Source organism: Colius striatus, chromosome 5, assembly GCF_028858725.1.
Source record: "Colius striatus isolate bColStr4 chromosome 5, bColStr4.1.hap1, whole genome shotgun sequence".
Taxonomy (NCBI): Eukaryota; Metazoa; Chordata; class Aves; order Coliiformes; family Coliidae; genus Colius; species Colius striatus.
This window is the reverse complement of record NC_084763.1, coordinates 3,869,824-4,013,517: the sequence shown is the minus strand read 5'-3', so window position 1 is coordinate 4,013,517 and position 143,694 is coordinate 3,869,824. Positions and strand designations below refer to the sequence as shown.

The window sequence follows — 143,694 nt, the reverse complement described above, 5'->3', positions numbered from 1 at the left end:
TAAATTAGTCAGGTGTTTACTGAAATAGCATAATGTCCCCCGTGACTACATAAATTCACACCTTTCTGTCAAGGGCTTAGTAATAATGGAGAGCGATTGGTAGAAAAGAGCAGAGCAGACTAAGAAACAAATCTTGATGCAGCATTTTGGCTGCCTGTGGTTATGCTACCGGTAACCATTCAGCCATAGTCGTGGGGCTGTGGTTTCTGCAGACACCCCCGTCCAGTCGCTCTTGCGTCGGGATCGTTTCCGCAATGCGGGAGGAAGATGCGGCAAGCACCTACCTCCTTCAAAGCCCACATATTTCTTTGATGTGTTTGTTATTCCTCAGGGTTCGTTTTTCTTTCTTCCAGGAAGGAGAACAGAGAATGTAATTTGTACTCATGAAGGCTAATTATAATTTTTTCCTCTACAGATCACTTCTTAGTGATCCGTGTGCTCAAAGAATCGCTGCTCGTTTCTACATGACGCTTCAGTGTCCAGGCGATGAAAGTCGAAATGCAGATTGTTTTGGCACCTATTCCTGTTTGTGTTTATTTAATGACATACATTTGTGTCATGTCTTTATTTACATTGTCAGGCACTTCAAAGGCATCTGTAATAAACCTCCATCAGTATAAGACTGTGTAAGAAAACAAGGCAGGAAAATATCGGCACTTCCTAACAAGACATTTTATTGATTAAACAGCACAATTTCAATATGTGGAAAACTTTAAGTGGTTCTGATTACTCCAATATTTTGAGAGCGACTGCAGTAACACCCGAGTCTTTGACTTCCCTAAGAAATGACAGGAGACCGAGCAATTCGATGGTGTATTACGAGCGCGTTCTGTGGCACGGGAATGTGTTTTCTAGGTTTGCATTGATTTGAGATCATAACAGAAGAGGAGTGTGAGTGACCCAAGTACTTCTTTTACATACAGTTCCCCTGGAATGTGTTGTTTGTTACCTGTACCCAGTAGCTCGAATTAGGTTGGCAGATGATCATTTGGCATACTAGTGCTCCTCAGAACGTCAGCAGCATGTATAATCTCAATATCTAGTCACTGCCAGATAGATGACTTCAATTAAAGGAATTCAGAGGCTCTGTTTTTGACCTCTGATGATTTATTCTGACTTCAGGTGCTACTGTTACCAAGCATTGTAAATTGGAAAATTGAGATAATTTCAAGTAGCCTTACAACCTCAGCAGAAGAAACAAAAAGTACAGAGGGGAGCTAATGTTACGTTCTGGCAACAGCAGTGTGTGTTCAGTAAAGCACACCGAGTACTTCATCCTATGGTATAACAGAAACAAGGCATCTTCCTTAAAGCAAGCCCATAGCCGTGGCTTTAACTTCATGCATCTTCACCAATGTTTAATGTTAGAGGAATTCATGGCAATCCCAATATAAACTCTTTTCTTGTTTTGTTTCTTGATGTATGTGTTTGAAGCAGTCTCTAGCATTGATGCCTCTGCCTTTTTCCTGTCTCTTTCCTTGTGTCAGTTGTTCTGCTCCTTACTGTGTCTGAATGTTCTTCTTACTGGGCCTTTGCACTTGTAAGTTGTGCCCCTTGTGTGAACTTGCCTCTGTTAAACTGGCCCTTTGACTTTTCTTGGGCTTTCATCATTTGCTCAAATTTGCCAGCTCTTTTTTCTCGTCTCTGTCTACACTAGTTGGTTGCTCTTGTTCAAAATGGCTGAGAACTTTGATTTGTTCATCATCTAGTATTGCATTCTTAAAATAACTTAATTGTGAAGATATTTGGACAGTTTATAATAAAACATGCCACGTAAAGCATGCTGCCATTATTCCAAATATGCCAGGTCCCAGATCTCTTGGACTTCAGTTAAGAAGGGAGTGCCAAACCAGCTCTGATGGCTTATGTGAAATAAAAGATTTTTGTGGTGGAATCTAGAAGGCTTTGTACTTTTGAACTCCTTCATGTCTGCATCTCATACCAGTGCACACCCTATTCCTTTTGAGGCCTCCTTCAAATCCAGTAGTTCCATAGAATTGTGTGCATGTTTGTTCCTGGAAAAGGTTGTGTCCTGAGCTCTCTGACTATTTATAGAGATCATTTTTCCCTTGTATTAGTAATATTTCCAAGAAATTTCCCATTTGTCAGTTGCTTAGCAAATGAAGTGTAGTGGAAGTGATGCAAAGTTGAATGCCTCAGCCAGCGCGTTGGTTGTCAAAGACTTTCTGCGTGTTGCCTCTTTCAGATGGACTGCTGTGTGTGGTGTGAGCAGATCCTGACAGAATAGCACCTAGTGTCACATTAGATGCAGTTCTATGTATTACAGTGAAAGAAAGAGGAGGAAATGGATGAGGTTCTTACATGGAGAATTATATTTCATGCCTGTACTCTTGTTTGAATAATCTTGGAAACTGTGCCAAAGGCTGAAGGTTGTGTGTTCTTCTCATCACTTTGATGGTAATTTTTGTGTAGCCACAGATCCTGGTGAAAAGAGGAGGAGAGTGATTGGCTGTAAAGATGGTTACTGAGATATCTGTCTGCATTTGAGGGCCTGTGCTGAATATATAATCCATTTGTGTGAAATGCATATGCAGGAGCTCCTCACGAAGACAGGGAAGTGAGGGAACTGTTGGCTGACATTTCTCACTGGAGTGGAGGATTGCTTTTGTTTGAGGGAGCACAGTTTGCTGCCATCACCTGAAAGCTAAAATGTGGGGTTTTTTTTCCTGAAAATATAATCTTTTTTATCTTGTTTCTTTTTGTTTGTTTGTTTTTGTTGGTGAGATACAGCAGGAGAAAAATGCCTGTATTCATTTGCCAATTACAGGTTTAATTCACTTACTTGATTTTCAATAATCTGATTGCCATTAGTGCCTAGTTCACTAATTGCCCGCTGTACTCTGTCAGCTCATTACCAAAGCAACATTCTGAGTATTCTGAAACCTAATAAAGAAATGATGGCAGCAGTCTGAACGGATTATGTATCAGTTAGGAACTGCTGTTGTTTTTCCTTAATGAGTTAATCTCCAGGCTGGTGGCCAGTCAGCTCAGTTATTTGTCCAGCAGGACTGAACTGAAGAAATCTCTCACCAGTTGAAGACAGAGTTCTGTGTTGTGTGGAGTCATTGTGTATTTTAGGTGGATGTCATGCCAAGTCTATGCCAGTATTCTCCTCAGTGCACTCGGTGGTAATTGAATTCTTGAGTTCAGTTGTTTGCCAAGGAGATAATTTGTGATTTTTGTTTTGAAAGCATGTATGTAAATGTCTGGGGTAGCACAGACTTGGAACCAAGTGAGATGGGCTTGTTTTTTCATGTAGCCTAGATTTAAGTTGGCTGAAAGAAAAGCTCTTGCTTTTATTGACTTCACTCTACAGTCTTAATCCTTGCAAATAAAGGCATAAAAATGTTAGTCCTTGTAACTAGTTGCTTCAACTCGGAGAATTACACAACTGGATTCTGGTATTGGCTAGAAGATCCTTCCAAAATGTTCTTCCATATGTGTTGTGGTCTCTTTAAGTTTAGGATAAGATCTATATTTCTGAGTAAAACGGAGTTGGGCTGTTTCCCAGGTCACTGCATTGTTGTCTGCTGGTGAACTGCCTTTCCAGTGCAGTGGACAGAACAACTGGATTGGGTTTGGAAGAGAGACAGGTAGAACACTTGTTTTCTTCTAAACTCAGATATGAGGGCAGATGAACTCCTGTTATGTGGTAAGGGAAGCTGCTATAAAGTACAATTGCTCTGTGTTCTTCAGCCCACCAGAAGGACTGTAGATGCAGTCTTGAGCATCCCCATTCTTGTGCTCACTAATGTCAGCTAAATCAAAAGAAGCTTTATTGTTGAAAACTCTTCTTTGGGCTGGTGTCCCAGGAAAGACAAGATGTGAGGAAAAGCAAACAAACAAGAAAACCCCCAGGCTTCAGATGAGGAGGATAACCTTGGGCTGATGTGAGGAAGAGTACCTCCAGCGCTGCCCAGCTGTGAAGCGTGTGTATGAAGAACGAGTCCAGCAGCGGTAATGGGACGGGGGAGACCTGTTCCTGTGTGCCTTGCACAAGCTATAATGATGGATGTGATAGTCATAAAAACCTTGTTTACTTCAAGAAACAAAAGGAGCCCTTTTCTAAATTGACTTAGCTAGTCTGCCAAGAGAGAGGATGTGTTCGCTGAGTCACTGGCTTCAAAACAGGACTGTTGCCTTTTATTTTGTGGTACAGACAGTGAAGTACCATGGCAGTGCTTTTTCCTCAGGAAGGGGACAGATTTTCAGTCCTTCCACATGCCTGCTGAAGGTTATTTGGTTAATTTGGGGTTATTCTTTTCCAGTGAAGGCTTTGACAAGTATTTGCCTGAAAGAAGGCTTTTCTGACCATGGGAATAGCTGCAAATTTGAATGGTACAGACAGTGTCAGTTGGTGAGCTGGATGCCATAGGAATATCTGCACAAAAAACAGCTTTCCCCAAAAATCCTAAAAGCAGAGAGAGAAATGGACACGTTGGGAGGGAGTAACATGAAGCAATTTCACGAGGAGGAATGGTCTCCTGTGAGACAGTAATTTGGCAGCAAGTATTGGAGTGCTAGAATCCCCTATTCAATTGTTACTTCTTTTCTTATAATTCTCCAGCACTGAGCTTCCCTTCCTCACATGCAACTGTCAGAATTATGGGTGTCCCTGGGGAAGGAGAACAGGCAACCACCCATCTCTCATCAGTGTGAAACTTTGTTACAAAAAAGATTTGTTTGGGGAGAGAACAGAGGAAGAAAATGAAACAAAATGAATTGTTTTTAAACAAAAAAAGCACTTTTGGCATCACTTACACTCCCCAGTGACAAGTAAGCTGTCCAGCCACTGACTGGTGATCCAAAGTATGGCTGTACAATGTGTTGGGAGTTGTACTATGTGACAAGACAGTGAAGATAAACCCCATGGTATAAACGAATATTCCCAGCAAGGCTCTGAAAAGTGCCAGGAGCAAATTGTAGCTCAGGAGGAATGGAAGCAGACTTGAAGTGAAATAGAGCCAATTGTCCTTACTGACTGCCTTGTTCAGTTCACACTGATACTCTATAACATACTTTAATGGGTCTACAGCTGATGTACTCAAGCCTCAAGATACCTCAGAGAAGTACTCCTCCTGTGGAAAGTGAAATGTGAAAAGACTGGGGAGTGTAGGAGCTGCTGATCAGGCTAGTAGAAGAAATAAGAGGAACAGCAGTCCACTTCCAATCCTCTGTTTGTTGTAAACAACTAAAATGCCATCACTTCAGTATTTAGATGCTGATATGACTGCCTGCTTTCCCCCATGTGTACTGTCACTGTTACAATGGCAGGCTGCTTCCTTCTCAGTTCATATCTCTTAGGAAGCCATTACTATAAATGCTTTGTTAGAGCTATTTCAGTGTAATAAGATATATAATAAAATGGATTGTATAGATGCAGTTTTGCAGAAATAAAAGCATTTCTCTTGCTCTTTAACTCACCTACTGTCTTGCAGTAGTAGTTCCTGAAATGGTTTCATTCAGAGGCTGTAGTTAATTGCAATGTGCTTCAGGAGGTCATATAAAAGAAGGGCAGAAAGGATTTCCTGATTCTTAGTAGTACTGTTAAAAAATGCTGAATGTGTAGGTTTCTTGTTACTTGCCCTTTGTGTTCAGCTATAGACAAAAAGTATTTTGAAGTATGCTCACAGTTTTGTCAGTGGCTCCTTTTCATAACACACACGTTCCGCTGTCTGCCACAAAAGTGTCTGGTTTTAAAAGGGCACTGGAGGATGGAAGATGATGGAGAACAATGGCCATGTACCTGGGGAAGGGGATGCTCATTACCCTCCTAGCTCTTGTTTTGGCCAATTTATTACTCATTTAACCTCTGTGTTCCTTAGTGTCTTCAGCTAGAAGGAAATAGTTTCCCTGAATGTGTTGTTTTTCCTCCTTAATTCTTCTCCTTAATTATAAGCTATGGTATTTTAGAGTCTTATTGTAATAAAGAGGCACTCTAGGAGTATACACTTTGCTTCTGTTGTGCTAATGTTGACAGATGCAACCAAGGCATGGTACCTTCACTGGTACCAATCATGAGAGAACATGTTTCTGGTAGTTTCAGCAGGTGATGACGTTGAACAGGTACAAGATTAACATGTGGTGACTTTATTTTTCAAAGCCTGGTTAATTTGAACATAGGTGTGACTTTTGTTTTAAAGACCTTTAGTACCCGAGTCAAAGCTTGACAGAGGGGATGGATTTCTTTTGGCTGGTTTATTTTATATGCTGAGTCTAGAAAGATGTGCATATAGAGAGATATTTTGTTTTGCGGGTCAAAGTTAAAGAGACAAAACATTGCAAGGGGAAAGCTTTAGAAAAAGTTACAAAGTAGACATGAGCTGTTTTGTTAACAGTCGTGTGACTTCCACTCCTGTGCCTTTATCTGTGCTTTGTGTAGTGTTTATACAAGGTCACCTCCTGTTGAGAAAGGTAATTATTTATGGTTCTCTCTGTGTTGCATGTATTGTTTCACAAACATGGGCTTTCCTGCTACAGCTGCTGTTCCTAAATATTTACTGTTTAAAAGGAATCCTTCAAGTGTTTTATTGTTAGAATGTAAATATTGTTCTAAATGGCCTTTTAAGTGTATCATGAAACTGTATGGTATGGCTGTGATAGTAGAGGTATACATAAGAATTGAAATGCCTCTTACATCCTTGTTTGGACTTGGTAACTTTTATCTCAGGACTCTTACTTTCCATTGGGATGTGTTACTTCTCATTTGAAAAGGTTTTTCTGGAGACTGATATATAGAAGTGACTTATCTAGTTTGCTGGGCTTTATGCAGGAGAAGTCCTGGGTTTTACCTCGAAAACTTCTGCTGGCTTCTGTCACAGTTTCACTCTTGGGTGCAGCCTGGACATGGCTCAAGTTTGTGTACCGAGATAACCAGTTCTCTGTGTCACTGGCTTGTATGCATAGGTGCTGCTTAAATCATGTAATTTCACTTTCTTATTAAAGCACTTACCAATTCTCCTGTAACTGCTCTATGCTATTAGGTTTAGGCTTTTCCTCCCGAGCTGCAGTGGGTTTGTTTTGAAGAGCAGTTGGGACTGCGGTGGAGCAGGTCCCCTCCTTTGTGCTCACAGCCTGTGTTTCCCTGCCTATGCAAGGAGGTACCAGCCATGGATGGATAAGTGCCTGGGACAAGTGTGTTGATTGCTTTTCCAGTTTTCTCCTCAACAGAAAAAAAAAAAAGGAGGGTTTTATTTAAACCAGGAGTTATCTGTGTTCTTTTCCAGCTGCCTTGGAGCATTGTAACTGGCCTGGTCTCCAAGTTTTTTCCTACTACTGGAAATTTCAGTTTCCTGCTTTCTGCAGCTAGCTCCAGCCAGTCTTTCTCATTTAGTTCTTGGTAACACCCTGTGTCTCTACCCTTGAATTACTTTGAATGTTCTGATATTTGTGATATCATGAGATTACCTGTTTGCCATGCTCCTGTGAACCAGGGAACACCCCTATGCCTATTCTCTCTTCCCAGTCTGTGCAAGAGCAGCTTCTGTCTAAAACAGACTTCTATATTTGCTTTTCTGTTTAAATAATTCTTACATTGTTGGAAATATGCAATGTGGTTTAAATTCTGCAAAATAGCAGATGGCTAGAGGCATAAAGTCAAAAGGCAGGTTTGGTAGTAAAGTAAGCCTGTGGCAGCAGTAAAACATCCATGTATTTAGCATTAATTTGCTCTTTGAAAGGTAAAAGTGCTGGCTAAAACCTTTGCTATCAGCTAATAGAGCCAAAAGACAGTGTTTTCCTACTATGGTGAAATATAGATTGAGTTACAGACTGTTGTGTTGGTTTGCTGATTATCTGAGGAGAATGTATATCTATTGTCTGAGCAATTAAAGGTACTCTTGAGTTACTTGCATTAGCAGTAAAATAGAGTGCAGAGAGAAGGAAGGAATACAAGTGATTAGGTTAAATTTAACCAGGAAAACTGATGCCATTTCTGGTCCTTAAAAGTCACATGTATGCACCAGTCACATTCATGTGCAATATGGTGCTTGTCCAAACAACCAACAATCACTATTGTAATACCATTTTTCATTTCCAAAAAGAAGAGCCCCACTCAAGTTCTTTTGCTGCTGTATTTCCTAGAGATAGTCAGTCAGAGGCTCCAAAGTACCACATAAATATTTGGTAACTTCACCAATCTGAGGCAGTAAGAACTGTCCATAAACATGTATTCCAGCAGAAAGAGAGCTCTGTAAACTTTATGGTAAATCCTGGACATCAGCCTTCACCAAGAGACAGTCCATAGGTGAAAAGCATATTGACTTCCTTCTATTCCTATAGAATCTCATAAAGGACCAAGAAAATAAAAATGTGGTAGTTATAAAGCTTTTTACCATCCCCAGCTCACATCTGGAACAAATAATCCATAATATAAGAGCAAACCTAGAAACAATAAAACTCCAACCTGAGATATTCTCCTGGGAGGTGATTTTGAGTTTGGAACATACTCAGAGAAGCATTTGGCAGAGGAACTAAAGACCATTGAAAGAAGTTTTATGTCGTGTCTCTTGAAACAGAACTAAATTTAATGTACTTAAATTATCCCTTCAGACTTCAGGCTTGGTATTACTATGCAGTGCTCTTTTTTTACCCCCCTCTTTCCTCTCCTCCCCTCCACATAAATTGCCAGAGGTTCCAGCTAGGTTTATGAAATTCATTCTTATACAGTGCTGTTTCATGTACTTGGATTAGTATAAATATTTAGCATATTAAGCCAACAAGCCTTTTTCATAAGAGATTATAGAAGCTGAACAAGTGGGTGTAAAAGAAAAGGATGTGGCTGTCCTTCAGAGAGTTTGAAAAAGCTGTTTAAGTGCTTTACTGTGTTTTAGTTACTTTTGTCAGGGTGCTCACGCCAACCAAGAATTGTTTGGACTTAAATGAAAAGAGCTTTTGATGTCTGTAGAGGGTGGCAGAGTGTTTTCAGTATAGAAGAAGGTAAGCAGATCTTGAGGCCCTGACTAGGGTGTATAATACATGGGTGGAATTACAGTCAGGAGCCACACAGGACTGTGGTGTGGGAGGGTCGGAACAGTAGCTTTGCCAATCACAACTTCAACTGAAAGAGTAGTAATTGTGGTGTGGCAAGGAGTCAGTGCAGGCTGAGATTTGAATCAAGTGTTACAAGATATGAAATGTTCACATATTGAGAAAATAACTTCCCCTGAAATGGAAACAGGTTACTCCTATTGCATTTGAACCTTTAGCAACCCCAAAAAGATGGCTCTCTGGAGGTTAAACACCTTGAGAGATCTTTTGTATGATATGGAGGATAATAGTAAGGCACCTGATAATAAAGAGAAAAGAAAGAATACCCTTCAGAGGAGATTTTCCAGTAGTGTGTGCACATCCAGCTATATGCAGGCATCTTACAGTGCTCTGTGAATGATGCTTGGACAGGCAAGCGTTTGATCCTCCAGGGAGTAGCTTATTAGTTGTTAGGATGCTAGTGCTGGTACCCACCAAAAATATGGAAACTCCCTCTCTTAATTATCCTGCTTAGTCTGGGACTTCATGCATCAGAAGCTTTTGTGTTGAAAAGCCCTGTGAGAAGGAAAAAAGTCTTACAAATTGTTTTAAAAGACTGAGTCTAGCTTCCCTAATCGAATATCCATGAGATTTCAGTTTTGCACTTGTGCCTAGAGTTTACAGCCAAGATCAAAGGCTTATTCAACTCTTCCCTTTTTAGTCCCACACACTGGAAAAAAAAAGTCCTTTACATAGGTGGGAGTCAGAGGGAGAGAGATCTCTGTTCATGCAAGCAAACAGATCATGAAAGGCCAATGTATTTGTAGCATTACTGTCTTGGTTTTATTTTCATGAAGAAAAGTCATGTTGTTCCTAACAGTGAATAAGGAAGCATTTCCCAATTAGTACATGTTTCCAAATGGATACTTTTATTGTGGTCTTGATGAACCTAAACTTAATGAATTGGTTTGAGGAAAATTGCAGGAGTGAGGATCCCTTTGAAACTCTTGGTTTACGTTGTGTTTTCTTTTTCTGGTTTGGTTTTGAATGCTGCCCAGTATTCTTGTCAATAATTCTGTGTATCAGAAGATACTAAGAGTACTTTTAGGCCATGTAAATAGTTGTCCTGTTTGTGTATGTGCAAGGCACTAAAATGTCAGATATTGAATGTCTTAAGCTGCCCTAAGCATGAAAATGACCATACACCAGGGCTCCAGAACAATGATATTCTTCTTGTGCTCTGATTGTAGCCAGAACATGAAACACATTTTTTTTGGTAGAAAGTAAGATACTCAAGAAGTGGGCTAATCCTGCCAAGTATGAAAACTTCTTGTCATGACTCTCTGGTCTCATCAGCTTCAAGCAGCATGGATCAGAATTGCACAGAGTGGAATCTTTACAAGTGTTGGGCTTCTCCTTCACTTGGTTTTAAAGCTGTCATTGGAAAGATCCATCGCTGCCTTTTTTCTGCTCATGACCATCCTTTCTTTGAGTATTATAAAACTAGGGACAATCCACTTGCAGTGAAAAAAAAGCCCTTGATTCTGTACATGTTTGTGAGCAGAGAAGTAAATGTTTTGGGACATTAGTTCCATTGGTCAAAGCAACTATGTTGAAGAGGGACGTTTGGCTTTGGTAGAGTGGTGTGACTAGAACAGGTTTCCATGCAGTTGGCACTCTGAGTCTTGCATTGTGGTTTCATTCTGAGTTGTCAAACAGGCAGTATGGATGCTGGAGTGTGTTTATCTGTCGGTGTCTTGGTATTTTGCTTTTGTGAGGTCTAAATGTTTCCCAGAACAGAAGTTTCCAGGAAAGGAGAAAGACCCTTTGTTGAACCTGACAGTTGAAATTTGGGAAGTTCTATCAGATAATATCTTTTAGGAGACCATTAATCTTTCAAATTCGAACCTTTGGTTGGAAAACAAAACAATGCAACGTTAGGCATCAAGTAACAGGCCAGCAATTGCACTTGGCAGCCTTTGCAACCTCTCTTTGGCCACAGTTGCGTGCAAACGTAAAGAGCCTCAAAGCTTTTATTCTTCAGTTAGGCCAGAGGCAGGCTAAAACTTGTCTGGATTTAAGCAGGTAATGATGGAGATAAGGATTGGCAAAAGTCAGAGGAAGAAACAAAACTGAAATGTGCAGTGAACTCCCATCTCTATCCCTTGTTCTTCAAAGGCCCTTCTGAAAGACAGTCAGATCTCTCTTAGCCTTTTGTGGCTTTGAAATTTGAAATTCCAGAAGGCAACACACAGTTGGATATTTTTATAGGAGAAACCAGACTGGCTAGAATTTTCCAGTCTTTAATAATTGCTCTGTGTGTAATTGGGTGGGAAGCTGTGGGCTGAGGGGGGAACTGCTGTATAAACACAAAGCGCTTTGAAGAAGAGAGCTTGAGGTGCTTGTTTTTTTGGTGTTCTGGTTGTTAATTTAATACTAGACATTAGTATTCAGAATTGTTGTAGTAGTACTTAAATCAGTGGGACCTGACCAACCCTTGAACTATTGAGCAGCCTCCCAGGCTTTGTCTCTGTTGAGAAGCTAAAAAGGGAATGAGAAAGTAATGAACGTGCAAAGTGAATAAACAATGAATAGAAGCAAGTGTCAGAAGAGCTACAAGAGAATGTCTTTTCAAATGGCTTATGAAGATAGGTTAGGCTGTAGACCTTATATCTCACTCCTGGAGATAAGGAGAGAGGAAACATTGCTTCCTTTTAGATTTATCAATCTTCAGAACTCATTGGCACTTAGTATTATTTTTGGTGTCATCTTATTATAGACTGAAAAATCTCCCTTTGACCAGAGCTGATCTTCCTATGATCTCTCAATGGAAAACACAAGGTCTTTAAGCTGACTGAGAGATGTAGGTCTTCTCTTGAAAGTGGGAACACAACAAAGGGAATCTAACATTGGTTTTAATGCACAGTGGACTTAATATATAGCAAGGTAACATATGCAAGGAACAATGGGGCCTTTTAAAAGGGTATTTGTGTCAAGTACGGATTTCCTAACAGTTGGTGCTCTCAGCTCTTTAAACACCAATTCACCATGGGCTTAAATAATTAGACCATGTAGAAATGGTCACATTCCTCCTCCTTTTTCTTGCCCTATTTGCCTGTAGCTTTTCCTCCCTCGTTTTTGAAACAAACAAGGAGATGAAGCACCAAACTGCCATTCACACAACATTGCAGTTGAGAAGGAAATTGTCAGGATGGCTGCTTATGGTTCCCACAGCAGTCATAACTAGGCTGAATTGCACATATGTATTAAGGCATAAAACATAGAATGGAATGATATGGAATATTCCTTATAACACATTATGCATGCTGTGGGAGCCATCGCTTTGAAAGTCTTGGCTTCTATGTTTTGAAATTCTCTTTTGAAATGCAACATTAATGGATTATTTTCCTTTTCTTGCATGTAAATTCTTTTCTGTGCCCACTGGTGATAAAAATCAGGTCATGAATGCCATCTTGCTATCCCTGTGAACTCTGCATAGCAACCAGGCCTTCTCCTTCGTTTAATGGTTTTTGCAATGAAAACTGATACAAGAAGAAATAAATAACAGCGTGCAGTAAAAGAGAAGGGCGAAACAGTGAGCTCCCATCACAGACATATTACATCTCAGTAAGTTCCAAACCATCTCTGATAGATGTTTTCTCTAAAAACAGATTGAAACATGACTTTCTTGGCTTACAGAAAGGTGTAAAGGGATAACTGAGATAACATTTCTGTAGTGCTGACTGCTACGTGTTGTACCATTTTGCAATCCAGCCGCCCTTTGTTTGTTGTGCTGACATACAATTAACAGTTCTTGTGGCAAGGCCACATCATTTAGATGTCAGGGGATTGCTAAAACCCTGAAGTGGGCAGAAATAAACCCACAGTGACAGCTGAAGCTACCATCACCAAGCTGCTACAGCAGAATAGCAAGATGTGCTCTCTTCACTAGTCTAGTGGTAGGACTCCTGGGCTGGTGTCATCTCCTTTTAGCTCACTTCCAGTCTCATCCTTCATTGTACTGTTCCATCTGATTCTGATGTTTGAATGTTTTAACTGTCAGCCAGATGAAGACTTTCACGTGTGATTTACAGGGCTGGGAAGATTAACCTGAAACTAGTCATGCAAGGGTCTGATGATTTTTTGCTCAGTTAAGAAGCTACCTTCATTTTCAGTGTCAGCACTGCTGTCGTGCCTCGTGCTTCCTACCATCATCTTCTTCTTATGACTCCCATTGAGATCAGGAGGAGTTTGTATGGAGCCAGGAGGATAGTTTGTAACTCAACAGCAGGATAGTACATTTACAATGATTTTGTCTAATTTGCTATAATTGGAGTTGAAGTGCAGGAATCTTGTGCAGTGCATCTTAACAAAAATTGCAGCTTCTCGTCATAGTAAGGGTCTCTGATATTTTGCTGCCCAGTTTTCCTTGGAGGTTAATGATTGTTTAAGAGCCTTTATTGTCCTAGCTTTTGAGCAACCTCAGTTTAACAGAATAGTGATAGGATGTTTACAGTTTTAATAGAGATTTGAGTTTATCCCTAAACATACATGCTACATTCTTGTATCATTTTGGCTGGAGAACTTTTCCTGTGTTATATTTACAAATACCTAAAGGGTGGGTGTCAGGAGGCTGGGACATCCCTTTTTTCAATGGTATCTAGCAACAGGACTAGGGGTAATAGCATGAAGCTGGAACACAAAAAGTTCCATTAGAAAAAACTCTTTTCAGTGTTTCAGTGAGGGAGCCCTGGCCCAGGCTGCCCAGGGAGAGTGTGGAGGCTCCTTCCTTGGAGGGCTTCAAGACCCACCTGGACATGTTCCTGTGTGACCTGATCTAGGTGGGACCTGTTTCTGCAGGCAGGTTGGACTGGATGATCTCTAAAGGTCCCTTCCAACCCCTACCATTCTGTCATTCTATGGTAGCTCGAGTCAGCGCCTGTCAAAACACGGAGGGTGCTGGATAAACACAGGTGAAAAAGTGTCTTCCTCATCACATAGGATGCAAGCCAATTCATTGTCCACTTCTAGTTAAAATGACAAACTTTAAAAGCATGGTGTTGTCTGAAGTATTGGAAAGGCAGCTACAGCTCTTCATGGTTTCACAGGTGTTACCTTTGCAGTCGCATTGGTTTGGGTGTACTGTGAGGCAGTAGCTCCTTCAGCCACACCTTCAAGACTCCTTGCTTATAGCTCAAGGTGAGGTTGACTGTTATTAAAACCAAATCTTTTTATGGTCCTGTACTGGCTAAGAGGTTGGAAGTTGAATGCTTGTTTTCTGTGACCTCATTGTCTAACTCGACAGCTCTCTTCAGGAGAGCTAAGATTCAGAACAGGAATAGAAAGAAGAGATAAACATTACTGTTCTTTGGGGGTTTATCTGTTTTGTTGTTCTCTAATGCAAAAAGTATCCTTAGATATAACACTTACTGGGGTCATAGGCTTGAGGTCAGCTCAGATGTGCATGTCTGCAGGAGATGCTGAGGATCAGAGCTGTTCTGGGGTAATTCTCAACTTGAAGCAAAAGTATCTGTGTTGGGTTTAGATGAGCCTTTAATATTTTGGACTGCATGATGCAGTTGCATGAGTTGCTAGTGGGTCTGTTCTTGGTCCCTCCTAAGTGAGGGAAATTTCCTAAAGGTAAGTTACTTAGCTATTTAGAGGACAACCTATACTGTGCCCACGAGTTTCCTGGTTCATGGCAGCTTGGAACTTGTGTTTAAGCTGTAAGTTACAGCACTGACCTTAATGATAGATACTTTGATTTCTTTTTTTTGGAGTATGCAACAGCTTTATTAACTTTCTATTGCCTTTTTAGGGGAATGAAACTTGTCAGGTTATTCTGTATATATCATACATGCATTAAAAAGCCAATGGTCATCTGTAAGAGCTGTGAAAAATCACCTATCATAGAATCATAGAATGATAGGGTTGGGAGAGACCCTTAGAGATCATCCAGTCCAACCCCCCTGCAGAAGCAGGTCAACCTAGATCAAGTCACACAGGAACGTGCCCAGGTGAGTCTTGAAGACCTCCAAGGAAGGAGCCTCCACACCCTCCCTGGGCAGCCTGTGCCAGGGCTCCCTCACTGAAACACTGAAACAGTTTTTTCTTATGTTTAAGTGGAATTGTTTGTGTTCCAGCTTCATCCCATCACCCCTTGTCCTGTTGCTGGCTACTATAGAAAAGAGGGATGTCCCAACCTCCTGACACCCACCCTTTAGATATTTGTAAATGTTAATAAGATCCCCCCTCAGTCTCCTCTTCTCCAGACTAAACAGCCCCAGTTCCCGCAGCCTTTCCTCATAAGGAAGATGCCCCAGTCCCCTGATCATCTTGCTGGCCCTGCACTGGCCTCTTTCCAGCAGTTCCCTGTCCCTCTTGAGCTGAGGAGCCCAGAACTGGACACAGGACTCCAGATGAGGCCTCACCAGGGCAGAGCAGAGCAGAGGGGGAGCAGAACCTCCCTCGACCTGCTGGCCACACTCTTCTTGATGCATCCCAGGCTGCCATTGGCTTCTTGGCCACGAGCCTGGACAATAGCAAAAGAAAAGGACTTAAGCCCAGCTGTTCAGCAAAAACAAATTTAGATGACATTCTGGAAGTCTGAATTTTGAAGGGAAAGATAAGAGAATATTGAGAACATTGGTCAGAGATACAGCTATTTAACTGATGCATATTGGAAAACAAGCACACTCTCTAAGGGAGCAGAAGCTAATTTCAAATACGTTTTGTTCTGAACTTATTTTTTCAAGCCCTCAGGTTTTTTTACTTATTACCACAACTTTTATACGGTCATATGATTACTCATTTAGAATCATAGAATGATAGGGTTGGAAGGGACCTTTAGAGATCATCCAGTCCAATCCCCCTGCAGAAGCAGGTCCCACCTAGATCAGGTCACACAGGAACGTGTCCAGGCGGGTCTTGAAGAGCTCCAAGGATGGAGCCTCCACACCCTCCCTGGGCAGCCTGTTCCAATTTAGACAGAAAGATAATCTTTTTTATGGTAAGAAAAGTTTTACTATTTTAAACCATGAGTCTTTTTTCATTCCTTGGATGAGGTGAAAGATTTCACTCAGTCACAAGGGTCTGTTTGAAAGTCCCACATTATTGTAAGTCCAGTGCTCCTCCAGCAGAGTTGCCAGTGTGTGATCATTTACACTTGCTCCTTGATATCTCCTAAAACTTGGCATATCTGTAGGTGTGCTTGTAGTTGGCACCTGTATATTATAAGTCCCTAGATGTTTTAACCACATTTTTGAAATGGATCGTGTTTACTGGGGGTTTTTTGGGTGACACTGGTTTTGTAGGGTTTTTTGTTTGGTTGTTTTGTTTCAATTAATGTTTATAAACCAATTTGCATAACTGCTTTGTGATTTTGAGGCATTGTAGCACTTAGTGGAATATTCCCTTTGCGTTGTTTTTCTGTGTGAAACAGCAATTCTCCTCTCTATCCCTCAGTGTTACAAATTGTACAGCAGGTACAGGTTTTTAATCAGTATTTGATCAGAAGATTTGTTTTACTATAGAATGAGTAATAAATTAAGCAGAGCATACAGTAAGCTCGTTCTGCTGTCTGTTACAGAAAGTTCTCGGGCAGATAATTCTTCATGTCAGGAGAAACGACAAGGACACATTCTTGCTGCTGCACTTTGACATGTAGCAATAAAACATGCAAAGGTTATGGTCTTTTTGATTAGGAAGGGTGATTTGCAAGAGGGATTGCAGTGCCTGAGCTTAGAGTGGCAGGAGTGGTTATTGACTTGCCTTTTCTTGTAACTGTGTCATGTTTCATCAGCCTTTGAAAGCCTGGAAGGTATTGAAATAAATCTTGAGGCTCGACTAGCATATGCATTGCATATTAAGAAGTATTGACCAGAGTGTATGTTGATGATGGTTTCAGTTCTTGGGAACTGAAAACAGAATATAGAGCAGGCCAAGTTCTTGGGAACTTGGGAGGGGAAGGTCAGCCTAGACTCAAAATGTGATTAAATAAGTGAAAAGTAATTTATTCATGGATGGACTTTTAAAAATGTGAGGAGGAGGGTGAAAAAAAGTCACACAGATTCACAGAGTCTCAAGGGCTGGAAGGGACCTTGAAAGCTCATCCAGTGCAACCCCCCTGCCAGAGCAGGACCACAGAGTAGGTCACACAGGAACTCATCCAGCTGGGTTGGAATGTCTCCAGAGAAGGAGCCTCCACAACCCATCTGGGCAGCCCCTGCCAGTGCTCCCTCACCTCAACAGGGAAGAAATTCTTCCTTGTATTTCTTTGGAACCTCTTCTGTTCCAGCTTGTACCCGTTGCCCCTTGTCCTATCATTGGCCATCACTGAGCACAGCCTGGCTCCAGCCTCCTGACACCCACCCTTTATGTATTTGTAACCATTAATGAGGTCACCTCTCAGTCCTCTCCAAGCTCAAGAGCTCCATAGTCTTCAAGATCTTTACACAGGTAGTCATATCGTTGGTTTCAGCAGAAAGTTCAGCTGAGTGCTAAGGATTTCCCTCTAAACAAAAGAAATTCAAATTAGGGCCCTCAACAGTTAAGTATCCACATGTCTGCTTGAATGAACAGCACCAGTGACTAACTGAGAATGCTGAACCTCACCAGCCAATGTGACATTTTAGTTAAAGAATTTAGGGCAACTGAAGTTCCAAAGTACTCATGAAATGCTGAAACCTTAGAGGTAGCATTCTAAGTTTTTCCCTTATGAAAGCTTTTTTTTCCCCCCAAAGGCTATTAAATGAAGGTTCCATGTAACAGTCTTGAAGATCCAGGCTGGACCCAAGCCTGGAAATACATCTTTACTTCAAAGAATCTGTAGCATGAAGTGTCTCTGATATATATCAATTTGTTATAGGCAGCCAAGTCCCACTATCTCCATTTTTCTTCTTCAAATTACATATAACACCTTTTGCTCTACCGTTTCAGCATTGTTCTTTATAATCCTTACTTTTGGTTACTCTCTGGTACTGAGCACAGCAATGAAAAAATGTGGTGCCATGGAAATTGAATATAGAGCAGGCCAAAGAACTTCAGTCTCCTGTAATTTAAATCTCAGTATTTTTAGATCATAGATGCAGTTAGTGGCTTCTGGTGCCAAATAAGACAGATTGTTTCACAGCAGGTAAACACAATTTTGGATATTATAGAAGTTTTCTTCAAATCATATTTGAACTTGTGGAAACTTCAATCTGTGTAATAAGATTTAAAGTAATGAAAGAAAACCCTCCCTGTTTTTCTGATTTGGTTTTTAATGTCTTTTTCTGATTAAATATATATATTCTTTCCTAGTTTAAATTGAATAGGGCATATTGCTTGGAGACACTGGCTTGAATATTTGATTTCCTATTGTGTGTTTGTTGCTGTCTTTTATTAGTTTGTGTGTCATGAAGCTTTCTGGCTAGGCATATGTGGAGCGACCAATTAAGTTTTTGATATAACTGCTTTTCTCTTTCACACACAATCATCATATTTTTACCCTGAAAAACAGACAGACTTTGAAACACTTTTTTCTGCCTTTTGTTCACAGTATCCTGTGGAGCCTGGAACTACCTGCTGGGAAAGGCAAACATCATGCAGAAACTACAGGCTTTCTGGCAAGATGTTTTCTGAAGCTAAAGCTTGTGAATCTATTAACTGGCACTGCCAGTTCTGTAAACCTGGGTTTCTGCCTTTTCCCTCTTGACTGTCGGAACTGCTTTGGGGCAGGGTTTCTTCATCTCACTGGCCATTAGGGTGACAGTATTAAATACCTGATTTTTTTGTTTGTTTTTCTCTTCAGGAGTTGATTGCACCGTGTGCTGTATTGTACTGGTGATGTTAACAAGGAAATGTATTTCATTACATAGCTTAAGATGGGTTTTAACATGGGAGAGAATCTCTGCAGCAGAATTCAGCTAGCAACAGGACTAGGGGTAATGGGCTGAAGCTGGAACACGAAAAGTTCCACTTATATGTAAGAAAAAACTCTTTCAGTGTTTCAGTGAGGGAGCCCTGGCACAGGCTGCCCAGAGGGGTTGTGGAGGCTCCTTCCTTGGAGGCCTTCAAGACCCCTCTGGACACGTTCCTGTGTGACCTGATCTAGGTGACCCTGCTTCTGCAGGGGGGTTGGACTGGATGAGCTCTAAAGGTCTCTTCTAACCCCTACCATTCTATGATTTTATGGTTTCTAGAGATGGCAAGGGAATGGTAAAAAAGATAAAAATGTTGATTTCGTTGGGAGCATAAGCTGACGATATTTGGCACTCAAGTGCTTGGAGCATTGCACAGAGATGTGTAATGGTTTTGTTGGCTTTTATAACATGCATTTAATCATTAGGTATTTTAACTTCTGATTTATACTTATAATTGGCATTTTCCTTCATCTTCTTTTGAAAGCATGGCAGTATAAAGCATTGAATACAATCCATAGCATGCTTTGAAGCTTTTTTGTAGTATGTGGTATTTGCTACTTAACTGCATTACCTGAAACCAGCCAAAACAGGACCAACAAAATGGAATGAATGTATTAACATAGAAAACAAATATGCATGTAGTGAAATGTAAAGATACAGAACTGAAAGACAGAAATATCATTCACTATAAATAGATATATATATTTATAGCTATTCATAGAATCATAGAATGTTAGGGGTTGGTAGCTATTGCATGTGTTTATAACTTATAGTATTAAAACTATAGGGTTTCTCTGCTTTTTTTCTTCAGAAGGGCTTCAAACACTGAGGAAATAGGGGGAAGTGGATTTGACAAGAAGTAGTCATTCTTAGGAGCTTTGAAGTGAAAAATAGGGGGCATCTCCAGATTTGACTGACACTTGCCAAAATCTTGCCTACACCTCTTGCAAGATTTGAGACAGAATAGTGGTGTCTAGAAAAACGAGCTCACTTGGTGAGATTTTTGTCTAAATAAACTGTTCTCCCTGGCTGTTGCTCTGCTAACTCTACTAATGCTCAAAACAATCCATCAACATTTGTATTTCGGTATATTTTCTGATCAACACAATCAAGAAGGAGATTTTGGGAGTGTTGCTATGTTGACAAAGATAAATTAATGTATCAATATATTTAGCATATCATTTCAAATGGTAAAACAGTCTTGTACTGGGAACTCTCACAGAGTCTAGCCTTTGTTGCCTTTAGGGCAGGTGTCAGGAGGATGGAGCCAGGCTGTTCTCAGTGATGGCCAATGACAGGACAAGGGGCAATGGGTACAAGCTGAAACAGAAGAGGTTCCAAAGAAATACAAGGATGAATTTCTTCAGTGTGAGGGCAAGGGAGGACTGGGAAGGGGCTGCCCAGATGGGCTGTGGAGTCTCCTTCTCCCGAGACATTCCAACCCAGCTGGATGAGTTCCTGTGTGCCCTACTCCAGGTGGCCCTGCTCTGGCAGGATGATTGCACTTGATGAGCTTCCGAGGTCCCTTCCAATCCTTAAGATTCTGTGAGACTCCAACTATAACAAGTTAGTTGGAATAGGAGCTTGAAAAGCTTACTCTGCATTAAAACAACCTTGATACCACTTGTCTTTGACTATGGAGAGTATGATTGCACATTAAGGGTAAACGAGCAGGAGGGAGTATCTCATCATGTGTGATGGGGATGCATTTTTGAGGGCTTTTTAGTCTTACATGGTTTAAAGCTGCTTAATTTTTTTCTGGGCAGACTTTTTCTTTAGCTCCAGGCTACTTTTGTTTGAGAAAACAGTGTTAAGACAATCAGGAATAGCTACACTGATTAATTCTAGTAATCAAAGGGACTTTTGGAGGGAAATAATGGGGTGGGTGTTTTTTTGTCTTTCACTTCTTATGTGACAGCTCTTTGCAGTTTTGCACTTGGTGTTTGTCTGCTAAGGCAATTGTAGTGAAGCACAGGTCTGTTTCATCAACATAATGCCGCTTTGCTGTTAGCAATTAGTTTCTTTCAGGATTTGCCAGTTAAGCTAGTGCTAGTGAAAATACACCTAATTTGTCAAGAAATGGCAGGATGAAATATAGGGACAATTACATAAGTGGGGAAAGAAAAATAATCAGGAAAAGCATATGTGAGACTTGGTGATACTTGGTCCCTTCCTCTGGCACTTTCATTCCAGTCATGCCTCCAGCCTCTGGTGATGCTGGAAGAAGTATAATTGGCCATAAGTTATGGGCTATCCACATCCTGAATGTTATGTATTTCCAAGTTTTGCTCTGGGGAAAGCTGCCCAGAAAGCTTTGTGCAAAGGCTATGTTAATGTACAAAACTGTTTTCTTGGTATTGTTTAGGGTTGGGGGTTTTTCCCATCCTTGGATTTAACTGGTTTTGTGTTCAACACAATAGATTCTCAGTGAATGAGGCATGATGATTTAGCTGACTGCTCATTTATTACCTGCAGTCTGCTTAGACTGAATTCTTCAAAGCCATGGATGCTGAAAATGCAGATGTGTGGTTCTTGGGTTTTCTTGTAAAGTCCTTAAGCTTTAGGGGGAACTGTGTAAAGAACTAGGTTAAGTTGATCTTATAGTTCCTGTGTGTAAAGCAAAATTGACTTAATCTATAGTTACCCAAGAGAAGTGTCACAGAGAGGGCACTGAGGAAAGAAAGAGTTGAGATAGCTGGACTTAAAAGTTTTTGAAACACTTTTTGTTTCTCTGCATGAAACTGAAATTCATTTGAACAAAACATATGTATATATCTTAAGCTAGATATTATTCTAGATCTTATTGTCTGTAACAGCATATCATGGTATATGGCAAACACTTCTCTTTGTCTTAACTAGGCTGTGCTGGATATCTGTGGCCCCACCTTTTCAGTCTGTGATGCGCTCCCAGACTCTGCAGCAGCTCCAGTCGCCCTCAGCATAGCTGAGACTCCTCTATGGGCAACCCAGACTCATTTATACTGTGGTGTTGATCAGTGCTTCATACAGAAATGATAGTATTCCTTCTGGGATATCCTTGCCATCTTTAAAGTGGTTTTAGTGTTTGTGAAAAGAGAGCATTCACCACCATCTAGTGCATTCAGCACCGTGCGGGAGCATCTGTCTTGCAAGGTTTGGTCCTGGTGGAGGAAGAGTGTGAGAGAGATGTAAGGAACTGTTGAAGCAGACTGTTAGCTGATAAAATTTCGACTAGAAGTAGATAGTAATGGAAGTAGTGTATTCCTGTTTAACTGGCAATTAATAGGAATTGGCTTTTTTAAACCTCACTGCAAATAATGAGGTGATGCACCGTTATTTCCCATGGGAAGAGAGAACTATTGAGCAATCAGGGAAGCTATTTAAATGAAGAACAACTGTTGGCACAAGAAGAAAAATGTACAAAGTATTTGAAGTGTACAGTAGAGTAGTGGAGAAGGTGTCCTGGCAGGGCAGTGAGGTTTCTGAACTATGATGAGATTACTAGAGCATCCTCCCTAGACCTCCTCTCATCTCCGAATAAAGCTATTGGTCTCTGAAGAGGACTGTGCGATACAGTTATGTTTGGTAGCTAAGAAATGGACCTGATTATCTGGGAAGATGAGTTTACAATCCCTCTTTGAATTGTCTGTTTGCCAACGTTGGCTGCCGTTTTCATTATGGGATTTGAGGAAAATTGCTTTTGTGTGTAGCGAGGAGACTTGTGTGCAGAGCAAGGATGGCTGGGAACCACTGCCTCTCTTTGGCATCGTGGGAGCTGTGCTGTTTCCCACCACCTAACAAGGAAACCAGTTACTTTAATGACTTTGATAGTGGGGAGATTTATCAGATTTATGCCTAGGAATGAAATACAATTTGGCATATGTGTTTGAAACGCAGGAGGCGGCGTTGAAGGCTAGGCTAAAGCAAACAACTCATTCCAAGGGTGCTGGCTCATTTGTACATCTGATTAGCTTGTTAAAAGTTTTGGGTGTTACTTGGTTCCTAGTAAACTTATGTGACTGACATTTATTAGCCAGATCACTCAGAGCCTCGTATATTTTCATGCTGATCCTGGAAAACTTCAAATGGTCATTGTGACAGATAAAAGAGCATTTTCTTTTTGGAGCCTTTTCTTAAGTTTTAAGACAAAACAGGCTCTCCCTGTAGGCCATCTATATTTGTTTTCCTGGGTAAAGCTTCTAGCTTTGCAGAACTATAACAAGCTAGAGGGAACATCGTCATTATTCCTTGGCTGAACATGATGACATTGACATGAGGTCTTCTGACAAGGGATTAAAGTGGAAAATACTGGTGGCAATCAATTAGGAACAAGAAGATCCCTTTGAAAAAAGGAGTTGGGTGCAAACCACAAATTGCTTTAGTTCTGGTTTGTGAAGTTTGAGGGTTTGTTTCTTGTTGTTAGACTGTTCTCATCCCTGCTGTAATTTGTAAATACTGGATTTCACATGCAGGTTGGGAGGCAAGACACTGTTGTTCCAAGGTGGAGGCTTTAGCTGGGATGCTGCTTCTCACTCTCATCTAGTTGCCTCTTTTAAAAAAGGTAACAGGTTGTTGTATGGGATCTGAAATGTGATGCAGTATCTTTCAGTCCACCTCGTTTTCATCAGATTTCGCCACTGTTTCCACTGATGGTTGTGTGCTGGCCTGCTTAAGGGTCAGTGCCCTCCATGCTGTTGCTTGTACACAGATCATAGAATGGTAGGATTGGAAGGGACCTTTAGAGATCATGCCTGTGTTTCTGTAACTCCTGGGGAAAAAAAACGGCATCTGCTGACAGTCTCTGTTGAAATGCCAACGGTAAATGAGTCTAAATAACCTCTTACCCACTAAGGTCTGTGGCACGTAGGAGCAGAAAATGTAGGCAATCACTATATCTGTTCTTGTAATGAAAGTGAAGAGAAGAGGAGGTGGGAAATAAAAAGAGGCTTCAAACACTTCCCTAAAAAAAAATTGCCCTTGATTTTTAGGGCTTAGCCTTCAGTCTTTTAACAACCCATAAGCTTGAAGGATTCCTTGCATTTCACAGGCTTAATTTGTGTTTTATTTTTAATACACTGAAGCGTTTTGGTGTGAGAGCTGGTAAGGATTGTTATCCTGCTATGCTAATACACAGCATGGCTTTAAAGTGCATATACATACGTATTTCTGTGGGCAGTGTGGGAAAAGAGTGAGAAGCCGCCCACAGTACTGCCTAATGATGTACATCCTGAAGTCTAGGACTGGCAACTGAGTAGTAGTGGGTTCAAACTACTACCCTAGGGTTTATTTTACGTCTCTTTTGGAGGTTTGGTGGTAGGGTTGGGGTTTGTGTGGCTTTGGGGGTTCGGTCGGTTTTTTGTTTGGGTTTTTTTGACAATGAGGTTTATGTCCTGAAGATTTTCTTTGAAGAAGGTTTTGTTCACAGTGTGAAACCTGAGATTTTCATAGGTCTCAATGATGGTAGGAACTGCCCTGTATAAGTAAATGTCTAACAGTAGGAAGTTTATGCTTTAAAACAGAAGAGTTTGGCAACGTTGAGGTCTGTGTGTACTGATAATCTTCAGACAATGCCATAGTCCATTTAAGGTGATTTCCAGAAGCCTATTGAGTTAATACTAATGAGATGAAGCTATCTTTATACCTATGGGTAAGGTTGCATAGTAGCAATCACAACCAACCTTTCTGCTTCCAGCTCTTGGGCTCATGCCTGTGAGCCATTCATGCGAGTGGATGTGGAGGCTCCTGACGTTTAGGTACTGCCAGCATCAGCCAGTTTTCAGTTACAGGAGTCAATCAGGCTCCAATGATTTTACCTCTATGCTTATCATCTTTACTTGGAGGAAAAAACTCTTGGGTTTCACTCTATCAGGGTTCAGGCCTGCCTGCTGCGGCCTGTTCTTGGTTTAGAATATGCCGTTTGGCCTTAAAGCCTGCTCATCTCTCCTGAGAGAAGGTATACTGGTACTTACTAAGAGCATAAGGATACCAAAGTTCCTGCTTCAGTATGTGATGCTTTTGAGATCATGAAACCATTTCCTTATCCATAATGCAGAGAGGGCTTGCTCTCCTGTGATGGGCTTCTCAGGGTTTTGTCGGGTGTCTCTCTGTGTAATTTCAGTTGACGGTCAGCTATCAGATGTTGATTGAGGAGAGCTTTCTGTTGTCTTTGCTCATTTTTCTGTGTTTTTTTTGACAGCTCTCCTTCTGGGTATAGTGTTTAAACTCTTGCATTAAATGAAGTACATTCCTTCCCACAGACTTTTCTTGAAATGTGCGTGGTATGTGTTGTATGAATGTATGTGACCATACACGCCTTCTTCCATCCCTTTCTCTTCGAGCTCTGGCAGTAGCTGCTCAAACTCAGTAATACCCTCAGCTTCTAAAGTGAAAATCCTGTTCATCAAGAAAACAGCTTAATCAAATTCCAGCATCTCCATCCCACAGTGGATGCTGATCAGCTGGTGCTTATGAGTTCTGTACAAACAGGTTGTTTTTCCATTCAATACATGATTCAACAAATAGCTCGGTGGACACATCTTCTGTTGCATTGTAGCGTGTGATGCTCAAGTTGCTTTAAGGAATTAGAGGCTGATGTTTTGCTGCAAACTCCTATGGACCACTTCTAACACCCCTATGAAACTTTACTCACTTGCAAATGAGAAAGGTGGGTTTTGCCTAGCAACGAGCTTTGCGATTTCTACCTGAGGATCAAAACCTCAAGTGCATTTGTTCAGCCTTATGCGTCACTTCGGTGCTGAAGGTTTTGACAGTCAAATCATCACTGACATTTCTGTTGATGTGCAAGAAAGAGAATAATCCAGTGTGTTTTTTCCATTGCAGTGCTGTCACTGCAGGACTGACAATAGTAAAAAACAAAAAGGCATTCATCATTCAATAACCAGATATCCTGCAAACACGCAAGAAAGACACACGTATTTTCAATCAGGATGTCTCACTTCTAAGGGCTGTTTTCTGACTGATTCCTTTCTGCTATTTCTACTCTCCCTAAAGTATTTTATAGAAACCTGCGTCCCTTGAAAACCCACCCAAACAACCAAAAGTGTGTTTTACGTATGGTAGTATGTAAATGATTAGTCATCACTGTGAATTGCCTAATAGTGGAGGAGGAGGAGGAAATTTATATATAGAGAGAAGGTGAAGAGCTCGATGGTGACTGCTGTAAGTCTCAGTTCTTCCTGCCCTTTTTTTTGCTGCTTTTTTTTCTTCCCCCAGAAGACAATTATGAAGGAATTTTAAGAAAATCATCCTGAGAAACATTATCACTGGGGCACTGAGAAATGGTAGCTGCAAACTGTAAGCCTATTTCACACTTGCTTCTGTTTCCTGGGGAAATTTGTGAAGGGTTTTGTTTTGTTTTAACTTATGATTCAGTGGTCATTTTGTGCATAGCCAATGCAAAACGGTGTTGGCATCAGAGATGGAACTCAGCTTATGAAGAAATATGCCTTTTGCAAAGTGTGATAAAATTGTGTGGAGCATCTGTGGACAAAACCAGAAATGCCGTTTATTGGAGTCTTGGCAGATCACTTGCTGGATCCGATACCCTTTTGTTTGGTTGGTTTGTTGTCTGGGTTTTGTTTTGCTTTATTTTCTTGCCTTATGGGTGGTTAATTCACAACACATGTTAACACTGAAGAATCCTAAAAAAGATTCTGTTTTGTCCTGGTGTTGGTGCAGATAATTATTTCTTGGATTGGGAGCAGTTTAATTGCAGCAGCTGATTGTTTTCCAGGTGGAAGTGGAATGCGCTGTATTTCCTTAAGGGTTCTTTTGGTTGGTTGGTTGTGGTTAGTTTTGGTTGTTGTTTTGGGGTTTTTTTTCCATTTAAGTGTGAGGGAAAGGATTAATGGAAGGTGATTCAGAGGAAAGGTTTTGTTCCGTCTTTTCTGCTTGAGTATTGCCTCCTTGGAATACATTGACATGTGCTCGAGTGCTTAGTCACAGTTTTCCTTATCGTTCCTCCACTCCTATGGGCAATCCAGTGTTTGCCAATGGGATAACATTTCTGAAGCTGTCCTGTGAGAAGTCCCAAGAAGTGAGTGGGGAGACTGACTTTGTTATTACTCCGTGCAGACGTACTTTGTATTACACTCTACCAATTATTAAGTGGTTTGAGGAAAAGAGATACCATGATGTATATAAATTTGCAGAGTGGCAGTGGTAGTTTATAGAACTGCCTGCTGGTCTCCTCTGTGCAATTGAGCTCCCAGAGGGAGCAGGACTTGATTATTCCACTTTTGGCACTTTAAATTGGGCTCTTTTGACATGGTGAGCTGCAGTGTGCTCCCACATACTGTACAGCATTTGCAACGATGCACAGTTTAAAAGAGTGTCTCAGAAACGAGGAGTCTAATTAGAGGGAGATGATTTTCAGTCTTGTTGTTGTTTCCCTCACCCCAAGTAGAATGATACATGTTTCCTCCTTCGTGTTGTTTCTGTGTATTAGCACTAATGGCTTCAACTGTGATTCATATGCAAGCCTTAAAAAGAGGGACCTGTTCTATCAAGACAGTTTGGCACATGAACATGGCTTGTAAATCAGTCTGACTCAGCCTGAAATGCTCCTTTTTTCTTGTCAGGTCAGCTGTTCAGCTGCCAAACTCAATCCTGAATGAATGGTGTAAATCGCATTGTTGAGGCAACTCTTTCTTCAGGGTTGTTTTTTCTGGACTGTAACTTGAAGATCTCCTTTCTTCTCCTCACACAGTGCTTCCAAAGGTGTTTTTTTTCTGGTGGCTGTTGTCTGGGGAATAGCACTTCTTCCTTCTCCTATTCCTGAGCGTTTCAGCTTTTATTTGGCTTGTTAAATGCATGTCTCGATTCACTACCCTAGCAAAACAGGTCACTCCCTAAAAGTACCCACCAAGCTTCTTTTTCCAACAGTGTTTGCCTATTGACACTTTAATTGGAGCAGAAGCCACAGTTAAAAAGCAGGCAATTCCTTTTTCCTCATACCCTCGTTGATTTTTGTTGAAGCAAACAGATGAGCTTATGTATAAATATGTATATGTGCTCTTTTTTTTTTTTAATGAAAAGTGCTGGAATTCACTAAAAAAGGTTAAAATTGAAGTGAGTAATCTTCAGTGCATAATGCAATTGTTAATTTTAGCTCCTTGCGTAGGAGCTGTTATGACTTGAACAGCCGGCTCTAGCCTTCATTAGAGAAGAAGCAGGCAGTTTTGAGACAGGTGGAGCTGGATCAAGCTGTGAAAGTGATTTGCTTGAAGCTGGCCATTAGTGTTAGAAATCTGGTCCTATCTATTGCATCCTTACCTTGTACCATGGTGGTTACCTTTATTACTTACTTTTCGTCTTTTTCCAGGTTGACTATGATCCATCCAACTCTCTGAAGGACCAGCATGGAGATTGGCACTCTGAACTGTTAATGGGGACATGGGACTCACATTGTCATTGATCATTTGTGTGGACTTAACCAGCGAAGAGCAACAGAAGACACTAGAAAGGCAGTGGGGATTATAGCAGCTTTTCAGGTAAATGTGGTCTTGGGTGTGACATCTGAGTGTTGTTTTTCTTTGTGAGCACTGTAAGCATGGAGATGAGATTTGGGGGTGATATGGCCATAAAGAACTTGTGTGTGTGTGTGTGTATGCCTGTGTGCATTTCTTTCTGAAAATCCATAACAAATTAGGGGCTGTTTAACAGACCTGGTTTGGGTCTGGCCATTCATCATGTGTGGAGTGTTTAGCAAAGCAGTTCAAGTTTCAGTTGTAAGTGCAGGATAGCCAATACCATGGGACTTCCTGGGGGAGGTGGTGGGAGGAAGGAGAGCGACTCGAGGCTTGGCTTGGCTTGCTGTGAGCTAATTTGTCAGCTTCATATTCTAGCCAGTTTATTTATGAGCCATGTAACTTCATTTCTTGTGAAGTCCACAGTGCTTCCCAGATTATGTAGGAAAGGCTTTACTCTTTTACTTGCTTACAGTGTCAAAAGCAAACATTAGAAGCAAGCTTTAAAAACTGGATATGTCCTATTTTTTTTTCACTTAAGACACAGATTAAAAGAAAAGGAAGGTAAGTGAAATCAGATCTGTTGAATGTTAATTAGAAGCTGTAAAAAGGAACGTGTCAAAGCTTGGTTTTGCTTAGTAGCCACTGTTTCACTGGGCAGAAGCAGGACTGTACTGCAGAAGACTCTGAAATAACTCCCTTTGTTGACCACATTTGTTTTTCCTGAAGATGCTTCTTAAGCCACATGGATGTGGAAAACTTAAATTATTCATGAGTCTCATTTGACAACTGATCAGTGGGGGAGGCTTCAAGAGGGAGCTGGAAAAGGAGAGAGAGAAAATAATAATAGGCTTTAACTTTTGAAAAGCCTTTAAAGCTTCTGTACAACAACCCTTTGTGAGCTGAGAGCAAATGCAGTTCGGTTAAGTTATCTTCATTAGAAATACCTGCCAAGAGCTTCCTGCAGGATCTTCATAGTGCTGGAGAGGGACATGAGGTTTGGGAAGAGGCTTAGGATTTTAATAATGGAGCTGTCAGTTTGATGTCTGAAAACGTTGACCCTGAGAGCTTTCATATTTATATTGAATTATTGCCTCTTCAAATACACAGATATTTCTTTTTCAACTGGTACCGAGCACTGTGGGCTTGTGCTGTGTACAAAACCCATGGGAGAGTGCTGAAACCACTGTTGTTGCTCACACTTGGTTTTAGCTTTTATTTGAGGTGGTTTTTTGTGTGTGTGTGTGTGACTTTTTTTTTTTTACCATCTGAAAGATAAAGATGAGATGCCAGACACCTGAAGCCTCAATGGGTCCTTCCTGCCTAGTGCCACTGAGCTCTCTAGCAGAATCCCTCACTGTCCCTGCCTGGGACTGGGCTGGGAGAGGCAGGGCTGAGGAGTCTCCCAGCACCTTACCTTAAATCTGCTCTCCACCAAGACTCTTAAGATCAGTGCTCTCCTCGTTAAACCTGGCACAATTCTGTCCTTAACCAGTGTTATTGGTTCAGTCTGTTCTTGAGCTGCACGTTTTGGCTTGTTTATCAAAGGAAATGAATTTACTTCCTTGGGAATCAAAAAGCAAATGAAAATTCAACCCAGTGTTTTCTTGTGTGTTTGTGTCGTGGTATCTTGACCTTTCAGGTCACCAAATCTTGTTGTTTTAATTTCTGTCTGGAAGAATGTCTGAGCAAGGTAAATTGAACCAGGAGACAGCAGAGGAAGCTGCAAAAGAGCAGGAAGCTGCCCTCTCCGAAGCCAACCCAGACAACTGTATCCTTAATAAATCTGAAAGCTCAGAAATAGAGGAGAAGGAGGAGAAGCTGAGCGATGCCAAGACAGAGCTGCAGGTAAGACAGGAATAGCGAGTGGGTGCATTAAATATCAATGTGCTGCTGTTGCTTTTCCGTTCTATGATCCCTTTCATTGCCTTCTCTTCCCCTATTTTCTTCTGTCATCATTTTGAGACTATTTCTCTTCTAAGTGTTTAGTTCTTGTTGGTTTTTTTTTTCCCCTTTAAATTTTGGGTCCTATTATCTCTGTAAAATAAATGGTGTTATTTGTTATGCCTTTCAAGCTCTTTAGGCTGCTGTCCATGTTCTTAATTTTCCCGAGGAGTTAATTTCTGTGTTAGAGCGTGGTGAAATATTTGACTGTTTTCCCTCTTTGGGGATTTAGAAAACTGCCTTGATCTCATGAATTTACAGGTAATGCTAATGAATAATTACTTAATGTGTGGTTTGGTTTGTAGGTGTTACTGCCAACAAAAAGTTGTTATGCAAAGCCTAAGAAGGTAATTTGATAAGAAGACTTATCGGATGAGGGGGTTTTAAACCTTTTTTGCTCAATCGAATGTAAAAATAAAGGGGGAGACATCAATTTAAGAGGAGTTTGGAGAGGGGGAGCATTTGCTTAAGTATGCCTTTTCTTATGCTTTTACTATATGCAAAATGACAGAACACTGTGCAGTGTGTTTTTGTTGCTTATACTTGTTCTTAAAATGAATAACGTGAGCAGGGACAGTTTGTGGTTTTCCCTGCTTTCCAGACTGGGTTTGGGGAAGTTGTTTTTGCAGTCAGTGACTGATTAAATAAATCATTCAGGAGTGATTTAGCCTATTTATTGGTAATGCTCTTGTCACAGCTGTTTTCCACTGAAGTGATAACTGTTTCTCTCCTCTTTTTTTTTTTTGCTGTGCCCAGAAACGAGGTGCAAATCAGAACCAACAAAAGAAGAGATCCAAGGTAAAGGTCTATCTTTGTTTGGAATTGCATGCCATGGTAGGGTAAAGAATTTAAATGCCTGCCTGAAATAGAAATGGTGGCCCTTCCTCACTTGTGTGGTGGTTGGGTTGGTTTTTTTTTGCTCACCTTTACCCCATCATCATGTCTCACTTAAGCAAAAGGCTTCCTCTAGATAAAATGTGTTGGGGGTCCCCTTTATGGCTCATACTTTTATGCTGCTGGACTCACTGTGTGCTTGTGTTAGACATCATGGTGCTTCTGTGTGCCATGGAGAAGGGGAAAAGCTTGTTCATTTTGCTTTAGTAATTAATATTTTTGTTTGAGTTTTATTTTAATGGACTAATCTTGACAGAAAGAAGCAGAGACAGACTAACTCCCTAAGGGAGGAGTGGGGGAAAGGAGCTTTCTAGGATTAAAAAATACCCTAAAACCTTTTTTTTTTCTTTAATTTTCCAAATGCAGGTCCTTCCACATTTTCTTGTCTGTGTTCCTTGTATATAATACTACTAGAAGAAGAGATGGGGCTGAAAAAAGAAACCCCAAACAACCCACCCCCCAAACCAAATAGCAAAAGGAACCTTCGAGTTTAGTGTTGTGTTAGATTACCTTCAGTATTGGATTATCTGCTCTTTGCTGTTAGGAGTGAACTGCAGCAGAAATGCTAAAAGCATAAAGAAACCAACCACATCCCCTGTGTGGCAAATGGCTGGTTGCTTAGAATCGTTTTCTGCCCACGTCCAAGGCAAATACGATTTTGCTGCCTGGGTGGGTAGTAGTTATTTGGGATATTTAGGGACAGCTGATGCGAGCAGCTTATGTGACTTGAGGTCAGTAGCAGTGTTCTCTGTCTTGTTTTCTCTCTGTCTTATTCAGTCAGGAGCTAAAGGAAAACTCGTCCGGAGCCTTGCTGTGTGTGAAGAGTCCTCCCCTCGCCCGGGAGCGGAAAATCTTCATGAGAATCAGGTACACTTGCAATCCTTGTTGTTAGCTGCATGGTTGACCTCCACGTTCAGTTGCATGATTCTGTTCCATAATTGGGCATTTCCCAGTGTCTTTCTTGGGGGAAAGAAATGACATCTGACAATGAACACGTTGTAATGACGTTATCTGGTTTAGCGTGCACTTGATTTTGAAGTGTTAGTTTTATACTGTATCACAGGGTGTTGTTTGCTTTTTTTTCCAGACCCCCTGAAAATTTCAGCAAATGGAAAAGAATTCACATTTTAAAATTAAACAAACAATAATACTAACAACCAAAAAGAATATTAATATGTTCTTTTCTCTAAGGCTCTCTCATTTGAGGCTGCACCAGATACGGTTACGAATATGCTCTGGTTTCTGGTTCCTCTGAGACTCCAGTTCATATCAGTGTCCCCCTTCACCTACAATTCACGGGTCTTTCTTTCTCTAAATACCTTGATAGTGCCAAGGATGCCTCCTGCTGAGTGGCATTGGTTTCCTAAACTCGTGGTGTAGATTTTTCCAGTGTGTATTAGAGTTTGTCTGTGCTGGTAGTGTTGTATTCCCAGCAGCTGGTAGAGTTCTGTCCCCTGCACCTCTCGCCTCGGACGATAACACTGGCGACAGTCTTTGCAGACTAACTTCAAAAAACACCCCAAAAAGCAGAAGCAAAAATCTCAAAACACTTTTCTTTGCTTGCCTGGCAAGAGCAAAACCAAAATGTCGTGAGCACTGCCTATAATCTGTGAGATGATTGTGTGCAAGGGAGCTTGAGCAAGGGACTTCTTGCAAGCTTAGCACTAGAACAACAACAAAAAAAATCCCCTTTAAGTGTACTTTCTCACCATTTCCTCTAGTGACTTGAAGTGAAACGAATCCAGCTCTCCTCTTAGCTCCTAAGAATGGAGGGGCTTTTCTATTTTTTTAAAAATCTCTTCTGAAAGACCAAAAAACAGGTTGTTTAGCAGGGGGACGTCTACATGTTCTACTGCTCTACAATGATGCTTATGCAGTAGATGAGCAGGTTCTTGGCTCAGTTGTTCTGTTGTGAGGTATGACGCTTCCCGCTTCCCTTGCGTTACTCAAGACGTGTGGCTTTTGTTCTGCTTTCATTTGTATTTTCTATTGTTTAATGGGGAATGAAAAGGAGAATGATACGAAGAGATTGTATTAAGCATGGCACAGTAGTTGATAATGTACTGCACGGGACCTGTATTAAGAGAGAATGGCAGGTTTTGAGGCAAAATCCCTGTCCGGATCGCACCATGACGCCAGGCAGAGGAGAGGCTCCTATTGTACAACAGCCTCTGCTTTTACCCACCTCTGACCAGCTCCAACAAAGGTTTCCTTGACCATATTGAAACAGTAATGAGAGGTAAAACGCCCTCCCTGGCCCTCAGCATCCGCTTCCTCAAGGCACAATTGGCTTGGTGTAATTAATGAGGTAGGAATTGTCCTTTTGCTCTCGCTGACCTCAGCTTTGCCACGGAAAGCTGGACCTGCAGGCTCCTCCTTGGACTGGCTGAAGGATACGGGAAGTTTTGTGCCAACCAAATTGCTTTGCTTTCACTTTAGAGGAGAAAAAGCTTATTTTTGGTTTACAGTTACTATTTTTATTATTTTATCTTAATGGTTTACAAAGCACAGGGAATGAATTACCACAGAATGTATGGTACATTGCCAGAACTACTGAGTATGGATTGTACTGCAGACTTGATGTTTGTATTTATATTTGAACACTTGCCTTCATTTTCCTGTAGAGGGAAAAAAAAACCAACTTGTTTACCTGTATTACTTGATCTTAAACGCTTACTTGATGGTTCACTCTGTCCTTACTGAAAAGGAATTGTTGCCTTTAATGTTATACTGTTGACCAAGAAGTGTATTATTGCAATTTGAGCATTTATTTTGTTGTTCACTATACTTTCCTTGTATCAATGTATTTATTAACATTGTATTTTATTATTGAGAAAATTCAATAAAAACTATCTAAGCAAATACACAGTAGCTTGCTTTCACCCCTGCAGCCCTTCTGTGTGTTTCTTGTAGTGCAGATACAACAAGTATTACCTTACATGTAAGACAGTATCTACTCTACCTTCATCTGTGTGCTCATGTGTAAAGTCTGGTTGTTTTTTTCTTTCCATAAGTGCATTTTAACAACCACTGTGAAGGATTAGGATGAATATCCTGGGAACAGCATGGCCAGTTACATTTTTCTCCTGTTTTGAAAAGCTGGTGGCAGGGTTGCCTGCTCAGTACAGTGCAGGGAATCCAACTTAGCCTTCGGAGTCTTGTGGCAGTGGTTGACCCAAAGTTTGTTGTTGGAGTGAGAAATCAACCAGCCATTTGAAGTGAGAGAAAGCGAGGCCTAATATTAGTTCTCAAAGTGCAACTGAGCAGGCTAGCAATCATCATTCTGTGTATCATTACCTCCAGTGACTAAGAGTTCCAGCTCTTTCCTTCTGTACATTGAGTTTCTTACTAATACTGTCAGCCAAAACTAAGAAGGAGGAACCAAGAAGGGTAGGTCAGGTTAAATTTTGGCTCTAGGGCTCTGTTTCTTTTTCTTCCCGGTGCTTTTCATCTCTGGTCTTTTGTGCCACTTTGGAAATTTACAATAAGTCAATAATGACTGAGCTTCAAAATGACCAATTTCAGTCTTCCTGTGGCATGTTTATGCTGGTGCCTTGTTCTGTTAGGATTTTGTCTTGCCTTTGTTGTGGTGGCTGATTTGTAGTTCTTAAAGAAACCCCAGAAACCTAAAATTTACCATAATTACTAAAAGCCTCTCTTGAATTCATAATGGTCTGGCTGCTTAAAAAACCCACCTCTTCCTTGAAAACTTTGTGCTTTTGGTATGATAGTATTCCTTGAAAAAAGAAATGTGAAGGAAGAGAATTTACTGGCATTCAAGAAACTCTGTTTTTTCTCCAGTATTGGTGAACTTGATTTGCATTAACTTGAGGTCAAAAAGATTACCAGGTGTGCAGGACTCTCTTGTATTAAACTGCATTACCCGCATTACTGCCTTGTGCCAGCTTAATGCAAGTGTGTATCTCCACACTGCTTAAGCATGTAGTATTTTTCTGGCCACTTTTGAACACAGAAGTATGTTCCCTTCAGTTTTGTCCAACCAGATCGATATTTCTTGAAATATATAAATCATGCCATAGTAACTTCAAAAGGAAACAACTTGTGTTTTCTTAATGAAAGGCAATTTAAACTGATGTTGTAAGTGGGAAGTAAGTACTTGAAGCAAATCAGAAAACTCAAACCAGCTTGAATTCTCAGTTTTAATGAACTTGTTAAAGCTGAAGAATGCTTTCCAAGGGTCTTGTGGCCTCTGAAATATTGCATTTTTCAGGATAAAGCTTGCGATGCCCTCAGAAAAGTTAACTTCCTACAACTTGCTTGAAAATCACAGTGCACGTTTCACCCCTTTTGCCAAAGGCATGTTTGCATATATAATCTTTCTATTTAGAGTACCTGATGAATTAGTAAGCCTTTTTGTATACAACTGAGTTTATAATTTGCTGGCACTCTTCTGTCAGAGCTTGAAAGCTCAGTCTCGCTGATGCTGCACTTACATGTGTAAAACAGTCCGTATGAACTTGCAGTTCTTTTGGTGAGAGGATGAAAAAGTTGTATTTTTTCATTGATCATCATTTAACAGGTGTAGTACTAAGTAAATTCTGGAATTGCTTAAGCTCATCATTTAACATGTGTAGTATTAAGTAAATTGTGGAATTACTTAAGCCCACATAAAAATTATTTCACTCCTCTTTCAGAATTACTGAAGCATAGCATAATAGTGCCTTTAGTATAGGTAAAGTTGATGATATTCAATTATTAGGAAAGAAATACTGCTAGAATCTGGCTTCTCAGATGTCCTTATTTATCCTGGAAAAAAAAGAAAAGATGATTCTTCAAAGAGGAAAGAAATGTATCTGGCTTCAGCTTTTCTAGCTACACATAGTGTAATGCAAATCTCTTCAGGTTGGAAGCCATGGGAAGCTTATTTAATCTGGCTTTAAATTTGTCTGTCTCTTTTTTTTTCCCCAACAGGAATCAATCCAACTACAGCTCTCAAGTTTTCCTAGCTTGCAAGAAGAAGATAAATCTAGTAAAGATGACTCCGAGAAAGAAAAAGACAAGGATAAAAATAAAGAAAAAGATAAAAACAGTGAAAAATCCAAGATCAGAATGTTATCAAAAGGTGAACTCAAAAACCAATTCCATTGCTCTAATTACTGCTTAGGGAAAGGGTTGTGTCTTTTTATAAGCATGCATGCATTTCTTTGTGTGAAAGAAAGAGTTCAGAACCTGAAAGGTGTGTGCATGGGTTTGTTTCTCATCCAAACATTGGGCTTTGGAATTGAAGAAACATTCTGCTGAATGTTCAGCTGTGGTGGTATAAACAGTTAGGTGTGTAAATATATGTGTATGGTTGCATAAGGAGTATAAGCCTCTACACTCTTTTTTTCTTCCCCATTAACAATAACACACATCTCAGTTGTGCAATGTAAGCAGTAGAGAGTAGTCCTCTCTGCTATTTCTTCTCTCTCCTGGAGAACTTCTCTTAAATGCTGTAGGGAAATCCATCCATGACCTTTAACCTGCATTGCAGCCTACTGTTTGGAGCAGATCCACGAGGAAGGGCTGAGGGATCTGGGGCTGTTGAGCCTGGAAAAAAGAAGGCTCAGGGGAGACCTTCTCGCTCTCTACAACTACCTGAAAGGAAGCTGTAGCGAGGTGGGGGTCAGTTTGTTCTCCCTAGTGACAAGCAATAGAAAAAGAGGAAATGGCCTCAGACAATTCTGTGATTCTACCATCACCTCCTGAGAGTTTTCCAGAAAAGGTCTTACATCTAAATTTGGCATTTAAAACCCCACATCTTTACATTCATCCATGGTATGAAGCGTAATTTCTCAAATACAATCATTGCCTGACTGGGTGTGGATCCGCTGCTGGTGTGAGTTGTCAGTTGGCTTCAATGGAGCTCTCACAGCTCACACCAGCCTGAGGATGTGTGTGTGCTTTTTGAGTCAGGCAGAGTGCTGTCACGCATCCCTGTTACACACCCACTCTCGGCCGTCACTGCGTTTCAGCCTCTTCATGCAAATAGATTTCCCACTGGCACGATGCCTCCTTTGCCATTTGTGCAGCGTTTATGAAGTGATGCAAAGAGACATTGATGAATAAAGCTTCTCTTTTTTTTCTTTTCTCCTTTTAAATAATTGTATTTAATACTTTAAAGGGAGAATCTAGCAGGGTCTTGAGTGGTACTGAAGGTTTCTTGTGAATGTTTTTCAAACGACCAGCAAGTTTCTCACGGTGTCTAGTTTTGGTGCCGTGTCCAGTGCAGAGGACTCGTGAACATCCACCTGATGCTTCCAAGGGTGGATGTTTCTCAGCTGAACTCCAAATAAATGCATTCTTTCAGAGCATATGCTTTGCCAGTGTGACTGGAAAGTGGGGTTTGATTTATAGCTTAATTGTAACTGTTGAAATAAATGTTTGGGGGAATGTTTGTTTTTATGTTTCAGATTGCAGTCAAGAGTATACAGACTCCACAGGCATAGACTTGCATGAGTTTCTCATTAACACATTGAAGAATAACCCCAGGTAGGTATTTTCTGCCATAGAGCTGGCACTCCTGAAATTATAGCTGGTGGTCTGCAAGTTCCCATAACTGTATGCTGTGCTTTGTTCTGGAGATGGTTATGGGAGAGAATGTAAAGGAAGCAGGCTGTTGACTGAGCAAAAAAGCTCTGAAGTGTCATCAACTTTTCTCCCATCTTGTCATCCTTTGTTTAATTTTGCCTTTCATATGGTCTTTGTCCTTACCTTCTTGCACCTAGCTCTGCATGGTGTCAACAGCAATGTGTTGTAGCCATCGGAGGTGGAGATTGGCAAATGAATATAAAGTAGCTTTCTTTTGGCAATGCTGTACACAGTTCAAATCCTGTGCACAGTCCCAAATTCTGCTCTCAGTATTCCCATAGTTTTCATTTGCAAGCAACACACTCATCATTACATTTTCCTCTAAGTGTCTGAGGAAGGTTCTGTCCCACTTTTCTATGTTGTGATTGCCAGTGTTCATTTCAGATGAATCTGTTAAATAGGTACCACATCATTCTGCAATTACAGTAGAACTAGGGATGATTTGGTGTCTAACAACTTGCATGAGCTCTCGTGTAGATGATGGAAGGTCCTTGAATCATCTTCTCTGCACAAAAAGAGAATATTCAAAAGAACTATGGAGTGGTGGATTCTGTTAAGCTTGGGGAAAAAAAATGTGTGTGTGGAAATGTGCTGGGGAAATTGTTGAATGTTTTTGGCAGAAGAGAGGGTTAAAAAGGGAACATCTGAGGCCTTCCAGTTGAAAACAGAGCATTTGGACTGAGAAATGCTGCATCATTGTTCTCTGTGTCCTCCACTGTGTGCTCTAACTAGATTAGATGTGCCCAATCTTCTCACTGCCTTGTGCAAGATACATCTCAAAAACTGCTGGAAATTTCTGTGGCTAGTAGCTCTTGTCATGAAAGACTTGGATTAACTGGAAGACTCATTTTCTATCCCAAAAGAAGTTCCAAAAGGACCAAAGCTATGCGCAGCAGTCAGTTCTTTTTATCCAACACATCGATTAGACCCTGGTGTGGCTGGAAGCACTCTCGTACTGTAGCTGATCTCAAGGAAGAGCTAAATCTGCCACGTGTGTCAGTGAAGGTGCAGCAAAGCAGGCTGCAATCTTCTCCAGATGCACCAGGGCAAAGCACGTTTCGTGTTGAATCAAGATGACTGGCAGCGCTTGCAAAGTTGCCTTGCACGTGCTTAGATATTCCTTTTCTTGTCTCCTAACTATTGGTAGTCAATGCTACAAATCCTTGCTTTTCTTTTTGACAGGGACAGAATGATACTGTTGAAAATGGAACAGGAAATTATTGATTTTATTAGTGACAACAAGTAAGTGGAGTTCCACGCTTGGGGTCTGAACTTACGTGCGCATGTGGCAATGAGAGCCGCGGGAGGGATATGCTTGTAGAGACCACGGTTCTCCTCAGCACTGTGACTGGCATGCTGCAAGATCAGGCTTTTCTGTCTTGGCACACAAAGTCCAGCAGATGTAAATGGAAACTTTTTGCTCATTGCATCATAATTGCGCTGGCTCTGCCTGCTTAGGCACAAAACATATAACGAAGGCTTTCAGTGCAGAGGGTGATCAAATACGCTGCCTCGTGGGTTTCCCTGTGTGCTGTGTTATCGTAATGTGTGGGGAAATTAAACTGAACTGGGGTGGAAGGATTCTTGCTACCCTGGGCTCTTAATAATAAGATGTTTTTGCAGCTTTTAAAGGTGAAGTCAGAATAGCTGCAGAGGAAGAGATGGCACGGGTGAGAAATAAGCATTTTCTCAGGAAGAGAAAAGAAAGTAGTATTGGCCAAATTAGGTTTTTCCAGCCTCACTCTGTGTCTGACTGACCTCCAGCAGAAAGGCAGAGAGCTGTTGCCAGTGTCTTAGCTAGTCTGTAGGATTGTTTGTGCAGTGAGCATGAAGGTTCCTGTGTGACCTGATCTAGATGGACCTGCTTTAGCAGAGGAGTTGGACTGCATGATCTCTAAAGGTCCCTTCCAACCCCTACAATTCTACCATTCTATGTATGCAGGGGACAAGATCTTCCCAGTATACAGAATACTCAGTGGATACCATGAAGCATGAGCTTTATTTATCCAAGTGTAGTGCATGGAAATGTATTTATTAAGCTAAAAAGAAATCCCTTCTCTTTTCTTTTGCCTTCTTGTAGCAAATGTTCATATGGAAACGCACAAAGGAGAAGTTTTTGGTTAGATTTCTGTCCACTGAGTTATCAAATGCATTGCTATTTTCACTTAATTGCAGCTCAGAGGGAAATGTAATTATCAGTGTGATTCATTTTCTTTCTTCTCAGTAATCACTATAAAAAGTTCCCTCAGATGTCATCCTACCAGAGGATGTTAGTGCACAGAGTGGCAGCTTACTTTGGGATGGATCACAACGTGGATCAGACTGGGAAATCTGTAATTATCAACAAGACCAGCAATACAAGAATGTAAGTAGCAACACTGTTGTGTTTTACCTTGCTCCCTTTCAAAAGAGCTGGTTTGTACCATGACTGCGTGGCGAGTGTTGGATTTCTGTTTTCATTTCTGTAGCAAGAGTGAGAGTACTGGTTGTCACTTTCTAGAGTGGGAAGGGAGGTCAGGGCTCACACTGTGAGGTCATTTAGGGCTATGAAGATGCAGAAGGAGAAATTGACCTAATTTGTCTCTTGCAAGAAACTTAACACACTATTTCAGAGTGTTACTTTCCCTGATTTCTTAGTGCCACCACTTTGCCCCTGAAGTGAGCTCCTTGCTTGACCTGATGCCATATGGCTATATCCCTAAATAACCCAAATGTATCTGGAAGATGCCTCTTCCCTTGTTGTGGCTCTTCCTGCTTCAAGGGTTGTTTTCTGCTCAGCCTCATTATTTATGATTTGGTTCCCCTCCACCACCTGCCACCATTCATTCCCTTTCCCTCCTCTTCCCTCCTCCTGGTTACACTCCATTTTCTTTTCAAATGTCATATTTTGCCCACAGAGAGCTTTTTATGGGATGTAAGTTCTTTCAAATGCATTGCAAAATTCCTGGCACGTTAAACTTGTGCTGGCATGCTTTATGCTCTGCTCCATGAACCTGTATAAAACTATCAAAAGCTCAATTTGAAGTTCCCTGGCTAATTCAGCAAAGATGCAGTCACGTGTCATTGCTTCATCAGCATCACTTGTTCTGACGAGTGCCACATGTCTGTTAACCGTCATGGAACTGTAGCCTTCCTCTCCCTCTTTACCTATCAACTGCATAATGGAGAGGAAGCAATTACAGCTAGGTAATGAAGTTTAGGTGTCTGGTACTCAAACAGGAAAGCCCCATCTGAGAATTGTGTACTTCCTGTATTCAGTTCCTAGGAGAGATAAAAAGCATTTATTTCATTTACATATCCAGCAGTTAGGTGATTTCCTTAGATGCAGTTGCAGAGAGAATCTTTTGTTCAATGTTACTAGCTTCTCCTGTACAAGGTTAGAGGCACCACATAAGTTTACAAGGTCAAAAACCTGAGCCAAACACACTGGTATGTGTCATTTCACAGAGCCCTAAAACTCTTACATGTGTGTGAAGTAAAGGCAAGGTCATGGACAATCTGTTTTGGATTCTTTTCATGGGCTGTTCTGGTGATACTCAGACATCTGTAAAACAACATGTAGTTGGTTTTAGACATCAGTGTTTTTAGAGGTGTGAACAAGGTGTGTACTAATGGATTTTCAGAATTCCAGAGAATTAGGGTAGTTGGATAAAACAAACACTCAGGCTTCTAAGGTTTAGCCTTATGGGCCTGGTAATACCTACCCTTGTGTGAGGACTACGTTTGGGTATGAATAAGAAAAGGCCGTGTATGCAGCAAATGGGTGTTCACTCCTATTCCTCTCTCTTGAGAGCTCTCCCTTTTCCCTTTGCATCTGTGTCACCTCTGAAATGCACCAGCTGCCATGGATGTCTCCCCACAGCATTGCCTTCTCCTGGTTGACTTGATAATGTGATAATGCCACATGATTGTCTGATAATGCCTTGCTTGGTTTTGTGGCCGTCCTTCTCAGAGATGGGTAGTGCTGGATGTGCCCCTGGAAATGCTTGCGCAGCGCTTCTGGAGAGGACTCTGAAGTTGTCTTCAACAGTCAGAACTTTATCTGAGTGCTCTGATGAAGCTGTGGCTTCTTGCATGGTGGGAAAGAGCAAGCAAGGCTGTTTACCAGGCGTGAACTGGCATCTTTGTGGGGGAGGTCAGTGGGGGGCAGGACGTTGCAGGGGTATAACGGATCAAATGACCCTTTCAGCTGTGGTCTTGCGAGCTTGAGGTGAGGCACAGAGCCAGACAGATGGGTTCTGACACCATTCCTGTGTAGATCTTCCAGAAATAAACACAGGGCTTTGCCCCTGGGTTGACTGGGAGTACAGCTGTTTTCTAAGCACTGCACAAAGTGCAGATTTTTTCTCTCCTGCAGTGGTTTGGTGGGAGGTAGCTGCATTATATGAAGCTCAGATTGCATCACGGTGCCTCCAGTGTGTCATTTACATTGTGTTGTCACTGCTGTAGAATGAAGCTTTGTACAAGTAGCTCTTTCTTTTCATAACTGGAGGAGGTGGCATGTTGGTGTGTGGCTTCTTTTTCACTGTCCCTGTCTCTGAAAGAAAACAGATTGTTATGATCCAGCATGAATGAGGGCGGGTGAGATTTTATTATCCATGGCAAATATTGTCTGAGTTGCACATCTGAAAGCGTCCACTGTCATTTCATGTGTTCTGCATTTCAATACTCTGAGGAGACAATTTTGTGCAGTTCAGAATTCGACACCAAATACTGGGAATGTGTTGACTTTATTAATTGCTACTTGGACAGTGTCCAGAATGCTGGAGGATCTGGAGAGTAGCTGAAAACGCTGTTCAGCGTGGTTGGTGCTCTGCTGTAAGCCTGAGCCTTGGTAGTTTTATGTGAATTTATGGAGAGGCCCTGTAGACAGAGTCTCTGAAGATTTGCATTTTGATAATAAATCATTTCTTTTTGGCATATGGTTTCCAAAGTACTTCAGCTGCATACTGTGGAGAGGGAAGAATATTTTTGCATACTCAAGAGCTCATAAATTCTGCACTGGCTGTGACTTCTCGTGTGTGTGTGTTTGTGTGTGCCCTTGTTTGGGAAGAGCATATGGCTGTGGAATTGTCATGTGGGCTTGAAAAAGCACCTCGTGGCTTATTTCTCTGGCCAAGTGAGGGTTTATGTCACAGTTCTGCTCACACTTACAGGTGAGGAGCTGCTCCCTGGCACCAGGCAGCGAGGGGCCTTCCTTCTGCTCAGCAGAGACCTCCCATGCTTAATGCCTGCAGGTGCTTGGAGTGTCAGAAGAGTTAATGGCTTTGAGATGAATGGGCTGGTGTGGAAAATCTGGTGACAACACTACCTTAGAGGTGCCACAGTACAGAGTAGGGTCTGTCAAATAGGGGACTAAGGCATGAATGGAGTGAATTCTGTGCACCTGTGCCCGTGAAGTGAGTACTTCGGGGGGAGTTAGGATGTGAGAAAGTGCTTGTGGAAGAAGTTGCAGCTGAAAGGAAGACTGCAGCTTATCTGGTCATCCATGCTGCTTTACAGAGAAGGGGAGGGAAACACATTAAGACTTGAATCTCTCTGGGACTGCAATTCTGCAGCTTTTGTGAGCTCTCAGTGGAGTCTCACAAAAATGCACTCAGACCATAATGACAGTTTGGCAGTCTGAAGTGTATTTATGGTGTGGAGCTTAATCTACTATGCCTTTGAAAAGAGAAGTTACTGGGATGTGAACAAATCCTGCTGCTTTTCAAGCTTTCTTTTTTTGTAAATTAGATTTTAGAACAGAGATGACCTCAACTACACAAATATTCATTAACCTTCATCGAGTTAAGTCTCTGTACTCTGGCTCTCGTTATAGAATAAAGAGGTTTAAAAAGAGGTTCTTTCTTCATATGGTTTTTAAAATTAAGGCTAAGTTAAAAAAAGAAGATGAAGTTTGAAAAACAAATGTCACTTTTCATGGTCTCATATCTTGCAAAGTCCTGCCTGACTAAATTGTCCAAGTTCTGAAACCTCGTTCTCAGCAGCATACATGAGAAAAGTTGATCAGAAAACGAGGGAGGATTTTTTTGCCCGTTGTTTTTGGTGTTTTTTGACTGTGAAGTCTGCTTTGTTCATTATGAAACTGCTCTTGTGTCATCATTGTAATGTGTATTTGTCTGGCATCTCTGTCTGCTTGTCATCTCACCTAAAGTTACCCAGAAATGTACGGGGAACTGAAGAGAGTGAAATACGATACAAACCGAAGTTTGGAATTGAGGTGTTATGTCAGACAGGTCATCCCAAATTGGAGCCAAAATACCCCACATATCACAGGATCTCAAGGGCTGGAAGGGACCTCAAAACATCACCTGTACATCCCTTGTCATTCCTGCCAAACAACTGGAAGTACTCGGGAGCTCTCTGCAGAACGGTTGATATTAGAACTGATAATATCAGAGTCATTCATTTATCTGTAGATAGGTGGAGAAATGAAAGGGGTGGAAGTGTATTTGGGAAATGAGGAGGCTCTTTGTTTGATTGAGAGCATCACCCATATGATGCACGTCTGTACCACAGCCCACACATGCATTCATGTGCATTTTTATATAAGCATGAGTGGCAAGGCTGATCAGAGTTGAGCAGGTGGAGTTCTTATGCTATATAATGGTTGTGTTTAGACGTTTTCATACGTTCTGAGGGCATAACTTACCTATTGGAAAGTTATACACCAATGCTCACACTTTCAGGGATGACTAATTTTTATCCAAGAGCACTGTGATCCTTGTAATCTTTGGCTCTCTTCCTACTCTGTTAATATGGAAATGTTACTATTATATTGGCCCAGTTGAAAGGTTTTCTTGGTGCCTTTGATATGGATCAAAAACTGAGGGCAATATTAAGGTGTTATGTGTGTTACTGGGGTTCCTTATAGTCTGGGTTTGAACTGTCTCAGCAGGAGGAGACATAATGTACAATGTATACTTTGAATAACCACCAGACCTTTGTAGTTCTGAGTTATTCTGTCTCCCCTGTGTAAGGGTGGTTTGAATCACAAGAGAAGCTCTCTTTAGATTTCTTGTGTGTGCACTGAGTGACCTTTCTGTAGCTAATGTCTGTGCTGGTAGAGGTGGGCTTGTGCCAGTTTTTGCAATCTTAAGATAAAGAATCTGAACTCCAGTGCAGGATCTTGTGAGTGAAATGGCAGACATGTCAGTAAAATGGCATTCACTCAACATTGCCAATTGCAATGAGGAATACTTTGTAGGCTTTTTACCCTAGGCTGAAGTGCCAAGGAAACTTCCTCGAGATGCCAAACGTCTCAGCCTTCAGAGCATGCAGAAAAGTGTGCCTTTCCCCCTGACTGAATAAAGTATTCAATGCAAAGACTTCAGTTCCTTTCAGTAGTTGTTTGCTGATGGGACATGTTCTACACACAGTTTCTAACAGCTCTTTTTCAGTTAGGTGTATGATAGTTGTTACAACTGGGTACCTCAGTAATTATATCTTCTTTAATAAAATCTCAGCCAAAGCATTTAAAGCACAGTTTTAGGGTTGTTCCCCACTCTGCCCACACCCTGTATCTGGCAAATGGTTTGCCTCTGTGTTTAAGCACCTTATGCTGTTCTTGATTATCATCTGTGTACACAGAGGAGTGATCTCATGAGAGCTGAATCGCTCTTATGAGTCACAAGATGTAGGAAAACATACGTGCACACCATGATTTCTGGTGTTATCTTTTTTCATTGGCATCTTGCATTACTTTTCTTCAAGGGGCTGTGAAGTCAGCTCCATTCCACTCTTCCACTCTTAGTTACCTCTTTCCCATCTTCACCACCAAACAGTTGCTCCTTGAGTACTAAGAAATAAGCAGAAGCTGGGGATATCCATACTTTCCCTCTGGTTTACAGTTGCTGTTGCCAGGATCTGATGTTACAAACGTTTGGAGAAATATAAGGATGCACAGTAGATGTATGCAACTACAATGGGAAAGCTTGTATACCTGAGGAAAAAACACTGTAGTTGGCTGAGACATTTTGTTCCAGTTTAAGATGAACTAATACATTATGCAACCAAGAACTGAGTAAGAACATAGATAAAACAATAACATACAATAGCTATGAGCTTATGTAGCAGCACAGTAGTGTATGTGGCATTTAAGTAACAAATTATGTTGGTTTGCATCGATTTTTATTTGTTTGGCATACAGAAATAGTCTGTTTATTTCAGCCTGGGTTTAAATTAGGAACATGACTAGAAAAAACACTTTTTAAGTACAGTAGTTATCGTATTTAGGATGGAGCGGTCACTGACTGCTGCGATGATGAGGTTTTAGCCTTTAGCTTCTCTCTCTGACCTTTCCTGCTTCAACTGGAGAGCTTGGCAGCACATCTCTGTGTGCCAAGCAGGGGAAGGCTTTCACATCCAAGAAGGAGCAGGGAACTACCCAAAAAACATTTTGGCAAAGCATTGAGAGGAATGAGACATTTCACATTGAGGTGCAGGTAGTGTCTGCTCCCAGCAGCCCGAGCTGCCTTGTGCACTGCAGTGCCTTTTTATTGCAGGAGAGACCCAGCTGACCTGGAGGACAGGTGATTGGAGAACTAATTCAGGGCCTGCATCTGTTAATAACTGGTAGGGATTTTAGTAATAGTCTACCATTGTGCTAGAGGCATTTGTTTCAGACATCAAGTTGCTACTGTACTGCTAAATGCACTATGTGAGGTTGTGCACATTCATCGTTTCACTTGATGGTGCTCATCTGGAAGAGACTGAGCTTTTTTTACTCCTCCCAAGCATCTTTTTTCTTCTTGAAAGTGTTTATTTTCTTCATTTTAATGGTGCTTGAATGAGGACAGCCTGTTTTCTGAGCAGGCATTCTCTCCTTTTAGTCACATTCCTGTTTTACATGGCAGATGCAAAAAGGAAGAAAAAGAATATTTGGTCCACTTGAGTTGAATCTGACCCTTAAATACAGGCTTCATTCTTACTTGAGTCAGTGTAAGCCATACACTGGAAGTAACTTAGTCTGTAAATGAGATGTTAGGGTTAATGAACCAGTTCTAATAGCTCCAATATTAAATTTTCATCTAATGTAATTTATCAGAACCAAATTGTTTATAATGAAGGTGGACATGTACTTTCCATCTGTCCTGTACTGCAATGAAAGATTAGGTAAGCATCAATCAGGAGACAAGGTATGGTACGTCTCTTTTTCTACTGGATTTTGTTTTTAATCCTTCCAATCATACCACATAATAGTTTCAGCTTTGATAAAACTCAGAGGTTATTGTCACCTGCTCAGTGTGGGGACATGGGAGGTTACCCAGGAAGAGTGTGGTGTGGAACAGCAAGTAGGTAATTTGGTTGAGGGAAGCTCTTCCTTGCATGAGGAATGAGCTCGTGTCTCTGCGTGCTCATCCGAGCTGTAGCAGGAAAATGTCCATTAATCAAGATGCTGTTTGGTCATTTGTTCTGCCAAATCACTGGAGGGAGATCTAGAAATCTGAAATGGCTCTTGTGCTTTCCTCAGAGGTAACTGGATGTCAGCAGTAGGGGAAATAACGCCTCTGTGTCCGGGTGTTTCAGAAATGAGGTGCTGATGTACGAGCAAGTGAATTTTAGAGGTGTGGTCCAAATTGGTTTTAGTAATTGCCTTTTACACTTCTGTCACCTGCCTCCTGTTTAATGCAGCAAATATGATCACTAGAAATGAAAAAGTATCATGAGTTTTGAGAAACCTTTTCCTTTTTAAGCCAAATCAGTTGTTTCTGCTCGTCAGTTTTTCAGGGGATGACTTCTCATCCACGAGTCTTCCCGCTGGAGACAGCAGAAAATGTTCCTGACCTGAGTAGGAATCAGCACAAGAATTTGTTATGATGTTAATTTACATCCATGGAGTGTTCCAAGAGGACTGAGGGTTTCTTCATTTAGCCTGCTGGCTTTTGGGGAACCGTCTTGCCTTCGTTGGCAGCCTTCAAATCTTGACTTTGCTTCATTTTTCTCTTCCTTGTTAATTTTTCAGCTTTGAAGATAGAAAAAAACCATGATTTTAAATAGATCCCAGCAGTTATGCAACACTGTAATTCTCAGCCACTTACAGAGCGTTCCACATCCTTAAAATCAAATATTAATGAATTCCATAATAAACTGTGCTACCACTTACGAGCCTCTACTAGCTGGAAATAAATTTGCACTGTGCGAGATGCTCAGTCTAGTCATCCTGAATATCAAGATCTAAATCTATTCCAAGAGGGCAGGAGCAGGAGAAACGGGTCCCTCAGGTATGAAGATAATCTTTGTTTGATCACAGGAGGTCAGCAGAGCATTTTGAAGCTTCTAAAACGGTCCCTGTCTGACAGAGGGTGTTGGGCTTCAGCCCCATCTCTCAGAAAGGCTGGTGTTTCAGCCTGGCCTCAGCCTGCTGACTTTTCCCATGAGTTCAGAGCTAGATTCCCGTGTTCTGGCCCCAAAATACGAGGCCAAATATTGAAACCTGCCTCTCCTGAGTCAAGCTGTTACTGTGGTTTAGCATCCATAACAGGATGACTTGCTGGAATTCAGCACTTGGAAAGCTTGTGAGGGTCACGTGTGATGATACCTCAACATCAGATGATGTTCTTTAAGTCCTGTTTGCTTTTGAAAGCCTTCAGAATCTGCTCCACACACAGAACACCTTGACGTGGAAGAGACTCGGTGTGCATCGACTCTGTTTATCCTGCAGCCTTTGGCATGGGATAGTTGAGGGGTTTATTTTCCTTCCTGTGTTACAGGGAAGGCAGCACCTTGAGTGAACTGCTTTGTAGAGGCTTGATTTTTTTCTTTTAGTGGCTTTTAACGTGCTTTTATCGTTGTAGCAGTAGTTCTCAGTGACTCATGCTATAAAAGCAGCAATCTGGTAACGAGGCATTTACCTTCAAATGCTTCAAATGCCATCGTGAGTGGTTTTAAGTAGTAAGTAGTGATAATATGACTACACTGTATTTTAACAATTATCTGTATTTAAATCCCTGTTCTGACTTCTGGAAACTGTGTTTTAGCATCCATCAGACCCTAAATACACGAAACCCCTTCAAAGGCTGTAATTCCAGGCCCCCATTCTTGGACAATGTTGTTCTGAGAGAATTTAACCAAGTATTTAAACTGCAGGGCTGGAATTACACCTCCTGTCATTAAACTGGGGCCTTTTGACAGCGATGGTATTTGTTTCCAAGCTCTGCACATTCTCAGCCTCTCAGAATATGTTCCCATTGCTCCAAAACAGTCATTTGGAGTGCAGATAAGAGAGTTTTGACTCACAAGGTAAAGCAGAGAAAGGGTAACACTTAGGTAGTTTTATTGTGGCAGTGATGCAGAGCCCTAGGAGAGCCTCCAGCATAAACCCAAGCAAAGCACAGCAGGCAGATGTAGGAGATAGTCACAAAGTGGCAAAGCAAGAACTGCCACCCGGCTGTGTCACGGCGTGCCTTCGAAATCAAGGCCAACATGATGTTGGTCTGAGCAGTTGGTTTAATTAAAGACAAGTGCAAATAACAAGAAAACAGCATTAAACCATCAGAACACCTACAGAAGTGTGCCCTAAATCTTCAGAACTTCCCTGAATGCTGTCAGCAGCAGTGCTTCTCCCCTGCTCTCATCATCCCATTGCTCCTCGATGGCTTCCTTGTGTAAGAGCATTTTTGTCAGTCTGTTGGCATTTGTTTGCCAGATGATGATCCTGCAGGCACCCAGGGGTGGTGTGTTGCCTGTCCCTAGCCCCATTACCCTGCCTATCCTTCACTTTGTGTTGCCATTTGTTCAGGAGAGGAGTATTAACACGCTGTCCCCATTGCGTGTGGTAGATGAACGTTACATTGCAAATCCATGCACGCTGCATCGATCTCTGTTTGAACTCTTTCCTGTGTCACTTGGCTGTTAACCTGTGAGGCAGGTTTTGCAGCTGACATGAGCTACAACACTTGCTAGATGGTTTTAAACCACGTCAGGTGCTATGGTGGCAAACCCATCTTTTCCACACGTGCTGAGGTTGTTGCTGCCTTCGAGAGGCATCTTGCAGCAGCCTGTGTGCTGTGGTGTTGTCAGAAGCATATGCCTCATGATGATTTATGTGCTGTATACAAGTCAGCCCTGACAATACCAGGCTGCTTGTGTGCTCTGCCAATACAGTGACTAAATCTTGAGAGCTGTAACGTCCACAGCTCACGCTTGTCTCTTTCCATTTGTCCTTTCGGTGTGCTATCTGTGTTTCCTGTTTCTTAGCAGCTTATTTCAGAGTTAATTAACTTATTTTAAATGAGTGCAGCTTCCTTTCTCCCCAGTATTTCATTTCTTATCTCTCATGCAGATTGAGGTCTATGGAAATGCATTAGTTTGCTTCTGAACGTGGCAGATGCAGAGATATGCCCCGTGACTTCTGTAGTCTGTGTATCCTCATGGCTATTACCACCCTGCAATATGTATTTTGCAATCTGTAATCTGATTAAATAGCAAATACTCTGTTAAGGTACTTAGGGCTTGGGATTTTTGGGGTGGGAGAGGCGTTCATTGCTACTTACAGTGGTTGAGTTTAAATCAGAAGCATGTAATGGGGAATACTCCTTAAAACAATATGCCTGAGGGGTGAACTCTCTTTTCTGTCATATGGAGATAAATTGAGAGGAACTCAACTGAAGTGAATGGGAGTAACTCACATTGAAATCACCATTAAGGACAGCATTTAAAAGAGTCTTGTAATGGATGTTGCTATCAAAAAACTCTTTTTTTTCCTCTGTGACACAGAAATGTTTTGCTGCTTTATCATCCCCAAAATATAGGCTTCATTGTAAGGAGTAAAAGTGTCTTTGTTGAGGCCTTGCCCGAGTAAGGAGTGAAGATGGCCTTTAAGTAACTATAAAATGAGAAAAGTGAATGATAACGTCCAACTTGGGAAAGAAAGAAAGAGCAAACACAAAAAAACCCATCTGAAAGAGGTAGTGATGGAGCCTCATTCTGCTGTAGGTTAATTACTACAGATGTGACTCACTGTCTTCACTAAATGTCAGTATGGTTGAGGTTGGAAAGGACCTCTGCAGGTCAACTGGTCCAATCTCCCCTGTGTCTTCACTGAATATCAGTGTGGTTGAGGTTGGAAAGAATCTCTGCAGGTCAGCTGTTCCAATCCCCTCTGCTGAATCAGGGCCACCTGAAGGCAGTTGCCCAGGGCCATCCCAAGGATGGAGACTTCACAATCTCACTGGGAAACCTGTGCCAGTGCTTGGTCACTTGGCAAGAAACTTGAGCCATATCTCGAAGTGACCCTTTATAGTGATCTCCCAATGTAAAACAAGGCTGAAAGAGTTGAAATGGTTATCAGCTGTGTGAGAGAGAGCACAGCCACTAGAAATGGGAAAGGAATATTGCCCTGAGATTGCACCTGATCAAAAGCTTTACAGGGAAGGAGGAAATGCACTGTGTGTTTTGTTCTGAAATACATTGTCAGAGAGATGACTGAGCTACCTGGCAGCTTCTGGAAAATGTTAAAGAAGTTGATCTGCAGCAGTGGTTTGGAAAGTTGCATTTATAGGGCACAGATGTTTTGCTTCCACCCATACCATGAAGCAATAAAAGTCTGCATGATCAAAAGGTTATGTTAAATAAAAACAAACCAACCAAACAGAAAACCAGCCCAAACCTTATTTTTTTTCAGCCTGGATGATTTCACCTCCCTGTGTGTTGGTTTGTGACCCTTCAAGGTATAATTGTGTCAGTTTTCTCAGTAGAGCCCTCACATTGCAAGATCCCATTGACTTAAAAAGGGATTGATGTATTTCTTCCATGAGCTTTTTTTTTTGAGTAGTGGAGTTTGAGGTTCTCAAGTGATCTGCTGATTCCAGACATGGGGGCTAAATGGAGTAAGTGTCATACAGGTGGGCAGCACTCTTTGTAAGCATACAGTTACACATGATTGTTAGCATGTACATGAGTGGCCAGGGTCAACAACACCAATATAGGGTTAGGTGTTGTGGATTGTTTTGTTGTGGATTGTTTTCTTTGGGTAGGTTGGGTTCTTTTTTTTTTTGCAGAAGATCCATAAATAGAGTATTCAAGTTAGTGATAAAGTCTTCAGAAGTACTCAGTGGCTCTTCAAAAAGGCTGTGGTAAATGACAGTTCTACAGCTTAAACTGAGGTGTGGTTAGGATCTGAAGATGTAAATTGGGTAATCAGTGTGGTAATAGTGGATAAGTTCTTGATTTTACATTGAGTCTGTAATAATAATTATAAACCATGCTTTGACTTGAGGAAGCTCTCAGTTCCTGCCAGTACTGAAAAAGAAGCTTGATGAATTGACTCCTTTGCAGGCATGAACACGATTTGGTGTACTGTGCAGACTCAACTACCGACTCCACTACTTTTTTCTGGGCTAAAAAAGCTCAGAAGATAAGTAAATGTGATTGTTGTTAGTTTAGGACTCACATGAGATGAACTCACAGTATTTACTGTACTGACAGCACACTGTATCTTACTCAAAATCACATATTATTTTCTTGCCTTTTTCAGTCAGTTGATTGACCTGCAAATTCAAGAAGTCACGCAGCAGATTTCCCCAAATAACCACAATGTCTCTGCTTCCTTTTAGCAAGTGCATTATGTGGTTACAGGGAACATTAAAGCTGTGTGTGGATTCCATCACAGGACCAGACCTAGGTCTTAGAGCTAACCTCTTCTCTGCCCTGATGATTACAGCATGTGGTTCCACATGTGGTTTTAAGCATTACCATCTTTCTCCTACTAATGATACATGTTTGCGGTAGATGCTTAAAAAAGAAAATGCAGGAAATGATATTGAGGAGAAAACCCCAATTGTGTGTAAATGTCACTGGACTCTGGTATTTTCTGTAACTTAGTTTACATTTCTTTCCATTATATGTCCTTTTCTCATGCTTAATGTTTGAGGGAGGCCTGCAGGTTGGTGTCCCCAAAGCTGTTTCTTGCTGTAATATCCTTTTCCTCACTTGACAGCCTTCCCTCTGGCTTTGCATCTGTATTAACTGAGCTGGTTACGCTGCTGGCAGCCTCACTGGTAACGGTGCCCCAGAGTTGCAGTGACGGTTGGGAAGGACCTTCTCGTGGGAGGGAAGAACCTTTTCATGGTGCTGGCAGTAATGCTCTGCACATTCACAGAGTCTTTCTGCCTGAGAAGGCTTCTGTTCACAACTGGAGATGAATCACCTACTGGGCTTGTAGATCAGAAACATACTGGATCATTAGCTTAGGCTCATGGCTTGATCTCATACTTCTCCTGGTTTCTTCTGACAAGTGGAAACATTTTATAAGTAGTAAACTAAGATAAAATGACATTAAAAATGAAAACGATGCTAATAATGAAGTATGAAAACCATGTTGTTAAAATAAGTTTGTAGTTGTAGGAGATCTTTTCCCAAATTGCTTTTTCAAGCTCTTTTTCCTCTCAAATTTTCAGTTCCTTTTTTTATCTTCTCATTTGAACTTCCCAGTTATTTATTACACTTGGTATATAATTTATTAGATGCTCAGCAGATAGTTTACTGCTATAAAATTTACACTGCTCGTGGTTTAGGATGTAAAACCAGAAAAAATAACATTCCTCAGCTGGTCCTGTCAGAGCAGAATAGAAGAGGGAATGAAGCTTTGTTTTTGCCTGTGCAGGCACAGTGCTCATCAATTGGAGCAGCTTACCTACCAATCCATTAATGGGGCTTTTTAACCTTTCTGTTTATGAGGAAACACCATAAATGACCCATTAGGTTAGAAAACTATGCAGAGTGACATGCTGCTCTGGGCTTTCCCAAGAGGAGGCTGGTAGGGCATCCGGAGGGACTGCTGACTTTCTTGTGTTAGTGCCAGCACTTACAGATGATGGACAAAGGTTTCTCAACTTCTCAGAATCGATGGGAATTGGACTGAAAATGTTTAGTTGCTTTGTCACAAAAATGCAAATCATGAGCAGTTGTGAGTGGGAGTCCTTCAGATTCATAAGAGCTGCTGTCTCTTTATATCTTATTTCTAACAGTTCATTACAAATGCTTCCTGCCCATCTGACAATGACTTGTAATGGACTGTAATTATGGCATGAATATATGCTGCTGTATTTTGATTAGAAATCCATTGCTAATTAGTTAAGTGCAAATCAGAATGCTACAACAACAAAACCATGGCTGGTTTAGGCATCTGGTTCAGTTTTGCATTCTGAAGTAAGATGAAGCCAAGGGGTTTATTGTGAAGGTTGTAGGGGAATTTTGTTTACAGAGTCACCAGCTTCTCTAAATTCTGCCTTTTGATTCCTTCACTGTTGGTTCATTAATGTTAGAGAAAGCTTTGTGTGTTGTTTATGTACTTCTCTAGACATGAGCGTTTCCTGCCAGTGCTGCTGTTAGCAGCTCCTTCAGGAGAGTCTAAGGTTTGCATTCCCTGATGGAAACGACTATGTCGTAGCATAGTATTGCTCTTAAAACCCAGCATGTGCAGCACAAAATCCCTGAGTGGTGGGGGTTGGAAGGGCCCTGCAGAGCTCATCCAGCCCAAGCCCCTGCTAAAGCAGGTTCCCCTTAATCAGGATGCACAGGAACATGTCCAGGTGTGTTTGGAAGCCTCCAGAGGAGACTTCACACCCTCCCTGGGCAGCTTGTGCCAGAGCTGACCACCAGAGAAGTTTCTCCTGGTGTTCCAGTGGAACTTACCGTGTTCCAGCTTGTGCCTGTTACCCCTTGTGCCGTCACTGGCCACCACAGAAGACTGACCCCGTTCTCTCAACACCTGCCTTTTAGGTATTTATAAGCATTTCTAAGATCCCCTCAGTTGGGTGACAGAAGCTCTGTTCTCAAAGCCATTGGTCACCCAGTTGACATCGGTGGGGCTTAAGACATTAAGGATTTGGATCTGGAAGTGGTGGAGGCTGGAGTGTAATTTCCTGGCAGCTTTGAGCTGTTGGCAGTGAGCAGCTCGGTGACGTGCGCTTCTTAGAACGTGCTTTTTGCACAAGGTGGAGTGACGTGAGATGCTGCATTTTGTGCAAGGTGAGGACTTGGAACAGCATCCTCTCAGCTTACAAACGTGAAGATGGTGAGCTTTTAACCAGTGGGCTTTTAAAAGGACGTTAAAAAAACATCTGGGTGGATTTAAATCGGTGAACTAATTGATACTCTGTGATGGTTCTGGAGTATTTTCCCTGCTTAATGGTGATGAGGTGACTTACTAATTTTTTTAATTAGGAGTGAGGAAACTCTTTTAGTTTTCTTTCTAAGGTCTTTGTAAGTTTTTCCTCCCTTTTCAAGGTGGACCCAGCTTCCCTAAGCGGCAGCCAGTTGCCGGAGGTCAGCTGAAGGAAGCAAATTAACATACACTATGCTAATTTGTTTTCCCTATCCTTCAGTCACGGTGAGGAGAGTCTAAATATTTCAGTGACTGGGACTTTGGGTTCCCTCTCCTTGCTACACAGCAAACAACAACAAAAGCTATTTATAGCAATAACGGTTAGTAGCGATACAGCAGCCTCAGACAAGCGATAGGCAGCGTCTCGCCACGGCCACAAATGTTGAACTGCTTTTTGCACTGAATGCCTCTGTGAAAACAAAAGAGCACTGAGAAATAAAGGTCAAAGCGAAACCCAAAGAAAGATTTTTTTATTGCTATGTTTTACTTTGCTGGCAGACCAGAGCAAAGGTTTTCTGAACATTTAAAAGATGAAAAAGGTGAAGAATCCCAGAAGCGATTTATCTTGAAGCGAGATAACTCTAGTATTGATAAAGAAGACAATCAGGTTGGTTCTCGGTTCGAGAGTTGCTGAAATTTGTTCTTGTTTTTTGAAGGTGGGCTGACTGATGTTATTGTTGTTCTTTTGTTGTTGCTCTCCTCCTCCTCCTCCTCCTCCTCGCCCTTTGCCCGCCTCCTCTGGCGTCCGTAGCAGCGTGGGCATCCCCGAGCCCCGTGGCCGCTTCAGCCCTGGCAGTGTGTGGGTTTGCATGGGCGGGTTGCTTGGCGCAGGGCTTGCTGCATGCCCACGGGAGGGGGAATGCCGGCGGCTCAGGGCTGCGGGGAAGGCTGCGGCACTCGCGGGTCTCAATGTCTCGCCTAACTACGGCGGTTGTTGCACTCCCCTGCAGCTCCCTCCTTCCCTTGTACAGAGTTGGATTGCAGGTGATAAGCTTCATGTAGCCCAAAAAAAAAGGAGAGAGGGGGTAAAAAGCCCTCCCCATGCCAAACAGACATGTGATGGTGAGGCCAGGTTGGTTTCTTCAAAACATCCTCGATTAAGTTTTGACCAAAACTAAGTCAGCTTCATCTTCCAGTTCCCTCCTTCCTCCTGTGCCCTCGCCAACCTTCTGCTGTCTGTGTGACTTACTTGCCTGTTGTGCATGTGCTGTGGCAGACGTTTCCCCTCTGTGTTGCCTGTGCCATAACACTACTTTACCTTAGGCGAGCGCGATGAGTAGAGGAGTGCCAGGGACATGCGTGTGTTTGCGCTGCCTGTAAAAGCGAGTGTTGTGCTGTTTCAATCCAGTGCAAGCTGTGTATGTGGAATGTATTAACACCAACAAAAAACCAAACCCCAAAACCCCCAATCAAAAGGGTTCTGAAGTGATTTGCTCTTATGAGAAAATTCTCACAGGTAAGACGACAGCGTATGCTTTCTTTTGCTCAGATTCTGTTTGTGGAGGGACCTGCCAGTGAGCCTCTCATTGCTGCTCTCCTTCATGTTCTCAGTAAAGGTCTAATTTTTCCCCTTTTCTTTTTGTATTTTTCCTCCCCCCACCCCTTTTTTTTTTGCCTTGGTTTTTGTTGTACGTAGCAGCCTCGATAGTCATGCTGCATCTGAGCTGGCTTTGAAAAGAAACCCCAGAGTGTGGTGAACGTGGGGATGAGCCAAAGGAAGGCAGCATGACCTATCTCACCAGGTGCTGAGGTGCAGAGGGAGTAGGAGCAGTTCTTGAAATGCAGTTGCCAATGAAGCATTTCTTGCTGAGGGTCCTCTTCTCCTCTCATTCCTCCCGTGGCACAGCCATTTCAAGCACTAAACGAGAGGCACAACGGACCCTTCTTCTCCCAGCAAAGCTGAAGCCGAAGGTTCCTTATGGTTATGGTTAAAACTGTTGAACGTGTGGGACTTCTTGGACACACAGGCTTTGGTGGGTTTTCTCATAGGATTTGCAGTTTAGCTCTTGCAGCCTAGTTCCCCCTCTTTTCTCCCTCTATTTCGTAGGTAGCACAGCACTGCCTGCCCTCCTCCTCCTCACAGCTGGTAGGAGAGTCGAGAAGCCTTAGCAGTCGAGAGCATTGGCACTTAGACTTGGGGTGAGAACACCCAGATTCAGGACGGCAGGTCCACAAAAGGCCTGCAGAAAGCCTCATTTCGGCCACCTGCTCTCCGAACTCATGTGCAGAGTCTTCTCTGGAAGCCCTCAGGTGCCCAGCCTCGCAGGGCTGTCCCTGCAGGAGCCACAGCTATCGTTTTCATGCTTCATTTGTTTGAGTGAACATTTATTATTCTCAGCTGACAGTTACTTAACGGCAGTTTTTAACAGCTCAACTTATATAACCCTCCTGGTTTTCTTTCTGCTCAGCAAAACAGAATTCTTCCATTTAGAGATGACAGACGAAGTAAATCAATTGAAGAGAGAGAAGAGGAGTATCAGAGAGTGAGGGAGAGAATATTTGCACAAGATGTGAGTAGTTGTTTTAATTGCCTCTTTAGTGCCAATCCCTTCGCCGGTAGTCAGCCAGTCGTGCCCCCCTCTGACACCAACACCGCAGCTGGACTTGCCCTGTGAAGCAGGAGGCGACAGGGAAGGGCGAGTGGCCCAGAGGGTCTGGCAGGAGCTCGAGAGGTGAGGAGGCTGGCTTCTGGAGGAGGAGGTGATGAGAGTTGCAGGGACAAGGGTAGAGGAGAGATTAGACCCAGTGTGTTGGCTGGGGAGCGCTTACCCTGTTTCTTTGAACGTTCATGTAGTCTAGGTTATCTTTCTTCCACCCCCCCCCTTTTAAGAGCAGTGATTTAAATGGACACTCTCAATGTCAAATAGCTGTGTTATTTCATGTTTGTTTTGAGCCAGATCAAATTTAAGTGTCCTTCTGCAGAGCTTCTCCATGGTTTTGTTTCTTTGGACCAGTGCTCTAGCACTAAGAACAAAGAAGAGCCAGAGGTTAAACATGGAGTCACACGAGTTCTTCACAGTGACCGGTTAATGAACTGTATTTCTGCCATTAGAGTTGGTCACCTAGTTGAGGATGATTTTATTCTGAGATGAGTAAAACAAAGTAGGCATTCTCATTCCTGCCTTCACCAAAAAATCGGAACTTGCACAAGATACGTCGCCAGAGCAAAGCAGTGAAATGGGAAACATCTGAGAGCAATTCCTCCTGTTGCTGAAAAGAGGAAGAAAACAAATCATTTGCTGTAATACTGTAGTGATGGGGTCCTAAAAGGAAAGAGGGAGAAAAGTCAGCCTTTTCTTATTTTACCTCACATCTAAGGGGGAGCTCTGCCACTTAGAGGAATGTGGGAATAAACCCAACTACAACTACTCCTGAAAATCACTTTTGGCAGTGTCCTTTTAAATTAAAACTGTTGATGTCTCTCAGGGCTGATGGTAGTATTTTAGAGATCCCTTTATTTCGCTCTGGCTTTGGAGTTGCACACATCCAAGTTAGTTTTCTTTAGCAGAACACGTTGTATAGTTGTCAGGTGTGTGTGTTTTTCTCACTTGGGATAAGACATTTTGCTTTTTCCTGACTGGATTGCCACATCTAAATGTTTTCAGCCTTCTTTTTTCTTTCTTGACCGAGACAATTCCAGCAGAAAGCAGGAGGCCCTTTGGTTTGCATTTTGCTTGCAGCACAGGAGCCTGATGTAACTACTGTATATACAGTATGTATGGTATGGCATTACTGAGTCATCCAAGGGCTGCAAATGCCTCTTTGGAACCTGTTTCCTATTTGATAGTTGATGTTTCTGCCTTATTACAAAGGAGCTTGTGCAAAACCCCCCCAGAACAAATCTCTGAGTTTTGAAGCAGACTTCAAATGAGGCAAATTGTTGTTTGAAAGTGGGAAGTTGTTGCTAAAATAATGCAGTTTGTATCATAAGCAGCAGCTAGAATTGCCAGGCTGGGAAACAGAGGTGGCTGGAAAAGTGTGCTGGAGGTCACTCCACCACGCATTGCTGCTTTTCCTCTTGAGACACTTGAGCTTTAAAGACAGAGGAGCAGTAAGCATTAGAATTGCCTGCAGCAGGAGGTGGTTGTGGGCCACTGGGTCAGAATCTCTGAGCAGCAGGACCTCAGGAACAGCATGGTTTGGGGCAAGCGTTTTCAACCGGATTGGGAGTGAGCATGTGTAAAGATCCGCAATGTTAGATATCTCTCCCTCTCTCTCTCATATCCCCCCGTTTGCTCTCTCTCTCTGCTATTGCAGGTGTTACTGAGCATCATTGTGCAGTCCATTTAAGCAAGCCCTGCTAATTATATTAACAAGCATTTGTGCCTTGGCTGAAGTTTTTATGAGTGGAACATTCCCAGATACGAGGTGTTTTTAGGATGATGTCAGTGGTTGTGGTGGTGGACCATGTCATTTCATTTTGGGAAAGAGGGCAGTGACTTCCTATTTTAGATAGCCACTTACTGCATGTAAGAGTTTCTAGCCTTAAGGCTCTCTGCAATCCAGTTCCCCCCAGGTTTCTTGGAGGTAGGTACCTAAACCTTGCCATCTTGCAAATTAAAGATGTAGAAAGAAAGACAGGGAGGGATTAATCATGTGTCATTTTTATTATCTCTGTGCTGTTTACACTGCTGCAGTCGAGCTTTTATCAGTGCCTTGCTTATTTATGAACCTTAGCAAATGGATTATAGATATTTCCCTTCTAATTAGAGTGTGCATGAAGAGAGCTTGCATGAGAAGTCTCCAAAGGGTAGCCAATGAAGATGAAGAGTACTGCACCCAGCCCCCCCCTCTAAACATACTAGAGCTACACTATCCAAAGGGTTTTGGGTATCAGCCCAACTTGGCTAAAAATTGAGGAGGAAAGGGCAATCTGGTTACAGGGGCAAAACGTTCTGTGCGTGTTTCAAGTGAAAAATGTCTTATCCTGGACCACACAGGGACCACAGGTGGACAGAGAGCTTGCTTGCCCCTCCTTTGGGTTTGCAGCACTCCTGTGCACCAGATATCTTCATTTCCAAAGTGGGAAGGCTTTAGCAAAATAAATATGTTCCTGAATAATACTCTCATTATGATAGTCCTTCCCATGCTTAGTCTGATGTTAGTCAGCTGGAATTATAGTTTCTGGCAAGTTTTCCATCTGCTACGTTGGCTATCATAAAATTTGACAAGGAGAGTTGGAGGTTTTAACAACTCCTGTTGTGTGGAGTCATAGCAAGTGGCAGGGTGTGAGAAGCATGTTAATGTGTTATCTTAATAAAAGGATTGGTGAGCAGATAAGCACTTAACAAACGGGATTGTTCCATCTCATTGAAGAAAGAACTCCAAAGTGCACCTCAGGCTGCTGACAGTAAAACACTGCTGCATGAGCTCTGTTGTACTCAAAGCTATTTTCAAGCTTATTTTGGTTTTTAATTGCAAAGCCTACACCCTCCCTTTGTAAAACACGTTTGGAAGCTTAGTATTGCAACAATTTATGGTTTTACAGCAAAGTGCACTGGAGCAGAAGACCTGGAGCATCTGGGTCTTGGAAAGAAACATGTTCTGGTCAACTGCTTTAAGTTGCTTTTAGCAGGTTGAAAAGTAATTGTCCAAGAAAGACAAAGAGCAATATAGAAGAGCAAAAGCAAAGTCTATGTTTTTTTTCTTTCCCTGTACATTAACTCAGCTTGTAGGTCTGAGAATCTCAAACACATGAATAAATGGTACACCACACTGGGCTTTCAAGTGTGCAGAAGATTGATTCTAAAGAGTAGCAATCAAATTACGTGGAGGAAGTCTCATCCTTCAAGGCTAACACAATGTGGGATGTCCTGAGCTGGAATCACCCTAAGGACTATCCATTGTTCATAAATGTGTTCTCTAGTAGATGCTTTATCTCTTACAGGAATGCTAGAATTGTCCATAGTACACATGGAACTCATTAAAGGAAGTACACTGTGCTTTTTACTCTTTGTTGTCAATTGTAATGGCTGTTTTTGTCTAAGGAGTGTGTTCTGAAGAGCCAGATGCTTTCAACAGAAATAAATCCTGATTCCTCTGCTTAAGAAAACACTGAGGATCTTTGGCACTCTCTGACTAAAGAGAGAAATGTTTGAAAGGGTGGCTGCAGCCTGTTGTATCCTCCTAGTAGGAAAAGTAGAGGGTTAAAAACTGATAAAACCAAACCAAAACCACCCCTCCTGTTGACTACCATAAGCCTATAGACACTAGAACTCCTGTACTGCCGTAGAGCCTTTGTTTGTGGCTGCAGACCATGTAATAAGTGTTAGTTGTGAGCCTGAGATCTATCATGTCTTGTTAACTGACGTGAAAGTAATTACCTGATGATAGCCACTGCAGGATATTGCTGCATGGTAATGGTTATCTGTGCTGGCTAATGTAATTAAAACCAAGAGCATTAATCCCCAGTGTGCCTAGTGCTCGTTTTCCAGTTGAGACTTAAAAAGGTTCTGGGAAATTGGAAGAGTGAAATGCTCATTTCATAAATGACAGTCCTACAGAGCACCCTGATGGACACCTTGCAGAGGCCCCCAAGGAGGTGATTTAGTAGGTAATTCCACATCACTTTCTTCCTTTCTATGTTTGTGGGCAGTGCCTTTTTTGAGTATACCAGGGCCAAGTATTTAAAGAATGTTTTTGACAACAGCTGTGCCGTGTGCTTAAGCTTTCTGGGTGCTTTAAATTGAACATTATCGATGCCATAGATCAGGAGAGTGAGTCCTGACCTTGTAGTAGCTAAATTGCTAGCCAGAGCTGCTTAGCCACCTGATTTTTAACGGTAAGAATAACGCAGTAGAAAAGTGCATGTCTCCTCTGCCTCTCATATCCTCACACCTATACTGAGAAACAGTTTCCAGGGATTGTGTGGCCCTGTGCCAGCATCATCAGCCAGGAAGACAGATGGAGTTATTACAGGCTCTGTCCTGAAGTCTGTAAAGCAGTTGATAGCAGTTCCCATCAAGACACTGAAAAGGTAGCAGACCTCTCCACTTGCTTGATAAAAATATCAATCCCTGATATTTATTCTCCTTTATGCCTTTAAAAAACTTGAAAAGATGAGATTATATTAAAAAAAACCAACCCAAAACCCCCATGCAGGTCTGTGCCCCTTTGCTTTTGCAACTGTGTGGAGACACAGACCAATACTGGGGTCTAAGCAAAAGGTTTTCACTCCTTGATTCTAGGAGTCTAGCTGTAATGCTGCTTTGGAAATGTGACTGTGGTGAAGTCAGTGCACAAAATACCTATTGTGAACCTCAAAGTGAAGAAGCAGCCCCACAGGTGAGGTTGTACAAGCTCACAGGGTGATTTCACTGTACTTTCGGGTAGATAGACGGTGCTGAAGTCTGCAGAGCCACGCTTGTTAAGGAAACTCTCCTAATGAGAGAAGAGGCAGTGCTGTAGTTGAACAAAGGATCCCAGTGCTTTTAGGTAGAAGAGCTTGTTTCTCCTCTGGCCTGGGGTGAAACACCAAGCCTCTTGTAGCTGGTGGGAATTTGGTCCATGGGAATGGAGAACCAGCTCCTGAGATCCCAAAGGTTTTATGTAAGGAGAGATGTGCTCTGCCACTGGTGGAGAGCTGCCCAGAGCCTTGCCTGTTGGGAAGGAGTGCAGAGTGGGAGCTCAGCTGGGAAGCCCATGGAGCTGCCAGGTGTTCCCTGATGTGGATGCTGCTTTAAGGAGAAACCGCCTTTCCTCCCCAGGGCTCAGTTCCTTCCTCACGTAAAGTGATGGGGTAGCGCTGGCTGAGGTGCCAAGGGAAGGCTTTGCCCACTCATCTGCTGGAGCACTGGGAAGGAGCAGGGTGTTGTTCCTGCTGTTGTCTAGGTCATGAGCTCACCCTTTTCAAAATGGAAACATCCCAAATCCATGCATAGCCCGTACCATTAAAACTGGACACAGCAAATGGCAGCGTTGCGTTATTCTTTGAGCCGAGTGCCATTGTTCCAGAAGTAATGGGCCTGATGCCTGGTGCCCTCCTCCCTTTGCCTGCCTTTTGTTTAAATTCAGTGCAAGCACCAGACTATCCTTTCTTCTGCACCTCATGGAGATGTAACCCAGTGACAGCTATGAGGCACTTTGTGTAGCGAACATGAAATAGGAGGGAAATGAAGGAAATCAAATGGGGAGAATTATTCATGGGAAATTGAGCACAGCTTCATTTCTCTGCATAAAAAATGAAGTAATGCCGAAAGAATTACACGCTTACCCACAGGATTTATTGCTTCCAAGTCCTTCACCTTTCTTGGGATCTGAGTCCTCCAGGAGAGAAGCGTTTTGCAAGAGACTATTACTGTTGTTAATGTTATTATTAGGGTGATTATCATCCCTTTCTGTTTCGATACTGGAATGGCTGTTGCCAGCTGCAAAACGTGAAATCGCACAGTATTTCTAAGTACTTGCAGTATCTTCTCTCCCTTTGAAGAACTTTGTCAGTTCTGCATGCTTTCCTCCTGTTTGTCCTTCCTACCTGCAGCTCTGTGCTCTTCTGCAGTCTCGTTTTGAGGTGGTAGGGCAGACCAGCGGAGCCTCACGTCACGTAGGAGAAACGCTTTCACCCCTTTGACTTGCCAGTATTGTTGCACACACCGCCTTCTTCTGGTCTCAGGACTGAGAGGTTTCAGTTTGCTTCCAAACTGAGGCCTCTCCTTGGCAATGTGTTGTAATGCATGGAATTTATTCTACTGGCCTGACATTATTCTTGTACCATTTCCCCCCCCTCCCCACCTCCTCTTGTCTTCTGCAAACGATGCATGAATTGAAAATCCCCTTAATTCTGAACAGGGGAGGTAATTCTAAAGTCAAGGAAGGAATTGGAACAGCAGAGCATATCTAGAACGTCTGATACAATGCCTTTTTTATTTTTCAGTCAGTTTGCTCCCAGGAAAACCTTTTTGTGGAAACCAGGTAAAAAAATAGCTCTTTTTTGTTTTGTTTTGTGTTAAACTCAGCCGTTTCTCTTCTTATCTTCTCTGTCTATAGTTCTATAGCTGTGTGTCCTAACACTAAGGCTGTTGAGCAAATTTGTAGTCCATATGATCTGCAGTGTTTCTGTGCTTGAAGAAGGGGATGTGGGGAGGGGGGTGGGGGGAGAGATTGCCTTGCAGTGTTTGTATCTGAGCAGATAAGGTGTTACTGCTGCTTTCCCAAGACTTTGCATTTCATTTTAAAAAGCATATTGGGGGGGGGGGGGGGGGGAAGCCTGAAATGTCAGGTTTCATTTCAACCAACCAATCTGTCTCTGGAGTGCCTTTTTTACTGGTATTTAAAAAGCACTCTAGCAGTGGCTGGGTGACAGCATTTCTGAACCACCACGCTTGTGTTTCGGGGAGGTGTTTAACCTCCTCTCCTGTAGGGCTGAGCAGCAGCAGTGACTTGTTGCTTGTCAAGTCCCCCAGAGCAGAGCTGCTTGACTGCTGCACTGTAGTAACAAAGTGGTGATCTGTGAGCCAGCTGTTACTTTGCATTACTGTGTGATTAGCTCTTGTGCATGTTCTTTTTGTCATACTAAATCTACTTAAAAAGGGAAGAAGAAACTGTGTTTAAGATCTACAAAATACAAAGTATTAGCACCATAGCAGCCATAAATCAGCTTAACTGTGTTGGAAGATCTTAGACATTGTGCACCTTTATGAGAGAGAAGGATTTTAACCACAATGCTGGAGTTTCACTGGTGAGTGTTTGAGCAGTGTTAGCCCAAGTCTGTCCCGAGCAGGTGTTAAAGCTTGCAGAAGGGGAGGATATCTGTCACGATACTTCTGTCTCTGTCCATGCTTACATCTGTCAGATGCATTTTGTGGGTGAGGCTGTTCCCATAGAAAATGACTCCACAGTAATGGTACAAACCAGCTTTTCCAAAGGACAGCCCTGTAAGGAGAATGAGGGGAGTCTCTCAGGAGGTAATGGCCACTGTATGACCACCTCGTATTCTGAAAGCCAAGGCTATTTCCTCAGCTGCTTCTTCAATGGCATGACTATGGAGACATGTTTTATCCGAAAAAAACCCAAACCCCATATAAATTACAACAGAGGAATCCAAAAAGCAAGAAGCAGATGGTCCCATAAACCTGCTTTATCTTCTCTGGAGAAACTGGGACAGTAAACGTGACGTAGTTATTCATGTTTCCAAGTCAGTGTTGAAAGTGCTCGGACACTGTGCTGCTGAGAGCCGGCTGGGGACCTCTCTGGAGTAAACCACCAAGTTCACAGCCAGGCCTCCACTGGTTTATGACCTCAGTCCCACCTCTGTGTGGGGGAGACTGTCACCAGTTCTTGTGTTTGCCTCTGGTTTGCTGTGCTCCAGCCTGTGAGCTGGCTGCCCAGCCTTCCTGCCGGGAGGATGCATGCCCAGCTGGAGCCCAGTTAAAACCCAGACTGGAAACTGGGCTTCTCTACACTGTTGTTGTCAGGAGAGGAGACTTCAGCTTGTACTCCTCAGGACACTGCTTTTTCATGCTGGGTGCCTTTCAGCCTCTGATCGGGTGAAGCACTTAAACTGGTGCTTTAACACTTAGCTCCATGCACTGAGCCATCTTCTCGAAAGTTAGGGATGCAGTTAAGTGCTTTGCCTTTCTTTTTTGTTTCTCTGAGCTACAGAGATTTCTGAGTGACTTAGCAAGTGCTTAAAATGATGTATATCTGCAATATGTTGCTGGCTTGCATTGTTTCGTGTTCTCACAAAAGGGGAGGTGATGTTTGTCTGAGTTTTCTTTTGGATGTAAAGGTATGGTTCCTTGGCTTCTGAGAATTACCATGTTAAATGGCCTTCAGCCTCCCCAGCTGACATTCCTGTTCAGTTGGCTGTGCACAGTTGGAGGGGGCAACTTGAGCCTCGTTTCTGTAATCTAGTGCAGGTTGGAAGATGTTGCTAGCAATGAAGCACAGCGTTACAGATCAGATCCGTTTGAGTTACCATGTCTATTACCATCATCTCTCTTCTCGTTTTTCAGTAGGCTGTTGGAAGACAGCAGCATATGCAATGAGACCCATAAGAAAAGACAACTGTTTAGGTTTGTATGGCTTTCTTTAATATTCATTTCCCAGTAGCTCCCACTCTTGATTCTGTCAGTGTCCTCACCGAGGGAGACCTTGAGAGGTGTGGGTATGTCGTTTCTCTGGTTGGAAAGGAGTGTGGAGAACAGAGTTTTTACCCTGCTCATCCCACGCTTTCTGAGTGGGGAGGTAACAATGGGACCCTTTCTTTACTTTTATGAATGATTGCCTCAGGAACCATGTTTCCAGCTGCCCAGACTGCCACAATTTGGGAGTGTGACTGGCAGAAGTTTATTCTACTCTAGTATATACAACAGGCACATTTCACAGACTAGTGCCCAGACTGGCCTCTTTCCCTTTTATTGCCTTACTAAAAGCTGAAGTAAAAGTGTGATGAGGTGAAACCCAGTGAAGTTCCCTTATCTAAAGCAGCAATGTTTTAAAACTTGTTCTTCAGTGAACTTTGTCTTCTAAACTCCCAATTCCTTCTGCCCAGTGAATATTGAGCTGCATCTCAGATCCCAAGTCACATCCCACAGGGGATCAGTAGGAGTCAGTCAGTATTTTCATGGAGAACTTTTTTTTCTCAGTTGACACAGTGGATCAGTGGAGGAAGACCCAGTGTGGTGGTGACAGCCTCTGAGAGGCTTACAAAGGCTCTCATCCCACGCAGTAAGCTCCCACAGGTTCTGTTCAGATCAACCAGAGCTGAGCTGCCATGCTGCTTTTCAAGTCAATCAGCTGCCACAGGTCTTAAGCAGCGCAGGCAGGAGTATTGGATGCTTTCAGAAGCATGTCCTTTATCCAGAAAGGCATGGGGATAGCTAGGCAGAAATAGGGTGGTTACTAGATGTCTGTATGCACTGAGGTTTGCATATGGAGCAGGGATAGCTTGTGTCACTTCAAGCTTATCTCTATGGCATCATTTGTCGTTTTGAGGAGCAAAGGCTGCAGGATTGTTGGATTTGTGGTTGCTGATGGTGTGTGTCAGCATTGGCAGCCACAGAGGAGACAGCAACACTGCAGCAGATGAGGAGCAGTGCTGGAGCATCTGGAACTGCATCCCATGGCCACAGGCCACCTTTTCTGCGTGCTTTGGGATAGCCTTGATGATCTGAGAGTCTTGGGTTGGGCATGCAGGAGTAAGGAGGCATCTTACACACAGACACTCTCAACAGCTAAAACCTGTTTGGGGAGCAAAAAGGAGTTTTGTGTAATCCAGTTTCCCAGAGAGGTGGGTCACAAAAGCATTCTGTTTCTCTCCCTCTTTTCCACTGTAATATAAAAATATAAGAGAATGGTTCATTTCTAAGCACAAGAACACAAAGGACTCTATAAATAATATACTTTGGTTGTTTTTTCTTTCCAGTTAAATCTTAAGGACAATTTCTTTTAAAAACATCTTTTTTTCCTCTTTTAATGTTGATTCTGTGCTGTTTCTCTTCATGCTCTCCCACTGTCTGGGTCTAGCAAAGGTCAACAGGTTAATACTGCTGATCACATCTGTGAGAGGCTCACAGGCAAGGAACGCACCAGCCTGAATCTCGTCTTTGCCACGCTGCTCCTTCACGTCCCGAGTGACACAGCTCGGCAGGTTCTCCAAATAAAAAGCAGGAGCCATGCTGACAAGGAGAAAGGGGACCAAAACCCCAGATTAAAATAGATACAATCTCATCCTTTTGAATTGTAGAAAGAGCTTTGAGCCTGCAAGGTATTATACTGTAAAATAAGACAGAGGGGTGGAAATTGTCGTCTAATAGCCTTCCAAGAGCCGATGTGGTTGGCATCACCTGGGGTAACTGTCACAGTGCACTAAGCTGTGGTAGGCATGCTGCTCGGGTCGTTTCGGCAGCACGTGGTAAGCAGTTCACCAAAGATGAGCCAAAATCTCCCCCAAGTCTTGCTCCCAGTTTACTGTGTAGTTACAATACACTGGGTGCTCTGCAGCTGTTTGAGGGCAGACAGTCTCCACCCCAGAGATTTATGCAATTAGTGTATGCAGAGGGCAGGGAAAAAAAGGACTCAGCTGGTGGATTTGTAAGTGGGGCGTTAGCACTTAAAAGTTTGGGGTCACAGTGGGAGGACACATGTTTTGGGTGACTCTACAGAGCAAACGGTGAGCGGGGACACGAGGTGCGATAGAAGTAAGGAGGATGGATATGAAAACGAAAGGTAGAGGGCAGGTGAAGTTAGTGAGAAAAACATTGCAGGTGATGGACAGCAAAGGGAGAAGTAGCCAGGGGTTTGCTGAGGGAAGAGACGGCTCAAGAGGCAACAGAAGTGCTCCATCAGTGCTGCGTAATAGTGCTACGTCAGCCCCGGCCGGTGAAGCACTCTTAAGAGAAAGGCGAGAGGGGAGCAGTGGTAAGTGCTGTGTGTGGGAGGGGGTACAGCAGCGTTTACTTGCTGGAGGCAGTCGAGTATGGGGGTCAAACCCTCTGTTTCAGGCATGCTTTCATAAATGCAGATTTGCTGTAGGGTTCCCAAAGTTAGGCTCTGCCCCGAGGTGGTTTTGGTTGTGGATGAATCTCTGTTTCCTGATGTCCGTAGGGGTAACAGAGACAGCCTGGGGAAGGCGTCTGGCAGTCGACAGAGCAGCACGGAGAACGACCTGAAGTGGGCAGATCACCAGAGGCCGTGGAGCAGCACGGACTCGGACAGCTCCAACCGTAATCTGAAGCCAGCCATAACAAAGACAGCCAGCTTCGGTGGGATAACTGTCCTGACAAGAGGAGATAGCTCGTCCAGCAACAGGAGTACCGGCAAACTGTCCAAAACAGGTAGCTAGTACTGTAGTGGGTTCACACTGCTCCTTGTGCTGTGTGGTACTTGCCCCAGGATGGTGTATCACAGGGTATCTTGGGCTGACAGAGACCTGTATGATAATCTAGTCCGACTCATGTGGTCGGACTAGGCAGTGAGTTATATGAACAGTTGTGTTTGCTGCACGGAGCAGGTGTGGACATCCATCTGTGTGCACTAGGATCTGAGTACCTGGTACTGAATTCTTTAGGGATCAAGAAGAGAAACTCGGTGCCAGAGGTTTGCAAATCATAGGTGAAGACAGGCTTTTCCCAGAGCAGGGGCTGTGCACATCCTATTTGACCAGTCTGCTCATGTGGTTGTCTGGAAAAGGGGGATACTCCTTTCAGACAAAGCACAGACTTGAGCTTTCTGCTCATCATTTTGAATCGTGAGGAATTAAATGTCATACATCTGATGGGAAATCCAAGAACATTTTGTTGTTTGTTGCTAAAATGCAGACCATCTGTATCTCGGAGGACAGCTTCTCCCTTGCTGCTGGCAAACAAGGCAGTGGTGGAGGCAGGCAGAAGTGCTGGATTCACAGAGGCCCCACAGTCATTCCGTTTTCTTGTTTCATTCCCATTAAATTAAAGCATCATTTAAGGAGACTATGAACCTGATGGGAATGCTGCATTTATTTTGCATTAACTTCATGGGTACATAAACATATGAGTAAGTCACAGGGTCTGGATCTAAGTAATTCCAAGCTGTACCATTAAGCTACTCTGTTATAAAGTGCATAATAAATTATGAGCCCATCAGTTTGGTTGATAAATATAGTACAGTGGTAATCAATACTTAGCACTTAGTGCTCTTTCAGCTTCAGAGTGTTTTATAGACAGTTTATTAAGCCTGGGTTGGTCAGATTTCCCTCCTTTTGCCACGATTCAGGGTGCTGAGGAAAGGAGTTTTCAGAGTAAATCAAGAAAACCTTTGGCTTGGTAACCACATTCTGGCCCTCCAGGTCTTGAACATAGTTTCAAGCTGTTATAGAATCCTTTAGGTTGGAAAAGACCCTCAAGGTCATGAAGCCCAACTGTTAAACCAGCACTGCCACATCCATCACTAAACCATGTCCCTAAGCACCAGGTCTTTTAAATACCTCCAGGATTAATAATTACCGCTTCTTTGGGCAGCCTGTTCCAACGATGGACAACCCTTTTGGTGAAAAAAACCCATTCCTAATACCCCATCTAAAGCTCCCTGGCAAAATTGAGGCCGTTTCCTCTTGACCTATTGCTTGTTGCCTGACTTACAGGCCAATAGTAGTAAATGCATCTGCATTCCTTGGGCACCAAATCCAAAATTGCTTCCAAATGAAAGCTCTTATAACACATTTTTAAAAGATCAATAACATTAAAATTCTGTGTTCTTGCAGAGCAATGACATATTGTGAGTGCCTTGACTTTTTTCTTGGGAGAAGAGACCTCACTCCAGCAACTCCTGTCAGGGAGCTGCAGAGAGTGCTGCTGTCTCCCCTCAGCCTCCTCTTCTCCAGGCTCAACACCCCATTCCCTCAGCCCCTCCCCAGCACCCTTGTGCTCCAGCCCCTTCCCCAGCTCTGTGCCCGGCTCTGGCCACGCTCCAGCCCCTCAGTGTCCCTCTGGCAGTGAATGAGGGGCCCAGCACTGAGCACAGTCCTCAAGCTGCAGCCTCACCAGGGCCCAGCACAGTAGGACAATCACTGCCAGTCAGAGCTACTTCACCTTTCCTCTCCCTCCTTGCCTGTCCCTTCTGCAGAGCTCACAGCCATCCATTGCAGCTCCAGTTGTGTGTTACCCACCGTGTTTCATTGTGGCAAGTGTCTTGGTTATCCTGCTGCTCAGGGGCTTCCAGCTCCTCCTGCATGAACTGGGGAGCAGGGACAGGTTCCTGGTATAGCTTTTTCACATCCTTCACCTTCAGCAGAGTGCAGGCAAATGTATTTCTCTGCAGCTTTGTATTGCAGAGGTGCAGAGCATTTAAAATGGTGGCAGAGAAATGCAGTTTGGAGAGCTGAGACTTCTAATTGCAAAAGAGTTATAATTTCAAGTCACTGTTTCAGTGTTAAAGTCAAGCATATTAAAGGATGCACTTAGAAAATGTATTAAGAGAGATCTCTGAAGCATGCCAACGCTTGTAAATGCATCTGCATTCCGTGGGCACCAAACCCAAAAGTGCTTTCAAATGAAAGCTCTTATAATACATATTTAAAATATCAATGATATTAAAATTCCAACCTCTTTGCAGAGCAATTACATATTGTAAGTGCTTTGGCTTTTTTCTTTTTAAGCACAGTGTTTAAACTTGAAAGGTAGTTGAGGCACAGAAAGAATGAAGAAGAAACAAAAGGAAGAAGCCAGGGAAAAAGAGCAAGGCTGGATGTCAAAGTAAACTTACACCTTCAAGGCCAAGACACAAAGTCAAGCTGTCAGTCAGCCTGAGGAATTTCACTGGAAATAATACCTGTATCATTATTTCCATCCTTTCTGAAATGTTAATGAATGGCACAAAAGAATGACTGTTCAGAAAATAATGGGGAAATATGTTCCCTCTGAAGTGCTTTGTGATTCACAGTGATGAATTCAAGATGTGTTTGTCTTGCTTGTAGTATGTGCATGAAATCAGTCTGAAGTCATTAGTTGGTCAAAATGCCCTTCATGGGATGTGTGATGGAAAATGTTTGTGACCATTTTAAACGTGAAGGTGATCCTACATACATGTTTCTGGATACCTGTCCTTCTCAAACACCAGTCTTGGGCATGTGAGTATGAAAACTTGGAGAGTTTTCACAGACTTGCAGCTGCTTTGGAGAGTATATTCAGTGATGCAGTATTAGCATTGCAGCCTTTCCAGGTACATGTTCATATTGTCCCCCAAAATGAAATGCTCTGCCTTCAGCTTGTGGTAAATCAATAATTGGTGGCACATAGCAGACAAACTGAAGCCCAGAGAGACATTAGCCTCCCCTTAGGCAAAGGCAGATCATAGAATGTGCTGTTCTCTGCAGGAGAGTCTGCTAGTGTCAATTAGTCTTGGGCTTTAATTGCATTCAGCTGCATAGGAATTAGAGCTTTAACAAAGGAATTATATTACTTCATTCCTGCAGACTTCACAAAAGGGGATGTTTGAAGCCCATTATGTGGTTATATTGCTGGTTCTGATGGTTATTTTCCTGCACCTGTTGGTTGTTTAGAAAGCCCCGTTCCAAGTGCAAAGCACAGATTGTATACTGCAAAGAAAATTGCCCTCTCTGTTATTCTGAAGCTTAGCAGGTACATAGAGATGGATTAAGCTATGATGCACTGCTGAGTGGGGAGTGCATAATTTTAACTGACTGCAATCAGATTACATTCCTTCGACTTAGGACATGGCACCAAACCTCAGACTCATTCAGCTTCCCAGTAACGTAGTGGGTTTTCCAGGGTTGCCTAAGCATGAGGAGTGGTAAGTGAAATAGATGTCCCTCTAGGCATCAAAGATGCACGTGTTCAGCCTCTAACACAGCCATGAAGAGAAAATCCAGCTCATCAGCTACCACCTTATGTTCACTGACTTACTACTCACTACAACAGGTTTTAATAGACATTATTAGGAGGGGAAGGCAAGATGTGTTTGAAAGAAATGTCCTCTGTGTGTCTGCATATCTCTTTAAGTGCTCGTTGGAAGACGTAACTCTCGCATCTTGAGCGTCTCGTAATGCATTTTCCACCCGGTGGAATGCACATCTGTTGGAGTATGTTTCTTGCCCCCTCCACTTTGAACAAAAAGCTGGCTCCACTGGGGCATCAGCTGTGTTGATACAGATCTGTAGGGATCATTAGCTTCCTTGGCAGGGCTCCAGGTCATCGGAGCCACAGTCTAATCTCTCCTGTTAGGTGTTGGTTGCTTCTCTTGTTGGAGAAAGAACGATCAGACTTAGAGGCATTTCAACACATTCACTGCTTGTGTTTTTTAATACAGAGAGTGTCCTGTAAATGGTGATTTCATCTCTTGAGTTCTGGGACTGAATTTCTGCTCCTTTGGTTGGGCATTATCCTGATGGATCGTACGAGTCCAAGAGAAACTGTAGGAGTGTTGATGTATGGGCAATAAATCAGGAACCAACTGCTTCCAGTCACACTCTTCCCACCAACAGACTGTGCTGAAACATCAATCTTATTTTTAGACATGCAGCTTGCAGAGAAATAATCCTGTTCACAGGAGCATATATACCAGTATCATAAAAAAACCCCACCCTAAGTACACTGTAACATACAGAAATGCAAGTGACTCACAAAAGTAGCAAATACGTGTTCCCAAGCCAAGAAAATAGAAATCCAAGACAAAAACACTTCCAGAGGTGATCAGTGCCCTACTGTTCCTCAAAAGCTGGCCATCTGGAGCAAGCAGTGGGGGTGGATCTTGAGAGGCCAGTTGATAGAGAAGAAAAATGTACCTCAGGCTTGGAAGATGGGGTGAGCAAAGATGTTCAAAGTCATCAGACACTGGATGCTGACCCAAACGTTGCGTTGCTCACTAGCACTCAGAATATTGGAACATTAAAGCTCTCCCTCTGCAAACCCTCCAGGCTGTTACGTGCTGGTGATGGGGTTTTTTTCCTGTCTCTTTCTTTTACCACTCTTTGAACTGCTGTATCTCTCAGAATACTTAAAAACTGTATTAATGGAAAGCAGTGAGAGTGTGAAGGTTATGATGTCAGCTGTGAAGCAGCAAGAAAATTACAGAAGAATCTAGAAGTAGCCAGCATTACATTCAGGGATGAAAAAAAAAGAGGTTGGATTGTGTGTAACAGGGGCAAAAATCTCATTTAGCCCAAGTTCCTTTCAGAAGTCTTTAGCAAGGCATCTCTTAATGGGAATCTGAATCAAGTCAGATTGTTCTCTCTCTTATTTTTTTCATTGCTGGATTCATTCTGTGGTGGTTTCTTATTCCAAATTTAGACACCGTGAAAACAGCTAATCAGAGCTACAAAGACAAGATTAATTGGTGTTAATTTCCAAACATTAGTGTTGGAATTTGCTTGGCTTAGGATGTCTAGACTTGAAATGATAAGAAATAAGTTGCAGTGGTTGGAGGGGGGGAGGAGGAAATGACCATTTTTGTACAGAATAAATGGGGCAAATTTCTGGGATTTAGTCTTTGTTTAAATATTCAGGAGGTTGCTGAAACGGTTTTGTGTCTTAATAGTGGTGTTTTGAAATCATCAGCTTGTTCTGCTGCTGTGGGAGAGCACGTCTCAGATCTTTGAGGGCAGACGTTTCCAAGCTGCCACCTTGGCCAGTGTGGGGTGACAGTGCCAGAAGCGTTCCCACTGCCTACCATTCGATGGGTAGAGTCTTGAATGCAAAGTCCTTTGGCTTTTAGCATTCAGGGGCTGGTATAAAATCAGCTGAAAGAAGAAAACCACTGAATGTCTGAGCTTCAGTCTTCTTTTTACACTAATGGTGTTTCTTCAGAACAGCACGAAATGGGGAGGCAGAAGCCTGAACTCAGGCTTGATACTACTGACTCAGAAATAACAGGAGGCTTGTGAAATCTCATCAGTATTCTTGCATCTGCAGGTAGCTTTCTAACCCATTGAATTCAAAAGGTAATAGAAAAGAGGAGAAAGTAGAGGATGCAATGTGAAGTGTAGGTAGAAGGGCCGTGAAAATGCAGGCAAGGAGCTGCTGTAGGAGGAAAATCAAACTCTGGTGGTTTCCATTTGCAAGGAAGATACCTGATATTTCTTTCAGCTTGATGAGGATGACATGCAGGAATATCTGTGTCGTGTCTAGAAACACTGAAATGGTCAGATAAATAAAGCTATCCCCGCAGGACTAACCTTGCTAAGTTTCCAACTTCAGTCTACAAGGAAGAGAGAGGGTATAGCAATTAAATACAACTTTGAAGGGTGTTGGTAGAAGTTACAAACCTCTTCTGAAGTCTCTGTGGCTTTCTTGATTAGATACTGGGGAAGCAGATATAGGGTCTTGCAGGTGGCAAATAGAGCATAGGTCATAGAGAAGACTCCCTGTGGTAGCTGCAGTATGAACATGAAGCTTGAAGAAGATGGATAGAAATGGGTTGTAGGCAGCAATTAACAGGAATCTGTGGGAAGGTGTTGGGGTGATACCTTCAGAGGACACCTGTTTTGCCTTAATTATGAGGAAATAAATGATTGCCAATATGGATTTGACTGAAAACAAATCCAAGGCTGTAAGCAGCCTCCTGCAAGGTCTCCCTGTGGTATCCCAAATACTAAGGGACATCATTTGACGTCTTAAGAAAGGAGTTTACTCAAGCCTGAGTTTTGCCTTTTAGTCTGTACCTGGAAGAGGAGGTTAGTAATTAATGTAAGAGGAATAGGCAGTGAAGTAAAAGAAAAGCTGCACTTAAGAGATATGTTACTCTTGGGAGGAAGCATCCATAGAGGTGTTTGCTTTCACACTTCCCTTGTATTTGCCTTCACATCCTGCTTCAAGGAAGCTGTTCACCTGAGCCTTACGCTCTCAGACATCCTTGTCATTTTTTTATGTGAAGCAAATTGAAATCTAAGCAAGTAAAATCTCTGAGGTTTGGAAATTGGCTTGTAAAATATTGCATCTCCCCATCCCTCCAGACACAAATGTGTTTTAGCACATGTGATTTCTCTTGATTGATCAGTTTTAACAGGCCAGGTGCTGAAAAGTCCAAGTGGCAAAAGTCTTAGGTAGCGACTTAGGTTTAATTTAATAGACACAGGGCACTGCTCCCTTGTTAATTGACTGACAACTCAGTTGCTGGGTGTTTTGTTTTCTTACAGAAGATGTGTGGTGGTTTTGTGTGTTGTGGGGTTGGTTTGCTTTGCTTTTTCTTTTCCATTTACAAACCCCACATTTAGTTTTTATACCTTGTGAACTAATACTTAGGCACTGTAAGTCCATGCTGGATGTTTTTAAAGCTATTTACTGGCCAGTGGTCATTTGAAGTGTAGAAATACCACGGGATACTGAGCTCAGTGGGAAGGTAAAGCACCACTCCTAGTAGCTGGGCATCGACTAGTGCTTGCCTTTGCAGCCTGTGGAGGTAGTTTTGGTGTATGTGCTGTGTCTGCTGGGGACTGGGGTCCCTGGTAACCCTGCTCACTGTGCTTGTGTCTCTGTTAGGCTCAGAGTCTTCCAGCAGCGCTGGCTCCTCAGGATCCCTGTCACGAATACATCAGCCTCTCCAAAGTGCATCTCTTGTCCCCGGGGTGACAGCCAGCTCTCCAGGCAGCGTGTCCTACCCTGAGAACGGGATGAGTGGCCAGGTGGCCCCCAGCAACACCAGCTACATCATTCTTCCACTTGAAGCTGCAGGGATACCGCCTGGCAGCATCCTTCTCAACCCTCACACAGGTCAGTACGATGCTCTCCTGGCTCCTACTGCCCACTGTCATCTGGGGAATCAGCAGATTTCTTCTTTCTAGAGATACTCAAAGAGCATCTAGTGATGCTCGAAGCACTTTGTGAGAAAGCAAGCAGGAATTGATAACAAAACACAGTCATACAGTCATACAGTCCCAGGCAGCATATTCATCTTGTGAAGTCCTGGCACTTGTGAAGTCCTTGGCTGTGTATCCTCTGAGATCCGTTAGCTTCAGTAAGGACAGATACCCTTCAATATCCAGCACACTGAGATGTCAAAGTCTTATTGAGCTTCACAGCAGAATTTCCACAGGCTTAAAGGCTGAGTTTCAGTTGGCACTTCAGAGTTAACATTGTTGCCTGAGCTCTATGATTAGCAGCTGTAACTAAGTCAGAGGTTTTGTGATAAGAGGAAGTTGTAATCTCTTCAGTTCCTGCTGGTGGACAGCACATAAACCAAAGTGCTGTGGGCACCTCCCAAACCACTCTGCTGGAACCTCAGTGCTTGCTGCAAGTTTAAAGCAATTTGTTGCCTCCTTGGTCCAGACAAAAGTCCAGATCATATTGCACTATTGCATATTACTGGCAGCATTAAAAAGGTTCAGGTAGGTTGAGACTGTGTTGCTTCTTCAGTGATTTGGACTATGTCAGTGACGGTGACTGGCTGTACTGTCAACCTTAGCTGAGCTATGCTGGGTTTAAAACAGCAGAGCCTACAGTGAAATGTGTTTTCCATTACAGTGGGAGCTGAGTGAGCGTTGAACTCCACAATATTTTCCTTCTAAGTCCTTAATAGAGCATACAGCAACTTTTAATTTGAGGACTGTTGTTTATAACCAGTATTTAATGTATTTTACACCCCAGTGTTGCAATATTGTGGTGTAATTGTGTAAAGCTTGTTTGGGAGTCCACTGCTAAATAGGGGGTTTTTTTCAGTCAAGAAAAAAACATGACAGTTGCAGCACTGAAGGAAAACACAGCCTTGACAAACTAATCAACCAAGCTTTCCAGAGATGTTGAGAGACAGTAGAATCTGAGGCTGACCAAAATATATTGATGAGTATAAAATCACAGAGGAGGGTTTTGTTTTGTTTAAAATCAAATGTAGCACTTTCTTTCCAGAGAAGTGGCTTAGTAACTTGCACAAACTTGTGCTTTTTTTCCAAAGCCTTTGCTATTTATGTGTCTTGTTATTAAGATAAGAGCCTAATCCTGTCAGTATAAATATGGATCCTGGACATTTCTTAAAACCTCAGTTAAGGGAGAGGACAAGAATTGGAGAAAGGCATAAGAGAAAGCAAATCATTATTACTTTACTCTTGATGTTGTTCTGGTGACACTGGAGTTTCTTGGACAATACACAAGAAGGTGTTGTATGTGCTCTGTAGTTCACTTTGTGCAAAACTCAGCAGCCCCAGGCAGAAGTCATCCATAATTCAGGTGATGAGAGCAAAAGGAATCACTGCTCCTTTCAGCTCACCAACAGCAGGGAGGTGACGCTCTCTCCTGGCCATGGCAAGGCTGGAGGCTGGAGCTAACCACACTTGCATGCCAGAAGAGCTGTTTCAGAGAAACACCTCCTCCATCTGTTTTGTCAATTTAGCCATTTGCAGCAGCTACCTCACATTTTTCCCTGGTACCTGGGGACTGTTTTTATGCTATAGGTGTAATGCTTTCAGTACCAGGGCACGTCATCTTTCCCTCCTAGCATGCTTCTTTGTCTGCAGACTCATCCAGAGCTCCCTGTGAGTCAGTGTGTTTAACATTCAAGGAGCAAGTGTTTTTATGTATATAGTTTTTTCTGTGTTTCTTTCAAGGCCAGAGTTTCTGCAGCTCCTTCCAAACACACACATAATAAAGAAAGGAGAGGGAGCAGATTCTTTTCCAAACTGGACTTCTTGTCTCAGAGCTATAGCATCCTTCCTGCTGCTGCCTGTGCTGGGAGCCAGCCTTTACTGCAGTGTCTGCTGTGATTTTTTTTTTAACATGCTGCAAATTTGCCACTCTTTGGGCTCAGAATCTTTGCATCTTATTACAGTAACGTTACAAAAGAAACTCTGTAGGGAGGAGACTGAAATTGCTGGATGCTGTGATCGGCGATCAAAGTGATGGATGCTGTCAGAAGCACAGATGAAGAGAAGACAGTTTAAAGAAAAGGAGAAAGGAGCTTTGTTTCCCATAATGGATAGATTTTCTTCTCCTGTGTAGCACCATTCTTTAGCTCTTTCTTCTCTTGTAGAGTGTCTGCTTCCAGTCTTTTTCTCCCTTTTGATCGCAACACCCTGTCTCTTAAAGGCCTTTCACGCTACATAGTCGCGGTCCAAGCCTCTAATGGCATCCACGGGGCGCTGTTAGTGTCTGCTCACTCTGATTATACCTCTCAGCTCCTTCTCAGGTGTTGGCAATCCACACTTTCTTTTCCATATCTGCAGTTTCTTTTGTTTCCTCTCCTCTACTTTTCCTCTTTACCAGGTAGTGAAGCTTCTCAGTTGCTTCAGGAAAGGACCATTTATATGGCTGTGCTGTTGTACTCTCTGTTCCACCCACCTCACCCGTCTGTTTTACCCTTTAAAGGGCTCCTCTTGACGTGTCCTCTGCCTTAATGCCTTGGACAATTTAAGAGCATTTACTCTTCATTCTTACTCCTTTAAGTGACATGGCAATCTCTGCCCTTCTATCAGGGCCACAGTTCATAACTTACAAATGTCTTCCCTGTTACCATCTGATCTCTGCTTTTCATTTCATATTTCAAGATTTCTTCCTGAAAGGTCTTTTCTTCTGTTCATTTTTTAAAAGCATTGCTGGACCCTTTTTTTTCTTTCAGCCCTGTCATCCTCTGCTGAGCCATGCTCATTACAGCTTCCCTTGAGCATCTGCTGCAGCCTTTGGCAGCCCGTTATCCCACTCACTCAGTCTGACTTCTGCAGGCTGCTAAAGTACTTCTGGAGCCTGAGGCTCACAAACGTAGGGAGTCCAAGCCATGGGCACCCAATGTGCTCACAGCAAGAAGCAGGAAATCAGGTAGTGGACAGAACTGCCCTGTGCTGCTCTTCCACTCACTGTAATCATGAGCTTTCTCCCTGGGAGTGAGACACACGCCCAGTATAATGTGGTGACTTCATCTAGAAGGCGCTGATGCTTTAGAGAGAGAAGGCAAAGTTTCTGTAGCCAATGTTCCTCACACATTTCTGAGGGTGATTAATAAAAGGGAGAAACTGAAAGGCTGAGGAGTAGGTAGAACAGAGAGATGCTTCTGGTATATACAAATCAGAAGCTCATTATTTCACTGTTAGTCACCAAATTCTTCCAGATCCTCCTTTTTACCTTAGATATTCACACATTAATTGCCTACTTTAAGTGTTATCACTTTATTGCTTAAAGTGCTTTCCTTTTCTTGGAAACATCTATGATTCCTTTGATATCTGATTCTATGATGGAAGTGAAAAGAGAAAGTGAAAACATCTTCCCTGCAGAGAAATAGATTTCCTTTTTCCTTTGCAAGACAATCACTTGGGTAAACTTTAAACAAACATTGCTTATGCAAGGTTACTTCCCCTAGCTAAAATAACCTGAAGCCAAAAGAGCTCAGCAACTCGGTAAAACTTGGGGCAGAATCCTGTGTCTAAGAGATTTTCAAAACCATCTTCAGTGTTTCTTCCTTGATCCCTTCCAATGCTGCCTCCTCTAATTACATAAGGCACTGCTCTCAGAAGTTACAGCGCTGTGCTGTTGGAATGGGTAAATAAATGAGTAGCAAGGGTGGGTTTGGGCTTTTTTTTCCCCCTTTCCCTGCAAACTGGAGTGTATCAGCTGTAGTGTACATTGGACTGTTGTTGCGTGGCAGTAAAATGTACATGGACATCCTCTGCCTCCAGCCTTTGCTCCAGAACTCAGTTTTAGTATGAATTGATCCATCATTGAGTGGCTTCAAGTAACCATAGCACCTGAATCACCTTATAGCCATGGTAACCTTCCACCCATTCCTTGTGAAGTCATACTTCCCAAACAAATATCGCCTGCAAAAAGCCAAGCAGACAAAAAAGGTTGCTGGTACTGGAATGAGGCCTTGAGAGCAATGAGCACTTCATGGTTGTTGCAGGTCAGCTAAAGGGCACTCAGTCAAAGCAAAGTTGTACAGGAAACAGTAAGTTGTTCCATGCTTTGAGTGAGCAAAGGCAGGGTGTTGTGTTTCAGGTCAACCGTTCGTAAATCCTGATGGGACACCGGCAATATACAACCCTCCCAGTGGCCAGCAGACCATGAGGAGCCAGATGGTGGGACAGTCCCAGCAGCAGCCTTCATCCCAGCAGCCTCAGCAAGTTCAACAGCCACAGCAGCAAATGGCAAGTCACCTTGTCACACAGGTAGGTGTGGTGGCTGATGGCAACAGAGAGGCTGTCAGGGAGACAGAGGATGAGCTGAAGGGTGGGAGGGAAGGATGCAGCTTGACAAAACAGCAGGATGTTCTTCTCCTTGGAAACAAATTTGGCCCTGATCTGTGTTTTCAATGGGAACAAAACAGATGGAGAGGGAAGATGGGTTTTGCAATTCCATCTGAAGGGCAGTTTCTCTTTTGGAAAGGACTGTTAAGTGAGTTGGTACATGTCCATGTAAATTTACTTGGGAAAAATGGCCCATAAGAGAAAAGTGAAGCATTCAGTCTCAGACTGGTGCAAGAAATGCCTTCTTTTGAATACTAGAGAGTTCAGTCGGCATTTTGGAATAAAAGGGGGTTTTAGGGGCAAGGTAGAAACCCAATAATTGGCTTTTGTGCAGTCTCTCCAAAGAGCCTGGGACCTTTCCCTGTTCAACAGCAGTGGAGTCGAGTTAAAGAATTAAGTACTCTACAAGCTTCTTCCATGTCCTCTTATATCAGACCAGATCTATGGGTAGCCCAATCTCCAAGCCACCCCTGTCTCAGGTTGTGGGTCTGCACCCCATGCTCTGGCCGTGACCCTGCTCTGGGCTAGAAGCTCTGAGCTACAGCAGGAGAGGGCAGGAACAGCAGAGTTTGTGCACAGTGCCACAGTATGCTGGCTCTCTGGCCCTTGGGCCAGCCATGGCTGAGCATGGGCAGCAGGATTTGGGTCTGGTTCATACTTGATTTTGTGTATTGTGTGCCTGCAGTCCCAGGGCAGAGCCAGAATCCTCCATCCTGCTCATCACAGAGCAGCCAAGAGCTGCTCTGATTCTTGCATGGCTTTATAATTTGGCATGATTTCATCCCAAGTTACCCAGAAATGCAGTGTTTCACTTCAGCAGAGTAGCTTTGCTTTTGCTGGGATTGGACTTAAGTGTTTGTGGCTCTTGCTTCAAGATTTGGTCGTAGCAGTTTTAAAAGGCAGACACAGTACCAAACTCATGTAAGGCTCAAATTAAATGAGAGATTAAAACAAAAGGAATAGTAAAGCTATGCCATGGGAACAGTGCTCTAGCAAATTGTTCTTTCACTTAGATAAATATCTGCTCCAAGCTGATGGGCCTGTCTGTTGATAATTCACAGCCTGCTCTTTGGCAGTTCTTTTTTTGTAGCTATTTTGCTTTGGCAGAGCAGCCTTACAGCCATTATTCCTTTGCCTGTGACACACTCAGAGTTAAATCAGTCATTATCAGCCAAATCCAAACATGCACTCACACCGTGCTGCTCTTCCATTTTCTCTCCCTAAATTAAATGTAGAGTCATAATTTGGCTTTGCTGCATATCAGTAATAAGAAAGTGTAGCTGTGGCTTTATTTAATCTAGCAGCCCCATCAAATATATGAAAATAGGCAGAGAGCTGCTGGGTGTAAGGCTAAAATGAAAACTAAAATCACAGCACCTGACCTCTTGTATTGGGGCTGGCAATGAGTCAGCAGCTTTGTCAGAGCTGTGCTTTGAGACCTTTGTTCTCAGTAATAGAAGCGGTGGTGGTTGTTGCTGTTAATCCCTCTCTAAGTAGATTGTATTTATTGTCTTTCACTGTGTTTGTTTTGCAGCCTGTTCAGGCAATGCAGCCATCTTCTCAATCAGTCCAGTATCCAGCAGTTTCTTATCCTCCCCAGCATCTCCTGCCAGTCTCTCCGACGCAGCAGTTCTCTGTGGTACTACAGATTTCATTTGTTTTTTCCCTTTCCTTGAAGTCAAAGTTGGGTATGTGAGCATGAGTGTGCATGAGAGCCTGTGGGGAGCACTGCCAGGACCATCCCACCTGAGAGCTACATAGAAATCCCCCATTTCATAGTATCATAGAATGGTAGGAATTAGAAGAGACCTTTAGAGGTCATCTAGTCCAACCCACCTGCAGAAGCAGGTCCCACCTAGATCAGGTCACATAGAAGCATTTGTCCTACCTCCATCTCAAACCCTGCTTTCCCTTAATGCTGTTGGTGCTGACAGGCATTTTGTAAGAGCATTCCCACTGGCTCTGGTGACCTAACCTGGAGGATGATGTTAGGAGTAAGGCTTTCTACTTGGTTAAGCAGAGCCTCCAGAACAAGGTTTGCCTGGAGTCTATGTCTCCCCACTTTCTGTCACTAACTTGGGCATTTGGGATTTGAGTTACTCCTTTTTTATATCCACAAAGACTGGAGAAGAGGCCTGTAGAAATCATTCCTTTTTATTTGATGTTACTTTATCAATATCCTAAATGCAGTGCCTGGATCTATTCCCTGATAATAGCAGAGGACTTGGAAGACAGAGGTGAACCAGCCCTGGAAGATGTGGTATGCCATGCATCATGACAGAGCTCCAATGGACATGCATAATAAAAATAGAGTGCTCTTCTGGAGCCTGAATCCAGCTTGGTGTTTACAGGGCTAAGATGATACTGTTGTTAAATGAAGCTGACATTTTCAGAGGCACTACAAGAGGTTTTTTGCTGTTATTTTTCTCTCTTGCTATCATAATCTTATTTGGGACTGGGTTTTGTTCTTTCTCCCTAAGGTAGAGATGTCACATAGTTATAGTAGGAGATGAAAACCAAGCTAAATGAATCCTTGCAGCTAAAAGAACATTGTTACCTGGTAGATAAGCAGTACCATTTAAAGGACAACACAAAAGTTTCACAGCACAGCACTAATTCTCTTGAAAAGTGTCTTGGAGGCATCTCAGGTTGTTCTAGAGGTAGTTATAGGCAGGCTGATATTTTCAGTGGCTAATTGAATAGTGAAACCTCACCTGGATGAATGTGTTCCGTGGAGGTTACATCATACACATGGTGTATACTGTTACAGGGTTTTCAAGCTCTTGGTGTCTCTGTTGTGCAAATCCAGAGACGTTCCAGCCTCAGTGAAGCTTCTCATAGAATCAGTTTGCAGTCACTGGCCATCCAGGTAACTAATATCCTGGCTTTTTAAAGAAACAACTTCAGCCAGACAACTCACGTGCCTGAATATGGATGTAGGATGATGGTAAAGTTAATAGTTAGTAGCATTCCTTTCCTACACCACCTGAAGATCCACCCAGGAGCCAGGTGTCTGCTCTCGGAGCGGGAGGACGAGACTCTGTCCACAAACAAACAGTTCTTTTTCATGCTGTGGGTTTTTCAATACACACATTGTGCAGGATGGGTTTGGAGAATGAACACTTGCAAGGATGTGAGCAAAACTGAAGAGGCTCTTCTTAAAAAAGCAGTGTGTATGTTCTAAGTGAGAAGCATTATTATGGTGCTTATTCCTTGTCTGGGAGGGGGTGTAAGGAGGGGACTGGAATGTGCATGTTAGCACACGATGGATTAGTGCTGGGTTTATTACTGCACAGAGGGTGTTTGAATGTTGAGTGTTTAAAAGCCTGATGGTGTGGGCAGAAATGGAGCTGCATAGAAGCACAGTTGCATATCTTCGATCTTCAAAGAATAAACTTCAGAACGTTGATTAATATGGATCTTTTTTAGCAAGACTGAACAGATAACTGTCTAGAATCCTTGTATCATTACCAGCAGGTAATGAGACTTAGGTGCATTGACTTTATTTGGTACATTCATCTTACTATAGATTTCCTTTCCCCCAGTCAAATAAAGAACTTGTTTTCTTCCCAACGCTGAATAAAAAGCCCTGAAACATCAACTGCAGGCTTAGCTTTTTTAACCTTCCCTATGTTTACAACCTTGGATTTTCAAAACAGTCCCAAAAAGACAAGAGTCTACCCCTGAGTCCTGCTGAATTCCTCTTGGGGTCATTTTGAAACACAGGTGAAGTTACCAGCATGTGTTAAGCTGAGGAGTTCTGCGTTTGGAGGGAGAGGTATTCGTAATGATACTTTAATGCCCTTTCTATTTCAAATGCCTTCTTTTGAATACTAGAGAGTTCAGTCGTCATTTTGGAATAAAAGGGGGTTTTAGGGGCGAGGTAGAAACCCAACAATTGGCTTTTGTGCCATTCACCTTGCAGACTGTGGAAGCCTTTACAGGGATGTTCATGTGAATTGCCTCCATGTCTTTTTTAGATACCCGTGCAAAGTTTGGCATGTGTATGAGCTGAGTGATTCCTTCCCTTCCCCCCTCCTCAGTGCTCTGCTTGAGCTTGTTTAGTTTAGCTGCTTTGCATGTGGACTGCAGCCACGGTGTCTCCATCATTCCCCTCCTGCCTCTTGCCCTTGCAGCGAGACGACATGACGACGCAGTTTAACCAGATGAGCTTAAGCCGTCAGTCATCAGGAGACAACCCCGAATCGCCTTCTGGTCCTGTCTATCCCTCGCCAATCTTGCAGCAGCCTGCCCAGCAGACAGGTTACATTATGGCTTCTCCAAGTCAGCAGCTTCCCCCAGGAGGCTTCACAGGTTCAGGTCCACCAGTCTCCCAGCAAGTGCTGCAGCCACCCCCGCCACCACCCCAGGGCTTCGTGCAACAACCGCCGCCACCTGCTCAGGTAGGCAAAGGCTTTGCTCCCAGTTTGGCATCGTGTGATTGTCCTAACATCAGGAAGAGGTGAAAAACTTATGCAAGTTCTAGATCTTCTGGGGTTTATTTGGATCCTTTGGTAAAAGCCTAACAGCAGGAAACTTGCAAAGCCTCTACCCTTTTGTGGGTTTCAGCAATTGCCTGCCTATCCTCAAACCTTTCCTACTCCAGGACACATCTGCACATAGAATCACTGAATGGTAGGGGTTGGAAGGGACCTTTAGAGATCATCCAGTCCACCCCCTCTGCAGAAGCAGGGTCACCTAGATCAGGTCACACAGGAATGTGTCCAGGTGGGTCTTGAAGCCCTCCAAAGAAGCAGCCTCCACACCCTCCTTGGCCAGCCTGTTCCACTGCTCCCTCACCCTCACAGTGAAATACACCTGAATACAAAGGAGGAAGATGAGTAAGTATCCATAGTCCTTCCTCCCTATATATCCAAACACACCAAAAGAGCAACGTGCACATCAGCCCAGGTAGTCGTTAATCATATTTAATTGACTTGAACACGTGAGATGTCACAGATCAGTAATTTTAACTGTCTTCCTGAAGACTGATTATGTTTTACTCTTCACTACCAAACATCTCTACTTGTCTCCTGGGTACCTTTACAGAATATTGAAAGTGATTACTGTCAAGAAGTAAAATGCACAGATGACTTTCTGGCACATTTTCAAGGCACACGCTTTCAAAAGCCAAATTTCTTTATCCAGTTAGAGAGAACTTCATTTAAACCCTGCTTTAAATGGATAGATTATTTCTCCCATTTTCATTGTACCCTTTGGAAGAAAATACATGAACAAATGAAGTAAAAACAAGCCTTCCCCGTTTATTTTAATGTGAAAGTAGTATAAACCTTACTGAGGCTTGTTTTCTTTGCCACTTGTTACTGAACATCTCCAATCTTGTTTGTTCATGGCATTCTCTGATGGCGCAGAAATGAGGAATTCATACTGTTCAAATGTTGTAAGAGGGCTTAGAGATCTAGTTAATTAGATCACTAATGAACAGAAAAAGAAATCTGAAGCCTACAGGATGCTCACATCCCATGGAGGACTACAATAGCCATAGTTTCTCCAGTTAGGAACTCTGCAGCCATGGTGGGGTTTTTTTGACAGAAGCCTTGCAAAAAATGCTTTTTAAGGAGCTGAAGTTCAATATAATGTGCTTTGCTTTTAATTGGAATATATTGATGGAAATAGCTTATACTGTATGATAGAATCATAGAATGGTAGGGTTGGAAGGGACCTTTAGAGATCATCCAGTCCAACCCCCCTGCAGAAGCAGGGTCACCTAGATCAGGTCACACAGGAACGTGTCCAGGCAGGTCTTGAAGAGCTCCAAGGAAGGAGCCTCCACAACCCCTCTGGGCAGCCTGGGCCAGGGCTCCCTCACTGAAACACTGAAACAGTTTTTCCTTATGTTTAAGTGGAACTTTTTGTGTTCCAGCTTCATCCCATCACCCCTTGTCCTGTTGCTGGCTACTATAGAAAAGAGGGATGTCCCAACCTCCTGACACCCACCCTTTAGATATTTGTAAATGTTAGTAAGATCCCCCCTCAGTCTCCTCTTTTCCAGACTAAACAGCCCCAGGTCCTGCAGCTTTTTGTCATATGAAAGATGTTCCAGTCCCCTGATCATCTTGGTGGCCCTGCACTGGCCTCTCTCCAGCACTTCCCTGTCCCTCTTGAGCTGAGGAGCCCAGAATTGGACACAGGACTCCAGATGAGGCCTCACCAGGGCAGAGTAGAGGGGGAGCAGAACCTCCCTCAACCTGCTGCCCACACTCTTCTTGATGCATCCCAGGCTGCCATTGGCTTCTTGGCCACGAGGGCACATTGCTGGCTGATATTTAGCTTATTATCAATCAGCACTCTCAGGTCTCTCTGTTTGCCACATGTAGCATTTCAAAATCGACTTTGGGAGGATAAAAACCCACTTGAAGAGCAGAATCTGCTGGAGAATCCATCTACCCATTTAGACCGTGGCACCTAAGTGAGTAAGTAGAGGTTGTCGAGCGTTCTCTGCTCATGTACAACTCCCCAGGTGCCCTCAGTGTTTTCAGGCATCATTTATTCAAACCTCACACCACTTCTGGTGAACCAGATGAATGTGTGAACCTCCCTTCTACCAGGTGTCATCTCAGCAGGTGAATACATGATCAAATCAGATAGGTGCTTTTGGAGAGGCAGATACATTTCTTCAGAGGACAAGTGATGAGGAGATGCCTTTTGACATAAAGGCTGCTGTAGGACCAGTATTGGTGTGTCTAATGGCCACTGTGTGTCTGTCCATACCCCAAATACGGTTCACATGGGCACTCTGATGTTGTAACAAAGTGGAAAGTTACTCTGGGCAGAAAAACCTTGTGGATTTGCAGCAACTTCAGTTATTTCAGTGGGGAATGGTTTGTAGGGGTGTAGAAAGGTGAGAAATTCAGCTGTGCCAGCTTCCTCTGCATCCACTGAACCACTCATCTCCAGCTTGCCACTGCTCCAAAGAATCTTTGTCACGTACCTGTGTGGTAGAGGGGGCACAGAAAGGGGGTGGGAGTGAGTCCTTACTGCCTGCCTCCCTGTACTGTGAAAGCACAGTAGCCACGTTCTGCTGGGAGGGAGAGGGGGAAGCAGCTTTCTGCATTGACATGCACAGATGGGAACTTCTGATAGATCTTTCAAGTTTGAATTCATTCTCTTCAGGCAGCCCTAGAGTGTGAGCACAGTGGTTTGGGTATGAGCTGTAGCACGTGTATGGCAATCAGGGGAATCCATCTAAGGAAGAGATGAGTGAAGCCTTGGGAAATAGTAGTTCCCCTGCCCTAACAGCTCAGCTTTCTGTGCAGGGCAGCTAGATCCTGACTGCCCTTAGCAGTGGCTACAATCTGAATCACTTCTTACTCCTTTGGGCTTAGATGCAATAGTAAGGCAGCTCTTAGATGCCAAAGCAGTTGATGTGAGACAAGCTTTAAAGGAAAACAAGAAGTCCATAAAGATGGTAATGCATGCAAAACATTATGTGAAGCATTTTTATAACTGAAATGCTGCTGTTGAATTTATATTAAACAAGAGGTCTGACTCTAATGGCTAATTAGTTCCTGTAAATGCATTGCTGGTAAAGTCCTAGGCTGTGATGCCCTTTATGCTGCTGGAAAACAGCAAGTAGAGGTTCTGTGAGTATGATAGTTTCCTTTGGGAGCTGAAAGGAGGGGAAAGAAATGCTCTCCAAGCCTACAAACCCAATGGTACTGCCTTTAAATTATTCACTTTTGCATTAAAGTTCAGTTAAATGTGGCTCTGCGGCTGCTCTCCAAGATTCTGCCTCCCGGTCTCTATCAAAGCAGAAAGCAGACTGAGTTTGAAAAGACATGCCTAAGAAGTAGTGAGAGGACTCCTTACCCTTCTTTTGCAGCCTCTTTCATCACAGCTCTTCCCCAGCTTGCAGGAGTCATGATTTAATAGCCTGAAAGGAATTATTTGTTCCTGACTATTGGGGAAAAATGCGACCAAAAAACCCAACCGTCGGTCTGGGTTTGCTGAGAGACTTTCAGCAACAAATGCCTGTTTGCTTTCTGTATCACAAACAGCAAAGACACATTGTTACTGTCTCTATTTTCTTCTGTTTTCAAATTTCTTCTCTTTCTAATGCTGCTTCTGTAGCATTTTCTGGGCCCAGGCACTTCGAAGAGGGTTTTGCAGCACTGTCTCAACGGTGCTTGTCATTGCTCTGCCTCTGCACATGAAGAAATGGGAAAACTGTGAGTTGTATGCCAGGGGAAAAGGAGATGCTTCCCTTAAGTCATTTTCACCTCTGACTCATTCTTACTGGAAGGTATGCTGGCAAAAATCATTTCCAAAAATGAGATGGTACGAATCCCTGGAGAAGTAACACACGTGTCAAGGGATTTTTTCACCTGAATTAGTTTTGTGCCATCATTAATTTTAGCTTTTTGAAGAAGACACCTCCTAGAGAGTCTGTAGCTTACCCTAAGGGAAAATCTGTCTTCATAGCATGTGTCCTCTAGGAAACTTGTTATGAGGAAGGTTGAGGAGTCATTGCAAGTGAATAGGTCTTTCCTTGATGGTGACATTGGAGGACATCCTACAGTTGTTATACACAAGCCGTCATTTCTTTGTTGCTGTAACTGGGGGAATGGGATGAAGGGGATGGGCAGGGGAAGAGAAAAATCCCCGAGGAATGCTTGGTCCCAATCAGATCTTGGGAAGAAACAGTAGCTCCATGTGTCCATACATCACTGTGGTTTCTGTTGTCTTGCTGCTGCTAGTAGCAAGAGTGTCGACGTTACTAATCATCTGGGTGAAGGTGTTTAAGCCAAAACTACCTGGGTATCAGCAGTGTTAAGAGCTGATAGAATACCTGCCTGATGGAAGAATCAAGGTTTAAGTTGGTAGGGGGATAGTGTAGGCAAGTAAAATCAGCCTGAACGATGTGAAATCCTGTTCCTACCATAAGCAAATAAACAACATGACTTTGAATGTAAACGACGCTGCTAGAGAGCAGTTCAAGGGAGACCCAGCCTGGTAATGGGTTTCAAACTGTATGTGAACAAAACAAAGCAGGAAGCCAGTGCTGTATGGAATCTCTGTTCATCATCTAGAGACAGAACATCTTACAAGGAGGAAAAAGTAATGCTTGTTTGTTCCCGAGTGCCCTGAAGTGATGTGCCCAGTTCTGTCGCAATTTAAGGTAAAGAAAGAGAAGGCTGTATATGAAAGAGAATACATTGGAATGCTTAGCCCACAAACAAGGAAAGTACTTGCCTTAAAAATAAGAATAGCCAAGAAGATAAGAGTCATTTGTCTACTGTTTCCATGGTGATTATTAAAGAGGGAGGATTTTTGACAGTGTCCAGGATAAAGATCAAGAAACAATGTCCTTAGGGGAAACGAAGCATTTGTTTAGATTGTAGTCTTAGCAGAGCTTTTGAAGTGTATGTTTGTTTGTTTGCTTGGTTTTAGGATAACCATATAGCTGCATTGGCATGCTTGTTAGCACAGTGGAAACTTGCTGGTTCTGTAAATGAGATGTGTTATACAAACAGAAGGTCCAGGGTTAGATGGTGTGTCCGTATGGGGAAGCAATTCCAGTGTAATTCGGCACGTCAGCAGTGCTTCACAAATGTCTTTTTTTTCATTGAAGAGCACGGTTAGTAACATTCAAGAGAGTCAGAGTAGGTGGTGCAAGTGATACTTGTTATCTCTGATCCCTCCATTTCCACTGTTCTCTAAAGAAAAGCCAGAAAGGACCAATCACGTTTCAGCTGCTGATGCAAACGTACACTCAATATAAATGAAAAAGGATCCTTCCAAACCCTTCCACCACCAAAGACCTATTTCATCCATGGCTGTACTTTACATACAGGTCTCTTAAAAAACAACAAAACCCCCACCACAACCCAGACCTCTTCTTTGAGAGTCACATGTGCACGAGCACTGGCAATTTCATCCATTTCTCTTTCTAAGTGAAATGATTGGGGCTTTTTTAACTCAATACTGCTGCCAGTAACATTTTTCAGGCTGATAGATTGCACTCTGCTAAGCTTTTAAATGGAGTATGTAACAAATGTATTGCAATGGGCTGAGAAAAGGAGAGAAAGGGAAAAGACCCCTTCACTGACTCTGAGGTGTTATCTGTGTAGTACAAGCAAATATGTGTTTCCAAATTACACTGAATGCTTCACTGTAGATGTTTTCATGTTAAGCATGTTCAGCTCTACATCTCACTTCAAAAGCTCTATCCTTTAGTCTGTGTTTCAAAGTTAATACCTACAGAATTATTCCACAAGAGATAATTTACATTGTTCTCCTGTGCTGGTGTATTTTCAAATGCCATGGAGCTCGTCTGCACAAGGAAAATGAGGAAGCTGAGGGTAAATTAAATAAGTTTAAATCCTTTAAGTGAGATTAAGCTGCTGCCAGAAGTAAAGAGTGTTTCCACAGGGGTTTAATATTCTTTCATTCCTAGAATACAGTAATAGACAGTAAAGAATATTTGAGAGGATGTCTACTTTTGCTCCCCTGCTCCCAGGCAGGATCAACTATTAACGCTGGCTTTACTTAGTCTGGGTCTTCTTGCTTCTTCCAAGTCTCCAATTGCACAATCTTGCTGAGACCAGTCAGGTGTCCACAAGGTGAGTTTATCACAGTAAACCTGCCTGATTCATGATTTATACTGCTATGATGTTTAAAGAATGATTTTGCAGCCTAAATATCTGAGTCAACTTTCCTATACCTTCTGGCTTTTCTTTGCAGAGAAACGAATTCATCCTGCTTTTGTGCATTTCACAAAGGCGTTTTGCTTTTGTTACTTCAGTCTCTTAACAAAACCCAGCTGGATGAATTCCTGTGTGACCTACTCTAGGTGGTCCTGCTCTGGCAGGGGAGTTGCACTGGGTGAGCTTTCAAGGTCCCTTCCAGCCCTTGGGGTTCTGTGATGGTGTGAGATGGCTCGAGGGCAGGCTGTAGCCATAAAGTGTTGTCTGGAGGGAGAGTAGCTTACCATGTTTTGCAGCCCAAACGTTCTTGTTTTGCTGGTATTTGTTTGAATTTTGTTAATACTGGGGGAGGGATGGGGGTAAGATTTCCATTGATTGAAGAGAAAGTGAACAGACCTTGAAGAATGAGTAAGTATCCAGCCTCTTGACTGGCAAGTGATACTGATTGTCACCAAGTCCAGCTTTGCTGATTCTAATACTCTTCCCACCACGGTTACCCATTCAGTAGCTTGCTCAGTTAGCCATCCATAGCCTCCTTTTGCCTAGTCTTTTTTGTCTATGTATGTTCTTTCTCATCTGATGTCATATCTAGGAAAATTTCTGAGCTCTCTTATGATGTCCTAGGTGTATGGAAAAGGATGCTGTCTCTTTTACTCAGCTGGTACTTTAGGGGTGATCAAGTTGAATGAGCTGTGGCAGGAACATTTCCTCCATGCAAAGAAAAATGGCAATGATAATTCTTATTTTTGAAGGAAACAAATCCAAAAGAATTTGGTAGGATAAATGCTACATAAAAAGGGGAAGAAGAAAAGTGTGATTGACAAAGAAACGCTGACAGATGTGGCAGAATATGTGGCAGCAGAGTAATATAATAAGAGAAGCAGCGTTCTCCCAAGCTTGTGTCCCTCTGCAGTTGGTTGGTGCCATTTGCTGCCAAACTCTCTCAGGTACCTGTAGCATCCAGTGCAGCTGAAAATGACAAATCATGAGTGCTTAGAGCTTGCCAAGGGTCAATTGAGAACTGTTTAGCTCCAATGTCTCAGTAATGGTGGTACAGCATGTAGAGGAAAAACCTTTGGCTCCTGTCCCCCTCAGACTTCCACGTTCACCTGCATGATAAGGTGATGTAGCACACATTGCTCTGTAATGACAGTAATAATAGAGAGAAACAAGGCCACTTAGCAGAACTTGCTGACTCAATGCCTACCCTCAGCTCCTGCAAGAAGACAACTCTGCTTGTTTTCTGAGCTGTAGTTGTACTCAGCCCAGGTGCCTGAGAGGCTTTACAGGGAAGTGCTCGTGTGAGGAAGGTCGTTGCTGTTAAGTGAAAGCCTGGATTTAGGAATCATTTATTACAAGTGCTAAGAGGGCACACACACACTCACTTTAATGGTTCAAGATGTCTATGATGTTGATATGGAAAGTGTTTGCATCCATTTTTCTGCAGCATTTGATACATTACTGTGGGTATTTTTCTGGTGTATGTGTGTAGCTTTTTAAGCATCCTGTATATTTTTATCTTCTTCAATTAAAATGGATTTTCTTCCATTTCTTAAAGTACCTGAGGAGAAATATGGGACCTTGGTAGCCCTTCTCATAGCAAAGCTGAAAGCAAGGAGCAGCTCTTGAAGAGGCACAGTGAAAACCTCTCCTCCTGATTACTTCACCGCTACTGTTCTTGCCTTGAATGCTTTCTCCTCTTCCAGCTCTGTGTTATTTTGTGAATCATTTAGCTGTAGAGCCTGTAGTTAGCTGCTGTTCTTTTTCTTTGCAGATGCCAGTGTATTATTACCCATCTGGTCAGTACCCTACCTCAACAACTCAGCAGTACAGACCCATTGCCTCAGTTCAGTACAATGCACAGCGGAGTCAACAGATCCCACAGACTGCCCAGCAAGCAGGTATTTACATCTGTTAACTCGCTTCTTCAGCTGCTTGAGGTGCCTTTGCTGGTGAAACCTATTTTCATTTTGAATTTGAACAATAGAGAAGAAAGCTGTTCTGTTAGAAAATAAGGTGAACATTCCAAAGGGAAAAGAGCCTTTTGCTTGGGGATACCAAGTGATGGAAGAGCGGAGGTTGTGCTCTCCACCAGTGTTGTGCACTCAGAGCTCTGTCCATGCTCCACAGGATGGGACAAAGAGCTGAGTTGGAGTCCCATTGCACATCCAAACCACTGCAGTTTGTCCTTCCCCTTGCAACCTCCCCAGATGTTTGTGATGGACGGGTTTGCAGGGATGCAGAAGCAACCAGTCGTGCTCCACCACCTTCTGCTCTCCACGAGCCCAAGGAGGGCTGAGGTGGGCTGTGTGCTGGTTGCCCACTGCGAGCAGCTCCTCATTGCCATGTGCAGCTGGAAGGGGGGCCGTTACACTGTAAGAGAGTGAGTAGCAGGTCTCACAGTGAACCGGTCTCTTTCCCTGCTGCGTCAGGCCACTCCTGACGACATCAGAGTAAGAGGGACGCAGCCAGCGTTGGGCCGGTGTGTGCTGGGGGAGGGCAGGGGTTGTGCTTATGCAGGGTCCTCACATTTCAAGGAAATAAACAGTTTGCCTGGGTTTGGAGATGATCTTTTTTGCAGTTGGTTTTTGGTGCACACCTCCCCTCGCAGAATATCTCAAAACAGTAACTCCAAGGTGTGTGAGGGGGTTGTTTCCCACTAGGGCTTGCAATTGCAGGCATGCCACGCAGGGCACGTCTGGGTTTGGCAGGAGCCCTTCTGAGTGGCAAAGGCATTGATGTGAAAGTCTTTTAAGATGCAAGTCAAGGGCTTAGGCATGTAGCATGGACAAGACTTAAGGGACCATCCAGCCTGTCAACCTGTCTCTGTGACGTGACTGCTGCCAATGTTGTTCACACTCTCTCAGGGGCTCAGGGAGACAAAGATATGGCAAACACAGCTATAACTAAGCAACTGATCACTTTTGGGGTTTCTTTTTAAGCTGTTCTAATAAAATTAGTGGTGCTTTGGTCAGAGTTGGCAGTGGCTGACAGTCTCAAAAGCACATACCTTTATATGTTATATTCCTAAGACAGAAGAGGGTGTAAAATATTGCACAAAGCTCATCTGTCTTTGGTAGCTTCTCCTGCCTGACAGTCAGGTATCATAGTTATTATCTGTAGATGGTAGCTCTTTGAACCCAAGTGCAAATCAACTTGGATGATGTTATCTTGGGTCTCCTGTGTGGTTGGAAACCCATATGTATCAGTTTAATGCATAGTGGAAATGATGGTAAATGAAGTGCACAAGAGATGGTCTGAAGCACTTGAGTGGTATTCCAGAGAAGATCCAGCTCTTTGATCTTGAGGAAACCCTAGCTTTGAAGAGATATGGAAGCACAGGAGCTGTTACATTTGGGTACAGACAATGCAGAGATGCAAATGTTGGTTTTGTTTATGAGTTTACTCCATAGTTTTCCTTACATCTTGGGAAGAAATGCCCAAGGAGTTGGTGTAAAATCTCCAGCACTGTTCCTGCAATTCACTCTTTCAGCTGCCTGCTCAGCTGGAAACATAATTCTTATCTCCTGTTTAAAAATGAAAACGTTGTGACTACAGCTTAGATTCCCTGCTGTGGCAGTGATTTTAAGCATTTAACTGTTCTCAGATCTTGAGACTTGTCTGAGAACAGCTTCCCCAAGCTGGTCCATCCCTTTGGGCTCAGGTACATCCCTCCCCACAGTCATTGTCCAAGCGTGTGATAAACATGCCAGGAAGCAGTTTGCAGTTTCCTCCAGGTCTTTTCTTGCAGATGGTCTGAGGATTGTTCAATTTGATGTTCCACTGCATCCTTTAGTATTTGGGAAATAACTAGCTTTCCAAAATGTCACATGATTTATACTAAAAGAGAAATTAAAGTACAGGAAAGCCTATTCATTATATTTCACTGTAAGCACTGAGAAACCCCAAAACCCCAAATGATACAACAGTGGTTACAGGTGGTTTCTTTCCCAGTGTCACTATATCTGCTTTTCTTCCCATCAGCCTCCTCACACACGTACCTCCTGCCACTTGTGTGCCCTGTGACTTCAGCCCACCTTGAAATCCTCATCTCTTTTGGCTGCTCTTTGATGCCCAGGAGCTGCTCGCTGGGCAGGTGACGGTGTTTTGCCATCACTGTGGATTGACTGATGCACCTAAACAGAGCAAATCACTACTAGCTCATAGTACTCTTTTGAGCTGCACTGCTTCTCTTTCAAGATACTGATCTTTTTAATGAAGTTTTAGAAATGTCACATCTTTGCAGCTTTCATCTCTCTGCCAAACGTGATGGAAATCAGACGGGGAGCTCAACATGTTACTCTGAAGCTTGTGCTTGAGGACAGCTGGCAGAGTAAACACAAAACCACCAAAAAAAACCACCTTCTGAATCTCCCCAGAAATTGCATGTGACTGAAAAATTAGAAACCAACAAACAAATGCTTCAGACTGCAGTTTTCCTTCCCTTACAGACTCAGCTTCAGATCAGCAGGTGAGCAGGTTGTGCAGAGCAGGGGATAACTAGAGCAGGAAAATGAAGACGTGAAGGAGAACAGCAGTGGTGAAACAGAGCACAGGTCAGGAATATCAAGGATGGGGAGGAGGAACAGATGGGAAGGAGGCAGATGAAAAGATGGTTTCTGAAACGGTTTCCCCAAAGACCTCACGACTCTTGCTGCTGCTGCTTCGGAGAGAAGCTGGCTGCCGTGCAGGCAGGCCCATGGGAACACAGGGGCAGCCTCAGCCTGGCCAGCTCACTGAATCTTTTATTGAAATAAAAAGTTTGCCTGCTTGGAAGAGCTTTCAGAAGCCTTCAAAGCAGCAGCAGCAAGGAGTTCACATCTTCTTTTTCCCCGCTTTGGGCTGCGGAGGTCAAACTTTGACCTAATGCCAGCAATTTGTTTTCATTTCTCTTAGAAAAGGTCTCTTCAGGAGCAGAGGGATATTGATGACTTTTACAGCAAACAGCTGAAGTAAAATGTCATCAGAGCATCTATGGTGGCTGAGGGAGTCTGTGCTGTCTCGTGGCTCTGCAAGGAGAGCGATATTAAGTTAAAATGGCTCCAAGACAGAAAAAGAGATGAGCTCGCCTAAAATTAGATGAGAGATGATAAAACAATCATTTGGAGGGAAGGATGAGAACTTTTGAGTGTGTTTGTTTACCTTTCTTCTTTGGTTTCTCTTTTCCTTTAAGTGCTGGCTTGTGTGGGAACATGCGTGACTCATTCCTGGCAGAGATCTAATCCAAAGAGTTGTCCATGAAGATCTGATAAAAACCTTTGTCATTTGAATTAACGTTCATTTCTGTTGAAGCCAAAATGTGGTGTCTGATGGCAGGGTAGCATGGCCTGTAAACACAAAACTTCCACTCAGATACATGCCATCATTGCTGCTCTTCATTATGCTGCTCCTGCATCATTCTCGTGCCCAGTCCTGCACAAAGCAGCTTTTCAGAGCCTTGCCACAGAGTGGGACCTGGGTAAATCTGGTGTCTGTCCAACCATGGCATGCATTGGGCATCATAGGTGGATTCCAGGGTGTCTTGAGACAGGTGTCCTGAAACCCAGTATGCTCATCTGTCAAACTGCTTGGGTGTGTTGCTGCTATTCATTTCTGTACTGTGTTAACAGATGATGCTTCAGATGCTGTGAAACACCCAGTTCTTGTAACCACGTGGAAGAAAATGTTATATCTGTACTCTTATCTAGCCATACTCCATGTAAAGTGCATTGCCAGTATTTCATTCTGCAGTAATTATCTTTATATGGCAAGCGTTGAAAGCTTTCAGTGCTTTCTCTCTGCTGGAAAAACAGAGATATATTGATGATAAATCAGTAACGATTTCTATTTTGTCATGACAGAAGCAATCAGCACTATGTTGTTATATATCTGTGTCTATTTTCCTATAGCAAGTGCTTTAAGGCTTTTTATCTTTGAAGCTGTTCATAAACATGAGCTCGATAAGTACATGAGAGAGAGGATTACTTTGGGATATGCAGCTTATTGCCATTCACAAAGAAGCTGCAACAATGTCTGCCTCATGTCCCAGGTAATTTCAGAGTGTAACAGAAACATTGTGGATAAAATAATAGTTAGATGCTTGTTTGGGCTTAGTTGCAAAAGGCAGTTAGCTTGGATTATCACACAGCTGTAAGGTAAAAATCTATGGCACGTGCAGTGCCTCAGCAGTGAAGGTCATCTATTGAGGAGATGAAAGAGAAGACATCTACTATTCAGCAAGAAAAAATACCTTACAGCCAGAAGTTCATACTATAATATTCCATAGGAAAGAAGGTGGTGTTGAAATACCTAAAGAGTGGGTGTCAAGAGGATGGGGTCAGTCTGTTCTATGTCATGCCCAGTGACAGGGCAAGGGGCAAAGGGCACAACCTGGGGCACAAGTTCCACTGGCACATGAGGACAAACTCCTTTGGTGCTGAGGTGAGGGAGCCCTGGCCCAGGCTGCCCAGAGAGGATGTGGAGGCTCCTTCTCAGGAGGTTTCCAAACCCACCTGGACACGTTCCTGTGCCCCTGAGCGAGGGGAACCTGCTTTAGCAGGGGCTGGGCTGGATGAGCTCTGCAGGGCCCTTCCAACCCCACCATTCTGTGTGATTCTGTATAGCTGGCATAACTGCATCATCTGTAATTCCTACAATTAATGATTTTAGGATTTCTCATACATTTGAGAACCAAAAATTGTTGCCATTGCAACCTGCTTCAGTGGCCAGAGAAAGCTCAGATTGCGTAGGAAATCTCTGCCTTTTCCTAACAGCAGAGTTGTAGAGGTAGAATTGGTTGTGTACAGGAGGCAAAGGAGGTCTTTGTGTGAGGAAAGTATATGTCTGAACAGTGCCTGGATGTAGAATCCTGTCTTAATAAGTGCACATGGATCTCTGTAAACAGCAAACGTTTGTCTTGAAGGAAAGGTAATATTTCTGTTGGAGTAGTGTATTATTAGCTTTTGCAGCTTCCAGTAAGGGAAAAGGTAATTGTGTAATGTGTCTCTGAAACAAATCTTAAGCCAAGACAAAATGTACCTTAACAGAGTCCATAAATTTGTTTAGGTAGAAATCAGAGTCAAATTGGCAATGAAATACTGATTTTTTTTTGCTTAATTTAATCGTTTAGGTGTCAGCATAATTGAGAAGCGTTAGCTTCGAGTCTCTTTCATCCTCTTTGTCTTCTGAAAGCATTTGTCACTATAAACTGATACTGAGAGAGGAGGAAAAAAGGGGGAAAGAGAAATGTGCAGCACTAAAATAAAAATTGGTTTGTTATCGTGGTCATTAGAGAACCTTATAAAGAAAGATTGCTGCTTCCTACCTTCATTAGCAACCTGACAGGAGCTCGTGGTCCATGATACATTTGTTTGCATAATTCCATCTATAATTTCTGTGCTTGTATAAACATAAACAGCTTCAATTTTTAAGTATCTAATTATCTGAAGAAACTCTTTCTCCAACAGTAATTGCTTACTGCACTACTGGAACAGATTTGTGCTGAAGGTGTCCATCTGTTTTTAATGCTCTGGGTTTTTTTCAGCTCACACTGCTGGTCTGGAAAAGCATTGCAAGGGAGCCAGGGGAGTGTCTCATTTTTACAGGGGCTTGACAGGAATGGGAGGGACAGAGCCTCGCTGGTTTAGATACTCAAATGCAGCGCTATGTTCATTAATGATGATATAAGGCTTTGAAATTGAAAAGGCATTTGATGAGATAGCAGGGCCAGATCAAGAGGGAGTTTGCAGCAATTGCAGCAGGAGGACCAAGTTCAAGCTTGTGATTTTTCTGAAGTATTCCACAACAACAGAACCAGTTTCTGTCCAAGTGTTTCATGTCACATGCCCAGGAACTTAGAGCTTTACCCAGAAGCGCATCCGTTTGGGCAGTACTGCGTATCTCAGACCGAGAGCATCAGTGATTTCCTAACCCACACCTGGAGAAGAAGGAGCACTCGTTTTTCATTTAGTTTTATGATCTGGTTCCAACCTCAGGCGTTCCTCTGGCATGAAAAACCAAGTTGCTACGTTCTGAGAGTGTTGTAACCCACGGTGAGCACTGAAGGGAAATCCTCACCACCCTCTCTGCTCTTCAGGGACCTTCTCCATCTTTCTTACAGTGCTTTCGTTCAAGGTGCGAAGAAACAAAGATTAAGTGCATGAAAAAGAAGAGCATAAAGCAAGAAATTAACTTCTGGTTATATTTTGGATGTTTCTTTTCAAGTTTCAGGTCTTTTAGAGTGGTTTGCTACTGTAAATGGTGTGTGTTTACTATTAGCTACCCATAGGGAGTTTCCTACCTAAGATTTTACACCCTGGATTTTGTTCCTCTACTGCTGGAGGAGCATTCTGTGACTGAATATTGTATTAGAGACTTTTCAGAAGCTTGCTGGGAGAGCCAGGACCAGGGCTTAAAAAGTTTTTAAGTCTCTCACAAACACTAAACGCTGTTGTCCTTCTGACATTCAGCATGTCCTTCTGACATGCACCAGTACTCAACCAGTGCTCAGCTTCACGGGCCACCTGTAGTTTAAACTGATGCAGAATTAATACTCTCACACTCCCTGCAGCATGCTTGATTCCAGAAATTAAAAGGCAAAAATCACTTTTGTCAAAAAGCTTTGCTTTTCCTCAGATGACTTGTTCAATTATTCAGCATTCACACCAAGAGAGAGCAAATATTGAGAGAAGACCAGTAGGCTCAATGGCCATATGAGAGTCTTAAGACAGGCAAGTTTTATTCAACTTCTCTAGCACTAATTAAAAGCTAAGCTGCTCTGACAGTGTACCTCGGGTTTCACACTGAAATAGAATCATAGAATGGACGGGACCTTTAGAGATCATCCAGTCCAACCCCCCTGCAGAAGCAAGTTTGCCTAGATCAGGTCATACAGGAACGTGTCCAGGTGGATCTTGAAGACCTCCAAGGAAGGAGCCTCCACACCCTCCCTGGGCAGCCTGTGCCAGGGCTCCCTCACTGAAACAGTGAGAGTTTTTACTTATGTTTAAATGGAACTTTTTGTGCTCCAGCTTTATCCCATCACCCCTTGTCCTGTTAGTAGCTACTATAGAAAAGAGGGATGTCCCAACCTCCTGACACCCACCATTTAGATATCTATAAATGTTAACAAGATCTCCCCTCAGTCTCCTCTTCTCCAGACTAAACAGCCCCAGTTCCTGCAGCCTTTCCTCATGTGAAAGATGTTCCAGTCCCCTGATCATCTTGGTGGCCCTGCACTGGCCTCTCTCCAACACTTCTCTGTCCCTCTTGAGCTGGGGAGCCCAGAACTGGACACAGGATTCCAGATGAGACCTCACCAGGGCAGAGCAAAGGGTTAGAAGAACCTCCCTTGCCCTACTACCCACACTCTTCTTGATGCATCCCAGGCTGCCATTGGCTTCTTGGCCACGAGGGCACATTGCTGGCTCATGGTCAGTTTATTATCAACCAGCACTCCCAGGTCTCTCTCTGCAGAGCTGCTCTCCAGCAGTTCGACCCCCAGCCTGTGCTGGTGCATGGGGTTGTTCCTTCCCAGCTGCAGGACTCTGCACTTGTCCTTGTTGAACCTCATGAGGTTCCTCCCTGCCCAAAATACTGTAAAGTTTGTACTTTCTCTGAGGATCAGTATGTGTTAGTGTCATGCCAGTGAATGTGCAGGAGCAAGCAGAGAGAGACAAAAGATGTCGCACAAACAGCTTTGTGTGGTGGATAGGACGTGAAAACAGCCTCTGTAAAAACTGCAGAGGCCACGCCAAGGTGTAGCTGTTCTGAGGGGTTCAATAATGTCTAGAAAGAATCTTTGTATTTCTGTCTTTTCTCTGCCAAAAAAGAGTCATACATCATCTCTATTGCTAATTCTGTGCTGGATCAATGCACAGCGCTCCTGACTCTAGCACTGGAATTTTCCAGCACTGCATAGTTGAGAGGTTTATATTGTAGTCCTTGAGAGCAAAGACACATTTCATCTTTCATTTTTCTTTTCTTTCATTTTTTTCTTTTCAAGCAACATCCTGCCTTTCTAGCACAAGTGGAGCCCCTCTGTTGACAGAGATACTAGAAGGCCTCTCTTGAGGTGCAGAGGCCACCTCCAGCTCTGCTTCGAGCATGCAGCTCACAGTAGGTCTGTAGGCTTTGGAGACTCTGTTTTCTGTAACCTTCCTGCAGATGAAAGCATGCAATGGGATGGAGGAGTGTAGGAGGTCTAAGCTAATAATTGAGGAAACACTCTGAGTGTATACCACAGTTCTGCACTGCAGGGGCTGGGGGCAAAAGGCTTTTGGCTTACAGTTGCTGTTGATTTGAGTCGAGGCACGATTTGCAGCTGTGAAACTAAATGGAACAGAACAGTTGTTTAGATTGAGATGCTGCTGAAGAAGTGAGTGTGAGCTGCCCTGGAAGCAGGGCCACAGCGTGTGTTTGGTGTTAGGGCAGAGGAGCTCAAGAACAACTCACCATCCTTGTGAACAATTGCCTTAATTTCTCTTTTGTGTGAAGAATGAAGCCCTTGAGTCTTCCCAAATAAAGAAACAGGTTTCCTTAGTGACAGGCAAGGATCCATGATACCTCTCCTAATAGTTCTTCACCTCTTTCCCCCTGTCCTACTCTCTGTTGCGGCTCGATCATTATGCACCAGAGCAGAGAGCATTCCTGCAGCAGGAGCTGATTGTAATGCCTGATGGCTGATAGCTGTCACGGGGTCTGGACAGAAAATAAACCCTGTTGAATTTGCTGTCTTGAGTGTCTGGTTCTAACAGCAGCTTGATTATTTCTGTTATTAATAGTGATACATAGTCCCTGCTGAGGTTTCCCTTCCAGTGGATATCACTGGCATTTATCACTATGAACAAGAAGGATAAACACAGGTTTTTCTTGCTGCAGACACTGCTGAGGGTTCCTTCATGGCTGATGGGATGTAGATTGAGAAGGGAAAGGAGTGATTCTTTACTCAGCCTTTGCTGCCAGTCTGAAGACCTTGCTGTAAATGCAAGTCATTGCACGTGAATTCACTCCAGACTGACAAATAGAGGTTGGTTAATACTCCTCAGAGCTGCTGTTTCTGCTTCTGTTTATGTGCTGTTGGCGAGACATGACTGTCTCCTCATCAGGAACTTTGTTTTCAGGATGGGGAGACAAATCAGCACGTTAGTCAACATGTTGAACTGCAGTTCCTTTTTCCACAAGGCTTGAATCATTAACCCAACCATACCTAAGTAATGAGACGCTGGGTAAGATTATACCTCGGTTTATCTGGAAACAGCTGAGATTAGAAGTACCTCAACACAATTTTTCCTACTGGATTTTAATGTATTTCATTTAATTGTTGTTTTCAGGGCAGTTTCAAGGACCCTAATATCTTAGTGACAAATATAGTCTGTTGGCTACTTTCATGCAAGCCCTTAAAAACAAGGAAAAGCTCAGATTGGCCTCTTTTCAGTAATGATTTTTGCACCATTGTCATACCAAGGAGCTACAGCTGGCCTTGAGAGCCCTCTGTGCTAAGAACTGTATATAGAAATGTGAAGAGATTATCTTTCTCACTCCTGGGCCCCAGCACTGAGCTTGCAGCCAGGGCTAAAGGAATATGAAGGTAGGTACCGTGGCATCACTCAAAGTTCCCAGCGAGTGCTGCAAACAGTCAGTAGGTTTTGGGATTGTTACGTGTAGGATCTCAGGAATTAGGATTCCTAAATATTTAGGGCTCTTAGGATACTGTTTGCAATAATTCATGGTTTTGAATTCATCATCTTCCACGTTGGGTGTACCTTATATTTGCTTGTTCAGTGAAAACCCCCAACCATCATGAGAAGTGAGCAGTGGACTTTGTCAGCAGTCTTTTGCACGTTGTGAATCCTGCAGGAGTGCAAAAGACTGGATTTTTACAGGTGCTGCAAAGGAGCCTCCACAAATTAAATTTTTAAGGTTGCCAAGTACCACATTATAGAGTAAGCAAAAGAGAAGGAGGTCTATTAAATCATAAGAAGCCGTGCACTCCTTCAGAGTGGTTGTTGTGTTAATAGTTTGTATCAAGTGGCAACCTTAATTCTACCTCTATTGGAGAAATAGAAAGCAATTAATCTTTTGTAGCACATTGTGAAAAATCAGGGCTTAAGCAGCATCACAGTGAGGCTGTTTCTTCACTTAACCTTGAGCTGGGCAATAAATGATTATAAATGCAGCTACATCGCAAGGCAAAAGTAATTTGGGGAAATAGAATTATCATCTAATGCAGGAATTAGAAATCTGAATTAGGTTTCCTCATGTTCTTTGTTCCAGAAAAGTATGAATCTGCCAGTGATTTGTGTGTAAAATTGTCGAGCCAAGTTTTACAAAGCACCTTTTATACCCAAGCTATCAGCAAATGATTGTAGTGCAGCGCTGGCATAGGCAAAAATGCTCTTGTGCTCCCTCAGCTATAACTCACACGGAGCCTCTGATGCTAGGACTTGTTTTATGGAGGGAGAAGGTGATGTCCAAAGTGGATTAAGATCTTTTGAATCATTTCCTGCTCATCACTCAGGGCACTGTATCATCAGTGCAGCCTTCCACAGAGTCTTTGGTGGTGTACTGCATGGTAAAAAGTTTCCTCTGCGTTGTCGTGAGTTGCTGAAGAGAATAAAGTTAAAAGTCAGAGCTGCTTTGCCCTGAGCCTCTCTCCTGCCCATGCAGCTTCAGAGGGTGCCTTTCCCCTGGGTGCCACACTGCTGTTCCTTACAGCTCTCTTGCATGCCTTCCAGATCCCAAAGCCACATTGCTGACCTCTCCTCATCTTGGGGCTTTTCAGCCAACTTAGTGGAAGTTGATCAGTGAAAGGACCAATGAAGTGTGTATGACATAGGTCATCGGTTCACATCATGGATGCTCAGATAAGGAGAGACAAAGGATGGGGAGGGGGGGAAATGCAGGAGTGGAAAGAGCTGTATTTTTCTACTCAGCACACTGGCCCACTGGAGCAACAGGCAGGAGCTGTTCTAGCTCCAGGAAAACAAGAAACCAGGAGTCTGTTGTGTTGGGAAGAAAACATCCCTAAGTAAAATACAACTAATATTATTCTCCTTTTCTTTGAATCACTCACCTCTGCCTCCCAGAAACACGGCCTTGCAATGTAAGGGGCAAGAAGCTTGTTCCTAGGAAACGTAGGTAGCAATAGCAGTGGGTTTGTAGGGCATTGTTGAGTCTACACACTGGTCCCACAAATTTCATGGAGATATCATTTGTCTTCAGTGAGCCATATATCTGCTCCTGTGGTGGAAACTTGACAGTGACAAACACCCATCTGCTTTTATCCAATGTGTCTGCGTGTTGATAGTGAACTGTGGAGCGTTTGTTCCTATGCGACCTGATCTAGGCGAACCTGCATCTGCAGGGGGGTGGACTGGATGATTTCTAAAGGGCCCTTCCAACCCCTGCCATTCTATGAGTCTGTGACTTCTTAGTTCTGTAAAATGTAGAACAAATGTGTAATTGCACAGGCACTCCTTGTTTCTTCAGTGCAGGCCACAAAGGCGGTGATGCCTTAGGCCTCAGTTTGACAAGAGTTGAGCAAGTGTACTTTGTACTTCTTTTCCCTTTTTCCCCCCCCTCTCCTTACATTATAAGGAAGAATCTAGAAGTGCAGAGCTATTCATTTTCATTAAGAGTTGTAGTCAGGCATGTGGCAGGACAGAGTCCTCAATCAAATCAGTTTTCTGACCAGTTTGAGGCCTGGAGCAAAGGGGTAGTTAGTTCAGTTTCTGTCTGCTTATTCTACTCAGTCCTGATTAATGTGCTACATGAGTTTATGGTGGTGTTTGAAATGCATTATGCAGCTCATTTGTGCTATAATATGGCCCATTGTGTAAAGACAGAACGATATGATTTATTGGAGAAACAGGTGTGGGCACGTGGAAATACAATCTGTCTTAGAGAGTTGTTTCTAACTGACTAGTGAAATGCTGTTCCTGAGTAGGCCGTAATTAATCAGCAAGAACTCTTTTTCCTGAGCCTTCCTCCTGTAAATGAACAGACTCAGCACATTCATCAAGTACGGGCTGAGAAAATGAGAGGGGGGAAAAGCCCGAGTCTCCAGTGAGCAAAAAGTGGTTGTGTTTCTGTGAAGCAATCCCAGCAGGGCACTTAGCTGAGTGATTGCAACATTGGCTTTGAAAAGAAACCCTGAATTTCTCCATTCTGGTAGGCTTGTTAAAGTTTTAATACTCGTGAGGTGGCTACTGCCTGCCAAGAAGGCAGCTGAGGTAGGTCAAGAAGAACAATGGTGCAAAAAATAGGCTGGTAAACCAAAGCCTTTATCTGATCCCCCCTTGAGTGTTCTCACACATTTTTTTTCCTCATCTTCTTTTCATTACATTGTGGTGTGCCAAATACTGTAGTTACTGTGATAGCTCTAATCCTGCTGAGCTTCCTAAGCACAAAAGTGAATGTCAGAAACTTGTGTTGAAACGTGTGTTTTACAGCAGCATCGTTAGAGTGGTTTCAAAACCTTTAAGCTTGGAGACGTTTAATCTGGAGATGAAGCAAGTGATAACCCAGTTTTTATAATATAGTGTAGCAATTTGAAAATCCCATTTAGGTTTTGATAGGGCAGAAGTGTGATCTAGCTTGATTTTTTTCCTGTGTGTGGTGTTGGTGACAGACCCGTCACGCCAAGAGGTAGAACTTCCCTGTGCACACCATGCTGGTGATGGAACAGAGGTGGATATTGGTGGATCTGCTGTGCAGATGGTTGCTTTCAGACATTTTAGTAGGTTCAAAAATATCCCTTTCACATATCCTTTTGTTCCACAGTTTGGGAATGAGATACACGTGGTTTTTAATACTTGAAAGTCAAAGGACTCTCAGCGATCCATTGTTTAGCATGAGGTCAATAGAGCTCACTGGCTAGAGAAGGACATTTGCAGAAAAGGCAGGGCTTCCTGCATATCAAAAAGAAGGGGTGTCCAGTACAGGAATCAGCCCTCAGCAAACCACCTGCTTAACTTGAGACAGTTGACTTCCCTCAATAAACTTAAGGACTATCTTGCTGGAGTGAAATGCAGAAGTCCAGCAGTTAGGTGAGATCACGTATGTAATTTCATAGCTGGGTCGTACTGTAAAGGAGCAAAAGCTGTAACGCTCCAAATTGTAGGTCAAGGTGACATGTCACATCTTTCCAGTGGTTTTGAAACCAGGGTTAATTTTATATTTGTTTTCCAGGAAGACTCCTGAGTTGCTTAAGAAGCTGCCTTAGTCTGACTGCACACCCTTGCAGGATTCAGTGTATCAACTGGATTTGTACCTTTGCTCAAAAAGTGGCTATCTAAGCATCCTGAATTGCTTTCTAGTGTTTAAAGAAGGGCAGAAGTAAGAAGATGTTACCAAATCTGTCCCTTTTAAAACCTTTTTTCTCTCTAAACACCTGCAATTTCTACAACTCACTGTATCTGTCACACTAGAAACACAGCCCGTGAGCCACCGGTGTCCTTGGGAAGAGTAACGTCGGCCCCAGGAGCTGCCCTTTGTTGCAGGGATGTTGTCTCAGTTTTGTTCCAAAAGTACTTAAGATTCATTTTTATTATTGGAGACTATTTTGTGAGGTTTAGGAGCAGTATGATACAAGGAAAGGTGAAATAGAGAAGGCTTATTGAAACAGTTCCCACAATTGGGCTGCTTTCACATGGAAACCAGCTGCCTCCTCTGACTTGTCCTTTTTATTCCCCCTGCAGTCGAGCTGTAGGCCACTGAAATGTGTGCTTACATCCATTTGTGTTCAGGTATTCATTTCAGGGATTTGAGACCCATCTTGCTCAGCAGGACTTGCTTACACGTTTCAAGTGCTTTCCTGTATAAGGATTATTTTTCCTATTCTTGAGGCAAGAGCGTGAGCAGAACTGTGCAGTACTGCATCCCAAAGCATAGCAGATTCTCTTCTCATCCCAACTGGCCAGCAGTTCATCTCTTAACATTTTAATACCCATCCTTTGGGATGACCTCCAGGTGAGAGAAGTTTTTGAGTGGAGCTTTTTTTGCCAGTTTGTTTTTCAGTATGCTTTGTGTCAATCTATTTCTCTCTGAAAATGAACATCCCTTGTACGATGAGCAAAAGCCCCACGTGTGTGTCTCCTGCACATGAGGAAAGAATGCTCAGGCAGGTATATTCTTCCTCATAGAATTAAACAAGGAGGAGGAAAAGCTTGTGGCTTCCAGTGCTGACTCTTCCAAGGGCAGGAGGTTAACATTCGATGAGATGATTCCCCTTCTGAGGTTTCCCAGGAAAAGCAGATGGAGCTTTCACTCAGGCTTCACTTTTGAAGTTCACTTTGCCCACTCAACGTACTCACAGGAGTTTTTCCCACAGCTCACAAAAGATCCATCTGGAGAAAAATTGCAAGTGCATACTAATTCCTCTGTGCACTTGAATGTTTAGACCTGTGCAAGGGCTGAGGTAAAGTTCTTTATAAGCTGTCATGCTCAAAACCATTTGGAAGTCCTCCTGTGACTGGAAACATAGGAAACAAGAAGACCAGCAATGCTGCTGAAGGGCACTTCAGCAATTTTTAGGGCAAATTCTGCTGCAGTAGGTGTGATTATTAAGTAATTAAATAACTACAGCTCATTCATACATACCTAAGGTTGTAGGGGATGTATTAAGGTTGTAGGGGATGTATTTATTAAGGTTGTAGGGATTATATTAAGGTTGTAGGGATTATATTAAGGTTGCAGGGGTTATATCAAGGTTGTAGGATATATATTAAGGCTGGAGGAGATACTTTTGCATTGCCTTTCCCTGATTTCTGAGTATTTAACCGTGGTACCCTGGTGCTCTTTGAGGCTGTACAGACACAAACACATCGAGCTGTGTTCCCGTTTTGAAGCACTGTAAGTGTGACCCCTTAAGGCAACGCAGCTGTAACCAAGCAATGACAAATTCCTCACGGTTTTCAGCACTTGACTTTCATTTGGGAGGCCTGCTATTCTCTGTACAGATGCCCTATGTGTGGTTTGCTCCAGATTTGTTTCTCGAGCCTTTCCTCACAGTTCACACCTCCCTAGTTTTACAAACAAGCGCGTCTGCCTGCCCAAGGCTCCTTCAGCAGTGAAACTGCTGTGATCACGCTGTGGAAGAGCAGGGTTGGCGTGAAGAGAGCCTTGAGGGGGTCCAGGACTTCTGTTTACTTCAGACTTTAACCTTCTGCTGGTGTGAACTGACATTTGGGACAGGGGATATCTGCACAGACCCTCCTGCCCCATCAACTTTCTGATCTGCGTGCACGGCTTGGGAGAGAACAGTGCTGCATGGCTAAAGTGTATGTAGGTTTTCCTTCCTGGTTCTTCAGCTTTTGGTCTGAAAAGTAGATTATCATCTACTGAGTTAGAACTATGTGTGTTTTAGCAGTAGATTGAGCCTTAACAAAAGAGATAGCAGTTGTCCTTGCTGGAGCAATAGTATTGATCCCAAGAAGAGGGGAGAAGCTTTTGTTTTCTTTTTACAATAGATTGTTCTATTGACATAGCAGAAACTGAAAAATTGAACATAATGGAGAATTTTCCTTTCATTAGAAGGGCAGCTCTGCAAAAAGACACTTTATAGTTAGAAGGCTGGAAAAGCAGATGGTAAAATACTCTCAGCTTTTATATGGTGTCGAACGGCAGCTTTCCAGAACCGCTGTCTCAGGCGTGGGAATCCTGCTGCTGTTTCCCTCAGGGACATAAGGAACCTGACATGTATAGAGCATTTCTAGTTTATGTATGAACTCTTTGTGTTGCCATACTTGACAGAGTCCTGGAGCTTCTTGAGATCATGGTTTCCCTTTGGTAGGAAAACGAATGACTGCTGCAGGAGCTGTGCAGCACGGAGAGCCTGGGAAGCTGTCAGAGCAGATGGAGCAAGTCTTCCAGCAAGTTGGACTCTTCAGACAACGTAACATTGTGCCCACATGAGAAGTTAGCCTTCCAGGGGCAATGTCCTGGAAGACATTTCCAAGACTGCAGCATAGAAATGGGTGTTTGGAAAGGCAGGAGATTTGGAACCTATTTAAGAGTGAAATTTTCCAGGGAACGGGGGATAAAGTGAATGTTTACCAGGTCAGAGGAACTGAAATAAGCATTTTCTGATGACACGCTGCCTCAGTCACTGAAGTGCTGTGAGGGTTATGTAATCACTTTGGGACAAAAAGTGTGGCAGGTGACGGGGCAGGGAAGGGTATTCTCATTTCTGCTGTCACTGAAATCAAGTTGGGGCTGTGGCTGTTGCTACTGCCTCCTACTCACTTTGCAGCAGAGAGGGGAGAACCCCTCCCCTGCTCAGAGGTGAAGTTTAGCTGACTATTTCTGGTCTCTTGGTATGGTAGAATTTGAGGGATGCTACAGACATCTGTATTTCAGTGGCAAATGTGTGTCTGAAGGGTAAAGACATGAAAAAGGGGAGGAGTGACTCAGGGCTTTGATATTCAAGTTGCTGTTACTGAAGAAACAAAAATGCTCTCGTTCTTCTCCCTTACTTGAAGAAATCTATTTCTGCCTTGTTTTTCTATTAAGTGCTGTAAAAAAAAATCATAATTACAGTGTACTATTTTTTTTACACTGCATTAAGCTTAAATTAATGTTGGATTCATACTTCCATTAGCTAGCAATGAAAAACCTATTAAGAATAACACTTATTGTACAATCAGTTCAACTCCTGAAAATGTTTCTGGGGAAGAATGGTGCTGCAGAGCCAAAAATAAATGGCAGCAATAGCCTGCACTGGGCTGTAATATCTGTACCACCCAGAATTTCAATGCAAGGAAAAGAATGGGTTTTCTTCTAATCATTATATTAGAGCTACAAAAGTAAAGGGGCGGGTTCAGAAAGGTGCTGAGCTCTTCTTTGCTATAGCCTAGGAAGATTAGGAAGGTAACCACTAAGCTTTGCTACTCTTGCACCTTCTGCAAGTCTCCACTTGTAGAGAAAGTGTTCAGTTAGCTTGCTTTTAAAGGATCAATCTATATGGAGGTGTTTTATAGCATTTCAGTTACTGTGTCGCTGGGGCATTTTTCACACAGAGGCTGTACACAGAGAAACATGGTTCTCTTGAGCATGTGCTGGCATAAGCTCAAGGAATGGCCAGCTTCCTCTAAGAAGTGACACAAGCTTGTTCTCTAAGTATGCACTACGTCCTAGGCCCTCAGGTTGTATGACAATGGGTGTCTCAGGAGTACATAGGTACTCCTTATCACCTCCCAAGAGAGTGGTTTGGATTAAGTGGATTTTACAGTGTAGTTGCTGATCAACTTCTTTCAATCCATAGCAAGATGTAACTTCTTTGGCCAAGTCATCAATACCACTTGTTCTCTCTTAATTTGGGAGCTGTAGAGTCACCAAGATGTGCTTCCCAGTGTGTCAAAATGGGAGAGCTGTAGTAGTTGGAGGCAAATGCAATCAAACTATTTATTTCTGGGAATATGAGAAGAGTCTGCCAGATGTCTGTCCAGGGACACATTCTCTCCCAAGGGCACTCTCTGAAGCCCAGGTTGACTGTAAAGTCAGCCTTGCTCTCTATGCTAATAAGTCAGAGGGTAGAATTTAGCCCAAAGTGTCTTAAAATGTATTTTTTCCAATGCTTTTACATTGAGAACCTTGCTGTGGGAGGAGACTTTGGCATTGTGCTTTTTCTGTGCTCCTTTTCTAGTGCCACTCTTGGAAAGAGCCTGTTTCTGTGAGTTTGAGCTGGTGTGACCAGTGAACAAGTGCACCCAGTAACTTCCTTCCTTCACAGAAGTGGTGATGGAGGTGCCAGCGTGGCCACGGTGACCACAGTATGGTCCAGTCCCCACTCCATTCTGGGTATTAGCACAGCTAAAGCACAGCAGCACTTGGGTCACGTCCCCAGTCCTGTGGCAGCCGTGCAGATAGCAGGCACAAGAGAGGCAGTTATTTTCCAGCTTCCACCTAAAAGACAGCATCTAAACCGTGACCTTCCGTGCCAAACTTCACTCCAGAGCCAATTTGTAAACGCTTTGTATGTCAACTGCAGCCGGGAACCCCCGGCCACTCTCCCCATCATAACGTTATCTTCCAAAAAGCCGACGAAAGTGCAGCTTTGATGTGTTTCTTTCGGTGCTCAGATGCCGTTGCATGTGAGGTATTGTCATGAAAACCACATTATCACAGTAATTCAGGGCCTTTGGGCATCTGATGTTGCCAATTGCCTTCACTTCTTGCTGGTATGTAATTTATCACCGGCCTGGCCTACCCTGCTAAAATGTGCCCTTTGTGGGCAGAGGCGAAGCTAATATACTTTCAAAGTGTATTTGAATTGCTTCAATAAATCACAGCTGTCACTGGGAGCAGTTTTATCACTTGCCAGAGCAATAAGTTATCTTCATTCTTTGTAGTCTTGATACTACTCCGGACTTTTATTTGTGTAAGTTGTAATGCATCATAACTTATTGGATCAAACAAATTGGAGCAGCCTCGATGTTTTTGTTGGGTTGGGGGGGATTGTGCTGTATAGCTGTAGTTATGATTTGTTAATAATTAGCTTGAAGAACACCTTAAGTCTGTTAATTTTCCTTCTTTTAAGCAGATGCTGCACTTGAGGTAGCTTTGGTTTGTAGTTCATTTCCTCTGCTGTGCAGCAGGAAGAGCAGCTACGCAGCAACCCAGGGCCATGGGGTCTCTGCAGTGAGCAGGACAGTGGGGAGATGCAGGAGCCTCCCCACCTCATAGAGTTTATTTGTTCTCTGTGCAGAATATCCCCCAAACTAACTAACTGTGTGGTTATAAAAACCCTTCTCAAATCTAGAAAGCAGTTGCAGGACCTCACTGTGTTCCTCGTTGCAACAAGAGCTTCTCCTCAGCATCTCCTTTCCCAGGGATGCTCTGATGTTAAAAGCACTGTTTGCAGGAAAATTTCTCCTTTTTATGGCCATGCCTAAAATACCAGTGAGTATTTATGAACCAATTCACCATAGCTTCTCCTATGAGGGGGGAAAAAAGTGCTTTTTCTCTTGATTGATGTAATAACTCATTCCAGAATATGAGAACAAGGTCATCATTAGAATAGTAATTAGAAAATTATATATTTGCAGTGGATATGTTTTCTAAAATGTGAAGGTCAATTGTATAGGTGTGGATGGGGTTCCTTTGTCATGAGTCTCAAGGTATGACTTCCATTTGTCCTTTCTCCCTGGCAGAAGTCAGTGTTTATTCCTGAGGTTTGCACGAGTTGCTAAGGAACGCTCTGCAGATGTGTTTGCAGAGCCTCTGATTTTCTCTTTTCAGCAATTTTAGCTACACAGACATTTTCAGCAGAGTGCCTAGGCACATCAGCTCCCACTTCAGAAAGGCACGTTGGAAGTTTTACATGCAGACACATTTCTGGCAGCTGCTCTGCCGTTTGACTTTGAGCAGCCCCACGAGAAGGATGTGAGATCAGTTACCCCATCCAGACCGTGTCAGCAAGGAACAAGTATTTTAGCCTGAGGTTGACTTGGATGATGGTGCTGCTTTAAGCCCTGCACTTGGGCCACACCAGCCCCCAGCAGCTACAGGCCTGGGGAGGAGTGGCTGGAAAGATGCCAGGCAGAGAGGGACCTGGCAGTTGTTTGGCAGTAGCTGAACATGAGCCAGCAGCGTGCCCAGGTGGCCAAGAAGGCCAAGGGCATCCTGGTGTGGATCAGGAACAGTGTTGTCAGCAGGAGCAGGGAGCTGATCCTTGACCTGGACTCGGTGCTGGTGAGGCTGCACCTTAAATACTGTGTCCAGTTCTGGGCCCCTCTCTACAAAAAGGACATTGAGGTGCTGGAGACGATCCAGAGGTGGGTACCAAGCTAGGAAAGGATTTGGAGCATACCTCAGATGAGGAACAGCTGAGGAATATGGGGCTGTTTAGCCTGAAGAAAAGAAGGCTCAGGGGAGACCTTCTCACTCTCTACAACTAGCTGAAGAGAAGCTGTAGCAAGGTGAGGGTCGGTCTGTTCTCCCTAGTAACAAGCAATAGAACAAGGGGAAATGGCCTCAGGTTGCCCCAGGGGAGGTTCAGGCTGGATGGAGGAGGAATTTCTTTGCTGACAGGGTTGTCAGGCATTGGAAGGGGCTGCCCAGGGAGGTGCTGGAGTCACCGTCCCTGGAGGGGTTTCAGAGATGGGTGGATGTGGCACTGAGGGAAATGGGCTGGTGGTTGATAGGGCTGGGACAAAGGCTGCACCCCATGAGCTTAAAGGGCTCTTCCAGCCAAAAGGATCCTATGATTGCATGTATAGGGATACATAAATAATCCTGCCCATGTGCATAAGTCATTTCAGAGGAGCTAAGGATAGAGGATGCTCATGGTTCTGTGGGAAAAAGAAATCCCCACTTCAGAAACCTGCTCTTCCTACAGAAGACATGTCCTCCAGCTCATTTGAGCCTGGGATGCTGGCAGTTGTCTTTTAGCAAACATTGTAAAGCCTTTGCAGATCTTTCCAGGTTAATTTCAAAAGTCCCATGTGTATTGGTTTGCTGGCAAATCTCTGATTTGCAAAAAGCTGTACTTAAGACTTGTGCTCTGGCAAATGACTCTTTGTGTGCTGTCCTCCTCACCTTCCTGCCAGTACTGGCAGGCTTCAGGCTCTGGGAATTCATCCCTACCCTTACAGATGCTGATAAGAACAAAAAACCTCACCTTTTTTTTTTTTTTTTGGATCAAAGCAGGGCTCTTCATCCAGTTGAAAATGTTGCAAAGCTCTGAACGTAGCTTTTAGCCAATTCAAAGATTTCTTCAGATGATGCATTGTATTAGAGAAGAGTTGTTTTTCCCATTGATTTTTATCAATTGGGTGTAGAGCACTTCTCAGCACTGCTGGATTTCAGAATGTGTCCTGAGGAAGTCACCCCTCAAACCCTGATTTTACAGGTGAGAAAACTAATACACAGAAAAGAAAAGTAATGGATACTGTGTCCCAGGCAAGCAAAAAAGCTATCACTGTTTTTGATGTACCCAAGGAGAAAATAGTTCTTCTGCTGACTCTCAAATCTACCTTGACCACACATCCAGGCTGATCTTCAGTATTTACACTGAGCTGAAGACTTCACGTGTTTATGGTCTTGATTTTCCATCACTCCAAATGCTTAGCTGGCGTTGCTCACCAGTTCAGGCTTTGCAAATGCTCTTGGCCATGAGGACTGTAAGCACAGCTTTGCTGGGCTTGCAAACTATTAAAAAGTGTGCTGTGTGGCAGCAAATGCTGCGTGGCAGCTCTGCCCCAGCGATTTCTGGCCCTGGAGGGACCCACAGCTGAGAAAGCACAAATATTTCGGAGACTTTCCTCCATTTCAATTTGTGCTGTGCTCAAGGTTGGGGTGTTTTTTTTGCTAATGAAAGTACATTTTGCATCATTTACACTTGCAGATACCTTGAGAGGAGATAAAGGGATAGGGACTGATGCTGTGGGGTTTGCAAAACAAGTCTGCATAAAAGGCTTTTGCTTGGCAGATCCGGCCTCCCGAGCTGTTGCCACACTTGGGATCACCAAAATCCCCTGTGCAGCAATAACACTGGACCAGCTGAAATATTGTGCTCTGCAGTGAAAGCTGGGGATGAGCAAGGGCAGAGAGAGGTGGGGTTTTTTTTTCTTCATGTAGCTGAATTAAACCATGCTCTGGCTGAACATTTTCACATCTGTTGACCATGGGCCTGATGCCAGGCTTGCTGGAGCTCACAGAAAGGCTGATGCTACTGCGAGAGAGGCACAGACTGGCAGAGTGATGTCTGACCGTGCCAGAGGCCTGGGAATCGCTGTGGAAACCGAGCAGTCTCTCCCAAAGTCACCTCCATCCTCCCTCTCTCTCTTCTCTGTCTGCTGTGCCCTTTGGGCTTGGTGCAGCTGTGCAGAAAAGCTTGCTGCTGACAGTGGCGTATCTATTCATTTCTTTTCTTGTGAATGCTGAAGGAACTTGTGTCTCCAGGTGTTAATCCTCATGTTTCCAAGAGTACCACTCAACCCTTTTTAGAAAAGGCAAAGGTGAAAATGTACATCCACAATGTGTTGCCTGGTTTTCTTTTCTTTTTAAATGGTCATATTATTCTGCCCCATGCAAGAGCTGCATATGTGTTTGCCTGTGATGTGGAGGCAGGCATGCTTTGCAGGTTCAGCTGCCTGATTTACCCAAAAGAGTTTATGCAACTGTGTGAACAATGTCTTTTGCAGATTCTTTGGCAAATTAAAACAACACCCTCCCTCAAAATTCTATGAAATGACACCACCCCACCCCCCCCACTTCCAGCCATCCCAGGAGCAAAGCAAAAGACCTTTAAATTGCCTGTGGACAGTTAAAGTGCTTCATGCCATTTCAACCCTTTTTGTTAAAGTGTAAAGCAAACAAAATGTTTCAGATTTTAGGAGCTGGCAGTGTTTTATTTGGAATGTCAAAAGGGAAGGTTTTTACTTTCTCAGCTATTTTTGGGCTTTGCTCACTTATTCCCTCCTTTGTAAGACGTGTCATTTGGCCACAGGTGAAGCTGACTAGGCACTGAGGTGACTGCAAGCTTGGATTTGGCTGTTCACCTCCTTCCAAGAAGAAAGCTTTAGCTGGAGGATACAGCCCAGTTTCAGGGCAGTAGGCTGATGTATTGCTTTTGTACCCATGGCATTGGTGTTAACGTTTCTGCAGTGACACAGAACAGAGACTGACACGAAGTACACGTAGGCACTTGCCATGTTTTCCACCTTGTACTTCAAGTAGTAATGGGAGTGGAGGGTCTTAATGTTGTAGTAGCAGAGAAGGTGTAACCTGATTTCTTTAACTGCTCTTTTTCCTGAAGAAAGACAAGAGATGTGAACTAGGAGGATTTTTAATGGCAAGGTAAACGCAACCAGGAGCGTTCTGTACCTGTGCCACAGAAGTGAAGTAGGTTAGACTCATCCCTTGTTGCCCTTTGTTTTATTGTTTGCCAGTGTCTCTTGGTATGTAGCCAATGCTTAGTCTAACAGCACTTGCATGTATTTACATTGGATCCTGTGCCATTGCAGGCTCAGTCCTGTCTTACCCCACTTTCCAGCACGTGGATTTAGCAAAAGGAGAGCTGAGAAATTATTTAGTTTCATGTATTGTAGAACTGGACTTTATTGGAATAGGGCCTCTTTTTCCTTAGGCTGATTGCTACCTGCCTGGTCAAGTTCCTCAGAAGCCTTTTAAAGGATGCTGATAGTAATGTGGATAAATCTGCCAGCATCTCTCTCATTAGAGATCTACTTCCTTCAAGGGACTGAGTTCCCTGGCCTCAATCCAGAAGTGTCTTCAAGCCTGTAAATCATTGCTCTGAAATCACGAACTTGGCTCACATGCTTGATACTTAAGCAAATGCTTAAGGGCTGTGCCGTGTAGGGGCCAGAGGAATCACCATGTTGCAGGCGAGCGCTCCTCGTGTGGTGCAGAGCCAGTTAGAGCTGATTGCTAACCCCAATAGTCTCTGCATTACGTTCTGCATGGGTGCACTTGGAAAAGAGAAGATTTTTGCAGTTGGACCCATATGGGCAGACATATGCTCTGTCAAAGTCCTGTTGGCTTCGGTATCATCCTTGCATCTGTTTGCATCTAGCTGGGGGATGTAACCCGTAACTTGCTGTGCCCTTATGTTAGAGGTAAACAAACAAGCACAGGTCCTTTTTGCTTAGGGATTTGATACATTAGCCCCTAGGTGTAGGCAGAAGCAGTGGGGAGGGAGAGTGCCATCAGGCACCGGCCATGCCTTTGCTGCAGATGGTATTTACAGTTTGTGTTGTGTTTAAGAACGCTCTTCCTGAGGCTGAGCCATAAAACAAAGCCCAGCTTTTGAGGGTGAAGAGTGGATGTCATCAGTGAGGATTTATGGTGGCAGCAGTTACTTACCCCTTTCTGCCCTCAATAAAATGCAACTTGGTACAGTGAGCTGAGTTACCAGCACACTCTGGCCTTCCTCCAGGATGTGGGCAGGAGATTGTACCTGACGCTGTGTGGAAGCAAACAGTATGGCAGAAGCAGCAAGAGCACATGGACCATCATCACAGTGACTGCTGGTGAGCAGCACCCTGCCCGAGCCTTCCCTGGGATGAGGGCTCTGAGCACGAGGGCACAGAGATTTTTTTGGTGTACTTTCCAGAGATTTGTTTGTGCAGTTCCACTGTCTTTCTGTGGATGAGTTGTTTTCTCCTAAGGACTTATTTTTCCATCTCTCTCGTCCATTCAGGAATGCACTGTCTTCAGTGCAGGGACTGCAGCTACTCCTTGAAGTATGCATGGTGGAGATCTGCCCTGAGCTTCTGCTCATAGGTGTTTCAGCAATGCCAAGAGCTAAGTTATACATCAATACACAATGGATCAACAGTTTGTTTGCTCAAACCTGCTGCTATTTAGTTGGGGCCACTCCAGAAAATCAAACTGTTGTAGAGATGACCCTGCTGAGCTACACATAGGGAGTATTACACAGGGTGCTGTTCATCTCATGGGCTACACATGTATAGGATCACAGAATTATTTTGGTTGGAAAAAAGCCTTTTATGGTCAACCAGTCCAACCCTTAACCTCACACTGCCACAGCCACCACTAAACCCTGTCTCTTGGCCCCACAGCTTCATGGTGGGTTAGAGCATGTTTAGCCAGGTTGAGCCTGAACAAAGGCTTAACCCACCTCCTGCTTTGCTTTGTGTTCAGCACAGAGCAGCAGCGCACAGTTGATTCACCTCCATCACTAACTTATTGTTATCCTCCTGCCTCTTGAGCCCTGTCACTCAAGCCTGCAGCTACTTTAGGCTGGAAATAACAGCTGCAGGTCTGCTGTCCTTGGAAAGGCCTGGCTCTTTTTTACTCCCTGGGGAAAATGATCGTATTGCCACCTGACCCAGGTGAAGAAATCATCCCGATGCAATCACAAAGCAAAAATCTCTCTAGTGGGCTATCTTGAGTTGATGTTACTTGATTGTTTTCCTTCCTTATACGAACCCTCCCAGGCAGCCCTGTGCTGGATGACTCAGTCTGCAGCTCTCATGTGCCCTGCATCCCCCCAGGTAAAGCAGGTGGTTAGGTTAGAGCTCAGTGGGGACAACCAACGGGCTACTGTTTATCTCCGTTTCATCCGACGCTCGTTTCTGCTGACGTGGACACGTGTGTGTGTGTCCATGTGTGTGCAAACCCAGAGTTAAGCCATTCCTCTTTTTTTTCATGAGGGTTTGAATTTACATGAAGTGTTGTACTAGCTGCAATATGTATGTTCCTGCCCTGAACTACGGAAAGTTACCATTTCACATGAAAGATATTCCCACGTGAAAGTGAACACACATGTAGCAAAGTCTGTATTTTGGAGTCTTGCAGAGTACAGTTTTCTGGGCAGAGAGATGAGAACAGAGCAGTTTGTTCATGCAGCTTTCAGCCAAAGCTATTGCTTTGGGGTTGTTTTCTTCTGAAAATGATACTAATAAATTGATACTAATAAAATAGTTAATCATCTGCTTAATTTCTTTACAGTTCACTGTAAATCTCAGCTTTAAACTAGATGAAGGTTTTCAGCCAGAATGTATGGACACTTTGCCTTTGATCTGCTCATAATCCTGGACATAATGCTATGTAGTCATTCTGAATGAAAACTCTCTCTCGTATTGTGCTGGCAAAGGCATTTCTCTAGATGCCACAGTTCAATGTGAGGCAAGACCTACAGCTCATCACACACCAAAGGATTCTTCATATCAGTACCAATAAGTTTTTACATCGGTGTTGTAGTTGTTTACCAGCTATTCAAACATCCCATCATGAGGAACTGCAGCAGACTACAGCAGTGTACCAGTAAGGGCTGTGACTAGAGTTGCATCTGTTTTGGTCTTCAGGCAGTGAAGCTCTCTTAAGAGCAGCTCACAGATCTTCCAGAATGATCCATTGGGCTGCCCATGGGTCTTGAGATTGTGAGATTGATGGGCAGGGGCTGAGTGCAGCAGGATTATACTTGGGGATTCCCCAGCACGATTTGGGACCTCCCTGATGTCACAAGAGCCCTGCACCACTTTGCCAGATGTGCTTTTAGTGGCTCAGCACTGTGGGGTTGAGAGGGCTTCACTCCTATGCGACCTGATCTAGGTTGACCTGCTTCTGCAGGGGGGTTGGTCCCTTCCAACCTTACCATTCTATGATAACATTTTCCAGGTCCTGCAGTACCCTGCAGGCACCTCAGCTGGCTTTGGCCATCTGCACCCTTCCAGTGTAAACCCTTGGTCCTTGTGCTGGCCAAAGGGAATTGCTTTCCAAGGCCCATCTCCCCAAGGCTGTGAAGCCCATTCACATGACCGACCCCGTGGATTAATTTAGTTCAATAGCTCAAAACACTTCTCTCCTTCTCTATCACCTGTGTCATTTGCTGGCTGAGTGACTTGGTTTGGGGTTGGTTGGTTTTCTTGTGGTCTCCAATAAAATGCAGAAGCCTCAGATTACCAAAACAGCTGCACATGCTTTGTCTGGGTTAATGCATTTAAGTGAGGCTCCAGGGTCTGGGTTAGTGCCAAGATCCTGGATCAGCTGCTTTACCCGAATTATGCTGCTGTAATGGAGCCTTGCATTATTGTGTTGCAATTATTTTGGCTTGCAGCTGGCTGTTCCCTCTATATTTTCACTGAAGTGAGATAAAAGGATTTTGTCTTAAAAATAGAGTTTTCTTTTCTGCCTGGTACAGAAGCTTTGAGTTACACACCGTGTCTGGAAGAGGTGCCTCTCCATTCAGCTTCACGTTTATCTTCAAGGAGAAGGGCAAATAATTTCTGTTGAAAGACTTTGGAGAACAAGAACGGCACTAAATGGTCTCAAAAGCGTAAAAAGCATATTGAAAAGGGAATGAAATGAGTGATTAAAGGGATGTGTAAAGCCTGGATTTAGGTTCTCAGCGAGAACAGGTTCAGAGTTGTTCTTACAGCTCTCCCTATGAGTTGGAAATCCTTTGTGTAGACAAGTAAAAGAGCAGATCTGGATTTAAACCTGAAGGAAAGCGTTTCCCCAACCTTGAATCTCCTATGCTTGCATCCATTCAGGCTCTTTTTGATGCCCATTTATATACATTCCTTGTCAAAGACAAGCCCTCTCAGGTTCTCCAGCTGATAGCGAAAAGTAAACTGAATGCAATCATTTATCTTTGGACCGTTCAACTGTGCCCTTCTTCATGTTCTTGTTAATAATGCCAGGTCTCCCAGGAGCTCTCTCACGCAGTTTTTATCACATAAGCTTTTTGGTTTGACCTTACCTGCCATTCCCCTGGAACATGGTGGGGGTGGAAGCCAAAATGCCAGCCTGCCTTAATTACAGTTTTCGCCTCGGAAGACGTTACAGTGTGTGATTTCATTAGGTGTGTAATGAAAGTGTTTAATCATGGCTCTTCTTTATCCAGGCTTTTGTACTCCGTAGTGAGGCCTTAGAGTTTTAAAGCAACTCTTTTAAGGTGTGGGGAAGTAACTGAGGGGTGGGTAGGCATCTCTAAGTGGTTCATAAATTCATGGTATCTGTGATTTTTCATGTTGCCCTGAAGGTGGTTGCTGGCATGATGAAGTAGATGTCTCTAAATAACAGTTGGGTGCTCTTCATGAAAGCAGTTTTCCCCCAGGGAAAGCATGGAGCATGGACAGGGAGCATGCATATAAATGGCTTTTTAATTCCAGTCTTTGTCTCCAGCAGTTGGAACTTGGCGTCTGTTTGGGTGAAAGAGAAACATAATGGAGGTTTCTTTGGCAAGTAAGATGCTCTAAATGTCACATGTGGTACAGAGCCTTCCTTGGGTTGTTTCTCAGTGGCATAATCTAAACCACAGTACTGGGAGGCTTCCTGCCACCCAGATGGGACCAGTTTGTTTTATGCAGTGACTGTTCTCGAGGCCAAGTCTATGCACAAAGCACTCTCTCTTAGCTTTTGTACTAAAGTACCTTATTGGAGTTGAAAAACAGATTTGTCAGACCCTGACCCTGCACATCTTTTAGACTGGGAGGGTTTGCATTGCTACGGGAGTTGTGTTACTCCTCTCATGGGTTTTTTTTCCTTGTGAAAGGTACCCTCAGTTGGCTGTGTTGTCTCCAGGAGCACATGGAACCATCCATGCTTCGGCTGCTCTCTGCTTTGGGTGTCTTCCAGCCCCCAGGGTTGCAATACAAGTAAAACCAGGATTTCACATAGCTTGTTGAGGCAGAAGAAGAGGACAAGGAGGGGCAGTTCAGCTAGATATAAGACAGATCCTGCTCTAGCAGTTGGAGGATTTCAGAGCTGTTATCCACAAAAAATCACCCCCATTTGTTGTCTGTCAGGGTATTTTCATCAGCAGTTGTGCCAAATCCAATAGTTTGCTCTGAAATAATGCAAAACTGCAGCAAATATCCAAATTCAATTTCTTCTTCTGGAAGGTAGATGAAGATATCTTTGCATTATTGATTTTGTGGGATTTGTAGCTTTGTAAACCAGAGAGAGAAAGAAGGGTGGGGAAGACAGACACGTCGTCTTCTAACCAGCGTTTGTCTTCTTTCTCTCGTGATAATAAATCCTGCTGGCTTGGCTCTTTGATGCACATCCATCTTGCTGAGTTCCTTAGCGCAGCTGAAGACGTCTGTTTCTCTGTGGGTCTGCCAACAATTGTGGCTGTTGCTCTGCTACCAGGTTGGTGGATCATGAATATGCTCTTAGCAAAGCTGCATCCAATTTAGAGACCGGGGAGCTGCGATTCTGGCAGCAATTATGTGTCGAGACTCTGAGTTCAAAATCCTGCAGTTTTATAACCCAGGCTCTGCAGAGAATTATTGGAGTCACTGTCATTGTAATCAGTTCAGGAATATATTTAGTGTCTTATGTGTTCTCAGTGAATGTAACCAGAGTGCCATTAGCTAAAAGTTGTTTTGATCTCACCCAACTTGAAAGAATCGATGTCGTTGGGTTTAAGTTTTGGAAACAAATAATACCCCATGCTTCCCCCTGCATGCTTCACTGCTGGAGCCAGGATGTGCTTACAGCTGAAATGAAAGGAGCCAAACTGTAAGTCACTTAGATGAAAAGGCTTCTCTTGTTTATGAGGGTCTGAGCCCATGGAGGGCCGTGGGGAAAGGAGTCTGTGCGCTGCTGTGTTTTTTGGCACCTGTGCTGTTTGACATGTGTTTTAAGCTACCTCATACCTCCAAGATATCAGTTGCTTCCTGAGACTGCTTTATTTCAGGCATAGGCATTCTTGGTTTTTCCTTTGTATGTGTGTGAACACTGAAATAAGTGCATGGGGAAAGGGATGTCTTGGAGCTCACATGGTACCCAGTTCACACCCATAAATTATCTGTGATGCCTTCAAGGGGAGCACAAAGAAAGCCCTTACTTTCTGTCTCACTAGGTCAAGACATTTTTATGTGTATTGCAGAGAGAAAGCAGGCACAGTAGGAGTGGATTGATCGACTGCAGCAGCAGGGTTGTTTTGCAGCCTGCCTTGGATTTTAGATCCCAGCTTAAACTACAAAATTGTTTACAGTGTTTCAGGTTTCAGCTGCACAAGATACAGCTTAAATCTTCAGGCTCTCACAGAAAATGACATACCAACAGGGAGACGTTAATTAACTTGTCTTCTGTGGGAGCCTTCCAAACTGCAGACACCTTGGGGTGAGGCTAAAATCAAAATCAGCCTAAATTTATACCTTCATCTGATGTTTTCCACGAGACTTTGAGTCCATTGGTGGTGGTGAAACTGGCAAGGGTAATGGCTAATTGCATCATGAAAGAAAATAACCCCAGTTTCCTCAGCAGCCACCTAGATGTAGTGCAAAGCCAGTCTGAGCACAGCACCTTGGAGAAGCAATTCCCTAAGAGAGAGAAATACATGGGGAGGTTTTATAGCAGGAGGTGGAACATCTGGTTGCAATCCAGTACTTGAGTATCTGAAGCGAGATAAGAAGCGTCAGCAAGGAAGGACTTGAGGGACCCTCGTAGCAGGGAGGGCTTTGTTCTGGCTGTTGGAAACCTCTTGCTGCAAATTCCTCACTTGTGCTGGGAAGGGATTTCAATATGCAATCTCCCACAGCTTGGCCAACTGTCCTGAACACAAAGTTGCCCAACCTGGCATCCTTTCCTCATAGTTTACTTTACAGGTAACATTCCGGGTCTGTGTGAGAATCAAAAGGTTCTTTTTGTCAACACATACTGTTGGATCTTGTTCATTGTTGCTTTTAGTTCCTCCTTCCAGTTTTGCAAGTACTTTGGGATGAACCAGCTCAGAGCTTTTTGGAGAATAAGTGTTTTGCCAAAAAACCCAGACTTTGGGATGTGGACATGACTGAACTGTAGTTTTACAACCGTGTTTTTCCTTCTCTGAGTAATCTATCATGGGCCTGGTGACTTCCTGTGATTATACAATAAAAGCTACATCCAGCCACTCTAATACTTTACCTAGAGCTTAATTTAAAGGAAAAGGGAATTAATTCCCTTCCTTGATGTAATATACTTCCTGAATTTAAAAAGTAAAGCAAAACATAGCAAAAAAAATTTGTGGGAGTAGATCTGGATCATGTCCTTCAGCCTACAGAACCTGCTGAGCACTACTCCAGGCAGGGCAAAGGAAACTAAAATAGCCCAGAAATAGCCCTTAGAATATCCACCACACACAAGTGAACTCTCTGCTTGTGGACAGAAGTGAGTGGTGTGCCAGAAGAGGAAGAGGATCCTGTCTCAGGTGCAAAAGACGATTCCTTTTCCATGGAAGATGGGAAAAATGTTAAGAGCTGACTGATATAACATTTTTGTAAGTATTTGAAGTCTGGAACATGTAATTTAATGCTCTGAATGATAACACTGGACACAGAGCACACTCTAATCATATCTTTATTCTCAGAACTTCTTATTAAACTGATGAATATCTTCCAGCAAGCTCTCCATCCTTGTTTTAGAGGGTTTGGGTGATAGCAAATGTGCTTCCTCTCTGCATAAATTGTCCCCTTGTTAATTATAGGGTGTGCTGACACTTTGAATTTTACTCCTGATCTGAACCATTCTAGGTTTATCTTCCAACCATATCATTTTATTTTACTGGTTTCTGTTCTGACCTAGAACTATCTGCCACCAAATACCTCTCCATCTTTGGAATAAATGGAGCAAAGTGAGATGTTCTCCTAGGAAGAGGTGCACTGTCTGACCTCAGATCAGTTTTTTTGTAGCTCTGTTCTCATCTCACATCAGTCTAGAGAAGTCTTCCACAAATGTAGGGCCCCATGGCAAGGGCACTGGGTGCAGAAGGTGGTTTTCTCCTGTTTCCAATCCATTACAGGGTATTCCCTTGTGTCAGCTGGCAGACGTGATGCTCACTCCCCTTGGTTTTCCATGAGAGCTCAGGTTCTATCTCCTCCCGGTGCTCCTGTGGCAATTGCAGCAGAGGCTGAGCTGGTCTATAGCGTCATGGTGTTGGGTGCAAGAAAGGCACTGCAGTACTGTCAGAGTGGGCAGGGGCACGACCAGATCTGTGTAACATTGCACCCAGCCCAGTTAGCCCTGCTGAGGTTTCCCTTCTGAGTTTGCTTTGTGCTTTGCTTGCCAAAGCTGCTGCAGGGCGTTGCCTGGGTACCTGCCTTTTGGGTTTACTGGTGGCAACAGCACAGCCTCTCCCAGCACTACTGGGAGGAGCTGAGCTCTCAAATCACATCAAAGCCACTGTGAATTTATGCATTTGAATTGCGTGGGCTTAGATGCAAGGAGCCTGGTCAAGTGGTGAGAGTGCAGAGTAGAGGAAGACGTGCAGTTCAGGGACTCGTGCCAGACTGCCACACTCGTCAGCCAAAGCTCTGATTACTCTTTACCCAGGGGGCTGACACACATATTACAAAGCTATCTTGCTAATATAGGCTGCAAATCTAAAATGAGAGATGGCTCAGTCCCTCCAAACATGGATGAACTGCTCACGAGGGACCTATGCTGAGGCCAGCAGAGCACCAAACGTGCTTTAATTACAGCTCTGGGTGGCGGTTACTGGCAGAGGTGTAAGACCACTGCGCTTTGCCTTTGGAGCTCCAGAGTCTCATTAAGAAATTCAAACCTTTGTGGGTCCTTGTTGCAGTTTTTCTCCCCCTGGGATGTCAAAGTTAGCTGCCTGTCAGCAGGGTGATGCAGGCTGTAAAGGTTGAGAGAAGTACCTTGATGGTATGACGGGCTCTTCCCTTTCGGCTGCGATCCAAGGCTCGTTTTCTCCTCTGAGGTGTTCTTTGAAATTCCATGCACGATTTGTTCCCCTGGTTGTTTAACAATGTCTCTCATGTTTGCCCTGGTTTTAAAAATCCTCCTTTGTAGCAGAGATAACATAGAGCAGGATGATATAATTGCAGTAAAGAGGCCCTGGAGCTTGCAGTAATAGGATGGTTCATCTGATGCATACTGCCATTAGAAAATAACCCACGTATGTGTGTTCTCAGGGGACAGTAAAGAGGCTTTTAAGGATTACACTTTATGTAGCATGAAAGCTAATGAGCAAAAGAGCAAGTATGAAGAGAACTATTGCTGCAGAAAGCATGGTCCCACTTCTTGTTCTCACTTGTTTCCTGATGCCCGTGTAGCTCCAAAACGCCCATCGTCTCTGCCCAGCAACGCAACGACTTCTGGTCACACAGAATGGATGCACACTGCAGTCTGTCCCCACCACTTCTGAGAACACTCTATGACTTTGCATTTCACTGAAAAGTTAATAGCACGTCAAAAACATGGCAGAGCTGAGCTGAGGATCGCAACTGCTGCGTGTGTACAAAACAAATAATGGGGAGCAGGGATCTCTGATAGTCTGTGTCCTCAAGCAAACACTATTCTGGAGTGGTGTGGTTTCATGAACATTGCTGAAAGGTTGATGTGTTAAGACTACCAGTTATACAGAGTCTCAGTTCTTCCATCTCCGTTCTTATCTTGGCCATAGGAAGATATTCAGCACACAGGAAACACTGAAGAATCTCTTTCAAAGTGTTACCTGGGGTGCAGAGTCAGAGTTGCAGGATTTGGGCTGTGGAGGCAGCAAGTTCAGAGCATCTGGTTGGTGATATTAGCAACTCCCTGCTCAAATGGATTGCCACATAGTGTGTGAATTCAGCCTTTGTGCTGAAACAGAAGCTGTCTACCAGAACAGACTCAGGCTTCTTTGTGTTTTCACGGCATTCTCCTCTCACTTATAGAGCTCGTTGTAGATGATTAATTTGCTTTTTAATACTCTGTACTGCCTCTGCACTGTTGGAGCAGGTTTTGGTACCATGTTGGGTTTTTATGTTCAATGTGAACACAAAACATAATCTATTCAGAATCATAGAATCATTTTGGTTGGAAAATATCTTTAGGAGCGTCAAGTCCAACCACTAACCTGACACTGCCAAGCCCACCGCTAAACCATGTCCCTCAGCACCTCATTTAACATAGGAAAAGGGCAGAGTTTGCTGTCAGGTAAACTAAAGTGGCTTCACTGCAGTTGAGAGCCTTGAAGAAGATGCTGGATTTTGCCCAAAATGCTGTGCTGGGGTTCTGGAAGAAGGTCTGACATCCGCAGCTTCATTGTCTTCTAATGGGTATTGAGCATATAAAGGAAGTCCATGAATATCAAGTGAGGAAGAGATGACAACCAGCCTCTTTTCAAGGAGACAAGGAGGCCAGAAACCTTAAACATGCCTGTTTCCACCCACCAGTCTAGGCAGCACATGGTCAAGAGGCCACCATACCTTCTTCTGGGCCAGAGAAGTGACTTCATTTCCCTTCATAGCAAGGGAGGGTGAGGAGATAAGGCAACCAGAATGCTAGTACCTCTTTGCTCGCTTCAAATGGAGTTGGAAATGGGTTAGAGTGCACGTGAAGCATTTCTGTGCTTGTGTTGAGGCCCTGCTGTGTGGTCATTTCCATAACTTCTGGTTCCAGTTTGATAGTCTGTATTGGGCAATGCTTTGTCGTATGTGAAGGCAGGACATGAAGCTGAAATGAAGAGACAGCTGGATGTTCCAGTAGTCTGACTAAAGTAAGGGTAATGCCTAGAGATAACAGAAGGGCTTCTCTCTACTTGACCCCGGTGATGTGTGTCTGTCTCTGATTCTGTCTGGCAGCTGAAGTGAGGGAGTTGGACTTGATCTTAAAGGTCTTTTCCAACTGTAATGATTCTGAGCACCAGCCCACCACCCTGCACCCACACTGTGGGCTCAGATATGATGTTTGATTGCCTTCCCCAGTACGATGTCACTTGATCCCCGATCCACCATCCATCTACCCTTCATTACAACATCTGGGACTCATTTTGACAACTGCAAGTGACACGAGGTTAATTACCTCTTGCTGTTGGTTAACTCCTCTCTGCTTAGACTTCCAGCCTTAAAAACCCAGGAATAGTAGTGCTACCTTTTTATATTCCTATCCTTTCTCCCCCTCCCCACAATGGGAGTACGAGAGCACAAGAAGACTTGGACTTTTGTTATTGCTGTGTAAGCCTTCTGTAAACTCAGTTACAGCACTTTGGCTGTTGATAATTTTTGTGGCTAAAAAATACGCTGAGGGCTGTGTTTGTGCACAGGAGAAGAGCGAGTTTGAATGTATAATAAATGACCTGGTGCATTTGGGAGATGTTTGATGCTGTATCCCAGCCAAGTTAATCACTTATGGCATTATTTTTTTATCACTATTTTGTTTTGCTCAGTTGAATTATGAATCTCATATCTATGGGAAGGCATCTTTAGTGCCAAAAAGTTGATCAGAGGTACCCCACATTTCTCTGGCACGAGAGAAGAGTCTGAAGGAGAGCTGTAAGCTGACAACAGACCATCAGAAACAGAGACGTTTGTTACTTTCTTTTTGTTACCTAATGAAGAAATACCCAGGTGATGATTTCCAGTTCCTGAAGTACATTGGACCATGTACTGTATTCATGAATATAAATGGAGCAGACGTGACACACATTTTTCCTGTAGAGACAACGCAGCATTGCTCCTTCTGACAGTTCTGCGTTGCCTGAAACACTCATTCTGAGAGCATCGCTGCCGAGTCCATAGCTCACTGCAGCTGCCCCTTAAAAAACACGAGTGCTAAAGGGCACAGAAGGGCTTAAGCAGACATTATTCATAGATTTATAGTGACTGTGGCTGGCTGTGTTGTTCAAGCATGGGATTTTGCTGCAGCTTCCTTCCCTTTCCCTCTTTTTCCCTGCAAAATCCTTCAGCTCTGAATGGCAGCATCACCCAGACAGCTCGCTTCCATCCAGCAGGGACTCATGGCTGGGATCAGCAGTGGGGTGGCAGCAGGCCCAGGGCAGGGATTGTCCCCTGTGCTGGGCCCTGGGCAGGCTGCAGCTCCAGGGCTGTGTTCAGTGCTGGGCCCCTCACTCACTGCCACAGGGACACTGAGGGGCTGCAGCGTGGCCAGAGCCGGGCACAGAGCTGGGGAAGGGGCTGGAGCACAAGGGGCTGGGGAGGGGCTGAGGGAATGGGGGTGTTGAGCCTGGAGACGAGGAGGCTGAGGGGAGACAGCAGCACTCTCTGACACTCCCTGACAGGAGGTTGGAGTGAGATGGAAGTCAGACTCTTCTCTCCAATAAGGAATAATAGAACACTTCTGATGTTGTGGGGATTTTGAACACAGAGCTGATCACAGGTTGAAACAGAAGCATCAACTTCTTCTCCCTGTGCAGTCACTTGAGTGTCAGCAGTGTTCCCACCAAGCAACGGGGAGGACCAGATACTCCCTAATGTCCGATTCTCCTCTTTTGGCAAACATGGAAGCAGCAGGGCAGAATATGACCCTTGATATGCTCTAATTGTACCAAAAGCTTTGCAAGCAGGACCCAGTGTGTATACAGATGTTCTCCTTGATTAAATAAAGCATTCTCTGCTTGCATCACACTGGGGAGCTGCGTCACGAGAAAGGTAAGAGGGTAAGAGAAGAAACGTGACCGGGAAGAGAACTACCAGATTAAAGGCCACGTGCCAGCATCCTTGAAGCTGCTGGGAGTTTTGCCTCTGAAGAAGGAGCCAAAGCCAATAGCACCCTGTCAGGCATCGCTCAAGGTGGTCTCTGCCATGAAGGGCATGACAGAAGCATGCTGCCCGCTCCTGTTGGCCTGCCAGGCCCCTCAGTTCACAGCCTCTGATTATTCCCCTTCAGTTCTCACTTCCAGCAATGCTCCTCCAGAAACAGAGCAACCTTTTTGATGAAGGCAGGGAGAAACAGCTTCAATTTTGCCCCTTGCAAGCAACAGGGTGTTTGAAGACAATCTTTCTTCTTCCAGGTTACCAGCCTGTCCTGCCGAACCAGCAGCAGGGGTTCCAGGGTCTCATGGGAATGCAGCAGCCGCCCCAAAGCCAGAACCTGATGAATAATCAACAGGGAAATCAGGTGCAAGGCATGATGGTGCAGTACCCAGCCATGTCCTCTTATCAGGTACAGAACCAGCCTGCTTTGCTCACAGAGTGCTTAACTGCATTGAGTTGTTTGTATGCCAGAACGGCCCTTCACGACTTCCATGGGAGCGTGTGGCAGAAGGCCTGCTGATACATACACTTCCAAGTCACGTTTGTTGCTTTGCTTTCTGTTTGTTTATTCCTAGTGATTTTCATGGTGAATTGGGAATGCTTTGAGTTATTTATTACAGCCTGCAGTGTGGGTGAAATACCACAAAGGATGAGGGAATTATACTTCTTCCTGCGAGGAAAATACATTTTGAAAAGTCAAAGGCAGAACATTGGTTTGAGGGGTTTTTTGTTTACTTATTTGTTCTGGGGTTTCTTTTGCCAGTGCAGTAATGTTTCCTGTGATGAAGCTGAGGGCTTTGCCAGGTCTGGTTAAAAATTACTCATCTGTGGAGATTCCTGCCAAGGATCTCATCATGTTTTTCTGTAACAGACTGTAGCCAGATAGATTTTTTGTGTGTGTGTATTAGGTTCTGGGTAGAGGAAAGGCAGTGGCTTGATTTTGCCAGCTCTATAAGTAACCCAGACTTACTTCCCTGACTTTATACCTGGTTTTTGTGAGATATGCCAAGAGCCTGTGACAGGTGGCCTGTGCTTGGGTTTCTTGCTGGTCCCTCTGGAAAGTTAAGAAAGTAAATGACATCTAATTCATCTTAATAGATTGCACTGATTAAGAAGCCATTCACCTTTTCCCTTGGCTTCTTTGAATACACTCCAGCAGCCCAGATGGAAATGAGGACTTGCTTGTGGGTTAAATTTTCCCATTGTATCTCCAGAATGACTGTATTGAAAACGTGTTTTAAAGGTTAATGATCAAGTGAAAGGTTTAGACCTTTTAGATGGCCTTAGATGTACCAGGATTGGGTGTTTTGTTTGCACTGATCTGAGAGATTCATATTTGACTAGATAGAGCCAGACCCCAGGAGAGCAGAGGGATTTCTCTTTAACCCTTCTCAAACAAAGGAGATCCTCAGGGATGAAAACAGTTCTGAGCAGTGGGAAACGACACGTTTTGGCAGATGATGGTGTATACTCAAATTCAGCTAGAAGGAAGATAGGAATCTCAGAATCCCAGGATGATGTAGGGGTTGCAAGGGCCCTCCAGAGCTCATCCAGCCCAATCCCCTGCTGAAGAAGGTTCCCCTTCATCAGGGGGCACAGGAACGTGTCCAGGCGCGTTTGGAAACCTCCCTAGAAGGAGCCTCCACACCCTCCCTGGGCAGCCTGGGCCAGGGCTCCCTCACCTCAGCACCACATGAGTTTCCCCTTGTGTTTAAGTGGAACTTCCTGTGTTCCAGCTTGCGCCCATCACCCCTTGTCCTGTCACTGGGCATGACAAAGAATAGACTGACCCCATCCTCTCAGCAACTGCCCTTAGGTATATTTAAGTGTTAATGAGATCCCCACCAGCCTGCTCTTCTCCAGGCTGAACAGCCCCAGTTCCTGCAGCCTTCCCTCGTGTGAAAGATGCTCCATTCCCCTGATCATCTTGCTGGCCCTGTGCTGGCCTCTCTCCAGCAGTTCTCTGTCCCTCTTGAGCTGGGGAGCCCAGAACTGGACACAGGACTCCAGATGTGGCTTTATAAGGGCAGGGTGGAGACAGAGGTGAACCTCCCTCGACCTGCTGCCCACACTCTTCTTGATGCCCCCAGGATGCCGTTGGGCTTCTTGGCCAGGAGGGCACATTGCTGGCTCATGTTTAATTTGCTGTCCACAGATAGTGAAAACACACAGATACATTTTTCCTGCAAGAGTTGTTGGGCACTGGAAGGGGCTGCCCAGGGAAGTGCTGGAGTCACTGTCCCTGGTTTCAGAGATGAGTGGATGTTGCACTGAGGGCAATGGGCTGGTGGTTGATGGGGTTGGGACAAAGGCTGCACTCCATGAGCTTAAAGGACTCTTCCAGCTGAAACCATTCTATGATACTTGGGACCTACCTTAATTTGTTTAGTACTGACTTTTTCTTTCCTCTCCTAGGTGCCAATGACCCAGGGTTCTCAAGGATTGCCACAACAATCATATCAACAACCAATCATGCTACCTAATCAATCAGGTCAAGGAACACTTACAGCCACTGGAATGCCTGTCTACTGTAATGTCATACCTCCTGCCCCACAGAACAACCTCCGGTTGATCGCCCCACACTGCCCCTCCAGTAACGTCCCGGTTCTGTCTGCCAGCTGCAGGACAAACTGTGCCAGCATCAACAATGGAGGGTGGCAGGTCAAGTACTGACAGCGTGGCTCAGCCCCAGCGGGGATCCATGGAGAGAGAGAGCGGTGCATCCTCTGACAAAGTTATCTCATGGCCTTCAAACGGAGAGGAACACAAGAGCATAACCAGTGGAGGACATCAGTATTGACTGTGCTCAAGTGATTTGCTGCTGGAAAAACCTGTAAAAAACACAAAAAAGAAGAAGAAACAGTAAATTTTGAACAACAAAACAACAATGTTTGCTGGTTAATGGTGCATATTTCTGTCATGTCTGCTAGGTACGCCTTTATAGCTTAGCTAGTGACATGAATTCATTGAGGTAAGATTTTTTCCTACCACTGAACACCACTGTGTAGATTGTAATATCCCTGATCCGGATTAGTTTTGTACTTTGTGTTGAGTTTGTGAAGCTAAAAGTATTTAAAAAGAAAAAAATATAAGGAAAAAAACCAATCCACATTGTACCAAAGCTGTAATGGAAATGAAAATAAAGAGCTGAGGACAAAAAAAAGAATTACTGAATGGAAGGAATAATTTATATACACTATAGAGTTTTTTTATGGATATATACTGTATTGTAGTGCTTAATCACAATAAAGCTATTTGACCTCATGGAGAAAGGTCATGTTTCTACCACCTGCTTGGCCTTCTCTCTGTTTCTGAGTGAACTGTCCTTTGTTGCTATCTTGTGGTCAGGTGAAGCTAAGGAAGGGAGCGATGCATAATGGGCTTAAGGCTGTTTGATGAAAAGGCAATGTACTTGTGTCTTAGCATCCAGCACCATAACAGCTAAGAGCACTTGGACATAATAGTGTAGACACCCAGAGAGCACTCAAAGAACAATAGAACGGGAGGAAATTGCCTCAAGTTGCACCAGGGGAGGTTCAGGCTGGATGTGGGGAGGCATTTCTTTGCTGACAGGGTTGTCAGGCACTGGAAGGGGCTGCCTAGGGAGGTGCTGGAGGCACTATCCCTGGAGGGCTTTCAGAGACAGGTGGGTATTGCACTGAGGGAAATGGTCTAGTGGTTGATAGGGCTGGGTGGTTGATAGGCTGTACTCCATGAGCTTAAAGGTCTCTTCCAGCTGAAACTGTTTTATGATCTTAAGCTAAGTTGATGCTTTTCCAATCCCTAGGGCCAATAATGTCCCAAGCACGATTTGCCACAGCTAAAAGCCTCTGTATACTATAATTTATACCTATTTGAGAGGCTACACAACAGTCAAATGTAAGAAGACATAGATCATAGAATCATAGAGTGGTAGGGTTGGAAGGGAGCTTTAGAGATCATCTAGATGTGCATGGTATCTCATCCACTGCCTGGAAGATCAGTTGCCACCAGGACAGCAGCTACAGTACCCAGGAATTCTTATGCTCTGTACAGACACTCTATTTAATTACTCCTACTCCATCTATGAAGCTATTTTGCAGCAACAAGGTGGCAACGTAAGAATCTCATCCATCATGTTCAAGTACTGGGAATGAACAATATGTCTGGGGTTTTGGCTCTTAAAACATGCAGCACAGTGGTTTGCCAGGAATTTATAGAACCTCTTTTTTTGGAATTCATGTGGTGTTTCTCATTATTACATCCCTGGTCACTCAAACTCCCAGCTTGTTCTGATAAATTATTCTTCGTTCATAAATGCTGCATGGAGTTCCTTGTTCTGCTTCAGTGATGGCAACGTTGGAGTATCAAATGTGCTTACCAGACAGAAGCCTGTGGTTGCTTTTCACTTAAGCTGCATGTTTTGATCAGATTTGAACACCTTTGAAGTAGGCAGGAGTTACATGCACATGGATCGTGAAGTAGCCTGAGATCCTTCTGTGTATCAAACCTGCACATGCCGTAGTATGGCTCAGGTACACCTGAGATGACAGCAGCCTACAATGACCCTGACCACTGCTAATTTCAAACTGTGACAGGTTTTCTTCCCTCTTTAAGAGTATTGTTTCCTTTTCACACTGGTGCTGCAGGAGCTGGAACTGGAAGGGTTACGACCTGTATTTCAAGCAAATCTTTTTCCCTTCTGTACAACAAAGAGGTTTGTTTCAGGATTCAGTCTTTTTTTCTTTTACATACATGTCTTAAAGTGTGGAATTTCTACTGCATCCAGTAGAAAGCCAGTCCCATGGGATGATAAGCAAGCCAAACAGTGAATTTTATGCAGGTGTAATCACGATTCATTTGCTGAGAGGCAGTCAAGAACACGAGCAGGTAAGTAAACACAAGTCACTGTTCAATTACAGATGCAGTGCCTTGGGAGAGCCTACTGATAGAGTTTGGGTGTTTTTGCCTTCTGGTTTAAATCAAGATCCTGCATTTGAATGTTGCCTCTGACCCTGAGCTCTCATTTCAGAGGCCCTGTGTTGGATGGCTTGTTTCCTTTTCTATGTTTTATATACTATGGAGGCTTCTGTCCTAGCATTCCTATAACTACACATATAACTACACATAATTGGGTTTGCTGCTGATGAATGCCTGATGGTGAGTGAATGGATGTCCTTCTCTCTGAAAGCTCCATCAGGAAGGACGCACAGGTGACCTTGTACAGGGCAGGTTGTGTGTAGCCAGGCTGAATAAGAGGGAGGGAGGATGAATCTCCCTGCATGTAGTGTTGGGAGGGAAGAGAGCCTTTGGTATTCACTCTGTTTAACCCACTTGGATGAGTTCCTGTGTGACCTACTCTGGGTGGCCCTGCTCTGGCAGGGGATTTGGACTGATGAGCTTTCAAGGTCTCTTCCAACCCTTGAGATTCTGTGATTCTGTGTTTCGTTTCTCCTCTGAAGCCCAGCTGTTAATTTATTGATCCCCACAGAACTATGAATGAATTGTCTGGTAAAAAACCCCAGTCTGCTCTCAGATCAAGATCCGTGGCAAGCTGGGCTCTAGGTGCCCTCAGGGATGATGGACAAAGGGGTAAAAAAAGCAAAGCCTAGGAACCTTGCTTCTGTAAGGAGACAATCATGTCCTTACACCACTCGTGGTCACGTTGTTTTGACAAGCAGCCTATCCCATGACTGACCACAGCTGTGGGTCCCTGTCATTTACCAGCCCCTGCCCATTCAGCCAGCAGCTTGTGTGAAAGGTGTCTGTAGCTGTGGGAGCAGGGATCCAGCTGCCTGGCTGCTCCCAGCCGTGGGGCAGCAGCACCTCCCTGCTGAACTGAGAAAGGAACGTTTTTTTGTGTAAAACTGAGCAGTTTGAGGAGGAGCTCTCAGCCACTCACCTCAGAGTGGCCTACATCCTCTGATTGTCTCACTCTCCAAAGGGTTTGAATCTCCTTAGGCGTGTGGGGAGGCTGAATTGGATCTCCCTCAGCTATGGAAGATGCCCTAATTATTAAGGTAGCGTATCCATGGGGGAGACATCTCATGTGGTGATGCACAGACTCGCTTTATGCTGGAAGAACTTATATTCAAAGGCAATGAAGTAATTCTGTTTCTACATCAATTGGAACACAAAAAAATATCACCTGATTTTAGTGATGCAATGTTTTTAAGTCTTTCTCCTAAAGTTTTTGTTCACTAATAGAAATACTCTGAAGTGGACTTCTTAGCAGCCTTCTGCTATTGAACCAGAGATGTCTCAGCATTGTCAGAAGGGGAGGAGGAGATTAAAAAAACAGTGGCCTGCAAATACATGTAACAAAAATGGAAAGGGGAAGGAAGCTCAGCTCTTTTTTTCTCAGTCCTTTGGCATACTCTGTTGGCACTTTCGGTAAGAGGAGTGCTGTTAATACTCACCCAGCCAAACTTGGTTCAAGCAGCTCAGCAACTGGTCACCTTCAGTTCAGAGTCCATCCTGTAGCAGTGAAATGATTTGCAGGACGTGCTCCTCTCCTGTGGAGTTGCTCTGTCACAGTTTTTTCTCTAGTCTTCCCTCAGAACTTGGCAGGCTCAGGCAGCTGCTCTGTGGCAGCCCTGTCACTACTAAGGGCTGTTCATTGCATTCTCCCTCTACCTGCTGCATGCTTGCTTTGGCAATTAGACGTTGCTTTCTCCTCTGTTTGTATTCTGAAGCTGATGGGAACTTCTCCCAAGGCCTTGTACAGAATTAATTTACCACTGTTTTTATTGAGTTTGTATTGCACTGAGGAACCAAAGAGGCATATTCTGAATGAAGCTGCCTGCATCATGACACTGATCAGCCTTTTGGATGGGTCTAATACATTTGGGCTCTTAATTTGCAGAGACTGTGTGTCCTAACAGAAGCCAGATGCCATTTGCTATTGTTTTGCCCTTTGCTCTGCCTGAGACATCAAGGATTCCCTTTTAAAACTTGCATTCCCTCGTGTTTCTGTTTAACTCTGTGTGAACAGCTTCTTGCACTGGAGGAGGACTGCATAAATTATCCCAGCAGCAAGGAATGGAGATGCACAGGGAGGCTGTGGTGTGCCCAGAGCCTCTTGCTCTCTGCCCCATTAGCTGCTCTGCAGTGTGGAAACCCACCCCAGCACTGCTGTTGAGTGCTTCAAGGCAGTTCCCAAAAGCAATGCAAAATGTGCATTCATCAGGGTGGTTTCAGCCCTCCCGTTCATGAGGTCATTGAGCTGTGGCATGTGTTGCCCCTTTGAGCTAACTGGAGAGAAACCATTTCCCTCTCTTAACGCTCCGGCCTGAGAGCAAGCTTTGTCTTGCTGCCTTACAGAACTGCTCTCTTGGCTGGCAAGGGAGAGGAAGACTAGTTCCTTTAGTCTTCAGAAAGATGCCTCTCAGGCTCAGCCCAGAGATTATGCTTTAGAAATGCTCACAGCTTCAACACCTGCTTAGCTCATGTTGTCTACACCCACACTTCTGGAGTAGGATGTTACCGTGAGGTCTGGGGCAGCAGCCAGCTTGGAGCAGACGTTGAGCCAAGCTCTCAGCAGTGCTTTGACAAGCAACCCTCCAAGCCTCAAGGACTACTCAAAGCTGTGTGGCAGGCAATAGTCTTGAGTCTTTTGGAGGAGAAGAAGCCTTGCCACACGTGAATCTCCTGTCCCTGCCATAACATGGGTGATGCAGCAGTTTTGCAGGTGCCAACTCCCAAAACAGGGCCAAGGCAGCCTGTTTCTAATTGCATCACTGCCCCTGGTTTCATAGAATCACAGAATGGCAGGGGTCGGAAGGGACTTTTAGAGGTCATCTTGCTGCAAGATGTTAGGTGTGGTTTCAGAAAAGGGATGGGCAAGGTCAGAGAAGAAACTTGTACTGAGGGCTGCTAAATACTGACAGGCAATGTCAAGGTCACAGAGGCAGTGAACAGCCTAAAGAAATGTCACTTTATCTTTGTCCCTTAATTAAACCTAGATTCCCTCAGAGATGAGCTTTGGGCTGGGCGTGACAGCTGCTTGTTCTGCTCTTCAGAGTAGGATCTGATACCATGTTGAGGATGAGGGAAGCATCCTCATGATCTTTTCATCATCTTTCCTTCCTTCTTTCTAGCACGTTCATTATGGTTGTAAAGGTGAATTATGCAGGAGCAATGCTTTTGTGCTGTGGGTTGTTTGCTTTAGTTTATTATCATTTAAACAATTTTCTTTCAGGTGGCATTTGTACCTCATCTCTTATCTGATGTCCAAAGCCCTGGCTTCTCTGAGCATCAGATGTGGTCGCTACTAAGAGTGTTTCTCATAGCATTTTGCCTTTGATCCAACAGAGGTTCATCGGTATAGGAATCACAGAAATAAACTATGAGAGAGCATCTGAGGTTGGCTTTCAAGCTGAAGAATAACAGGTGCTCTGGGTAAACTCCTGGGTGGCTGGTTGAAAAGCAGTGTTGAATTCTTCCTTGGTTTTCATTTGGAGAGAGCAGCTGCAAACATGCACATGCCCAGCAAAGCACTGCACCTCGTTTCATCCCTGGCTTTTTAACGAATCATTTTGGAGGCCACAGATTTAGGAAAAGAAGTGCAAAAAGGGTGGAGCTTTACCAAAAACAGCTGTAAAAAGGAAATGAAGATAATGTCATAAACAGATATGTGCTGTCCAGTATAGAAATTATCTCTATTGAGCTCAACTAAATATATCCCTAGAGAAAGGCTTTAAAAAGGTCCCCTCGAAGAGTGCTGTGTCTCTTCACAATTCCCAAGGCTACACAGGGGTTTTCTAACCCTAAGGGTGGATTATATGGGTATGACTCAAGGCACTTTGCATACCCAGGTTTTGCTTGCAAATCTGTACTACATTACCATCCTTGGAGGTATTTATATAAGACGTGTAGATGTGGCACTTAAGGATGTAGTGGCAGCACTGAGTTAACGGTTGGAATCCATGATCTGCAAGGTCTCTTCCAACCTAAATGGTTCTATGACTCATGATCTCCACCAGCATGAAAAACTGCTTTTGTCTGCATGCAAAACAGCTGTACATTAAATCCTTTGGCAATTGTTTCCTTAGTTAGTGGCTACTGATCTGTTGAGTGTAATAGTAAGACCAAGTAAATTGATAGTAGACAAGGCTAGATGTTTTATACTTAGCTCTCACCAGCTTTGATCTCACCAGGATTAAATCTTATGCCAGGTGGAGCTTTTGGGGGAAAAGGGCTTCTGTGCATGTATATGTATGTGAGTAAAGATTTTTGTTGCAAAGGAAAAAGAGTCATTTGTTTTTGTCTAAAGCTTTTCAATTAAAAACAAAGGGTTGACAAAAGATCTCGTGAGCCGTGCTCCTGTTTCCCAAGCTGAGTGTTGCTGATTCATGGGGGGCATGATCTAGTCATGGGACACAATGTCAGGAGGTGGGTGGCCAAAGTATAGTCTCCTGATGTGCCAAATTGTGGTTATTTGCCCAACAACCTTACCTAAGAACCAAGGAGGGGAAAAATTGACACTGAGATCAAATCTTGTATGGTAAATCTGGATAAACTCTGCCTTTGAGAGAAAAGGTTTTCAGATACGTTGGAGGATGTTTCACAGAATCAGAGTCTCAAGGGCTGGAAGTGACCTTGAAAGATCATCCAGTGCAACCCCCCTGCCAGAGCAGGGCCACCTAGAGTAGGGCACACAGGATGGGTTTGAATGTCTCCAGAGAAGGAGACTCCACAGCCCATCTGGGCAGCCCCTGCCAGTGCTCCCTCACCTCAACAGGGAGGAAATTCTTCCTTGTGTTTCTTTGGAACCTCTTCTGTTGCAGCTTGTACCTGTTTCCCCTTGCCCTGTCATTGGCCAGCACTGAGAACAGCCTGACTCCATCCTCCTGACACCCACCCTTTATGGATTTGTGACATTAATGAGGTCACCCCTCAGTCTCCTCTTCTCCAGGAAGAAAAACAGAACTTGGTTTCAGTGCCTCAAACTGTGCACCCATTATAAAGGCCAGGAGAGGAGACCTTAAAGCAAAGTGCTGGATATTTGTAAGCTTCCTAATAAATGACTGTTTAGAGCAATTCACACGTATGCTCTCAGTTAATTGCATTAACAAGAGGTATAAACTGGAGGCCAACCAGCATTCAGGATCTCCCTGACCCAATTTTTCAGTGAGGTTCTTGTTTTGCCTGCACTGAAGCTTGAGGTGAGGCTTCTCATGTGGAGCAAGCAGGAATGCATTTGGATAAGGCTCACACGTGGCATTTGAACTGAGCTCCTGTGTGCCTTAATGGCCACTCTCTCATTTTGTTTCATCAGTAGAGATGAAACACTGAGACATACGGCTTGCTGTCAGGCAGAAGTGCTTCGGGCATCCATAGTCCTCCTTCCTACTGGGTGCATAAAGCCTGTTGGGCAACACAGGGCCATGACTATGGGCTATGCACAGCGTGATACCTCTTCTGTTGGCGTGGATATCAGAAAACCACACGTCGTGAGGCTCGCTGCCATCTTCCACTAGGCTGAAATCACCAGGGAGTGTTTCAGAAACTACAAAGGGGTCCAAATTATATGAAAGACACTCGGGCAAGTCTGGATGCTTGGATAAATTTGGATCAGTCCTGCTGTTCTGGGGATAGAGCAGGAGGAGAGGGGGGCGGAAAAAGTCTGTTTTAAGTATTTCTTGAACAGATTTTATCTTCCCAGCCCATTGGGACTTTGAAGATTATATGTAGTTGGCATGTGGTGGAAGGAGTTACTGCTGATGTGCGAATGAAGATGTTGCAGACATCAGAGCAGTGAAATGAGCCCTGGACATGAAGCATTCATACAGCACAGGAAAAAAAAAAAAGTGATCTGAGAGTTGTTCTATTATTTATTCATGTGCTTCTATGCTCCCCTGGACTGAGGCTGTGGCTTTTTCAGAAAGCTGCCTTGCTCTGCAGCAGGTGTTCTGTGGTGCTGGATGCATTGTCCCTCTTTGCTTAAGAAGTCGTTTGGGTTTGGATCAGTTTTTTTTCATCTATTTTGAGTGAGCAGGCTAATTGTCTGGACAGATATATGTATCTGTTTAGCTAAAATGTCTGAGAGTAGCTTGGTACAAGTGTGGAAAGGGAAGCTGCAATGTTTTTCAAGCCACTCATCCAACACTGGACTCTTCTGTTATAACTGTAATTTACGGCTATTCTTCTCATCAACAAAGCGTGTCCTTTTAAAAACACAGGGGGTGAAGTTTAACTGCAAAGACAACTCCTTCAAAACATTTTCTGTGCAAAGAAATACACCTTTTTTAGGGGGGAGAACTGAAAAGTTCCTCTGCATTCCAAAGCAGCACAAATACCTGAGAGCTGCAAGGCCTTTGTCAGAGCTCTGTGGATGCTGCAAGATGGGTATGAATGGCTAAAAGACATTGTACTGCTTTTTTTCCCCCCTTTTCCTTTCCTCTTTGTGCTGCTTAGTTTTGATCCATTTAAATAAGCCAGTGCTGCTGGGAACTGGGGCTAAAGGGTCTCTGAAACATCATACACAGGAAGCAAATGGCATATTCAGTGAGAGAGGTGTGATGGCAGCCCGTTTGTGGGAGCGTAGGAGGAGGTTCAGAGCAGATAAAATGCTGCTGTGTGCTTCAGGCATGTGCTGAGCCCCTGGAGATGAGCGTGGCATAGTCTCTGAAGCTGCTGGCTAAAGCAAGGAGCCTGCACTCGTGCTTGCTTGTGAAGGTATGCCAGCACCAGTGAGAGAGAGAGACGTGTGGGACCTGATGCCAACGTGGCAAATGAAGTCGTACCGTGGCTGCCTGCTCTTTGTGCCTATTATGGGCAGTGTTGTAGTGCTCTTTGTACAGGGTAAGGATGAAGAAACCAGCTGTGGCCAGACACAAGGTGCCAGGCAGGGTATTTCTACTACCAGCAATATGTATAAGATCAGTAGAAAAAGGATGCCTAATGCTCTGGCACCCGTGAGGTCTGGCAGAGAGATGAAACAGATGCTAACAACCACACAATGGGACTGGTTCTGTGGGAGAGGACTGATCTGAGCTCACACAGAAACATAGGCAGAAAAGGCACCCTTAGAGATTCCCAACTTGTACTACAGACAAAGAATATTTCCCTTGCTGCCATTGTGTTCAATAGAAGAACTGTTATCCTCAGCTTTATATGATAAAGACATATCCTTTACAGAGAGCTCTGAGCACATGATATTCAGGGGTGGACCACATCACTCTGTGTGAGTCCTCATTCTTCTCTCTCTTGGCAATAGGGAAACCAAGGTAATTTGTACAGCTTAACTTCTAGACAGGCAGAAGTGGGATAAACGATACCCAGGGCACAGAAATCATTCCAGGTAGGCCAATGACAACTACTGAATTACCAATGCCCTGTGATGACTGTCATTAAAACATACACACACCTCTCCCCCCCCACACCCCAATGTTTTACCAAAGGCTTTGTAAAATGAATCAGTGCAGTATGTCTCATGGGAAGTAGTTGGAGAAAAAGCCTGAAGATCTGTGATACTCTCTCACAGAATGACTTATTTCTTCAGAATCAGCAAAATCTTGACCAAGGGGAAGTGCTGGGAGGTGGTTTTTGCTGCTGGCAGATAAGGAGGTGAGGGCTTTCATAGAATCTCAGAATCTTAAGGGTTGGAAAGGACCTTGAAAGATCATCCAGTCCAACCCCCCTTCCAGAGCAGGGCTACCTAGAGTAGGTCACACAGGAGCAATTCAGTGTGCTGTGTCTTTGAGGCCCAGAAAACCAAGATGTGCAACTGTTCTCCTTTTCAGCCTGTTGCCCACAGTATTTCTTCTCAGCAGCCATGTATCTGTGTCTGGCTTCTCAGCTGGTCCATTTCAGAGTGAGATGATGGCTGGCAGCTTGTAAGAGAATCTAGGTCCCAAGCCAGCCTACGCAGGAGTTAAGACCTTGATAGCAGAGCCCCTCGTTGTCGGTGGCTTTCAGATAGCAATGAATGGATGTCATCTGTGGGCACAACTGCCTCAGCAGATGCACATTCCTGTCAGTCAGCTTTGGGCCACATCCACACTTAGCTTGCAAATAGTGCCTAATGCCGATGGCCCTAGACACGCAGCTATGTGACCTTCTGGTCACTTGTGTGGACCGAGCCATCGTGGCATCTGTGAAGCTCAGAGTCACAATAAAGCAGGCGTCCCACTCGGTAATCTGCTGCGACACTTAATCCTGCATTTGCTTCTTGCTAACTTCCAGCAGCCAAACTGGGCATTAAGAGCCCCCCCTGTGCCTGTGATGCTGGAATCTGGAGCTGTGCTTCAGCAGGGAGCGTTGCCTCCTCCCAGCCAGCACCCATCACTGCTGGACAAAGCCCAGTGCTGAAGTAAGCTGATATGATCAGTATAAATATTGCACATGCTCAGCTTTTAAAAGCAGCAGGGCCCTCTAGGGAATGGACAGAACAACTATGCCAGCATTATTTTCCCCATCTCAGTCAGAATAGACCTGTACTCCCCAAAGATGTGTGCTCGCTCTCCTGCAAAGCAGAGCGGTGTCCTGGTGGGTCCAGTTCAGCTGGGGGTTGGTGGCAAGGCAGGCCCGAGGCCACACAGGCACTCTGCTGGGCTCCAGTCTTGCACCTCAAATGCAAGAAAGACACTGAGTTGCTGGACTGTGTCAGAAGAAAGGCAATGAATTTGGTCTGGAGCACCAGTCTGATGGGGAGCAGCTGAGGGAACTGAGGTTGTTCAGCCTGGAGGAGGCTGAGGGGAGACAGGAGGCTGTAGCGAGGTGGGGGTCGGTCTCTTCTCCCAAGTAATGAGTGATAGGACAAGATGAAATGGCCTCAAGTTGTGCCAGAGAGTGTTTAGATTGGAGATGAGGAGGAACTTCTTCCCTGAGAGGGCTGTTAGGCACTGGCACAGGCTGCCCAGGGAGGTGGTGGAGTCTTCGTTCCTGAAGGTATTTAGAAACTGTGTAGATCAGGTGCTTAGGGGTAGTCAGGGTTTACTGGTAGGCTGGGCAGTGTTAGCTTAGTGTTAGGACTTGATGATCTTAACAGTCTTTTCCAAACCAACAATTCCATGACACTGAGATTCTCTCTTTGCTTTTAAACTCAGGCGGCTCACTCCGCCCTTCTGAGGACACTGACTTTAGCTCCCCTCGGAAATGTCAGACTTCAGCTTAGATTAAATCTCAGGTTTTAAACTTGCAGTTTGCTAAACTAAAAATGTTTTGCTGGGTTTTGTTTTGTTTATTTTTTCTTTAAATCAATCTTACTAGCTACGAAAGGCTCTTGGAAACAGAACATAGTATTAAAAGTATAAAAACTGCCAACACACTGGACAATCTATTTCCCCCTAACCTCGGTTATCTTACATGCTGTTAGCACTCAGGATAGCTAATACACTTGGCTAAAATGCACAACATACCAAATGTGACTTTAACCAGCATGTCTCTGGAAGAACATTCTGGCTGAATGCATACAGCAGACCTGGCTGTTACAAAACATGGGAGGGGAGGAAAACTTCCATCTCAGGGACTAGATTTGCAAAGATCTTACAGTTCTTTGCTTTATACAATGTGATACTAGTGGGGTTTGTTGGAGCTGCTTTTATCTTGGTAACAGGGGAGGGGTCTGCAGTGCTGGGCCCTTTAAGCACTTCTAGAAACGCCTGGCTCTGAGTGGGGATCCACCTGTGGCTTGGTCAGGCCAATCTGGTGCCTCTGCCAGCGCT

The 143,694-nt window shown here is 43.6% G+C and overlaps 1 protein-coding gene across 1 annotated transcript; it reads left to right on the top strand.

The window, feature by feature from the left end:
• The first annotated feature begins 28,359 nt into the window (after positions 1–28,359).
• ARPP21 (cAMP regulated phosphoprotein 21) lies at positions 28,360–131,719 on the top strand. The gene is made up of 20 exons (XM_061996391.1): positions 28,360–28,381; positions 30,000–30,205; positions 31,058–31,099; positions 31,973–32,062; positions 36,128–36,278; positions 37,609–37,687; positions 38,969–39,028; positions 40,011–40,151; positions 55,392–55,500; positions 57,302–57,403; positions 63,766–63,803; positions 65,846–65,905; positions 68,439–68,668; positions 75,803–76,033; positions 80,237–80,406; positions 82,019–82,123; positions 84,621–84,887; positions 92,926–93,052; positions 129,304–129,455; positions 131,462–131,719. Exons 2-20 carry the CDS (start codon positions 30,038–30,040, stop codon positions 131,717–131,719), a joined length of 2,580 nt encoding a protein of 859 aa, XP_061852375.1. The 5' UTR covers positions 28,360–28,381; positions 30,000–30,037.
• Positions 131,720–143,694: the final 11,975 nt, after the last annotated feature.

Coding starts and splice junctions, on each gene's coding strand:
- ARPP21 (XM_061996391.1), top strand. CDS start 30,038: ATGTCTGAGCAAGGTAAATTGAACCAGGAGACAGCAGAGGAAGCTGCA. Junction 30,206..31,057: donor ATGCCAAGACAGAGCTGCAG/GTAAGACAGGAA, acceptor TGCTGTGCCCAG/AAACGAGGTGCAAATCAGAA. Junction 80,407..82,018: donor CAAGTCACCTTGTCACACAG/GTAGGTGTGGTG, acceptor TTTGTTTTGCAG/CCTGTTCAGGCAATGCAGCC.